This window comes from Chaetodon trifascialis, chromosome 9, assembly GCF_039877785.1.
Source record: "Chaetodon trifascialis isolate fChaTrf1 chromosome 9, fChaTrf1.hap1, whole genome shotgun sequence".
NCBI classification, from domain to species: domain Eukaryota; kingdom Metazoa; phylum Chordata; class Actinopteri; order Chaetodontiformes; family Chaetodontidae; genus Chaetodon; species Chaetodon trifascialis.
In genome coordinates, this window is record NC_092064.1 from 16,947,440 (window position 1) to 17,086,864 (window position 139,425).

General features: G+C 42.5%; 13 protein-coding genes across 16 annotated transcripts in view; 6 read left to right on the plus strand and 7 right to left on the minus strand.

Moving 5' to 3' along the window:
• Positions 1–1,018: 1,018 nt before the first annotated feature.
• On the minus strand, positions 1,019–8,773 carry LOC139336429 (solute carrier family 13 member 2-like). Of its 3 annotated transcripts, none has more exons than XM_070970545.1 (13): positions 8,672–8,773; positions 6,154–6,282; positions 5,904–6,040; positions 5,587–5,723; positions 4,812–4,983; positions 4,244–4,366; positions 3,941–4,150; positions 3,685–3,687; positions 3,526–3,638; positions 2,548–2,648; positions 1,922–2,083; positions 1,613–1,750; positions 1,019–1,254 (listed from the first exon to the last, which is right to left on the minus strand). In XM_070970545.1, the coding sequence occupies exons 1-13, from the start codon at positions 8,771–8,773 to the stop codon at positions 1,126–1,128; spliced, it is 1,656 nt and encodes a 551-aa protein (XP_070826646.1). In that variant the 3' UTR covers positions 1,019–1,125. The 3 variants fall into 3 exon arrangements, with proteins under 3 accessions (XP_070826646.1, XP_070826645.1, XP_070826647.1); XM_070970544.1 differs by having other exon boundaries at positions 5,587–5,774; XM_070970546.1 differs by lacking the exon at positions 6,154–6,282 and having other exon boundaries at positions 5,587–5,774.
• Positions 8,774–11,065: 2,292 nt separating this feature from the next.
• slc46a1 (solute carrier family 46 member 1) lies at positions 11,066–15,676 on the plus strand. Its single transcript, XM_070970538.1, has 6 exons — positions 11,066–11,617; positions 12,243–12,634; positions 12,737–13,215; positions 13,846–13,929; positions 14,213–14,369; positions 14,476–15,676. Exons 1-6 carry the CDS (start codon positions 11,291–11,293, stop codon positions 14,525–14,527), a joined length of 1,491 nt encoding a protein of 496 aa, XP_070826639.1. The 5' UTR covers positions 11,066–11,290; the 3' UTR covers positions 14,528–15,676.
• Positions 15,577–22,191, minus strand: sarm1 (sterile alpha and TIR motif containing 1). Its single transcript, XM_070970537.1, has 8 exons — positions 21,019–22,191; positions 19,744–20,362; positions 19,435–19,647; positions 19,261–19,352; positions 18,858–19,184; positions 18,536–18,725; positions 17,792–17,913; positions 15,577–17,403 (listed from the first exon to the last, which is right to left on the minus strand). Exons 1-8 carry the CDS (start codon positions 21,480–21,482, stop codon positions 17,289–17,291), a joined length of 2,142 nt encoding a protein of 713 aa, XP_070826638.1. The 5' UTR covers positions 21,483–22,191; the 3' UTR covers positions 15,577–17,288.
• A 2,391-nt stretch (positions 22,192–24,582) lies between these two features.
• vtna (vitronectin a) lies at positions 24,583–29,578 on the plus strand. The gene is made up of 7 exons (XM_070971214.1): positions 24,583–25,633; positions 25,716–26,144; positions 26,246–26,385; positions 26,477–26,633; positions 26,742–26,894; positions 26,987–27,490; positions 28,010–29,578. The coding sequence occupies exons 1-7, from the start codon at positions 25,462–25,464 to the stop codon at positions 28,126–28,128; spliced, it is 1,674 nt and encodes a 557-aa protein (XP_070827315.1). The 5' UTR covers positions 24,583–25,461; the 3' UTR covers positions 28,129–29,578.
• Positions 28,134–36,098, minus strand: scarf1 (scavenger receptor class F, member 1). The gene is made up of 11 exons (XM_070971215.1): positions 35,855–36,098; positions 35,534–35,595; positions 35,298–35,399; positions 34,337–34,877; positions 34,030–34,248; positions 33,150–33,278; positions 32,221–32,327; positions 31,842–31,953; positions 31,615–31,739; positions 31,142–31,279; positions 28,134–31,027 (listed from the first exon to the last, which is right to left on the minus strand). The coding sequence occupies exons 1-11, from the start codon at positions 35,953–35,955 to the stop codon at positions 29,916–29,918; spliced, it is 2,748 nt and encodes a 915-aa protein (XP_070827316.1). The 5' UTR covers positions 35,956–36,098; the 3' UTR covers positions 28,134–29,915.
• A 475-nt stretch (positions 36,099–36,573) lies between these two features.
• rilp (Rab interacting lysosomal protein) lies at positions 36,574–46,733 on the minus strand. The gene is made up of 8 exons (XM_070971136.1): positions 46,047–46,733; positions 43,963–44,086; positions 41,588–41,709; positions 40,385–40,570; positions 39,962–40,125; positions 39,557–39,682; positions 39,357–39,440; positions 36,574–38,098 (listed from the first exon to the last, which is right to left on the minus strand). The coding sequence occupies exons 1-8, from the start codon at positions 46,383–46,385 to the stop codon at positions 37,972–37,974; spliced, it is 1,272 nt and encodes a 423-aa protein (XP_070827237.1). The 5' UTR covers positions 46,386–46,733; the 3' UTR covers positions 36,574–37,971.
• Positions 46,734–47,125: 392 nt separating this feature from the next.
• On the minus strand, positions 47,126–63,391 carry prpf8 (pre-mRNA processing factor 8). Its single transcript, XM_070969892.1, has 43 exons — positions 63,218–63,391; positions 62,427–62,547; positions 62,140–62,308; positions 61,800–61,964; positions 61,411–61,629; positions 61,095–61,307; positions 60,778–60,903; positions 60,517–60,622; positions 59,935–60,125; positions 59,672–59,791; positions 59,365–59,554; positions 59,162–59,281; positions 58,644–58,778; positions 58,385–58,514; positions 58,054–58,250; positions 57,504–57,710; positions 56,822–56,985; positions 56,578–56,704; positions 56,204–56,396; positions 55,872–56,059; positions 55,421–55,659; positions 55,064–55,210; positions 54,726–54,936; positions 54,446–54,562; positions 54,095–54,342; positions 53,826–54,005; positions 53,570–53,705; positions 53,228–53,397; positions 52,978–53,107; positions 52,723–52,869; positions 52,425–52,585; positions 52,113–52,304; positions 51,417–51,654; positions 51,094–51,222; positions 50,589–50,702; positions 50,284–50,457; positions 49,914–50,107; positions 49,546–49,785; positions 49,303–49,444; positions 48,996–49,136; positions 48,747–48,886; positions 48,331–48,533; positions 47,126–47,813 (listed from the first exon to the last, which is right to left on the minus strand). The coding sequence occupies exons 2-43, from the start codon at positions 62,533–62,535 to the stop codon at positions 47,659–47,661; spliced, it is 7,017 nt and encodes a 2,338-aa protein (XP_070825993.1). The 5' UTR covers positions 62,536–62,547; positions 63,218–63,391; the 3' UTR covers positions 47,126–47,658.
• An 844-nt stretch (positions 63,392–64,235) lies between these two features.
• Positions 64,236–67,589, plus strand: LOC139336944 (arsenite methyltransferase-like). The gene is made up of 10 exons (XM_070971267.1): positions 64,236–64,370; positions 64,698–64,831; positions 65,198–65,348; positions 65,428–65,564; positions 65,739–65,808; positions 65,898–65,979; positions 66,097–66,228; positions 66,310–66,452; positions 66,646–66,771; positions 67,105–67,589. Exons 1-10 carry the CDS (start codon positions 64,335–64,337, stop codon positions 67,192–67,194), a joined length of 1,101 nt encoding a protein of 366 aa, XP_070827368.1. The 5' UTR covers positions 64,236–64,334; the 3' UTR covers positions 67,195–67,589.
• A 1,203-nt stretch (positions 67,590–68,792) lies between these two features.
• Positions 68,793–70,633, plus strand: LOC139336945 (arsenite methyltransferase-like). Its single transcript, XM_070971268.1, has 6 exons — positions 68,793–68,852; positions 68,942–69,023; positions 69,141–69,272; positions 69,354–69,496; positions 69,690–69,815; positions 70,149–70,633. Exons 2-6 carry the CDS (start codon positions 68,969–68,971, stop codon positions 70,236–70,238), a joined length of 546 nt encoding a protein of 181 aa, XP_070827369.1. The 5' UTR covers positions 68,793–68,852; positions 68,942–68,968; the 3' UTR covers positions 70,239–70,633.
• An 8,109-nt stretch (positions 70,634–78,742) lies between these two features.
• Positions 78,743–84,100, minus strand: LOC139336559 (apoptosis-inducing factor 3-like). The gene is made up of 18 exons (XM_070970696.1): positions 84,018–84,100; positions 83,812–83,921; positions 83,600–83,709; positions 83,131–83,175; positions 82,948–83,029; positions 82,592–82,704; positions 82,370–82,456; positions 82,180–82,271; positions 81,900–82,030; positions 81,383–81,498; positions 81,219–81,290; positions 80,922–80,985; positions 80,738–80,814; positions 80,377–80,494; positions 80,163–80,261; positions 79,992–80,067; positions 79,806–79,910; positions 78,743–79,024 (listed from the first exon to the last, which is right to left on the minus strand). Exons 1-18 carry the CDS (start codon positions 84,098–84,100, stop codon positions 78,994–78,996), a joined length of 1,611 nt encoding a protein of 536 aa, XP_070826797.1. The 3' UTR covers positions 78,743–78,993.
• A 10,443-nt stretch (positions 84,101–94,543) lies between these two features.
• Positions 94,544–103,029, minus strand: LOC139336223 (apoptosis-inducing factor 3-like). Of its 2 annotated transcripts, none has more exons than XM_070970227.1 (19): positions 102,924–103,029; positions 102,030–102,124; positions 101,816–101,925; positions 101,604–101,713; positions 101,130–101,174; positions 100,947–101,028; positions 100,579–100,691; positions 100,357–100,443; positions 100,167–100,258; positions 99,888–100,018; positions 99,376–99,491; positions 99,212–99,283; positions 98,917–98,980; positions 98,733–98,809; positions 98,388–98,505; positions 98,172–98,270; positions 98,001–98,076; positions 97,815–97,919; positions 94,544–96,991 (listed from the first exon to the last, which is right to left on the minus strand). In XM_070970227.1, exons 1-19 carry the CDS (start codon positions 102,942–102,944, stop codon positions 96,961–96,963), a joined length of 1,644 nt encoding a protein of 547 aa, XP_070826328.1. In that variant the 5' UTR covers positions 102,945–103,029; the 3' UTR covers positions 94,544–96,960. The 2 variants fall into 2 exon arrangements, with proteins under 2 accessions (XP_070826328.1, XP_070826329.1); XM_070970228.1 differs by having other exon boundaries at positions 95,563–96,991; positions 102,030–102,114; positions 102,924–102,981.
• A 2,473-nt stretch (positions 103,030–105,502) lies between these two features.
• On the plus strand, positions 105,503–126,116 carry tlcd2 (TLC domain containing 2). The gene is made up of 4 exons (XM_070970081.1): positions 105,503–106,101; positions 106,532–106,614; positions 109,294–109,376; positions 122,520–126,116. The coding sequence occupies exons 1-4, from the start codon at positions 105,923–105,925 to the stop codon at positions 122,898–122,900; spliced, it is 726 nt and encodes a 241-aa protein (XP_070826182.1). The 5' UTR covers positions 105,503–105,922; the 3' UTR covers positions 122,901–126,116.
• Positions 126,117–127,295: 1,179 nt separating this feature from the next.
• Positions 127,296–139,425, plus strand: part of ccdc92ba (coiled-coil domain containing 92Ba) — a 14,317-nt gene continuing 2,187 nt past the window's right edge. Inside the window, exons 1-4 of the mRNA XM_070970080.1 lie at positions 127,296–128,053; positions 128,406–128,546; positions 134,682–134,729; positions 137,468–139,425. The exon at positions 137,468–139,425 is cut by the window's right edge and continues 2,187 nt beyond it. Coding sequence (XP_070826181.1) covers positions 128,414–128,546; positions 134,682–134,729; positions 137,468–138,186 — 900 coding nt within the window. The 5' untranslated portion in view covers positions 127,296–128,053; positions 128,406–128,413 and the 3' untranslated portion in view covers positions 138,187–139,425. The remainder of the gene's footprint in view (positions 128,054–128,405; positions 128,547–134,681; positions 134,730–137,467) is intronic.

Consider the following 139,425-nt stretch of genomic DNA (forward strand, 5'->3'; position numbering starts at 1 on the left):
TAACTTCCATTACTGTGAGAACATATTTAGCAAGACTGAGAGTGATCGTTCTTCAGTTGAATGACACCGTCTTTCACTCTGAAGAAGAGTGGTCGCCAGATTAAGCAAAAACATTTTTGGTTTCATAACTGCACACTCTTTTGACCTCCCTGTACTGTAGTTTCACCATTTTAAAATCCCTTTCGCTGCGGTCCTTCACATACAGCAGATACGCGGACCCCTGCCAAGGAGTTCAATGAAAGGTTTTCAATTTGTTTCCTATAATTGATTTCCCTTACCTTCAATCCTTTTGCCTTTCTCCCACATTGACCCTTTGACAGGATTTGCCTTCTGTCCTCTTGGCTCTCTTTAAATCAGCTGGGGACCTAATCCTATGGATGGCAATGAGATTTGAGCCCACCATTAAATTTACCTATCTCAGTCAAACAGTAGAACGAACCTGCAGCATCTCTATTCCACAGATTCTCTCACCATTGACAGACAACAGAAAAGTCTGAGTAACAGTATTCTTCTGTGAACAGGATGATTATTGCTCTCTGTATCACGTTAAGACTCTGTCTAGTCAACATATATGAAGTCTACAGAGAGAGTCTGTGAGGACCATAGTTACATATGGTCCATTATGTTTACTGCATGTACCTGCCTGTATAGCAACAACATAGTATACGACACATTAGTATGCAAATGTAAACAAAACGATTGATGTCTTTTTAATGTTGGTTAAACTTTATTACATTAGGACAGTACAACACTGTTTATTACAGCTGCAATGAGAACTCACAGTATCAAAGTTTCTTCTCTCTGCAATCCAGATGGACATCAACTCGCACTACGTTTTTAAACGTCATGTGTGGTCGGTGAAAAAACAGTGTTAATCTTTCATCTACTTTTATGAACAAACGGTGCTCTAGTGTTTCCAGTCAGCATGTCTAGCTGGTTTTGAAAGCTGCATAGACAGTCGCTGCACATCAGGCTGGACAGGATGAAGCCTTCAGGGGAGCTTTAAATACAAACAGCAAGTCGCCTGCCAGCCCAGTGCTCCAGTGGACGAATCCTGAGAAATAAGCAGATACTGTTCGTCTCCCACAGCTTCTCTCCCCTGTTCCCGTTTTCCTGAGATCACATTCAAGGAGTTGTGGTGACATTGGCCCAGCTGGGAAAGGTATTCAGCTGGAACATGGCCACGCCCCACGTGTTAATGGCTATGTTGATGGTTATGACTCCAACAAAGTTCAGAATGAATCCAGCTTTGGCCTGGAACAAGCAGAAAATAATAAAACAGAAATTAAATCACATTTGTCCTTTGGTCCAAGGCAATACACTGTTTTGTCAGCACCCTATCAGAGTAGGTCCTATACCAGTCTATCAATATCAATGCCAGTTTATCAAGACTTCAGGCATGTATACACTGTATTTGCTTTTCAATTTGCCTGAGGTCAGTAATATTCTATTATTATAATTCAGGATATTGTGTGTGTGCAGGTAAACCATAATGATCAGATATAAGGATTAACATAAGCTGCTTATCTTAAAACTGGATATGAGCCTTTATCCAAAACACTGTGTGCATGTCAACACTTACAGGGTCTGTACCGTTTCTGAAAGGTCTTACCATGTCCATGACTTTAAGGTTGCCATAGGAGAAGGCGATGGCGTTGGGTGGAGTGGCTACAGGCAGCATGAAAGCCAGTGAGGCAGAGATGGTGCAGGGCAGCATGACATACAGTGGGTGGATCTTGATGGCGGTGGCCTGGATTGAAAGAAATAAATAGAAGGACATTCATACACGTGCTGAACAGGCAAGTCTAAAGCTTTTAATCTAAGTACATGCACTGGATATCTATAAGACTGAGAGAGTTCTAGTTTGTTTAACCTGCACACAGACATACGTAAAAAAACAAAGTACTATGTTCTGTCTCACCATGGAGGCCAGAATTGGCAGAAAGAGAGTGGTGGTGGCAGTGTTGCTGGAGCATTCGGTGAACATGGCCACCAGCAGACACAGCAGGATGGAGATGGCAAAAGGAGGGATGTTCTGCAGTGGTATGAGACTTTCTCCAAGCCACACAGAAAGTCCAGATTTCTGTATATGGGGTGAAAAAAACACATCATTATTGAAACATTTATGTAACCCCGGTTCCAAAAAAGTTGGGACGCTGTGTAAAATGTAAACGTAACCAATTTCAAACTAACTGTGTTGACTGACGACGGTTCTACAAAGTGTTACTAAGCTCATGTACTCATATCCTTTCAACAATCATGTGTTCACAGAGTCGTGAACCTCGCTCCATCCACGTGAACGACTTTCGAGGATGCTCCTTTCATACCCAATCATACCATCACCTGTTACCAATGAACCTGTTTACCTGAAGTTGATGAGGTCATACATTAAATATATATTGTCTTCATACTATTTTCAACTGAGCATTTATCAAAAGGGATTAGCAAAATATCAGATTCTGTTTCATTTATGTTTTACACGACGCCCCAGTCTTTTGGCATCTGGGTTGTGGAAAAGAAGATCAGTTTGGTCATCAGCTGCATTACCTCACTTCCATGGGCCAATGCAAAACCTCCTCCCAGAAGCAAAAGGATGTTCCAAGGCATCTTTTCATGGACGATGTCCCAGCTAAGCAGAGGTGAAGGGGCTTCAGCAGGGGCCCCTATTAAGATAAAGAAACTTTATGAGCAGGCGTTTTTTTTGTTCAGCTTTTAGTTAGGACGGTCATAAATGATGACATATCTAACCCAACTGTAGAAACACCTCGCTTTTACTGTGTACAGATAAGATGCTGTGACCATAAATGCACCCCACTAAGATAAAATAAAATGTGATCAACTGGTCAGTATCACCATCTAAATGAAATGTTGTAACTGGATTCATGCTTAAAAAAACTGACCTCAAAACTCTGCATCTCACCTTTTAAACTGTTAATCATTGTGTCACTCTTCTGTGTACAAAACACACCGCTTTTCCACTTTTTGAGGAGTGCAAAGACTGTGTTGCTCATAGGCAGGAGCAGGACATGCTTCACTTAACTTACCAAGGGCGAAAAAAGTATTCATTGATGCAAAAGCCATTTGTCTAAGGAACTGTGAACTGTTGTACAGGCTTGACCTTGGCACTATCAGGCTACAACTCAGGAAGGAGTCAGGATAACATTTGTTAGAAAGCACTGAATCAGCTAGATGAGTTGTCAAGGCCCGTAAGGGTTATTGACTGTATCTGTCTGTTTTAGGACGCAGATAGAGGACAGACATGATTATAAACCTGCACTCCTATCTTCATGTGACAGACTTGCTGCAACATGCTGCAAACATAAAAAGTGGTGCAACAGAGAATGAACATTTCCAACAGATAAAGTTTAAAGTTTGCTTCAGCGTATATAGTCTTATTTGTCTCAAAACTGCTGATTTAACTGTTTTTCACACAATATTGTCAATTATCAACATGTGACCCTCAAAAGCTGAAAAGTCAATTTCTTATTTGTTGCATAGTAAGATGTGCCTACAAAATTACCAGACACATGCCAGCTGACCTACCATACTTGGACTTCCCACAGCATCTTGGCAAATTGGACGGGATGCAGAAGAAGAGTGATGACATTAATATGGCCACGGTGCCATCTGTGACATACCTGAAGAGAAAACACAGAGGAAATATCTGCATTTCTACTGCAGAACTTCCTGAACAGACTCAAGACTGGACAGAGGATCAGGTCATCAATTCAAACATCAGACAGCAGACCATTCAATGATAAAACAGTTCTTGACTGGCTGACACTCAGCATCATGGAGACCAAAGTTTAGTGATTGATACACCTTTAAAAGTAAACCCTTCCTTCTTCACACTGGGCCATCCCCTGGTTAACTGATCACCTCTGTGCTTTTTCACCATGGAGTCATAAAAATCTGTGTAGCAAGCAGTTTTTGAACTCACGGTTTGTCTTTGTTGAAGAGCACAGTGGCCCAGCCGGGTATGAACCCGGGCTCCCTGGTAAACCACAGAAGAACCAGCAGCGTGAAGATAACCAGCACACAGGCCTCAGCGAAGCTCATCCTGCCCAACTTTTTGTACTCATCTTTGATTACCTGGAACGCCTCCCTGTCATCGTCTTTCTTTGTGCCACATCCAAAGGACTTTCTCAAGCTGCAATAACACAATGTGACAATAAATCACTCTGTTTTTACAATGCAGATGGTTTGGTAGTGGCGGAGAATGACTCCAGCCCATGAAACTTACTTGAAGCCCAAAAACATGAACTGCAGCCACAACCAAGACAGGGCGAGCATTAGCACCATGTTGGGGAATGAGAAACCAAACCAGCTTGCAAAGTTGATTATGCCTCCATTACCTGGGAAGAGTCTATGAAAAAAAAAAAAATGCCAACAAGTTACATTGGAATTATTTTGTTTTTATAAAAGGCGTGTTATTTTTGTAGTTTTGGCCATCACATCAGTTACTAGCGTAACGTTTTCTCAATAATTTCATTGCTGGATCTACTTGGCATGTCTTAAAAATCAAGGGCACTTGGTATATTGAGTTTGCTCACACCGGCTTTCACATCCAACTTGTCTAATCCTGTTGCTTATCTGGACTTTCGATCAAATCAAAGGTGTGGCTATTATTAGCATTGGCGCAAGACTACAAAGCGATCTTTCAGTAAGATTTTATCAAAACCATCAGTGATGTTGCCTATCTCAGGTTAACCTGGCCCACAAGAATGAAGATGGCGGCAAGTCTACTCTGATGAATCTGCATCCAGGAAGCTTGCCTTGCGTGTGCTTATTTGTGTACATGAGAGTCATACTCATCAATTTGGCCTTTCAGGATGACGTTGGGTGTGGTTCCTGTGAGGGTGGCTGTGCCACCGATACTGGCAGCATAACAAACACTCAGGCTCATGCCCTTGGTCAGCTTTGCATATTTCTGTTCCCTCTTAAGTCTGCGCTGCTCCGTCTCTGGACTCGTGTAACAAACCTCTGGAAGGACGAAGCTGACACCTGCAGCGAGAAAAAACACAGTATGCCATTTCTGCCGCTTGGAGTCTGTCAATCAAAACAGTGCAGATTTTAATGTGGAAATGCTCTCATTGGTCGTCCACGCTTTACTACTTTCTGTGATTGTTAAAGTCAGTGAGCACAAAGTTTCTCTGGATTTTAAGAGTTCTGCGAAAGTTAAGTTTGACACATATCTTCATTGTTTTTCACATTCATTTTTGCTGAAAATTTGGGTGACTTAACCAAATTGCTTGTTAAATCTTTGACAAATTAACATATAGTTTATTGTGGCACTTTTGTTGTTCTGTTTGGGGTTTTATTATTGTTTTCTAAGCCAGGCTGTTACTTCAAAGATGAAGTTAAAAAACCTACTTGAAGTAACATTTTCCTTCGTTTTCTTCATATCTGTGCTGCCACCATCTTTATCTGCATCTGCAAAACACCGACAAGTAAAAAACAGAAAAAAAAAAAAAATCAACAACAGTGAAAATTAGCAACCAAAAAGTTAAGAAAAAAGACACACACCCATGTTGACGCTGCTGTCCTTTGGTTTGAGCTCCATGTCATGGCTTTCTTTGGCGTCACCCATCTCGAATGCATCGTTGTCCTGACCGTCGCTGGTCAGGCTACAATCCCTCTCTTCAGCGTTGGCCTCTGTCTCACACAGCTGCTGCAGCACAGCGTTGGCGATAGGCAGCATCATGGCTGTGGAGGCCGTGTTACTGATCCACATGGACAGAAAAGCTGTGGTGCTCATGAAACCAATCATGAGGCTGGAAAGGACGCAAGACAAATGATTACATTGAATGGATATGAGTCCATGCACTATACGGCCAACAGCTTCCACTCTTGTGGGAAGGGTTTCCACAATGTATGTGCATGTGAAGAGTGAAGTTTCTTACAGAGATGGCTTCACCCCTACAATAAGCAGAACTTGAAGGGCGATCCTCTTGTGCAGGTTCCAGTGCTCGACAGCGATGGCCACCAGCAGCCCACCAACAAAGAGCATGTTGGAGTCTTTCAGGTACTGGATACAAACCTGGATCAGGAAAGAAAAAGGAGTAAGGAAACAGGTTCATGTAGAATGAAAGAGGTAAAAGATTCCAAGAGATGGCAATTAGGATGTGTGAGTACAGTCTGCAGCTGAAATACCTCGCCTGATTCCATGATGCCCATCATGGGGAAGAGAATGACGGGCAGCAGGGCAGTCACAGCCAGAGGGATACACTCTGTACACCAGTACAGCGCCATGAGGATTATTACAAAGCCACATTTTGCCTCCTGTAACGACACACAAGGACTGTGCTGCTTAACCTGCTTACAGTTCATACTGTATGTCACACACGCCTATAAAGGGTCTGATGCACTTGACACGTGTATGAACAATGGCTGCTTGAGAAAGAGAAGAAGAGGAAGTACACGTTAAAGCTTGTGAGGTAACTACAACACACCAGAAACCTCTTTATCTTGGCTGACTGACTATAATTCACTCAGCCTGGTTTACCGTGCTCTGGCAGCATTTGAGTGAATGCTTTCATCATGAGAACAGGCGACGTTTCCTGAAGAAGATTCATGTGCTCGCTGTTACTGTTACTGACATTAAAAATCAAAAAAACTAAAAACAAAGTAACACAAAGTAAGCTCCTGGCATCAGTTTGTGCAGCTGTCAGAAATTTCTGACACTTTCTAGCACAACTGCTGTCTAGTTCAGTGCTAATGCCTTGTATTACCCACTAATTGCTGTAATAAAAGGTGATTACAAAACAGCTGTCAGCAGGCAAAGAAAAAAGAAAAGACATTCTGCTGAATGATACTTGGCTGAGTTTAATTTAATTTCTTTCCTTTTTTTAAAATTTTTTGTCTTTTTTTGCAGTATATTCTGTTTATATTCATGAACTCTCTTAAGCCGGATCCTTTACAAAAGAAGTGTATTATCATTTATTATTGTTCTTTGTGCGCACATGAACAGTATATTGCAAAAAGCAAAGAAATCAATCAACAATCAAGACCCATCAAATACTCATCTCCATTAAAACTGACTATAAACTCATTGTGACAAACTCAGAGGGAGCAGAGATTGTGGTCAAAGGGACTGATGGAGCCCCTGAACATGATCCCACTTTTCAATTTATTATAGTAAAAGATTACATGGCATGAAGGGTCACCGACGGGGGCCTTTTCCTGGCCATGGTGCAGCTGGAGACAATGTAAAGCAGTAAAATGAATGCACCTCCAGGCTGATGTCTTTGATCCTTTTTGATTATCAGAGGTTACCTCTTTCATTTTGTTGCAGTGGCTGCACAAAATTTGGCTGCAGATTTGGATGCAGTACTATTTACTTCTTGCACTGCTTACTCCTAGTAATCACATTGTAGTAGCAGTAGCAGCAAAATGCATGTCCTATATAGTTTTAGTATGTGTTCTTAGTGCAGCACATATGAACATAATCAAGTTACTGGTGACAAGGTCACTGGGTGGTCTCCATGGCCATAATGAGTGGCGTGTTTGAAGTAGTTTGTAACAGTTTTTGATGTGAGAAAACAAGCCAAAGGTCAAAGATTAGATATGATAATACACCTATCATCAGAGCTGTTCTTTGATGACCTGTTGCTCTATGTTTTGGTAAGAGAAGGTCTACCAGATAGCCCCCTAACCCTGAATGTGCACTGAGGGTGACCTGTGGACACCATGTGTAAGACCTTATCATAAACGTTTCAACTCTCACTTGTTTAGCAGCTGAGTTGCAGCTTCTCATGCAGCTACCCGAGGAGATTCATGGGTGTTAGAGGAGATCTGCTCTACAAATGAATATCTACCATCACATATATTTAAAGGTGGGGAGAGTCATTCAGGTGCAAGTTTGAAGATATTGCCATCTCCCTTTCTTCACATGCTATTACATGTTAGCATGTCAGATTTAGCGTCCCTCTCACTGCCCCCATCTCACCTCCCCTTCCCCTTGTTCTGTGCATGAACATGAACGCCACCTGTTGCTGATAGGCTTGAATAGTGTTTTGTAGTTGTTGTTTGTATCCCATTTTCAGAGCCAGGGCTGTGTATTTTATTTTTTTTAAGTGTCACAAAACAGACAGCTAGCAGACCGTGAGAAGATATTTGCTGCATTTAAAATTCAGCAAATATCAACAATCTTTCTCCTGAATGACTCACGCCACCTTTAACTCAAATGGAAATTATACCACAGCACAACTGTTTTTGTTTACTCCATCTCCAGCAAGGTTTCCCATCAGCAGCTCAACAGATGATGACTAAACTGCACCACGTGTTTGTACTGATGGACAGAAAAGGCTGTGCTCTGCCTTTAATTGCACATATTTGCCATTATTAACTGACTTCATGGCAAACATTTGTGGAGAAGGTTTGATAATTTAGATGACATCTCACACAACAGCAAAGCAACTCAGGAGAGCTTAAAGTATCTCAGTGATAGCTTAATATATATATATATATATATATATATATATATATATATATATATATATATATATATATATATATATATATATATATATATATATATATATATATATATATATATATATATATATTACATAACTCTGAATTAAATTTTTCAGCAGGTCTGAAGTCTAAAAAATGCCTGCAGATATGTCTAATGACAGGAAAACACACATACACGTGTTCAGTTTCTTACCGTGGTGGGGATGATCAGCGGCAGAGGCAGGAGCAAAAGAGGCGTCAGGACAATCACAATGTAGTTCCTGTACCTCCACAGCCACGTAAGAAATCCAGCCATGATCCACAAGGAGTGATGGACATCCAAAGTATTAAAGAGTCAGAGGGAAAAAATAATTAGTCACACCATCATACATCTAAGACACAGTACCAAGCAAAGCACAGTATATATAGTGGGAAAACTGAAAAAGAGATTAAAAATTAACTTTATGGTGAGGGGCCTGCATGTACAGGGTGTGTTTCCATGTGTTTAAAGGGGGGACAGATAAGGTAAGCAACCAGTCATTATATACAGAAAAAGTAATCTTTCTGATCTTGACTGAAAGATGTGAATGCTGTTTTTTGGTGGGGGGTTTTTTTGAGTAAAAGATAAACCTGGTGATTATTAAAAAGCCTATCATAGGGCAAACACATTCACAATGTTTCACTCAAGGGCCACTTGATAGAGCAGTGGGAGGAAAAAGCCTTAATCACTGGGTGTGAAAGTGGGCAAGGTGTAATTCATAAATTCATGAAATGGCAACCTCAAAATAAAGAAAATAAAATCAAAACCACAGAATATGACTGATAGAAACTACAAAGTGAGTAAGTGTGTTGTTTCTGTCTTATGGAAGGAGCAGGAAATGAAGGGAGGAGTAAAGGAAGAATAAATCCATCAGACAAATAAGTCATATGGGCGTAACTTCTGAAAAACAGCCCTGTGTTTCCATAGAAAAACATCACGGAGGGGCTGAAATGTAGACAAACCTGATCAATGTGCATGTCTGTCAAATAGAAAGGTGAAAAGGTTTTACAGGAAAGACAGATGATTGACGTTTTACTGCCTGAGGCGACCCTGAGTTTGTATTTAATTCTGGTCAAAGTCTAATTAGTGCACAGGGAAAAATAATTTGAATTAAGAAAACAATCATCTGAGAGACACAGAAAAAGAAAAACATGAGAGGGCTACGGTAATATCACCATTAAAAAAAAAAAAAATAGTGATAAAGAGAGTTTAGTTGGGCTGTGAGACATGAACTCAACCTCAGTTCATGTGGTTGTTCAGGTTTGAGGCATATGTCTGAGGATCAGAGAGTTTGATATAAACAAGTATATTGTGAATGAGACACAAACTTCCCTGATGGATTATTTGTTTTACCACTTCAGGCTCAACATTTGTCATTTTGTGACCTTCAAGTAAAGGCCCAATTTGCTTTTAGAGTGACTTTATATTTAGCTTTGAAGTGTTTTTTTTTTCCACTTTATGAAGTGATCAAAAGGAAGTTACATCATAAAAGTAAATCCTAAACTCTCAAAAATGTGCATTTAGCTTAAAACAGATAAAACAGTGCAGCAGTGTTTTCTGTATTTTCCACATGTAGACATGAGATTAAAATGCAATGGGTCACATGAGGGCAACACCTCTGTCTTTTGTGTTAAATGCAAAAAAATCCCTTTTCAGCAGCAGAAAAAAAATATAAAAACACATTTAGTCTATAAGCTTAAATAATCCACATGACTATGCATGGAAAAAGACCTTATGCTTATACTCTATTAAAGACATGCTTTACCAGCCCTGCAAGCTTTCTCAAAATTTAAATAACTAAAAAGAGGCAGTCAACAATCACTGCACGCTACTGTTTTTCAAAACATATCCTGAGATCTAAACTTGGCTACTTTAATATTATTATTAGTAAACTCCTGCCAAGCATCACAAGGCGCTAATGCTAATTAACTTTTGCTCAATTGAATAGCAGGAAGTGTTGAGGCTAGTAGTAAATTTAATGTCATTGAATTCTAACCTAAAAAATAATTAGGCCTTAAGGTCTAAAGAGCTAGTTTTTTGTACTTTATTTCTTTAAATTAATTTATCCTTAACACCTGGTTAGAATGAGTTACCAATAAAGGAGAACACTGACGGTCTGTGTCACGTGGTGTCTTCTCTGCTGCCATCATGGCTGTCCTGTCATGTCTGTCCTCTGCTATTGCTGTCCATTGTATGATGTGCATAACAATAAGTTATATTAGTTCGATAAGACGTGTAGTTTAATTGGTAGCCTTTTTAACATCTGGTCAGGGGGCACACATAACAAGCACCACCATGGATGAAGCCATAAGTGATGTCCAGAAAAAAAAGCTACTGTATTTCAAGCTATGGCATTTTTAATGAAATGCTTGGAAAATGCTAGGAAATAAAACTGGTCAACTGTATCTGTTAATGCTCAGTTTGAGGTCTCACGGCAGCAATATATATGCTAAATATTTAATTCCTCTCAAACTGAGCCTTTGAAAAAAAAAAGTGTAGTTCACCTTTTCGCCCAGATGGGGTCGCTAAGTTTCTGCTTTATCAGCACCGGCGGCGCTTCCTTTAGTTGGCGGAGAGGGCCGTTAATTTATCTTCAGGCTGGGTTTCTGTTACCAATACCAAAGCGGAACTAGCAGCGTAAACAAACTAGCGTTAGCATAGTTAGCTAACGAGTTACTCAGCTACAACTTTACGGAACAGAACAGGGAGCTCGTCCATGTCTCGCTTGTGTTCAGAGACTCTGAATGCAAAGTTAGAAACGTTGACACAGGTGGTGTTTACAGCTCAGTCAACATGGACGAGTCGGACACCACAGCGATCATTCGCGGCGACGGGCTCACATCAGCTGACGACGAAGTGTCGGCAAACGGCTCAGGCGGCTGCAAAGCACAGATAGAGGAGGCTGATGTACCAACCCCCCGCACCGTACGACCACCGTTCACATGCCCGCTGCCGGTGTCTGTGGAGCCGGTGCTGTTCCTCTCCATGTTTTCTCTGGCCCTGCAGGCGCCTCTGGCCACACAGTATCTGTGGGACCGCATCAGTGAGGACCTCGGCTACGACGGGTCCAAGAGGTCGGAGTGCAGCAACAGCACCGTGCCCCCCGACCCTCTCCAGAAGGTGGTCAACGTCACTTAACGCTTACTTTGAACTATAAAGAGTCTAACTAGTCTGCTGCTGTTGGCCAAATCTGTAATTTAAGTGTCCTGTTCAAAGGAAGCTCTGTAATAGTAGCTGCCGGCTGTTTGGTCTCATTCCGACTAACTCATCAGCGAGTTAAAGGGTTCCGTTGGTTAGCGAGCTAGCTATTAGCCACAGCTGGTGCTAGCAAGCTAGTTAGCCAGACGCAGCAGGTGTGGATCATTAACTGATTATTAACTATCAGCGGGAACAAAAAGCCTTATAATAAAGTGAAGTGGAGGAATCACATTTACAAACAGTATACATTTGGATCAGTTGGCTCAATTGTATGTGCTGCTTTAATTACAAGAACTTCTGTAATCCCAGGATAGATGTTACATAGTCATAAAAAATAATCTAAGGATAAAGTTGAAACAGTTTTTCACTCAGTTGCAGAGAAACATACAGATTAAAAAAACCAATACTAATACTAAAGATACACAAGACATCTTAATATTACATTGTCAAATACTTGTCCCTGAGCATCATAACAACTCCATTATGTGCAATGAAAAGTGTGACTGACTGAGTTACCCTCAATACTTTTTCTTTTTTTTTTTTGTAGGAGGTGGAAACCTTGACAGCCCACTGGAACCTGTACATCAGTCTTGGGGGCTTTTCTGTAGGCCTGTTGGTGGTGCCTCTCCTGGGTTCGTGGAGTGACCTCGCAGGTCGCAGACCTGTCCTGATCCTGCCCAACCTGGGAATGGCCATCCAAGCAGGGGTTTACCTTGTGGTGATGTACCTGAAGCTGCCTGTCGTCTACTTTCTAATGGGCAGGTTACTTAGTGGCCTCTCGGGTGATTTCAATGCCATCCTCGCCGGCTGCTTTTCATATGTCGCTGATACCAGCAACAGAAGGTCCCGCACCTTCAGGGTGGCCGTCTTGGAGGCTTGTCTGGGCCTCTCGGGGATGTTAGCCAGCATCATCGGAGGGCAGTGGCGGCGGGCACAGGGGTAAGAAATATGTGTTGTTTCACAATAGTATCTAGCGAGGGATTTTTTGTCTAAATATTTGCTGTCGGAATTTGTAAATATCATCTTTGTGCCTGTGTTTAGGTACATCAACCCATTCTGGCTGGTCCTGGCCACTAACTTGGCTTCAGCTCTGTACGCTTACCTGTTTGTCCGTGAGTCTGTCCCCTCAGACCCAAGTGCCAGGCTCCTCACGTGTCGCCACTATAAAGCCGTCTGGCACCTTTTATCAACGGGAGGCAGTACTAATGAGGAGGGTGGAAGATATCGCAGATGCAAGCTGTGGCTTTACACGCTGTGTTTCTTTCTGGTGGTGACCGTACACTTCGGCAGCAGGGAACTGTACGTGTTGTATGAACTGAGCTCACCGCTGTGCTGGGACTCAGCCCTCATTGGCTACGGATCAGCAGCGCAGCACCTGGCCTACCTGACCAGTCTGCTGGGGCTGAAGATCATGCAGCGCTGTCTGGCAGACTCCTGGGTGGCTCTCGTGGGTCTGGCCTCCAACATCGCAGGGCTGGTGATTTTCTCTGTCGCTGACACCACCCAGCTCATGTTCACAGGTGAGAGAATCTGAGAGAGAGTTAATGAACTCTGGATGTTATGAAAGCAGTTTAGTGAGATGTGTGTTTAAAGTTGAATGTTTGCAAGTGTGTTCTGTCTGATAGTCAGAGGACTTCACGGTCTGATTACTCCACTACTAAGCACAGAAATCAGTATTTAAGCATTATTAAGCATATGATGATGTATGTGACCAACTAAGATCCTTTCCTTCGATTATCTCCTGCAGAAGGATTGCAAAGTATATCCATTAAAAAGCCATTTAATGACAACGCCGACATTTAATACGCCCTTTTTACTTTCATTATCCAGCTTTATTTATGCTTTACAGCTCCAGTTTTGAAAGCATGCACTTTTTTTTATAGCCGGAGATGAAAATAATCTCACTTTATCAGGCAAACGAAGTCACGCTGTCACAGCTCAGCAAGTGACAGACTGAGCAGGTTGGGTATGTTGGCAACCTTGAAACAAAAGGCAATAAAAGACTAGCGCTTTCTCTGCTGTGTGTGGTCCATCTAATGGCAGACTGAAAGCAAATGCATTCATATAATACAAAAACGGACCTTAGAATTCTGATTAGCAGTGGTCACTATGCGTTAATGTGATTTCACTGTTAATTTGTCCATCACCAGGTTATGGTCTGTGTTTCCTCTTCATCACTGTGACGCCTGTGCTCAGGTCAAAGCTGTCCAAGTTGGTGGACCCATCAGAACAAGGTCAGTCGCTGAACATGTTCAAATGCAGCACACAGACTAAACAGCAAACTGTGCGATGATGTCAAGATGTGAGCATTGTATTGAAAGACAAGTGCATTGCCTTCTTGTCCATATGTAATTCTGCTAAACGCACACATCTGAAAACCAGAGTTAGCTCAGTGTGTCAGCTGGCGGTGAATTTGTATAGTTATATTTAGATCAGCATATAACACTACAGTGCTGTTTAATTTGAAGCACATGTCCTGCACGCTGTGTGCACATGATGCCGTGTTTATTCTCCCAGGTGCCTTGTTTGCCTGTGTCGCCTGTGTGGAGAGCTTGTGTTACCTGGTTGGCAGCGGCCTCTTCAACTCCCTCTATCCAGCCACACTGCACTTCATGAAGGGCTTCACCTTCCTGTTTGCTGCCATCATCCTCTTCATCCCCGCTGGAATAATTGGGTGAGTTGGTCTCGCCTCATTGGCCGAATTTATCTCATTAGCAAACAAGTTTAAGCTTATTATACACATAGATTATTAAAAAAACTGTTCATGTTTGTCTTTCTAGGACCCTGCAGTGTTTAGACCAGAGGAGAGACCACAGAGACTCCACATCCTGACCTGAGGTCTGTGAGGTGAGCAGGTCAGACGCAGAGACGTCCGTCGTGTCCATCTCTAATGCTGGGAGAGACTTTCTGATGCTCTCACAGTGACAGGGCAGCTGACTGGCGGGCCATGCAATGGGAGTCTTTTAACTCGTCACACCTAACTGATCAAGACCAGACCAAAGGATGAAGCATAGTCGTCCAATCATGAACAAGATTCAATACATGTTTTCATTCAGGGATTTGATACATTTTCAAATCAGCGTGATGAGTCAAAGAATGTGCCTTAGATTTCCATTTTGAATTTATTAAATTCAGTTGCACCAAAGGTTAAGATGCTAATGTGTTTTCAAAGGGTCATTAATTGACAGCAGCATATCAGTCACCTGACACAGGTGTGGTTCCTAATCACAGCCGTAATCAATAAGTGAGACATCCTTGACACTTCATGCTCCTTCCTTAAGGCAAGACACTGCAGGTGAACAGGGTAAGCGTAGATATAGCCACAAAACTTCCCCAGTTGATTACTTACCTTTAAACCCTTACTTAATGTATCACAATTTCATGTGAGAGAGTGAAACTGTAGCAGCAGCCAGGGATCACTGAGGTACACCTTGACCCTCCATAAAGCAGATAGCACAGTCCAAACTCCCTGAAGAGCCTCCCTCCCACCATCACAATGACACAGGATAGTCCCACCGCACATGTCCACGGCCGACGTGCACACAGGGGTCAGGTCTCAGCCGCACAGCGAGGGAACCAGAGCTGCCAAATCAGCTTTAAAATGCACAAAGGGAAGTTAAGAGGTTAAGTGAGGTTTAGCTCAGTGCCTGTGAATTGATCTGCATGGAGATTATTTCTGACAGCTTGGTTGCATCATGTGCTCAAAGCCTTTCTTCAGACTTACCCACAAACCTGTGGATTTGTGGTCACAATCAGTTGCCGTCATCGTATTTATTGGACTGGATCATTTTAGATAGCTTGTGTTGAAGATGATGGTTAAATCTGTTTTAATTTATACGTCACACAGAAATGAAATGAAGTTCAAATAAAGAATTTCACTCTTAAATGTTTTACAACACATTTTATTCTTTTACCACCTTTCAAATAAAGGGACCAAATGATGTTTGACACTGAGAACATGAATAAACACAACGAACAATCAAATCTTGTCTGACTACTTAAAAAAAGTTAACCGCAATTAATGAGACTATATTTAATAAACGCCTTCAGGTGGACGCGGGAGACAAACAATATTAAGGCAAGATCAGATAAAAGACCTGCAGAACAGCAGTTGCATTCAGGCTATAATAACTTATTTTATTACTTACACATCTGGATGACTGCTGGATGTCACACTTTATATTAAGGTACATATATTCGCCATTAACTAGCTGCGTGATAGCATGCACATTAGTAGCATACTGGCTCTTAATTAGTCATTCTAAAGCACTTACTAAAGGCTTATTCTGGAGATTATAAGGCTATTAAGGGTTTGGTTATTAATATAATTCATGAACAATAATTTCAGCAGTAATCAGGAGGTTATTGAGTAGAATATGGCCATGCAGAATAAGGCATTAACATTCATTGTGCTACTCATATGCACGTCAATAAAAAGCTAGTTAATGATGAATGTGTGGACCTAATATAAAATGTTAACATCTGCAAGACTTAACAAAGCCTTCATCACAACTTCATTTCAGCATCATCAAAGCAGAGTTGTCTGTCTTGAGAGTAAGACATAAAAAAAGGCTGTAAAAGATTAATAATGTTAGCACGCAAAGGGACTGTGCTGTCATCACACAACCACAACAGATCTTCAATCAGCTCAATTAGCTGTTAAACCTGTTGAGAAAGGAATTTGTCCTCCTAAGGTTTACTGGAGGTTCACCACAGGTATCTGGTTAAGTGTGGAAACAGGCTGTCTCAGTTACAGTTCAAATTAATTCAAAGCCTGAGTGTGTCATATTGCTGGCTTTCTTTTAGTTTTTACTTGACTGTTTCTGTTAAATTCAGCGAGGCCACACAGATGGACTTGCAGTTGCAAACCTGTGCTAAGTAAAATCTCAAGTCAGTGTTATTAAATGGTAGTTTAATGTTTCATACAATGAGCTAACAGTGTCAGTTAATGTACGTCAATTCAAAGTTATATTTTTACCTACTTTTACATAAGAAGGAAATGTTTAATACTACATGGGTATTTGCGATTGCCTGTACACTCCTTAAAGCTGTAATCGGCTAAATCAGGGATGCAGTTGTACAGTATGTAACTCATTTGCCTTCATCAGATTATGTCCACAATCAATCCATCTGCTATGAATGGTTTCTTTTCTATCACAGCCCAAACATTAAAAACATCACAAATGTCCCCTGCTTTGGTTTAACTCATGTACAGAGCAGTACATGATTAAAAAACAAAGGCTTCAGAAATGACTACTGATGGTTTTGCTGGATGCCAATGGCGGCTGATCTATCACAGTTATTTTCCTGAGAGACAGAAGGCGTATATTGTACCTGATTACACATATACAGCAGAGTGAATGTACTATAACTAAAGGTGTACAGTTTATTATATACAATCTCAAATCCCTTTTTTAACTTAACTTATTGATTACAATATATTTGGTCTATTTATAGTTGGTCTTTTTGTGAGCTTGTTAACTAAACATAATCAAAGTCACTTCACATGCATTTGGGCTGCCGGCCACGTGGAACCTGGCATGACTGAACGTTATCACAGCGAGATCAAACTCTGCTTGTGGCATTTATTATCTCATTCTTTCTTTTTCTGTCCTTTTGAGGCTGCCGGGCCGTCCATTTGGTCTCGTTGGCCTTTCAGAAAGCGTAGGATCTTCTCCATCGTGGCCTCCTGATATTCATGAGACCATCTGTGTCAAGAAGAGGCAACAGGCGTTTGATGATTATAAACAAATCAGTTTTCTCTAAATGGATGTTTTGCAGATCTGCTAAACACCTGTCACAAGACATAAAAAGCGAACGCTTGTATTCATAAATTATCCATCAAAGACATAAAAAAGGCTATAAAAGATTAATAATGCTAGCACGCAAAGGGACTGTGTTGTCATGACACAACCACAACAAATCAGCTCAATTAGCTGTTAAACCTGTTGAGAAAGGAATTTGTCCTCCTAAGGTTTACTGGAGGTTCACCACAGGTGTGTGGTGAACAGACTATCCCAATTACACCACTGTGCTAACAAATAACCACAGCATTGCTTTGAATTGTTTGCGTTCTCAGAGTGTACAGCGACTCACTTGATGCCGTTGAAGTTGAGAATCGGTCTCATGTCCTCCGGCAGAGACGCGGGTTCGGGCCACATGAAGTTATCTGTGACAGGGACAATGTTCTTCTTTCCTGCCAGGGCTGTGACTATCTCCTGCAAGATTAATGATAGTATCCTTGAATCTGTGATGTGTGTCCTGACAAGAAAAACCACTTAAAAAACATGATGTAGCTCAGACAGGGAACATGAATTTAACAGCACGGATTAGATTACACATTCTCAGACATTCTGCAGAAGACAAAGGCGAGTGACATTTTCTGATTCTGTTGAAAGGAACTGTGACATAAACGCGCATTTTGCGCGGCTAAAAGTAGTCAACTGGATTACATCGATTACATAACAGAACATGTAATCTAGAAAGGAAGAGCAGAGATCCAATTGGGGTGTGGCACATCATGTTTACCAGCCAGAATTTCAATTTCCTGACCTGGAAAATTCATATTTGAGTTTAATTAATTGTATTTATTAAATCCAGCTGTCGTAAAGTGAAACCTAGGAGCTTTTTAAGTGGTATTCCAAAAAAGGTTCACTGCACTCATTTGATGAGATTACAGTGCATACTCTTTGAATGTTACATGCATCCCTCACAAATCTGATGTGATGTATTCCAGCTAATGCCGTTCAGCTGCTCTGTCAACAGACACATCATGATAAAGGTTTGAGGTACAGTGGAGAGAAAGTATTCAGCACATGCAGCAAATGGAAAACCTCTGACCCTATGCACCCAATCCTTCATGGCAGTGTCGCCCATGCACTTGTCGAGCGCATTTGCGGACAGGACCAGGATGAAGTTGCGTGCCCTCTGTACGCTCTGAACCAGCTTGTCCTCAAATTTACCGGCCTCCAGCTTCTCCACATCTATGAAGACGCTGAAACCTCGGACCTGCAGGTGCACCTTCAGAAGGCTGGGACGGGAGAGAGAATGAGAAAGTCTGTGAAAAACACAGTTAAAGCACAGGTGAGGGTGAGTTTACAGATGTCCTCTGTCCTCGCCCTGGCTCTAATTGAACCTATGTTTCCACTGTTTGAGTTCTGACCTGGCCAGCTGGGAGCCGGTAGTCCGACGGTAGCTGATGAACACATCGGGCCCTGCTGGCTGGGCGTCTGTGTGGGACGGTTTTAAGGGCCTGCGGCATAAAGACAGTATCTTGGCTCTGTGGACTCCATTTTCTATGCGGCAGTCGTGCTGGAGCTGCTGATCGGTCACGTTCTGGATACTGTTTCGATCCACTCCTGATTGGACCAGGCCGTAGGTGTACTGACGGAAGCGAGGGTCCACCTCAACCAACCAGTCGGCCATATTGTTTGGGTCACATGTGGCGTAGTTGGCATAAGTCTTCAACACACGCAAGTCTCTCAGAAACCTGGAGGATGAGACAGAACAGAGGTGTTATGTTGCTCAGCCTCAGAACCGTGCGTCGCAAGGTTCGCACCACTTGCCTCTTGCGAGTGAGGCCTGCAGTCATGCCCAGATCAGCACTCAGCTCCTGGTCTGTGATGTTCAGCAGGAGGTCTCCATCCACCTGGAGCTCCTGCACAGTAAGGGAAATGTCAGACATGATGTAAAATAAGTCGATCTTTATGCTTGTCTGTGTGTGTAACTGATTAACTTACCTGGAAACGCTCACAATAGGCACTAAAGCCAACCTGCTGCAGCCAGGTCTGCACTTCACAGGTTTTCCAGTTGGGCACAGATGACAGGATACGTTTCGGCACTTCCTCCCCCATCATGCTCAGCGCCCGCTTGGCGAGGCTGGAGGCTGTGCCATTACTGGAGTACATGACGATTCTTTTTAGGCTCTGCACTGCTCCGATCTCTTGAAATATCTTGGAGGGAGGACAAATTCAAGTCACAACAAAGCTACCAGACAGTATGAGCTAACATTTTGAGCACAGTATATGGAAAGTGGACGGCGATTGTACCTTGGTGTTGCGCTGACGAGACTTGATGCTTGTCTCAACGCACAGGTAAAATGCTGCGATGCACTTTCCTTCCAGTCTTGTGCCATCCAGTAATGGCATAAGTTGCTGCAGGTCAGATGCCGTCTTGCCCTGCATGCAGTCTGCGCTGTCCGATAAACTGCGGGCAAACTCATCTGGATCCAAGGATGCAATTAATGGCTCCACCAGCTCCAAGGTCCCAGATTTCACCACCTCTTTCTCAATTTCTCGGTTCGCAGCTAACACAGTCACAGCCAGACATGCGTGGAAGCGGATGAGTTCATCCTCTTTGGAAAAAGCCAGCGGGAACAGCCACTCGGCCGCCTGCTTCTCGATCATCCATCGCTGACAGCGGTGGCCTCCGTACATGGCACAGTTCGCCAGGGCCACGGCACAGTGGCGCAGCACTGTGGGGTCTGTACCCCGGCACCAAAAGAGGAGGGTATCCAGGGCACCGTTAGAGATGAGGTGGATGGACGTCTCCTCATTGTGTTTGAACATGTGCTCCAGGATCCCCGAGACGCTACGAGCCAGCTGTGCGTCTTCCTGATGTCGAGTCAGGTTGAGAACGACCCCCAGACCCATTCGTGCTACATAATCTCTGTTAACACAAGTTTGGAAATATGGTAACAAAACTCATACAGTCAGTTAGCCACACTTCAATGACTTCAGTTCTCAGTGATGAGCCATTAGCAGGCAGACATGGTGTGTTTGTGAACACTGACGTTAACAATCTGCTAGGGCAGAAACAACAAGGCAATTAATGGATCATATTTTCAAGAGTACCGGCTGCTTTTCTCTCTTTCATATCGCTGTAAATATATTTAGTTTTGGACTGCTGGTCCAACAACTTAGATATCTGGTTGCCTGTGAACTGTGATGTGTGTTTTTCCAGTTTTTCACAAACATTTTATTGACTTGAACCCTCAATAGAAGAAAAATATTCACTAAAATCAACATAGATATATAAACGGATGGACACAAAAACATGAATACTGCCTTTAACTGTTATGAGCCAATATAAATAGCAATAACCCAAGTTGTAAAGCTCAGAAGTGTTGATTCATGTGGGTTAATTTTGAAGCTGAACTCTTCCTTTTATTTTGCCCTGCCAGATCACATGACAGAAATGCCTACTATTTTGTGTTGTTCATCCAAGTACAGACACTGCAGTGTGATGCCTTTGTGTGTATGCACAGACAATATACACATTAAACTCTTCAAAATGTACTTGGTCCACCCCTGTGCACACACTACCTGTTTTCTGAGATCAGTATCTGCTCCAGCAGCTTTGCAGACTCATAGGTGATATCCAAGGCAGATGCCTGCTGAAGCTGCAGCAGCAGCTTCAGGCCTCCATCCAGCCGGATCCTGTTGCAGATGTCCTCGGCCACCTGACGGCCGACAGTGGGCATGACCCAGGCCTCCTCCACCAGCTGGAAGATCTCCGCGATGGCCTGACGCGTCATATCTGAATCAGAGTTTTCACTACCTGTCTTCAGCCTCCTGATGGCGCAGCGCAGGGCGGGGAGTGAGGTGTCCAAAACCGCCTGGACGTCGGCACTGATGCCCGGGGAGACCGCTCTGGGATCGGAGCTGGAGCCGCTCCTCCCTCTCTGCAGCCTGCTGACATAATCCGGGACTGTGAGCCTGTCTGAGCTGAACATGATGGAGAAATGTCGATACAGCCTCCACAGGAAAAGCGTCAGAGAGATGAGCATCTACCGGTAGATGCGCGTCAGAGTCGGTGGATGCTGATACGTGTTTATTTACAAAGGCCTCGTTTCCCTGACAGTGATTTTCCACCTCGTAAACACTCTGCAGATGTGTTTATCAGGGCTTCGGTCGTAAATCAACAGTGACAGCTTTCACCAAATTGCATCACCTCTCTCATCCCTGGCAGTAAGCGCATAAACACCGATGAGCAGACTCTAAGCCGGTCACGGTTCTTCTGCCCTGCTCCAACAGCTGCTGCTTTGTCCTCGTTATCCCACCGACCTGAAGATGACTCAGTGCCTCACACACTCGGCTTGTACAAGTCTCCTTAAAGAAGCAAAAGCTCCGCTCAGATGACCCCTAGCTGAAAGCCTCGAGAGCAAATCCCACTTCCTGGCCAGAAGAGAGACTTGTTGTCTATTCTTCTGCTTTCTTTGAGCTTTTCCAGACAAAGAGGGCCTGTTCTGTTCATACAGCGTCTCTGACGCGATGCAGCGGCTTGTCTCCTCCAGCAAATACAAACTATGACACCGCTTTCCTGAGGCAGACCCCGAGCTGTCGCGTCCTTCGATCAGCATCCACAGGCTCTGTATCTTCAGGGGTCTGCAACGCCCACCGGCTACGGATACTGTCAGGGATGAAGATGAAAAGAAGCCCCCCCTCCCCACCCCGCGCTCTCCTCCCTGCATCTCAGAGCGTGCTCATCATGCCCATAAACACTGCACGCCCTCTGCTGGAGGAACTGGAGAACAACAGGGAGGAGTAGATAGAGAGATACCGATACAGTATTTAACAAATTAAAAATGATTCGTCTGCATCAAGTATTAGAGGGAATATGGAAACCCATATTTTTATGTAAAATATAAAATCATGTTGTACTGATGTCAAAGGAGATTTAGATTTGGTCTTTTTTATCTTATTGATTGAAATGCCTCAGGAAATAATGCATAAAAAGGAAGAATATTTATCCCACTTAGAATAAAAACGTATTTAAAAGAAATTACAGGAACTTTGAGGCCAAAGAGAAAAACTGGAGAAAAAAAAGTGGCTGTGCATTAAAAGCACTTAGAGAATCGATACTGAATCAGTGCGAACAAGATGGGCTAAATGACTGTGACAGTGCAGAATGGGAAATCATGGAGGCATGGTGGTTATTTGTATTTATAGACTCAAATGATCAAAATGTGACTGCTATAAAACATCAGACAAACGAAGATTTAAAGTACTCTGTCTTTCCTGCCAAAATGTTTCCTCATCATCTCATGTTTCCTCATCGCAGCTGGAGAGGTCTTTAAAACAGCACTCAGATCTTCATTTTGGGAAAAAAAAGTAGCAGGAAATATAATTGAATAGTTAACTGAATACATTAGAAATGTAAAATCTTATTTCTGGTGTGTGGTCAAGATTTCTGCGGTGAGGGGGATGAGGGGGACTCAAATCTCACCTCAGTGCTTCTATAAAGTACTAAGGTCATAACATGTATATTACTATATGAACAAAATATATGGGGGAAAAAATCATATGAAGTCAAAATACAATTACAGATTTTAAAAAGTACTTAAAAGGTCGCAAGTATAGTCCCTGAAATGCAGACCCTTAACAAAGCTAAGCCTGAAAAAAATGTAAATGAAATTTTCTTATCCAAAAATGAGATTTATTTGGTCAGAGGTGCTTATTTAAAGAACCCGATTGCCAGAATAAATGTTAAACAGCTGAGGAGATGCCTGGACACCAAGTGCAGAACACAGACACTGATAATTTGAATAATGAAATTATTTAATTCAGTTCAGTACAATTCAGTTTTATTAATTCATTAATCATCATTAATGTGTACAAACTGAGAGCGATCTGAAAAGTAGGATTTTAAGTAGCTTAGCGCAGTTCCCTTAATGCCAATGAAGTGTTCCAGTGTCTGTAATAGGATGCCATGGTCAATGGTGTCAGATGCAGCACTAATATCTAATAAGACTAGTACAGAGACAAGTCCTTTGTCTGATGCAATTACAAGGTCATTTATAACTTTAACCAGTGCAGTCTCTGTACTATGATGCACTCTAAATCTTGACCGGAAATCCTCAAATAAACTATTGTCACGTAGAAAGTTCCACTGCTGATTAGCAACTGCTTTCTCAAGAACTGTTGAGAGACAGGGGAGGTTGGATGTGGGTCTATAGTTGGCTAAAACCCCTGGATCAAGAGTAGGGTTTTTAAAAAGAAGAGTTGAAGGGTAACAAATTAAACACTCTGAAACTACCACAGGTTTTTCAACTATTTGTATGATTTCTGTGTTTGAAAATAAATCAGTACCTACTGAGGGCAGGAGGTGATTATTCATTCAACACAAAAAGACTGAGATCACGAGATGATCCATGTCGATCCAGATAAGAACAGGCAGGTGAAGCGAGTCAGCAGGTTCTTCAGGTGGACACGAGGACAACAGACTTAGTTACTTGGAAAACTGGTGAGGCAAAACTCTAGAGCACAGAACAAAGCACTGCGACAGCACCAGACAAGTGAATACAACAATCTGGAGAAGACTGGTGAGGAGATCCAGGTTTTTATCCTGTGGCTGATGAGCGTGGATTGGCTGCAGCTGTGATGGCTGATGGGCATGAAGAGCAGGTGTAGGTGAGCCATGATTGAGGAGGAACCGCCCAGTCCACACACACACACACACACACACACACACACACACACACACACACACACAAACAGGGAAGCACATGGAGAGGAAGGAGGCTTGTTTGTGCAAACCACACCTGATAAAACTCAACTCTTTACATTCAGACTTTCATTTCTTTACATTTCATGTTATGCTGTGACTGCACTGTGGCTGATAAACTGTCATGGAAGACACAAATTCTTCACATTCAGCAGCAGAGAGAAACGTTGCATCTGCCACGCGATCAGGTCACTGTTCTGTCACTAGATATCTTGTTTTGATATCTTTGACCAGAAAGTTTCAGCTCGTTTGTTGCTTTAAATGTCGTGGTCAGTGTGGAGAGTGACACATGAAGACAAAGATGTCTGCATTCACTGTCTTTCCTGCAGCTGTAAACGCCTCTTTATTAGTTTGTAAACCTGTGTTAAACTGTTTTACGAGACCTTGCAGCAGGCTGGTACTTTGCTCTTCTGTCTTCACTGAGGCCTCAGTATGACCCCAGGTGCACGTTCAGGTCCAGTCTTGCCCTGAAAGCTAATGATAAAATAAGAAAGAATGATGTTGCTGAGAGACAGTCACTGCTGCTGCTGCTAAATGACCCAAAGATTGCATTAAAAATGCAGAAGTAGCCTGACCAGAGGTCAACAGAACTTTTTGTTGCTATCGATCTCTTTCTCTCTCTGTGTGACTCTGTTTATTTGCTCGAGTCGAAAGAGCTTTGCAAATAAGGTTAAAGTAGACAGGAAGAGGGGTGACTGACACATGTTTCCAATGATTGGAAGCACACAGTCCATCGCTGCTTTTCTCATTCTGTGCTCTGACACAACGGAGGCAACATGAGGCTGTGGGCCGTCCTGCTGCTCGCTCTGCTCGCTCAGACCTTTGCAGATGGTAAGTACAGCATTAAAAATCACTTTTCAGCTTCAAAAATGGAGTTTCTCATTAGCAAATAGAGGAGTGTTGCTGATCCTGCAGTATAGTATTACCATGTCTCGGTCCGACTTGATAATGTGCCTGCTCAGTGTGTCAGATGTGTCCTGATTTAGAGTCAGCATTTGTCTATCAGCAGCTGCAACTACTAGCATTTAACATATTCATTCATGTAATTTTTTACGTATTTAGACCACAGGGTGCCATTAAATATACAGAGTGACCTACAAAAATAGAAACAAATATTCCTTACAATGAAGAACATGTCCCATGATGTCATTGGCCAGTTGTCAAAGCCTCGTGGGAGCTGTAATCAAATCAAATCCAATTTAACTTAATTTTCCAAAGGAGGAAATTAATTTGGACAGAGGTGCAGAACAAAAACTCATCAAATGACACACAAGAGGCAATTGATTTTCTTTAACTCTATTGTGTCCTCTTCAGAGTCTTGTATGGATCGCTGTGAGAATGGCTTTGATTCTCAGAGGAAGTGCCAGTGTGACTCGATGTGCAAGTATTACAAGAGCTGCTGCTCTGACTTTGAGGCCGTCTGTGGTATGATGAGTAAGGAAACGTCTCTGCTCATATCTTTAAAATCACATCTCCAGTCAAAACGGTGCTCACTGAGATCGCTTTCCCCCCTCAGCTCGTGGAGACACGTTTGTGTTTGCAGAGGATGACGACGATGAGCCGTTTGAAGGCACCACTCCGCCTTCTTCTCCAGCCATCAGCCATCAGCTGAAGCCCACACAGGAGCCCACCTTAGACCTCGGCCACAGACTGCAGCTGCATGCTGAAACCACACTGGAAATGACTATACCCCCTCAACGGATGGACACCATAATTCGGAAAATCCCTAATCTGCAGACAGCACCCATTTCAAAGACAGTCCCATCTCCACAGGAGGCCCCCAGCTCAACTAAGCCCCCTCAGACTGATGCAACAGCCCAGGCGACCACTGTTCCCATCACAGGAGGCACCACTGAAGCCCCCGACCCAGACGCCGTGGCCTGCAGCGGGAGGCCTTTTGACTCCTTCATGCAACAAAAAAATGGCTCCATATATGCCTTCAGAGGTGAGAGGCTGGCATTGTAATCAACGAATATTCAAATGTAGAAACCTGACATTCTATAAAGAGCAAAACTTGCTTATAAACTTCTTGTGTTTTCTTTCTAGGAGAGTACTTTTTTGAACTGGACCAGAAGTCAGTTCTTCCTGGTTATCCAAAGCTCATCAGGGACGTGTGGGGCATCAGTGGGCCTATTGATGCTGCCTTCACCCGCGTCAACTGTCAGGGGAAGACTTACATCTTCAAGGTGGGGACCCAGGAAATGATCCTCTTATTGATTTCACCAGTAACATATATGTCAGCTCAATGTTGAAGTGAACCAAAACATCCCTCATTAGGGAAACAAGTACTGGAGGTTTGATAACGGCGTGCTGGATGAAGACTACCCTCGAGATATCAGCGTGGGCTTTGACAAAATTCCTGATCACGTGGACGCAGCGTTTGCTCTGCCTGCTCCTGGTCACAACGGGAAAGAGAAGGTCTATTTTTTCAAAGGTACAGCCAGATGCTACATGATATATCCAGATGTTTCCATGGAAGATTTGGTGTTAGAAGATTAGATGTCAAAGATTTTCATTTGGGGCATCTTCTTGGTTTCTCCAGGCGATCAGTATTACACATATGAGTTTTTGCACCAGCCATCCCACGAGGAGTGTATCACCATGTCTGAGAGGTCTCCGTCCACACTGTTCAGGCGCTACACTGACGTATACTACAACAACTATGAACTTTTTCTCAGCGAGCTCTTCTCTGGCTGTGAGTGGTGGTGCTGTAGGTCATTTGTGTTTGATTGGAGGTGGAGGCAGGAGTTGTCCTATAATGCAGCTTAATGTTCTTATCTTCTGTAGTGCCTCAGCATCATGACAAACACCACTTCATTGACAAGGACTGGAGGGGCCTCAAGTCTCCGGTGGATGCGGTCATGACAGGCAGAATGTACGTCCCTCCCTGGAGGTCCACACAACGCCGCAACGACTACTGGCCTGACCAGCGGTGGGGTCAACAGCAAGGCCAGCAGTGGAACCAGCAGTATGGACAGCAGTGGGGTCGTAGGAGGCAAAGCCGGTCACCCTTCTGGGGGTCCATGGCCGAGCGGGGGATGAACATGGGCCAGGAGTTTGCAGAAAGGGGGATGGAAATGGGTCTGAGGCTGGCAGAGAAGAGGATGGAAATAGAGGAGAGGCTTGGACGAGCCTGGGACAGACGGTGGGATCAAGACTGGGACCAGGACAGACGGAGAGATAGCTATGGCCAGAACAACAGAGGCAACTATGACTCCAGGGGTGACAGGTCGTACTGGGAGCCCATCCACAGGGATCTGCCCATCCAGAGCGTCTACTTCTTTAAAGGAGGTAACACAGCGGGGACAGATTCATTACCAGTGTAGCTTAGGTGAATAAATGTCATATGAGATATTAATGAACATATTAATTCATTTAAACTTTAGACCACAAGATGGTCCAACCTCAGTCATCACCACCACCTCGCATGGATGCACAAAAACTGAGATATTTATCACAATTAGGGCTGCAATGTAAAACCTAAAGCACACTGTCAAAGCCTCAAGGGAGCTGCAATGAAATCCAGTTTAACTTTATCATTCAGGAAAGTCATGGCTGTGAACCTGCTGGCTCCTCCTGTCCTCCCAAAATAAAAGCACCTCTCTTATGATGCAGCTTTTCAGACAGACTGATGCAAGAAAGCCCCTTGAGATGAGTTACAGATGTTGAGGGCACAACAGGAACTAAGTAATTTTATTAAACTCTCCCCAGCTCTGTCTCGTCACACAGGCTTATTATATAACAAGTTTCACATGCTGTGTTTTCGTCCACATGACACAAACTGACTCTGTCATCCTCTGTGTTTTACAGATAAATACTACAGAGTGGACCTCAGGACCAAGAGAGTCGACCCTGCCGTGCCTCCATATCCCAGATCCATCGCCAAGTACTGGCTCGGCTGTTCAGACACCACCGGGGCAGAGAAGTAGTTTCAAATATTTTATTTGAATATGATCATTTGGATGATGAAATTTGAATAGAACTGATAATTCATTTTAACTGTAGCTGGCAGTGTTGTCTAAAAAAGTGTGTCAGACATGTTCAGTGTAACACGTAACAAGCTGCTCATCAACTACAGCAAACATTGGAGATCAATGAGAGTCCATACACACACACACACACACACACACACACTGCTCATCATGGCCAAAGTTCAGCTGGTTGAGTTTCTGAACTCTTCTTTCTCATGTATTGTCAACATCAGCTGACCTGATTTTTTAAACTACACTGAAAATAGGCTGAATTTTATTGCTACTTCATTCTTCTACTCCAACTACAATTCAGAGGGAACTTTTTACTCCACTGCTTGTATCTGAAAACCATAATTACATCTTACTTTATGATTTTACATACAATATATATGATCAACTTATAAAATGTAATGCTCAGGTAGAGGGTAAACTAACCAACAGTGTATAAAGTAGTCGAAATTAGCACCACCTTGACCATATATGAATGCATCAGCAGTAATATTCCAGTAATGTGCTACATATCATAATACATCACTCTCAGAGGGGCCCGTCTGCCCTCATGTGCATACTTTATATGATATATGATAGTAACTTTGTGCTGTACTCATTTTGAGTGTAGGACCTTTACTTGTAACTGAGTATTTTTGCAGTGGTATTGATACTTTTACTTAAGTAAAAGATATGAGTACTTCCGCCTGTCCACACATTACAACTATCTACACATTACAAAATGTTTATTTTCATCATTAATTGTGAACATATTTACAGTAAATCTGAAAATATAAAACACTCATGACATGATGGAGGCGCCACAGGGTCATTAGCTCATGACTTACAGTCATGCAGATGTTCACTTGACACTTCATGAGAAGAAAAATCCCTAAAATTGCAATAATGTGGGTTTTACCCAGCAGTAGCAGCACTGTGTGACTGTCACAGCAGAGGTTAAAGGGCAGTGACAGGTCGGTTCATGCTCGAGGGCACTGACGTTTAGTGGTTTTTCAGATTTCCACAGGCTGTGCTGTTTCAGAATGTCACCGACTCCACATCCACACCTCCATACAGAAATAGCAGCCACTGCTCCACAAAAATGATTGTCTGCTCAAAAATTCTGTACCACAGCGTGCTGCGTGTGACATCATACTATGTGTTGTTCTTTTGTGCGTGCAGGTCAGTTCAGGAATCAGATTCACACTGGAATCTGATATTGGCCACAATCAAAAACAGTGTGGACAGAAAAAAATCAGATGTGAGCAGTAGATCCAAACTGAGCACTAAGCTTGTAGTGTGAACGTAGCCTTTATATCTGTTTATCCTTTCTGAGTCCAGGCTCAGACACTTACAGTACTTGTATGTGTACAGTTATGACGCCATGCATCACTGGAGCAAATAAAAACAATTGTTGCTCAACTGTCTCAGTACTTGTGTTCATATGAAAGTTGAGATACTGAATGCAGTCAGTGGTGTTGTTAGAGGAGAAACTACCCAAATACCTCACCTGATGTTGTGTAGTGGCATGTTTCATTTATCTTTCAGCCTAAAATATAAATGTCATCTATACTCTGTAGAGTTTAGGCTAAAAGTTTAAGTATTGTTTTTATCACAAACACTGCATATGACACCACAGTTCCAGACTCAGACCTGTTATTTTCTCAGATTTAGAGCAGTAGCGAGTTTTTCCCTGTGTGTCTGTGAACTGCAGTTGTGTTTGGATCAGCCCTGCTGACATTTTAGTTTCTCAGAGGTTATGAGTGTTTAATCATGATGTTTTCATAGCAGGGCTCTGCACCCTCATTGGCGATGACTTCAGTGAGACTCGCAGTGTCTCCTGCGGGTCCCACAGTCAGGTAGTTGCTCTCAGTCCTTCCTGCACTGGGGTCTCCACCCTGCCTTGTGTCTCCATCAGCCCTCAGATTTGACCCAGAGTCAGCTGAAGCCACCTCCGGTACGCTCTTCAAAATGGACGACAGTGGCCTTTTTGGAGTGCTGCTCTCTGATGATGGAGTGTCAGGAGCACCACCTGTGTCAGGGGAGTTGAGCGAAGCATGCTTTCTCCTGATTGGTTTACATACGCCAACCTCCCCTCCAGACGGCCCTCCCTGCTCCCACACACTCGCCCGAGCCCCGAGTTTCTTCCTGGGTGGTTTGGTGATCCCTTCAGCTGCTTTAGGCTTGGGCCTGCTGGACTCCTGCTCCCTTTGTCTCTGGAGGCTGCCGAGCCGACGTAGCATGGCCTGAACAGGGCCTTCGGAGCTCGACTCTGTCTTCGACACAGGCCTACCTGCCTTACCTACCGTCACGTACACTGTGGTGACCTTATCTGAGACCTGAGTATCTGAGGCAGATGTGGGCAGCTGGGTCCCCTTTTGAGCAGCTGTGTTGGACATAGTCCGTCTTCGTCCTGAGGTCCCAGGGACCTGCAGGGTGGCCTGGGATGGGGTTCTGTCTACTTCCTGGTCCCCTATCTCACAACTTGTTTCTTGGTTGTCTGTCGCCTGAACATCCACTTCATCTTCCCTCTCCTCACCCTCAGCTCCATCTTCCTCCCCAGTTCTAGCTGCACCCCCCTGACTTTGGAGGGCAGACAGCATCAAAACCCCCCAGGGTGACTTGGGTTTGTTGCGTGGGTGTCCAGGGAGAGCGGCGGGGTCCTGAGCCGAGCCACGCCTCTCCTTGGGGCTAAAGCGGGTTCCCTCAGCAAAAGAGACGGACGGCCGCTTGGATTTGGCGATGCTGGAGGTGCGAGGGATGTTGAAGGGCGAGGTGATGTCCTCACTGCTGAAGCCGGATGGATCTAAGAACATGTTACACTTCGAGCTCATCTCCTGGAACTCACCACCCGCCACTGCTGGGATGTCTGCCAACAAGATGGAGACAGAAAAGTCCAGAGACATGAGAGGAAATGGAGGGGAAGCCAGCAGTAGCAGTTCTACTTGCCACCAGAAGAGGGCGATGTAAAGTTTGTTCCTACCTTCTCTTGGCGGGACACAGTAGAGTGCCTCTCCCTCCTCCTCGTCACTGTCGAAGGATGACCCCTCGGTCACCCAGCCAGAAGACGGAGGCTCAATGAAGCTGTGGTTGAATGTCAGCTCTGGGTCATGGTGAGATACTGTGTGTGTAATCAGAAAAAGATAATGAATATAAAGGCTGTGAAGAGACACATTCAATTTCACAGGAGCTCAAAGATTTTTCATTTAATCTCACTGAATTCCATTTAGTAACGATGGTATAATCAAACATGAATTCATGAGTCTGAAAAATAACTGAACTCTTCATGAAAGCAGGTAATAATATGGTGAATTATGAAGTGGTCCCTTTGTCCTTTGTTGTCCTTGCTTATATGTGCAACTTTTGGCATTGAAAAGTTTGTACACAATCCATGAATTACAATGTAGCACTGTATTATGCTGCATTATACGATAAATATTGTGCAGCAGGACTGACCTGTGACACGAGGCAGGCCGGAGGACCAGTTAGAGATACAGGGAAGTGCAGCACCGATGTTAGCCAGGACGCTGTAAACGTGATATTTCATGCGAACTGACAAGCCTCCATCTGCCACAGTTGCCCTGGAAGAAAGATGGTTCAAGTTCAAGGTAGTCCAGCAGTGTTCGGGCTTGTACAGTGTGCAAAGTGAACATAATGCTGATGGAGTGAAGTGAGGTACAGACCTGTCTTTGCCATCAACAGGGCCTCCTCCACAACAAAAACAGCAGCAGAGCACAGCAAGGAGCAACAGGAACAAAGGAACCAGCACACCTGCCAATATGGAACCTCTGATACCTGATGCACGCGCGCGCACACACACACACACACACACACACACACACACACACACACACACACACACACACACACAAAATAACATGTGATGCCATTCATGCTCATACATTAATCCTTGCAGCATGTGCATTTGGATGGATGGATGGATGGATGGATGGATGGATGGATGGATGGATGGATGGATGGATGGATGGATGAGAGATGGACGGATGGACAGACGGATGGATGGATGGACGGACGGATGGACGGACAGATGGATGGACGTACTGTTGGGGCAGACACCAGTGACTGGGTTGCACTGGACTCCCTCACCACAGTCACATGCAGAGGAACAGTTGACGCCGAACTGCAGGGCAGGGCAGCTGCTGTTACAGCTGAAAAAAACACATAAAATCACATGATTACATCAGAACAGCAAACACAACATCCTGTGTCTGGACACTGAATCTGATCTATTTGACAATATACTGCGATGACGAATAAGGACTGAGAAGATAATTTAAAGGACCATAATTACATTTGTTAAACAATGACGATGCTGCTAACCATTTTCCAAAGCATGCTTTGTTTTACTTGCTCAAAATTATATGACTTCTTTGTTTTGAAAGTTCCCCTTCTTAAAGTTTACGAAACAAAACCAAATTCACATTCATCTCATCACATTTGCTGACTGCTTGTCTTCTGGGTCTTATGGAAACACAGCTCATGACTGCCGCGCTGATTAAAAGGCAGACTGTTAAAGCAACTCACAGCTGTATTACTACACGACAGTAATGTAATTTTGACTAGAATAAAACAGAAATGTATGCTCCAGTGAAGTGGTTAAACATGCAAAAGCTTTTAAGGCTAAAGCAATGCTTGGTCTGTTTAGCTAACAGTGTGCTTACAAACTGTGTATCCACATTTTAAAGCATTTCTTTCAGTCTGAATATCTGCAGAGAAATGTAGCATGTACAGTACTCCAGGGTCAGCTTAAGGCTTTTATCAGTCTGCTGACACTACAGCCATTTTCATCTCATAATACAACAGACATGACTAAAAAAAACTTCAAAAGCTAATTTTAGTTTCTCTGGTTTGTGTAGAGGAATGGGTCACTTTGTGTGTGTGTGTGTGTGTGTGTGTGTGTGTGTGTGTGTGTGTGTGTGTGTGTGTGTTTTTAAGTGAAACTATTAAAAACGTGCAAAGAGAAAAGTCACCTCTCGCCCTGAAAGCCTGGCTGACAGACACATCTTCCTGTCACGTGATGGCAGTTACCATGGAAACAAGGGCTACACAGGAAGCTGCAGGCGTCTCCAAACGTCCTGTTGGAGCAGGCCTCCTCACACCTGGCGAGAGGGAGCGTTGACCAAGGACACAGAAAATAAGGACATCGAATAGATCCGCATACATTTTCTAATCCTGAACATCAATCTCACTACATGTATGACTGTTTAAGATGATTTCACTCTTTTTATGTGGATATTTGTGCCACACATCTGTCCAGATGAAGCACACACACTCTATTTAACATGGGCTACTTTTGAAATATCAAGATGCAAGCAAATACAAGGTCAAGGAGCATTTTCACACAGACTAAACTTTTAACTCTTACTGAAGACTACAAGGATCATCCCATGGGTTTTGCATGTATTAGCACCTTAATAAATTCTATAACATTATGTTATGGCCAAGTTTTTCCAAAGCATACAGTATGCTTTAAGCCTGATTTTCCTCCAGTTACTTGAATTAATCTCCACTTTGGCTGCCAATTTGCATGAACCACTAGGGAAGTGTTTTCAGTTCACAGCTCTCAACTGCACCACCACAACATGCAAATGTGCCTTTGGACAGAAATAACCATAAACTATGTCTATACGCTCTGAAGCATGTTTCAACCTCTGCAAGTTAAGGTAAAATAAATGGACACCAACAGATCACCAACAGAAGTAGGAGTTGAGTTTGAAAAGTACTTTCTAAATCAGCTGCTGTAAAGTATATGTGATTTGTCGGTCTACAACACGAACAACCCACAGATGATCCCTTCAGTGTGACTGTAGCGCAGTCTGGTCATGTATGCCTCAAAAGACGGATGCACACCTGGGTCCAGTCCATCCAGGGTCACACCTCCAACATGTCCCACTTTTTGGGTCACATGGTTCATTGCTCCTGCAGCGTGGACACTTCTTCTGGCAGCTGTCACCATAATAACCAGACGGGCACGGGCGGTCGCATTGTGTGCCGTTCCAGCCGGGCTCACAGGCATCACAGGCACCATCAGTGGCAGAGCAGACCTGGTTGTCTTTACAGAAACCGCAGCTAAGGACAAGAGACAGAAAGAGAGCAAGAAAGAGTTGTCAGTAACACACAGGTAATTAAAGCAACAAGTATCCTCCCTTACACCTACCTCATTTTACAACTACTGCCATACTTCCCGACTTCACAGGGCTGGTTGCAGAAGTGTCCCTGGTACCCTGCGTGGCACAGGCACTGCCCGTTGGCCGGGTTACAGCTGCTGTGTGTGAGGTCACAGTTACATCGCCGGTCACAGCTGGGTCCCCACCAGCCTGCCTCGCAATCACACACACCGGTGCGCTGATTACACGGCGACAGGTAGCAGTTGCAGCTGACGGGACATTTCAGCCCCCAGTGGCCCCTGAGGCACTGGCACCGGCCTGTTAACTGGTCGCAGCTGGGGCCCACAGATCCCCCACTGACGCACTGGCATGGCTTGGAGCAGGTCGGCGTCCACCAGCCCTCGTCGCAGGTGCAGTTTCCGTGGACGGGGTGGCAGTAGCCGTGCCGGGCGCACTTGCAGGTGTACTGGCACAGCGGACCCCAGCGGTTGGTGTTGCAGGTGCACTCACCAGTGACGGGGTGACAGCGGCCGTGTGGGTGGCACGGACACACCTGGCGACAGTCTGGAGCCCAGAACTCAGGAGGACAGCCTGGTCACAACCAAACAAACACAGGGAATACATACAAAGCATAACAGTGTTCAAAACACTCAGTGCGTTGGTGTATTTATAACAACAATCTAATAACTTGTGATACTTAAATACATTAATCTGGTAATGCCTCTGTACTTTTACATAAGATGGATTTTATTTAGTATAATTATATTGTTGCATTGGTACTTTTACTTAAGTTAAAGATATGTATATGTGTGTGCTGTGGGTTCACAAACAGGATCAGGTCACATGCAATTGAAGAGAAAGATTTACAGGTTTATGATGCTGCTTTGCAATAACTCAGTGACCCTAAATGGTCACTGCTACACAATACAATTCAAACTCTGTAAATAAAACTGACAAAACATACATCAATCACTTGATGTTAAGCAACGCCTGCTGTTTATTGTAACTCACGTGTTTTACAGTGTGCTCCATAGTATCCAGGTGGGCAGCGACACACTCCAGGATACACACAGATCTCATCCTTAAGGCAGGCCTGTTCACCCTCACACACAGCTACACACACACACACACGCACACACAGGTAAACAACATACCTGTGAATGACAAACCCGGAACAGAAAGCAAATATGGAGGCAGTAAAAGCATAATTCCTTCAGACTGCTGACCATTAACATAGTTCAACTCACGTATGGTGCACTCCTTTCCCTCTTGTTGCCATCCAGTGCAACAGACCAGGACGGAGGGGTCCCTGAATATACAGAATATAATCAAATCTGCGATATCTAACCAGGATAAATCAACTACAAACACTAGCAATCGTTAAAAGGAAGATATAACATTAAGTCTGTATTCAGACCAAGGAGCTGTCCAGCACAGTCCTAAACTCCTCGAGAAGTTGGAGCTCCTTGATTAATATTAGTGATTTGTATCCAGACCAAAATCTATTGGTCACAAAAGTGGCAGTGAAGCGATAATAGGTGTAAAGCGAAGTTAAAGTCAAAGCATACCTGATGTTGCGGCAGACGTTCTTCCCAGCAGGATCCAGTGTGTGAGATGAGGACAGCGAGCAGCAGAGCAGAGCAGTGAGAGCTCTGAGGAGAAGCTTCATCTCCACACAAAGACCAAAAACCAAAACCGCAGACCAAATACTTTGTCTCACGTCTTTACGTCCAGTTTGTTCCTGACTTCTTTCTTTCCTCTCAAGTTGTTCTCCTTCCAGTCAGAGGGAGCACAATGAGAGGCTGTATCTCTCTTTCTGTCTCCCCTCCACCCTTCCCTCCTTCCCCTTCTCTCCCTCTCTTTCTCTCCTGTGAGTCGTCTCGTAGCTCCAGAGCAGCCAGAGAGGTCGAAGCCCTCGGGTTTCCTCTTCCTATTTCCTGGGGAAGTCAGAGCCACTTCCTTCTATTCAGCCAGACACAGAGCTTTTTAGAGATGTTCGAACACTAACACACAAAACTCGTCACACACACTGGTGGGGCACACACACACACCCCTGATGTTCACCTTTTTCCCAGAATCTATTGTTGACAGAATTCCAGGACATGATGAAGAACGCCTTCGTCCTCCTTATAAGTCTTGAAAGTCAATACAAGGATGATGACGTGAGCACAGTGAGCTCCTGTGAAAAATTTTCATTCAAGGGCAGCAAAACTCGTGACACAATTTTTCAATGTGGTATTGTGGGTTTTTTCTTGAATCATGGAGGAAAAATGCATCGAGATCATTTCGATTTTCAATACAATGCCGTGTTTAATGGATTTTATTGAATCTTGAAATCTCACCAAAGCAGAAAATCCACATTTTTGATTGTTTGTGTCACACACTCACATGACAAGTGACATGTCAAATCTCCTTTCATCAGCAAAAGCTTTCCATTACAAACATGCTTACAAAAATAAATTGTGAACACAGTATTTTAGGAAGACATGATCTGATTGGAAGGTCATACATCGTCTCTCAACAAATATAACACCACTGGTCTTTCCCCGTGTGAGTAGTGCTATGGCCAGATATTTAGAGGGATTGGAGGGGTCAGGCAGAGTTAATATGGTTACTTTATGGTAACTCGTCGACTAATGGTGGTGGGAACTAAAGAAAAACAACCATTTCTCATTTACGCAAGGAAACTCACAGCTTCCTTTTAAATAACCAGTCTGCAGAGGCTGGTGCACTACCCAGAACACATGTGCTTATACGCGCATATGCTCATGCACATCAATGGCACTACCATCATACACACACCAGCCAAAGACTTTGGTTCTGTGCAATGACTCAAAATTAAGAAAATATCATTCTAACGATACAACCAGTAAGTTAAGGCTTTAGGGATTAAATGCACTCACCGCTGCAGGAGACTGGTAATATGAGTAAAACTTTCTTTTTTTGGTCCTTGAGCATATAAGTACTTCAAATCATGAATAATGCAGTAAACACATGGCTTAAAAATTCCCCAACTGAGGTAAAAGTCACATGATAAATTTGAGGTAAAAATTGATTATTAAATATAGAATTAATACCCTCTTGTGGAACAGAACTTAACTTAATATAATGTTTTTCATTAATAGAAGGCAGACTTTCATTTCAGAATATATACCTTTGTAATGTCTTTGGTTTTTGTTAAAAAGATCTTAAGATCTATATAATTATCTACGTATATTAACCCCTTTCTCTTTTTTACAGACAATAAAACTTTGCTTACGATGTTGTATTAATATTTGAATCATACAAAAGAGAATAACTTTTTTGTGGTGAGTTAAAAAAAATATCCCTCTTAATACTGCGGTACACTGTACCATATATACTGTAGTACTACATTTGTACTTATTTATCACCTCTCTGGAAAGTTAAGGGGATTTGGAGTAAAATGAACAGAAGGGGAAATGAGATCAAAATAAACCAAAAAAAGAAAGGTGAAGAGTTTGTTTTAAAATGTTTACACTTCCTCTTTCCTCACACTCACAGAGCTTTTGTGTTATACACACTGGTGCTGCATTCAAATGTCCATGTAATCTTTTTCCTGAACCACAACCAGATTGAGGAAAAAGTTGTGACTGAGGGAAGAAGGGTTTCTTTTTCAGATCAAAAGGAGACAAACTTGGAGAGACCTCTGTGGTCAGTACCAGACTCAGGAAGACGGCCGCTGCTCCGTCCCATCAGCGGCCTCTGAATCCCCGATGATCTCCCAGCTGGAGGCGGAGTTGCTCATGTGGGTGGGGCTCCGGCCGCTGCCAGACCGCGTCAGGAAGCCAAAGCTGCAGCCGACAGAGTAGGAGAGACAGGCCTGAGGTCAGATCTGTAGTCAGGGATTACAGCTAAATATAGTCCAGGATTGACAATGATCTCAGGACTGTGACAGCGTCAGCAGACAGACATGAAACGGCTTTGATTCACAGATGATGTCTGCCATGTTTTTATAGCAGTGGTGGTTTGGGGCCATTTTTATTGCTCTTGCTTTGCATTTAATGGGAATTATAGTGAGAAGTGTCTAATTAATCATTGTTCTTCTTCAAATGCTCTACTTGTGTCTCTTTAAAGATTCTGGGCTAAAAAAATATATCTTTTTATGAATCTTATGTTATTTCAATGCAAAATGTGCAACGGATGCATTAGACTGGCAGTCCAACAAAGCCAAAAAGACCCATGACACATCTTAACCCAGCTGTATTTTCTGCCCTGGCCAGACAAGAGTCGTCAAAAAACACATTCTTCACTTAATCAAATTCTCAGTCAAGATGCTTTCCCTCACTCAGACTCAAAAATACTTTTCCCAGTAAGATTTCCTTAGCCGCTGGTAATTCCCAGTCCCTCTTCTTCATTACTTGACTTAATATATGCACATTTCTAGGAAGACAGACTTAACTTAGGGGTAAGAACACGAACAGGAGTAATAAGCCAACTTAAAATATACTTTGTAGATTTGCTGAATTACTACTTGGAAAATGGATTCTAAATTGAGCTTTAGTGTAAACATATTTTATATTAATAAGAGACTGTAAGAGCGTATATTGATATTTATATAGATATATATAGATATAGAAAAGCATCATGCTTCTACAGACATAAATCATCAGGATTCACATCTCAGGACTTTTGTCACATGGCGTTTCTCCCTCTCCTTCCCATGCTTCAAGCAAACGGCATTAGAACAATCTTGATCTGGCCTGTCCAGAGAAATCCTCTGTAATCTCTGTGTCAGAAGTACACAATTACAAGCAAAACCAAAACATATCCACCAGCCTTTTTACTGATGAGCTCAGGTCACTTCAGTCATTTTCCTACAGTATATAACACTTTAAAGCCATGCAAGAAAGAGAGTTGACCTATATTTTCTCAAAGCAAAAACATAAGCAAGGATAGACACTGAACCAAAAATACCAAACCACCACGATCAACAACCTCAGGGAAGAAATCTACACAGATGAGGACATCATCAAGCTTTCTGCAGACCAGTACTCTGGTTTCCAGTCTGAGCGGTGAAGTGTAGCAGAGCAGAGCTGAAGTTGTACTCACAGATTTCGGATGCGTGACTCAGCTGGTTTGTCAGTGCCGTCAACTTCTGTTTGTCCAAACAGAGAACTCCTCTCCTCCTCGTCACTGGCAAGAAGAAAAAATACTTAGAAAAAAGCGTGTCTGCTTTCTGCTGAACACATTTCTACACTGGACAGTTACTTCTGGAAAGGATGAACGTGTGTTGTGCATCTAAGAGAGACCTGCTGCTGCATTCGTTGACAGGAATCCCGAGCATCTTTGCCTTAATGAGCGTTCTCTTCTTTTTGATGGCAGAGCGGACAGCTTCTAAAAGGAAACCTGGGCACCTCTCCTCATTCAGGATCTCCCTGCAGAAACACACAATTATTTGTGTTTATGAACAGTTCTTTAAAACTCAGCGTATCAATGCTGAGAAATTTAGATTTTACCCACATACCCAACGGTTGATGCACCTGCATTTAAACTGACCCCAATTAGCAAAACTGTGCAACTTCAAAAGTGAAATGTTTTCTCAGGAGGACAGCAACACACACACACACACACACACACACACACACACACACACACACACACACACACACACACACACACACACACACACACACACACAGAGACTGTATACTCACCTCTGATAGTAGTTAAGCTCCTCCTGCACGAGGAACAGGTTGGTTTTGAGCTCGTTCCTCTCGAAAATGATGTCACGCACTTCCTTCTTGGTGAAGCATGGCTGATCAGGATCCTTCTGGTCAACCGCTGACTTTTTCACTGACTCACGAGCTGTTCGACTTGACTGATGGGAGAATAGAGTAATCAGGTCAGGGAGAAAAGATTTAACACAACAAAAATGCAGAAAGCTGCTATTTGATCAGTAACATAAGCTTCTTAAGACCATAAATAAGTGTAAAACTATTTCTGAATTTGAGAAATAAACCTGCTTAAGCACATTTTGTAGACTATGTAGACTATCATATACTTTTTTGGACATGAAATTGAGGAAACATAAATTAAATATACATATATGACTCATCCTATGTAAGAGGTATGCATACAGGGCTGTTGCTGTAGGCTCTGTCCAGCTGTGCTTGGAGGTTTTCAATCTCTTTGTTTTTCTCCTTCAGGTCGGCCTCCATGTCAGCCTTCCTCTCCACGGTGCTCGTCAGCTGGGTCTGCAGCACGTTCTGCTTGTGTCGCAGCTCCGCGTTCATCTTCATGAAGCGCTCCAGCTGCTCCTGGAGCTGCACGCACACACAGACACACACAAACACACACACGCGCGCGCGCGCGCGCGCACACACACACACACACACACACACACACACACACACACACACACACACACACACGAAATACAATTTATAATCATGAACTGTGGCAAGAACACAGTCTCAACAGATTTAAAGTCAAAAATAGACAGTTTTTAATATTTCCTACCAGGTATAAATATAGGCAGGGCTGAACATCTATCTGTATCTGAGAGTGAGAGGGAACGTCTCTATGTATGGTATTTGGACTAAAGGTCTGGAGGAAGGTGAGAGCAAGGAATGAAACGTGTCAACATAAGTGCAGCTTTCATTTTAAGGATGAAAAAAATTCTAGATATCCATTTCAGCAAACAGGGACTCTCGTTCAGTTGACCATTAGTAGATGGGGTTTTTTTTTTCAGTCTTTCACTTGAGTCAGCTGACTGTGAGCAAAAGGCAAGTGCTAAACAAACACACACCCAGTTATGGCCCCTATTTAAATCATGTGGTACACATGCCTTGACACACATACAGGCACATGCACGCATAAACACACACACACAGTAGCTGTGAAAGCTGTAGCTGCGGGTGAAAACTTTGCCCAGACCTGTCTCAGTAAAAACATTTCCGACTGCTCCACATCACACATTATTGTGTAATTACATGTTACAAAGCTCTATATGTACAAACATTAAAATTGTGTAATCTTTGCATGATGGCAACTTCACAGACACTATTGTTTTAATGAAAAAAGCCAATATGTCTTTCAAGAAACCAATCTTTCTAGCCACAGCCAGAAATATTATATAAGTGTTTGGGTGTCCACAAGTTCCAGGTGCATGGCAGCTTTCTCTGTGCTTTTCTTTCACTCTGGAAACCCAGCACCCAATTAAATGACAGAAACATATTCCTTTTCAAGCTGGGAGCTACTGTGAATGAATGGTTGACTTTTAATGAGAATGTGTCAGTGGGCGGAAGAATCGTCAAATGTCTGTGTTTGTGTCTCCTTACCGCCTCCACCTCTTTGGAGATGGTGGTTATTTCCTGGACTTTGGCTCTCAACTCATCTCTCTGCTTGTCCACCACCTGCTTCAGCTTCAGCATCACCTCTCGCTCTTGCCGCTGGACACGGTCTGCGCACATATGCACACACACACACACACACACACACACACACACACACACAGATAAAGTATAAACTCAGGCTCATGTAAAGTAAATGCTGGCCCTTTGTGAAACCTTTTTCTTTTTCTGTTCAACTGTGCAATGACTGTTACACTGATAGCTAATAACACACCTTTACTGATATGTAGTGTTGAATTATCAAGAATGTAATAAACTTACCATAGAAAATACACAGTGATGACTGGACACAGGGTATGAAAATATACAACTAATCTGGATAGTTTGATTCCAGTTATTCCTCCCATGTATACGGTGACAAATACAACCATGATAACTAAAACCTCTGAGAAAATGAAACTAATAGACATAAAACAGAGAAAATCTACACATAACAGGTTATCACCACATAACCTCAGGGTTACACAAGATAAAAACCCTAATTAAAGCATTGCAGAAGTGACAGAGGACACTGCACATGATCTTGATATGTTCTATGCAGACTTAAAGGTTCAGCTCACCCAAATCACAAAAGCATACGGGATCTCTTACTTACTCCTTGAACTCTGGTTCAACTTTGGTTTTATGTGCCAAGGTTTTGACATACAGTAAGGGTTTCCAAATTTATCATCACATGGAGGTAAACAGAATCTTTTGTAGTTCTCACAGCAGAGAGATAGAGAAAAAGGAAAATTTAACAAAATCTTTTTTCCAGAGACAAAGTGCCAGTAAATTAGGATAATACACAAATTTTGCTGTGAACAGTTTTTATAGGAACAATTTTTTTCACTAAAAAGGAAAAATGTTCACAGCCAGATTATCTAGAGTACTCTGTGTGTTTTTTTAATCCAAACAGACCAAAAATACTATTCTATTCACCTCTGTAGTATTGGAGTGTAGGGAGAAATCTCTGACGTGAATATCTCAATCCCCTCACTCTCAAAGCTATCACACTGCTAGATACAATTCATGGCAAGATGTTTTGACAAAGTTGCGCAGCAGCAAAAAATAAGGTGTATCTGTTAAACCATATACAGCTGTGCCTTAAAATTAAATTCTTTCATATAAACTGAAAAAATAAAAAGCACATTTCAACTTTCAACCCGGGCTGAATGAACCATGGGAGCCTGGGAGCAACCATACATCACACACAATTACTGATCACATTCACCTGCCACATGGCCTCGTCAAATAAATCAGAAAAGTATTAAAACAGCATGTTTTTCCTGTCAGTGCGAGAAAACAAGAGTCTGCGAAGCTACTCCACCCTCTTGCTCGCAGTTTTCTCAATGCTGAAGTTTATCGGTGAACACAAGAGAAAAAGCCAGGGAAGATTTCTTTTCATTTCACTTTGTCAACACAATTATTACATAAATACATTATATATATTGATATATTAGATGTAAAATGTAGATGACCTTTGTCAACAAAGCATTGCAATTATTTATGCTTTTCTGACAAAATATTCTATTTAATAATTTTGCAATTTGAAGGGAAAACCTTCTCTGCAAATTTCCAGTGCATCGTCTTCATGTATGCAGGGCAAGCACAGCTCTCCTCTGTGTCTTCTCCGACCTCTGAGACCATCTGCTACTTCAAAAATGAGCTATAAACACTGCAACAACCAGTTTGACTGCTTTCAGTCTCAGTGTATAGGACTGTTAAACCGCTGCTTTGAATCTGTGCAGTAACTGGTGCGGAAGTTTCACAGAAAATACGGTTACATATATTTGCATTCTTTGACTGCAGCAGGAAAACTATATAACCAAATAACCCTGATGTTGATTTGCTTGTTTAAAAAAAGTTGATGGCAACGCTGGGTAAGTCTTAGGGGTGTTCAAGGGATCATCATAGCAGTCACACCAAATTCAGGTCCAATTCTGTTTGGACAAATTACATTGCTGTTTGGAGTGCTTCTAAAAGCAATTAGGTACACAGCATGCTATCTATTTGTTTTACGTTGTTTTAAAATGTCATAACTCACACGGTGGATTTAGAGCTGTCCTAAAAACACCAAGTGTGTTGTCCACACATTTCCATTTTAGACCGTCCCCTCAGCTCTCACAGATGGAAATCCCCATGATTTTTGGGGTGATTTCAACTGTCATGAGTACTATAAACAATATGTAGTGTAGAACAGTGAACGACTGCTTTTGGAATAAGTAAGTCTTTGGAACTGATCTGGGAAGTAACTTGCCAAACACAGTCCAGCTTTCAAAAACAAAAGCCTATTTAACATTTAACTCCAAAATCCTGGCACATACCTTCCTGTGCATGGCTGCCCTTCAGCCTGCTCTGCAGCTCCACCCTGTCCTCCTGGAGCTGCTGCACCTGGGCCTGCAGCTCCTCACATCTCCTTCTCCACTGCTGCTCCTTCTGCTGCAGCTCCTGCTTGAGAGGATGGGATACAAACAGTAAGACCATGACCTCAGAGATGGGACATTAAACTTTGTTAAAATCTCTTGAGCATGTCTGCATTTGGCTTCTGCAAGCAAAGCCTGTGTCCAAGCGGGTGTGTCATTTTGTTGTTAAGTAATTACAGATGTTTTATTGAAATGGCTCCAAGACATTTCAACAGCACTTTCTGACTTCTGAGGACCACACCTTTTCAGTCTTACATCTTGTGCACTGACACTATTATTATGGTCTGAAGGGCTACACATACTGATCCGTAAGGATTATCAAAATCAGAATCAGAATCATAAATCCTTATGAAACAGGCAACGACACTGGTTAAACAGCGTAAAACAAATGCTTTCTTAAGACTTTAAAAGTCTGATTAATGTTATTTAAAAATAAATAATTGCTTTGCCTTTACAAAACAATTTGAATGACTGGTTGGCACAGTCTCACAACAATAATGTCCCTTGTGGTGTTAATAAACTGTAACACATATACTACAATGACAGTCTCCTGCTGTGGAAGTAGTGTCAACTTCCCTCTGTCAGTAACTGTCCTCATGTCACAGCAGCATTTTATTGTATGTTGTTTTATCTCCTAAACTAGCTCAAAATGCATGAATTTCATACTTTACAACTCTGTAGCATAAACTGAAAAAGAAAGAAGAAGAAGAGTGAGAGTGTTTGCACTTAAGATGTGCAGTTTTGAAACACTGGCATTATTCTATGATCATTTATATGTTTACTCTGTTACAGCTCATCTTAGTTTTACAAGAAAAAATAGTCAGCTATAATTGACACCCATATGGCAGTTAATAACACTCTAAACCATAAAGATACAAGGAATCTACACATGGCCAGACTAACCTGCTAGGGCCCTACTAACCCCTTATATCATGCTTGTTTTTGTTAACCACCGCCAGTGGCCCTCTTAGTCCTGGTGGTATGCCAATGGACAACATTCAATAAGCTCCTGAATTTGGAAATACGATACCTTAACTCAACAAGAACAGTATTTTTATTGTTAAAGGCAGTTCTACATTCACATTTAACACTATTAAAGAATGAATACTGTGTTTTAGAAGTTAACTTTCTTAATTAACAGCAAGTGAATTTAGGCCACTACTGATATGCTAATTATACATGACGTTAGCTAACAGCAGGTGAATGTATTACTTGTATTACTTCCCGCAGAGAGGCTTTGTTGATTAGCTACCTAGCTTCTTTTTAGCTGACTAATAGCTAACACTGGTTTAAAAATTATCCAACCACTGCTGTGTCTCATAACCTTTTGTGAATAGGTTACCATTCGCGTGTAAACTTTGTATGTTAAGCTCTTAACAAACAAAGTTTACACGCGAATGGTAACCTATTCACCATTAGGAAAAGGAATACTAATGTAAAGCTTTAATACCCCAGCTGGTTGAGCCACAACCCTCCAGGAGCAGACCTGTCATGGCCACTGTTGCCTTGACGACATAGAGCGGCAGGGCTGGTATTTCGGGTTAATGCTAGCGAATTGCTATCGATTAGCTTTGTTAACTGACAGCCACGGGAGCTATTACATTTTATATCATAAAACGTCAGGGCTCAGACAATCATAAATAGCGCTACACACAGCGTAAAACTCCCCTTTCACGCTGACTTACTATGCTCTACACAGTCCTTTCAAATCTTTAGCGTTTACTTTATGTTTCCGCGACATGTGGATGGTGTCGGCCATGTAACGTGACTGCAGCTAGCCTCCGGCCTGCATGTCAACATACTGTAGCTAGATGTTTGTCACGACACTGAGTACAGCAGAAACAATTGTCACTACAGCTTACTTAAAGCACTGCCGTACAGTTTTAACACTTGTATAACACACACAGGGTGGATAAAAAACATTGGCGCCGTTATTATATTGTTTATTCAGTAATGTGAGGATTAAAAGCCCCCATGTTTCTCACCCGTATTTCACTTTTATCGTTTCCCTCTTCGCTTTCCTTCCCCACACGTTTCTTCTGCTTCTGTAGCTGAATCGTCTCCAAAGTCTTGAGCAGCTCCTCTTCCCTCAGGTTGTGAGCATTGTTCCTCGACGCGAAGCTCTCCAGCAGCTCCAGCACTTTCACTATTCTCGGCACCAGACCCACGACGCTCTCCTTCCCACAGCCATCGATAAGTTTCTCCACCTCGGTGCCGATCGCTTTGGCTATTTCATACACATCGTCCACAGTCAGAGCCGAGAACGTCCTGTGAAAACAGCCCTCGGTAGTCCTTGACTCTGGATGTGCTTCGGGTACCTCCATGTCTGGAGTCCGGGCAGCTCACTTCACATGTTCTGCATCAGCAATCGAAACCGACAGTGCACGACACTGACAACCAGCCGTGAAACTAGATAAGAAAAGCGAAAATAAGCTCGTGCTGGTGTAAAGTTGAACGTGAGTGCATTGCTGGGCCCACGCTACCAACACGCCTCAACTTGACCTGCTCCTCTTTGAAAACACGTCATGCATCTTCACGCTGTGGTATGACAACAGCCTACCAAAAAAAAAACAAAAAAAAAACAAGGACATCGAGTACTTTACTAAACACTGTAACGTAAGGCTGGACGATCCAGGACAGCACTCATGCAGGATCCTCCTACTTTTCTGACCAATGTAATTCGAGCACGAGCGCGCGCGCGCACACGCACACACACACACACACACACACACACACACACACACACACACACACACACACGCACACGCCTGCCAGGTCGGGCATACTGATGCATGCACCAGAGCATGAACATTAAATTTCCTCTGCAGAGCTGCTGCCAGAGACAATGACCTTTAACTGTCCAATAAAATGTCAATCACATCACGAAAGGGAGTTACATGAGGAGGAAAACTACACTTAAGTAGGACAAACTACAGCACTTGAGCAGGACCCAAACCAGGCTGAGTGCCTGTGGTCAGTGTTGACCTCTGGCTGCTCCAAATAGGGAAGCAAGTCTAAATAAAGTTCCCTTGTTCAGTCAAAATGAGTATGAATGCTAAATGCTTGTCTTGTAGTGAACAGATCTCATACAGGTTTATTAAAATATCAGAATTACAGCAGAGTATACTATGACATGACAAACATTTATCAAAAAAAGGTGATCTTTATTTAAACCCGAGCTACAATGTCACAGTAGGTGCAGTACAACATAAGCAACAGAGCATCACTGGCATGAAAATACATCTTTCAATTTCATTTCTCCAAGGGCTAAGGGGAAGCAAATCTTTATGCCATCTGAAACAATATTAATTGTCAAATATTACACTGAAGTATTGTGTACTGTAAACTACACACAAATGCACATATGCTTAGGTGTTGAAGATGAAGCCTTACTATAGTAAAGGAGGAGACAAAAAAAAACATTTGTAGAAAATATCAAAAACATTAACATACTCCTAAAACTTCCTGAATGCTTTACATAAAAATTTCCAATCATCAGTTTCATGTGTTCAATAGAAATATTACAAGGGCTGTTCTGTACTGGTTCCACATGATTCCTGCAGAGCTATCTAGAAAATGTGTGCAGAACATCTGCTCTCAGGCATACATGTCCTCGCGGTCTGCGTTATAGATCTCACCCTCCTGCAGTGAGGCAAAGTTTAAGAAGTGCGAGGGCCGGTGGACTTCATGATAGAACTCCTTGGGATTGGCCAGCTGCAGGTCGTACTTCATGTTGGGGTCATGGCGCACACCTGTAGCAAGACAAGTGAACAAAATGTTTATTTGAGCTCACCTCCTCTGCCACTCCTGTATGTAGTCTAGACTTTGGTGTTACTGGTTTGGGCACTATGAGCGCCATCTAGTTCCATTATATTTGTGAGAAGGCAGACTCCGTCTCAACAGCCAATAGAACTACAGAGCTCTGCAACTTACACCAAAACAATGTACATGGATAAACAGCAGTACAGGTATGAAGCAAATAGTGTATTTTTGATTTTAGTGACAACTGTCCCTTTAAGATGCCAGTCTCACCTTAATTAGCCACTGTTTATAATATTTAAATAACAAGGATACTGTGAATAGAGCTCTGAATCAGAGCTGGACAGTAAAATCAATCAAATTGACAGAAACAGAGCGGAGATATCAATATATGGCACTGGTTTTTGTCTCAAAGGAAAACAAGCAGCAGTATTGAGGATATAAAGCCCATCTGTATATGAAAATAAAAGTTACTTTAGATTAAAAAAAAGTTAAATAATAGTTACTAACCCATGAAATTGTAGTTCCAGGACACTTGTCCAGGCACCATGAAGAAGCCCAGGAAGCGGTCAGAAAGCAGCATCTGCACTCTTTCATAGTGGGATGGCAGATAGCCTTTTGGGTTGTTGCCCTTGTCTGTGTTCTGGCGACCCCACTCATAGCCACTGGGTGTCAGCTTGTAGGCTGTGAGTGTGCATGAGCCCGGGGTGAAGCTGAAAACCGGAGGAAAAATTCATTTCAGTACCACTCAACTGACAACCATAACTTTACTATACAGTCATTACTGTAATCCATCAGAGATTTTAAACGTACCACAAAAGTAAAACCAAGAGTGTGTTGCAAAAAAGGCTTTCCAGAATCAATTTTCTCTTACGGTTATCAGTGCTTTGATGGACGGGCAGCAGTTGTCTTGTTATGAAACCTACCTGCAAGTGATGATGATGGTCTTTTCTCCATCCCAAGAGGGGTTGTCAGCCATGATCTTGGCATGGGTGGTGACGTCCTGTGGGGACAGCTGGGGCGACTCATTAGGCTGCGTATGGATCCAGCCGAGGGGCTCCATTTCCTTTAAGGAAAATAAAGAAAACTGTTACGATGTAGCCAGTACAAACGGGCATCCATCAGAAAATGGTAGGAATGAGCTGCAACACTCTCAATCTGCACGTGTGTCTTACTTTGAGGTATTCATGACCAGGCAGCTGGTTGGGCAGATGGACAGTCTGGTGTGTTCCCCACTGCGGCACCATGACGATGCAACGGATCTCCTTCACCTGGGGGTTGTCTGGTGGACTGGTGCCATACAGGTAGCCTGCAATCTGGAGTAACACAGTGCACCATCACTATCTACAGACAGTCAGTTTCTCTACTTCTCACAGAAGTGATGAGGGACCCTCAAGCAGAGATGTCAAGGTTTGCATTAACATATTACGTCAAAGGAGACGGTTTGTCTCTAAACTGCAGTACTATGAATACCCTACACACCTGTGCTCGCAGATCTGAGATGCAGATGAACTTCTTCAGGACGTTCTTAGGCAAGATGTAGGTGTAGCCCGTCTCCTTGATGTCATCAGATGACACATAAATGTGGTTGGTTCGGAGATGGAGGTTGGCAGCAGATATGGCCCTGAAAGGTGAAGAACAAGGAACATTAAAACCAACTGACATGGAAACAAGATTCCGACTCCATCTTTAACTCATTATTGACTCAAAACAGTGTCTGCATACCTGACTCTCCACTCGGTCTTAGAGGAGAAGGTCTGGGTCTCATAGTTTGAGGTGGTGGAGGTGATGATCTCATCACCGTGCTTATTCACAGTTCGGGTCTGTGTGGCCGTGAGCTGCGACTGCTCTTTAGTCTGCTTCTCAATCTCGGCAATTTGCTGGCGCTGCTGTGACGGAGCGGAGATCTCCATACCCAGGATGATGTCACGGATCTCAGACTGGGTCAGCGAGGCCACGTTCACACTTGATGAAGACAAGGAAAGCATTGACTACTAAATGCAGGTCTGGCTTTATTTTGTTCTATTATGTAACAGAGAGCAACATATCCTATTTAATTCAGGTCAATATTCAGCCCATAAACTGACACTTACTTGTTCTTTTTGCCATAATCTGCCAGAATGAGATCTTTGAGTTGCACTTCCACCTTGATCCACTCCTCGTCAGTGAGTGTGGGCCAGATGTGATGGGGCTCAGTGATGGTCGTCTTGTCAGGTTTCAGGATCACCTTGGCTCTGTCGTTGTTGACATGGAGCGCTCTGAGGATCAGGATGAGTCGGGAGAAGGCCTAGAGATGGAGCACACCACCAAACGCAAACTATTTACACAGAGGAATAAGCTGATGTCATCAAAAATAAATGCACCCCAATGAGCTTTACCAAGAAATCGGATCAGGTACACAATACAGGGAGATGAATTAAACGCTTTGAATTTAAGGCTCTTGTGAGACAGGATGAAACTCACTGTGTAGGACGAGATGGTCTTGAGCCAGTCGTCATAGAGGTTGAACAGCACCATCTGAGGCTCTGTAGCCTTCAGAATCAGGTCTCCAAACTTCTCCACCTTCAGACAGGCCTGGAAGGGCAGCTGCAACTCAGAACCTTTGATCACGATGTTGGGGAAGTCGAGCAAGTGGACCTACACAGAGAAAACACTGGCATGAGACTGGGAAAGCAATGGGTGTATGCATCCAACTTTCAGAATCACACTGAGATGATTCATCATGGCTTATAATTATTACATTAATTAATAGCACAAATGAATTTCACCTCCAGAGGATCCAGCATGCCCTTCCTGGTGACAATGATCTGTTTTGGCTGCTCCTCCACAGGGAGGGAGCGAATCAGGGCAGCCACTTCTTCAGCTGTCTTCCATTTGGCCAGCTGCAGAGATACAGGAAGAATTAAGTCAGAGATTTGAGAGGGAATGAACATCAGTGTTTGTGACAAGTATCACTTCAAAGTGTTAGGAGGGTGTTTGAGTCTGTCTGTGTCACTTGTAGATGAGGACTACAGAATTAAGAACTGTAAAAAAAAAAACTAGCTGCATTGCTTCTTTAATACAAAGACAGCAGCAAAAAGAAAGTGGAACAAAAGATAGACAAAATATGATATCCCAATAATAGCAGAAAATGTTTTTCCTAAACATATTTACAATTCAAAAACAGCCATGGAAACCAACCATGGAGTCTGTACCACAAAATAAAATAAAATTACAATACAAAAAGCAGAGCTGGTGATTATAAAGGTGAGAGGTGGTAGAGCAGGGCCAAACCTGTCCCAGACGTTTCTGTCCAGCCCACACAGATGTGTGAATGATCTTGAGGAAGAGCTGGCCAGTCCTGGGGTTGAAGATGAAAATAGCTCCATTGATGGGCTTCGTGGTCAAGTTACCCTCAAAGGTCTGTTGAAATAGATGAAGAATACATGTGACTAAATTCAAAAGGACCATTTTTTTATATTCCTTTAAAAAAGTAACATAGTCAGTCACTTTATTGACAACATTAAGAATCAGTATTTCCAAAATGAACTGCATTGTAAAGCACGACGACTCTTCATTGAATTACTAGTGAGGATTAAAAACAGGTCAGCCCTCACCTTGTGGATGGTGACTCGGTACACATTGGTGTCATCTACAAACCAGATGATCTGGTTGGAGAAGAGTTCACCATAGTTCTGTGAGGACAGGTAGGGCTCAGTGGGCTCGGACGAGTACAGCTGCAGACCTTTGCGGATGCGCTCCCTGAGCACGTACAGGGCAGGGTTGGCCTTCATGATCTTGGCCATGGCCTGCTGGATCAGAGGCTTGCTGCCAGGGAACCAGTTACCATAGCCACTGTGGAGGAGATAAAATGACAGAGTTAAATACTGGCTGGAGATTTTTTTTCATTGGTATTCTCACATTAATAGCCAGAGAAAATCAATTCAAGGGAGATCAGAGTACCAGACACCATTTGCATGTCTGCTGATGTGACCTGCTACTGCAGAGTTACATTCATGTAGAACAAGTTAGGACACTAGTGTGAAGGCTTCAAAGGCTACTGCAGAGCACACTTGTTGACATGAACAAGTGGATGTCAAAATCCAGGCAATGCTGTCAAGCATAGAGTCTTTCTGGATTGCCCTTTCTGGCCTGCTGTAGAAACATGGTGGTGCAAAATGGCAGCCTCAGTGGATGAGGACCCACTTCTTCTGTAGATATAAATGGCTCATTCTAAGGCAATGAAAACATAACTATGAACCCCAAATCCTACACAATGGACCTTTAAAGAAGAAAGATATAAAAATCCTAACCTGTGGAGGTTGTAAGCCAGGTCAATGGCAATGAGCACCCCAGTGGGGGAGGGGTATATACTCATGTTGTCGGTGGTGTAGTCCAGGAATTTGGCCCTGGCGTAGCGCTCGATGTCATGCGAGTCATAGTCACCCCAACGCAACTGAATGTCGATCCAGTACTTCTGTGTGGTGGTGCTGTCCATCACGTCCCTGTAGGAGGAGGTGAACATTTTAATTCTTAGCAGACTCAATAACAGGATCTTTCAAACACTTTCTAGTCTTCAGGGCAGCTAGTGTACATATTTGTAAATAAAGCTTCCAAAGCCATACTTGGAGTCAGCAAGCAGAGATGGTCGAGAGACGTTCCACTTGTATGACGCAAAGAGGAGGATGTCTGCGCAGGATGAGTTCATCTTGTACGACTTCCTGGGGTGGATGGTCTCCTTCTGCACAGTCTCAATCTCGAGAGCATCCAGCTCCTGATCAAACACCTGAAAACAAAAACAAGTCTCATTATCACTGCAAGAAGACCAAATCTTTAATAAAGCAGGTAAAAAGCCACTCTACGCACCAGCTGCCGAGAAAAAAGCTAGTCCATAACAAGGCAAATAAAGGAAATGAAACCTACCTGACAGAGATCCATCACAATGCTCTCGTGAATCTTCTGCCACAAGTGAGCCCTGAAGATCTGAATGAGGGAGATCTTCAGTGTGGGGATCTTGCCGTGCATAAAGATTCCTGTCAGGTCCAGCTGCACCTGGAAACCCACATACACCTAAAGACAGAGGAGAAAAATGTAAGATGCCAAGTTTTTGAAACATTTAGACAGTTACAGAAATATAATCTGGGAGGAGAAAGATTTCCAAATGTTGGTTGTACTGACGTTGGCTCTGTTGATGGTGGGAGACCACCACAGTGTGAAGCGACGGTTGGGGATTTGGTTCAGACCAGACCTCTGGGCATTGGTCAGCTTCTTCCATTTCATGGACTCCTCAAAGCCACTGGCCTTTTCCCTAAAGTCCAAAAATTGAGACAACTTAAGTGGAAAATGGAAACCAAACATAGAAAGTACACCAAGTGCAAAAGTATTTTGGTTGGTTGTACAAGCATTCTCAGAGACAAAGTGCTCTCACCAGAACAGACCCTCCCAGGTGGGAAAATAAGTGCCTTTGAAGAGTGTGTGCTCCAGGATGCCTTCCACACCACCCAGAGCCTGGATCATGTCTGTGCGGTAGTTGTTCAAGTTCCACAGTTTGCCGTCGTGCCTCTGGTGGGTCCACCAGAACGGGTTCTGCTTCAGCACCTGCATTCAATCAAGACAGGGGTGTCAATGGATATATGCATGTTGGTGGCAAATGCAGAATGTTTAACATTATAATATTCCAATATCCAAATTGAAAGCATTTTTATATGTTAACGTTAGAATTCATCTCAAAACAGCATTACACGTGGGGCTGAACAAGTCTTCATCCTACCTGGTACTGTTTGAAATCTGTCCTGACTCTCCAGCCCTTGTCATAGGCCAGTGTGTGTCTGTCCTTCTGGAAAAGCGTGTTTATACGGGGGATTCCTCTGTCCCATGAGTCCTCCAAGTCTTCCAGGGTCAGACGCCTGAAGCACAGAAGACACACGGTTTGCTTTATCTAGGCTATACTCACATTTGTTAACTGACCTATGAATCCTAGTTCTCTGCTGCCGTCCCAAATAAATGTCATCTGATTAAGCCAGTACCTGTTCTGGGCAATGGCCTCCTGTCTTTTGAGGGCGTACTCAGCCCAAACTCTCTGGGAGTCGATGAACTCGCTCTCCCATGGCTGAATGTAACGATACAGGTTAGGAATAAGCTGGTCTTCTTCATGGCTCATTCCAGACCTGAAGTGGGTGATACCCACATCTGTCTGCTTGGACCACCTGTTGGAGACAAACAAGAATGAAATCCCTGTTTGCTAAAGAAATTTCTAAGAATTTAGTGACAATAAGCAGCCTGCATGTTTACTTACCGCAGATCTGACTGTGGAATAAGCACATGGCCCATCGACAGCATGCCAAGGCCACCCAACTCTTTGGGAGTGTAGAAGACTACAGGAGGGAAGCGGCTAGGCATTTTGGAGTTGAGGCCGATCTTGATACGTGTTTGGATCTTGTTCTCACACTTGACCAGCAGGTCCAGGAGCTCCTGTGTGTTGACCACAGCTTCACGGAAGTACGTCATCAGACCAATCAGAGCCGTGTTCCATTTGTTCACAATCTGGAGGAAAGGATGGGACACGGTGAAATACAAGGTAATTATCCCCACCATGACTTTTCATATTTTTTTACACTACATGCTACAGCTGCAGGGTTTTGCTGACCTTGGTGAATGTGGTGGATCCAGAGGCCATCAGGATCTGACGTACTCTGTTGTGGAAGCGCTGCATCGATTCATCATCAACACGCAAGAAACACTGCGCTGTTCTCTCTTTGGTTACCTACACATGAGAATACAAAAGAGGAACATAAGACAGTAGCAATGTAATTATAAAAATGCAAGTATGAGTACTATTATCAAATACTAGTTGTATGAACACAGCAGTCACTGTCACAGGGAAGTCTTACAATAACAATTGCTTATTTTGGGCTTCAGTTCCTCACCTCATTCTGCAGGTTCCACACACCGTCCTTGTGAGTGAACTCCTCATAGCTGGTGCGGCACTTTGGCAAGATGCGGCACTCAAAGCCACACATGTTGAAGAGCAGGTTGGGGTTGTCTTTGCTGTAGACTGATACAAAGCTGTTCTCCCACTGAACAGTGGTCACTGATCTGGGCAGGCGGTTCTTGATGTCCCAGAACACGGCACGTCCACTGGGAAGATTAAGATTTGAGAAGTTCTGGCTAATTGTCTCCAAAGCTGGTAAAATAACTAATATTTAACATAGACTAAGATCTAATAACACAATACACTTCTTTCTAATCTTGAGCTGGGACTCACAGGTTGACATCATGCTTCATCAGTCTCATGCGAGCATCGCGGGGCCAGCACTTCTTGTTGTTATAACCGACAATGTTCTCATTGTTGGGGTCAGGGTGCTCAGTCAGATACCTCTGAATCAGATCTCTGGCCTCATCAGCAGAGAACCTGGTGGACCCACAAAAAAGCCACAACTTACAATTTCAGTTTATCAGCAAAAACTCAGAGGTTTGGAAACAAGATTTAATCATTTTTAAAAAGTAAGGCAGTTTATACAGTCCATGCCGTCCATCAGGCTTGTGTTTCCAAGGAGAAATATCTCCAAAAGCCGTATGTTAGCAACATCTATCATTTATCATTTCGGTGATTCAATCCCACCTGAAGAAGATGTGGATGCGGTCGATGTAGCGGCAGTACAGTCGGATTGGATGGGCGCTCTCCGTGGCTGTGTCTTGGAAACTGAGGAAGTCATTTGGCATCTGAGGTGGGCCGGCCATCTCGCTGGCACGGTGCAGGCCAAGCACCAGCAGGTCCATCACCAGGCCGTAGTACTGGACAATGAATGAGGCGAACTGGAGCCCCCTGATGATACCGTAGGAGTTAGTGTGGTTCATATCCTGGATGGACGAGAGACAAAGAGGAAGACATTTTGATGAAATAAGAGTAAAAACTTAGATGGGCAGCAAGTTCTTAAACATTAACACAGTGATACATAAAATCAAGTATGTCTTAACACTGAGTCAGAAATGAATTACAAGGGAGTTCTAAGGAATTATCTACAAAGATTATCAAGCAACAAGTCACATGTAAAATGTACGAGTGTGTTAACCTTGTAGTTAATGACCACGTTGTTCTTGGCTGTCATGTAATCAGCGATGTTGTGGTCAACAATAAGACGTAGCAGCCTGTTGAGCAGAGTCAGATCAATCTTCTCATACATCTTCTCATAACGGGACTCCAGCATCACGTTGCACTCTCCCTCCGCAGTCTCCCACACGTCCTGTAAGTTGTTGATGCCTGAGGAGAATTTAACAAACCTTTCAGATGTTTGACTTTTTCCTGCTAACATATCAGATGTGATGCACGTCAAACTCTCATACAGTAACCCTCGATTATATATTCTTTTCCATCACCACAGTATAAACCTGAGCAGAGCCTGACCTTGGCACCACTTGTAGACCAGCAGTGGTGGTGGCTCAGTGTCGGCAGGTTTGATCCAGGGTGGGAAGAGGCGTCTCTTGTCCGCCTCGTACCACAGGTACTGGTCCAGGTAGGCATCAGTGATCTTCTCCAGGGGCTCCACATCATACACTGGCACCAGATGACTGTACAAGTCCATGAACTCGATGCCCACCTGCAAAAGAAGTAGTAGTTCTGTGACTGACAGGAATCAAACAGGCATGGTACGAAACATGTTTACAACAACATTAAAGAAATTCAAAGCGATGACAGCTAGCTTATAGGAAAGATTTCCTGCAGTGGTTTGGAAAAATTCAAATAATTTTTTTTGGGTATCTTCTTATCTTGGTCCTGACCTCTTTGAAGGCTCTCTGTGTGAGCAGGTGACGTTTGATCCTGGACAAGGCCTCGTGAGGATTGTCGTACGCCTGCTCTATCAGGCCCAGCTCCTCCCTCTGACTCTGGTTCAGACGAGACTTCACACTAAGAGGCACAGAGACACAAATGATTGACATAGGAAATAAAATATTTCGGCATTTGTGCTGCCTGGTGTAAATAAACACTTGCAGATAAAAAGGTGGTCATGTTGATGCTCTTTACCTGTAGGCTTCCTTGAGCCTCTCCAAGGCCAAGATGAGCAGCTTGGTGTCATGTTTGTACGACAGTGGAGGGAAAGGGATGGGCGAGAACCGCCGACTCTCCAGCCAGTGAACAGTGGTGGTGTAAATGGCTACAGCCTCTTCAGCTGTGATGTAGGGGCCGTCCTATAAGCAGAACATATACACTTGGATGTAGAGATGAAATGGCACTCATTTCCTGATGTTCATGTATTCAGTTTACAGAAAACGCAAATGTGGGCAACAATGGCAACAGCCTAATGTAAGAAATATGTAAATAAGACTGTAAATTATCAGAAGCAGTATCTGAATGGTGGGGGGCCGACTGCAGCTGCAGCCAGTGATGAAAAAGAGTCACCATTCATTTTAATATTCCTCCAGTTCTTACGCACAAGCAAGCAGACCAATGCAAGTGCGCCTTTGTAAGAGGACTTCATTCAAACTTCACATGGACTTTGTGTAGATGCGTCACATTTCACTTTTCCCATCTGCTAAATGTAGAAGACTGATAATCAGCCACACTGATTAGTAAATATCGACCTTGAAGATCACTGACCAAAGAGTGCTAGTAGTATAACTAATCAATGCAAGTTTGCAAGAGAAAAAAGGCCATTTATTCAATGGAAAGGGTCTTCTCAATATTTCAAGCTTTTCTTCTGTGTTACCTTCAGGTAGTTGTGCTGCCTCTCCTGCTCAGCCTTCAGGTACAGACGGGTCAATCTCCCCAGGTTCTTCTTGCACACTGTCTTGTCCACAGTGGCTCCACGGCGGATTCGCTCACGGTTGTAGTGAGCAGTGTTGGTCCACCAGTCAGCTTTAGCTTTCACGTAGCGCAGGATCATGTTCTCGATGGGAGTGGGCAGGCCTGGCACCTGCAATGATGATGAAAAAATGAGAATCAATATTTTGTTAATTCACACAAATGCCACAAATGCTTTGAACTTCTGTTGCAACAAACTATAATGCAGTTTTTCTTTTTTCTCATTGTGGACTTGCTGTATTATAAAAGGAAATGTTTCCCATATGGGTCTAAAATTAAGTCAAGTATTGTACAAGGACAACTAATCCATACAATATACCAAATTGTCTGGGTAAGCTGTTCCCAGTGACTACATTATCTGAATCAACAAGTGGAAGGTGAAGAAAAACAGACCAGAAAAGTAACTTGAAGTGCTGAACTCTTAATGGCTCTCAGACATTGCACTTGATACTGACCTTCCAGGGGATGTTGGCCTTCCAGCACCTCCAGGACTCACTGAGGTGCTGCAGGATGGTCCTGGCCTTGTTCTGTTTGATGCCCTCAGGCATCATGTCCAAGATGTCATGCATCACGGCAGCACGCAACTCCAGGTCAAAGTGAGACTCCACACGCTGTTTGGTCACTGTCTTGGCGACTCCCTTGGAGTGACGTCCTGTTGGGGCAATGGAAAACAGCTTTTGCATAAGCTGTATGTACCCTACCGACGCAAACCTCAGTGCCTCACATCATTTTATTGCTGAAATAATAGTGGCCACCACAAAAACATAGAAAGATGTATATGCGTACCTTCAAACTGCCTGGCCAGCAGATTCCCCAGCCACCTCTCCAACAGAGGAGTGATCCCCCTCATGAAGAACAGCCACACTCTCCAGCCAGGAGCCCAGAAGCCACAACCTGGACCCTTACCCACGGGACCCTGGTTTAAAAAACAAAACAAAACTGAAAATCTGACTGAAATCTAACTTTTACATGCCAAGCTGACCACAAATCTGAATATCTTCAATACACAAACAGTTTTCAGATCAAAAACACTGCGTTTACTTACAGTGTTGAACCGGTAGTAGATGAGATGCTTCAGATCTTTGCACATCCGGATCTGTCTCATCAACTTGTACTTGTAGCGGTACATGCCTGTCAGTTGACCCACATGAGCGAAGATGTACTGCAGACCATCAGCCAACTACAATTGAACACAGGTGAAATTCTATTACTCAAGTGTAAAAACACTGTGAAGTTATCTTGAAAACCATTTCTAACTAATGTTAAAACATCACCACTGAAACCAAACAAAAAACTGATCACACTTTCTGCAGAACAGCAAAAGGACAGCTTAACAGAAGTGAAACCTTCTTCAAAACCATTTAATGTCCTAAAGGCCTATGTTCATGCCATTGCCCTGGGAAAGTAAAATCTCATTCTACACGATGATGGAATAGACCTGTCACTGTGGCTTTAATTACCCAGTTGGTAAAGTTAATGAATTCCACATGCAGAAGGAAAATTAACGCAGGTACAGCTCAGACACAGGTGGGCTGTGCTGTGCAAAAGTGTTGCTGTACTAACCTGGAAGGCATCAACGTTTCCCAGTCTGTACTGCACATGGCTGTCCACCACCAGCTTGCTGAGACGCAGCACCTCTCTGCACAAGTGGAAGGCATTACCAAATCTGGACTTCTTTCGTTCCTGGGGGACAGAAGACATGTTCATTTAGACACAACATCATGTTAAAAGGAGTTAAAGAGGTAGATCTGCCCTGGATATTGTACCTTTGTGGTCAGTGTCTTGACAGGCTTCAAGTTGAAGTTGTAGTCCAGATGCAGGTAGTTGAGGTTCTTACGGTGGATCAGCAAGTTGAGCATGTTGTAGCCCTGTCGGCAAACCTGCAGACCCACTTCCACCCAGTCCAGCTTGGTAGACTGAAAGAACTTGGTGGCCTTGAAGGAGCGGAACAGATACCTGAAAGACAACATAAGAAAAATCTTTGCTTAAAAAATTATTAACAAGCAAAAAGATAACTTCAATTTGAAAGACAGGGTAACAGAAAATCAAAACAAGGCATCGAACAATGCTCACCTCTTCTTCTGGGCCTTGGGTGGTCTGTGTTTGAGAGCATTGAGCACATAGTACTTGAGCAGTTTCTGGTATGACACACGCACTTTCACCGGCTGTCCTGCAGGGCAGTGCTCACGGTACCTGTAGAACAATTTTACAGCTACCATTTAGAATTTCTCAAAAATGATCATTTCACATCTGAATGAGACAAACGAAACCATTTGTTTTCAATCTGCAAATTAGGACACATTCAGTCTGTCCCAACATGTTGGTAGTTTACTCACCAGTTCTTGATAAGGGGAATATCAATGGCACGCCTTGTGCGCCCAGATCTGAGATTGAAGGGTCTCGGTGCCCACAGCAGAGCAATGCCGTTGGCTGTGTTGTCTGTGTAGAGAGGAGTCTCCTTGAGGAAGGGCTCCACATACTCAGGAAGCTCAAACTCCTCATCGTCATCAGGCAGAGGCTCCTGACTCTGAGTGGGTGCAGGAAATTACAAAAAGAACTTTAAGTTAAACAGTGATCTTCCTTTTGAACAGAATAACTAAATTTAAAGAGAAAAGATCTTCATGTTCATTCTTGTAGGAGTTTTACTCCAATCAATCTGAACTCTTAACTTTAAATAAGCAGAAGCAATATCTGAATGGTGATGGGCCAACTGCAACTGCAGCCAGAAATAAACAAGACTCACCATTCATTTCAATATTCCTCCAGTTCTTACGCACAGGCAAGCAGACCAATGCAAGTGCGCCTTTGTAAGAGGACTTCATTCAAAACTTCACACGTGATTTGTCGTGAGTGAATCACGTTTAACTTTTCTACCCAACATAGAAGACGGATAATCAGCAGCGATGAGCCACACTTACTTTGACAGAATGTCTGTGTGAAATGGGGTTGATCAGTGGGTCAAAGTAGAACGCCGGGAGATCTGGATCCTCTGTCTTGATAAACACCACATTGGGTGTGTGATACCTGCAGGCATAAAGTCATGAATATCTACACATTTCATTGCTTATAGCCAATGTGAAAGACACTAGTTACATCTAAATTCTTTTTCTAATATCAATTCAAAATATTTTTCATTGAAATACAATTTTAAAGAAATAAGTCCTTCATTTATTTCTTACCAGGTGAGGTGGACGTGGTGTGGCAAGTTGTTGTACAGGTAGGGGAAGGCGATTTTGTACTCTGTCCTGATAGGCTGTCGGATGATGATCTTGTTGATGTCATTGAACTCATTCCAGTCTTCATCCCTGTGGGAGAAACATGGGAAGAATCAGCTGTGGCACTACTTATCAAGCATATATTCTTGAGGTTTTGTTTGGGGTAAAACAGGATTACTATTCAAACAATTACAAGAGATATGTCCTTAAAGCAAAGTCCACTAAAATGAATAGTGTAAAGTCTGAAGGTCTATCATCTATTAAAAACAAGAGGTCCTTACTGGAGGTTGATGTCCCTGACCAGAGGCTCAAACTTTGGTCCCCCTGGGATGGCCATGTTCAAGGCCTTAGAGGTGAAGAAGGCCTTGAGGTCAAACAGATAAAAGTAATTGAAATCCACAAGGTCTGTCAGCAGCTGATTGGCCAGACGGTAGAGTGTGGACATCATGGGCAGCGTGAACTGCCAGCGACGGTAGGTGGTGCCATTCACAAACCTGAAAGGGGGAATAAATTAATTAGCATTTTATTTTGCAAAGTACGCATCAGCTGAACAATTTAAGATGTCTGTTTTATAAAAGGTGGTTTACAAAGGCTTACTTGGCAGTGTCTTTGAGGGGCTGGTGCTCATAGAACCACTCCACACATGAAGAGTCCTCCTCAGGGTCCAGCTCCATCTGGATGGCCTCCAGTGGTTCCACGTCAAGGATGTTGTCAGCGTAGTCCAGCGGTGGCTCCTCATCGTCAAATGGTGGAAAGCGCATCCTCTTGAAGTGCCGACGATCACGCTTCTCACGACGCATCATGATCCACATGGTGCTGGGAGAAGGATAAGGTATACCAATAATTGTATTTATTTAAGAAATACAAAGTACGATGCACTTCATGTGGTGATTTCTCCATTGTGTAACTGACATGCACCACAAACATGATAACATAATAGTACAGCATGGAGTGCTTTAAACACTAAAGACCACAGTCTTTCTTACCCCCACTGCGCAATGTAGACTGGCTCTATGACCCAGGGAATTTCATTCACAAAGGAAATAGCTCCAGTGATGTGGTAGAGGACAGGCACATCTCGAATCTGTTCCCAGGGCATAGGCATGTTTTCCAGCAGCTTTAGCACTGCATGGGGCATGTACTTGAGCGCACTGTTCAATAAAAAGAAAGATACAGGATGAGCTATTTGTGGTGATGAATCTTCTTAACCAGTGAGCAAGTCAAAATGTTAAAACAACAAGAAACTCTGCACAATGATAATCAAATTTAAGCTTACATGTACATTAAATTCTACATAGTTATTTATTACGTATGTTTCATTTTTACCCGAGGTACACTCTCTTGTCATGCCGAAACTTTCTATTGGTCATGTCTCCATGGTCCCTGATGATCTTGCGAACATGCTCTGGTGGCATGTCTTCCTTCTGAGCATCCACAAAGCCAAACTTTCTCTTTTCTGAGTAGCGCTTTGCCTGCAACTGCTGCCATTTTCTTGCTGTAGAGTTGGAGGACATTTAACACATAATGACAAAATTAAAAATGTCCATTAGAGGTATAGCATTGAAGTTTTAATGACAACGTGAATGTGTCGGACTGAGTAAAATCCAACATACCCTTCTCTTGTAACTTTTCCTCAGACATAAAGTCTGGGACTGGCGCAGGAGGGGGTACACCTGGTGGCATCCCTGCAGGGACCCCTCTGTAGGGGAAGGTAGCTGCCATGGCGTCTCACCACTGAAAACAAAAACACCAAACAAAAGACTTCCAATTAACACAAACACCAACTAGGTTGTACATGTTTCGGTTTTGCGTCGGTATGCTATCACCGCGTTGGGGAAATGGGTTGTAAGTATAACAATATTATTAACAAAAAAAATGTCATTACACATGAATCCCAAACGAATGAGCAACTCTCCGTAACACGAGCAGGCAAAGTTCAGTAAAGACCAAGAAGCCGAAAGAATGTTGTTGACTTGCCTACATTACCCATGTCTTCGTATTTTACACAATTTTACCATTGCACATTAACTTGTTGGCAATTTGATGCTATCGTCACCATACCAATTGCTAGCCGACTATGCGAGCGGTTAGCTAGCTAGATAGCTAGCTAGTTAGCTTAACAACATGGCTTCCAGTGCGGCAAAAAACGTTACGCGCAAATTAAGTTACAGCGGATCTGACTCATTTCCCGATCTGGAATTCTACTTGAATACAATATGAAATATAAATTATTTACATTAAGTTACACACCGAGAGTGCAAAACATTAAGTCGATGTTGCTACTTTGATTGATAACCAGGCCAAACGTGGATGAAGCTAGTCAATTGCTAAAACTAGCATGGCTGCTAAAGACGTAATGTTAAGTAACATGAACAAAACCGAAAATGCTTGAAACACCACGCACCTTGCCACCTTTGCTCCCAGGCTAGTTTCCAAACGTTGAAGAGGGCCTTGTTCCACACACAGTGAGCTAACACGACATTTCTCTTTCAATGCTGTATTGTCCTTGTTCCAACTCACAGTTGTGTTGATTAGTCTTCAGAAAATTGCATCGCGCACGATGAACGACGGTAGCCACACGATGAGCGCAGTTCAGTGGAAATCTCAGACAGCAGTTACGCTGGATTCAAGTATTTTTATTACTAAACAACGAGGACTGTACGTCGAAAAGTACGCAAACGTGGGGCAGGCGCAATTTCGCAAACACCCGGATGTAAACGTTTCCGGCGCATTACTCCCCCTACAGTGTTGGGGTGTAGCATACAGGGTCCAGTCGATAACACAAGAGAAGTGTATTATAGGTTACACACAAGCCCTTTCCTTCTTTAGACAAGTGGATATACTTATTACTAAACTTATTATTAATGCTGTCTCCTGATAAAATGCTGCGATGTTAATTTCTTGTGTAATTCACTTTTTGGGTACTACATATAGAACTTTCTATATTTCTACCACAGTATAATAATTGGTTTTCCCCTATACAAGTCTGTCATGATAGGATTTTTGAAACGCTATCACGACAGACATCAGTGCTTTTTTGACGTGCAGAAGTTAAAGCCCACATATTATATACAGATGCGTTCCCCTCCAATATAAGTGTATAACCGTTTCCTTTCCCCCAGCCTCCTCATTGAGATGAAACATGAAATTCAAAAAGGTTTTCAATTCTAACTACTACTACTAACATCACTTACTGCCCGTAGAAAGTCTGCTTAAATCCTAAGTAATGACACATTTTACGTTTGAGCTTTTTGCCAACTAAATAGTTTAAAAGTCTTGCTAATGCATTTGCCCCTTGCTTCCAAAATTACGTTTATTATATAGATTTTGTCATTCTTATTCTTACTTTTATTATTTGTATTACCACTTTTATTCTGAAAAAAAAAACGGAAGTGCGCTGGTCTTGATAGCGGGGCAGTTCCGACAAACTTTTGCTGTCATCAAAACGAGGCGTTTGCTTTTCACAAACACTTTTACACTTACAGTCACGTTTGTGTGTTCGTGTGACGCTCTTCGACGTTATGGCGACTGGTGACGACGTGCGAGAAAACGTGAAGGTATTTGGGTTTGTTTCTTCTCAGTTTGATTTCCGTACGGAGTTTATGCACAAAGTTTTCTTCTTCTGAAGTTATGGCATTACATAATAGCTACTCAGTCGTGTTTGATTATGAAGCTTGATCTTGAAGTTGAAAACGTTTCAATCAAAGCAAAGTCAGAGCTGCGGAATCTTAATATTGAAAATATGTAATAGTGGTGAGGATGTGATTTTTGTATTTGGATTTTGCAGCTGACCGTGGAATTAGACTTATGACAGCCTGTAAATCAGTGCAGTTAAGACAGCTGTTGACCATATGTTTCCCATCTCATCTTTATCATGCGTGCAGAAGTACTATGGCAGCCTCCTGGAGACCTCCAGTGATGTGCAAACAAGTGCCCCCTCCTGCAGTGTGCCCCGCAGCCCATTGCCCAAAAGTGTCAAAGATGCACTAAGCCAGGTTCACCCGGAGGTGACCAAAAAGTACGGTTGCAGTCACTTCTCACCTCTGCTTTTGCATCAGACACATCTTCAGCAATGACGGCACTTGACTCGATTCCTCAGTGATTACTCAACATGTGCGCTGCAGCAGTCATTGTCCACATGAAGCAGACAAGTTTGGCAAAAATCCACTCATGATCACAGCACAGTTTCACAGACAAATGGCTTTTGAGCCTGTCTGTAAACACATCAGAAAGTATACACTTATTTTTAAAAAAGCCTGTATTGTTCAGGGTCTTTCTCAGTCTGTCATCCTTTACAGCGCAGAGCTATAACACCCGTGTGCATCCTGTTATTGCACAGTGAGACTGTGGTTATGCACTGTTTTCATGAAGTGTTTTTCTCCAGATTCTTTGGCTGTGGCCTTCCCTTTCCAGCGAAGCTAGAGGGCTGCAGAGTCCTGGACCTCGGCAGTGGCTATGGCAGAGACTCTTTCGCCTACAGTAAACTGGTTGGACCAAGCGGACACGTGACAGGGATCGATATGACAGAGGAGCTGGTGATTACACCTGCTTGTGCAGACAGCATTTGTCGCTCGGTGTCTGTGCTTTCTACTGATTTAACTTGCATTTCTTCAGGTCATAGCGTCTCGTCAGTACATTGAGTATCATCGGAACAAGTTTGGCTATAAGGAGCCCAACGTCACCTTTGTCCTGGGGTACATGGAGAAGCTCAACGAGGCTGGCATACAAGATGACTCAATGGATGTTGTGCTGTAGGTTTAAAGCATGGCTATGATTGATTGATATGATGACCAACTTGCATTTCACTGTACAACCCTGTGTTGTAGAGTGATGTGCATTATCCTGGCACCTTGTCCCTGTTTATGCTCAATCACTACATGACAGATTTGATTAGTTGACAAAACTGTTTTCCCTCTAACATCCAGATCCAACTGTGTCGTCTGTTTATGTGCCGATAAAAAAGCTGTGCTGCAGCAAGCTTACAACGCCCTGAAGGTTAGTCAGAGGAATTCTGCCAACTGCATTAAAAAGACAGATGTACAGTAACTGGATTGTATGGCTTTCACCATGCCCATTTTACACAGGAGGGCGGTGAACTCTACTTCAGTGACATGTATGCCAGCAAGGTCATTCCTGACCACATGAAGAAAGATCCACTCCTGTGGGGTAAAATCACTTTGCATTATCAGTGAAAAACTCCATGTAAAAGGGAAGAATACAGAATCACTGCATCACTGACATACAATGTCCTTTTGGTTGTGACCTCTTTGTTTTTGGGCTCAGGTGAAGGAATGGGTGGCTCTCTGTTTTGGAAGGATCTGATTTCGCTGGCCCACAGCGTCGGCTTCAGCACGCCGCACCTTGTTTCTTCAAGCAGCATTGTGGTCTACAACAATGAACTCAAGGCAAAAGCAGGTACCAAAAGACCACGCTGACTTTTGATGACATGTGAGGATAATCTTCATCCTGCAGCTGAGCCTGCTCTTCACTTTGCAGGTGACATCAACTACTCCTCAAGCACTTACCGCATGTTTAAGCTGCCCAAAAGTCAGGTCATGACTCAGGCAACAGTTATCTATAAAGGAACTGTGACAGATTTCCCAGATCAGCTGGACTTTGATTCCAACCACTGTTTCAAGGTATGGTAAAAGTCACACCAGGACAATGCTGAAGTGCTTTTCAAAGTTTGCTTTTGATAAGCAGTGGTTCCCATAAGCAGAAAACAAGTCTGCATGTGTCATACTTTTTTAATTTCTGCATATTCACGTCTAAAAAAAAGAAAAGATCTGTTATTGGAAAGATTAGATGAGTGTTTTCTTTGGTGCTGTGCAGAAAGATGTGGCAGTGGAGGTAAATGGAACGATGGCAACGATACTCCAGAGCTCCCGTTTCTCTCCGGACTTCAAAATCGAGATATTGGATAAACCTGATAAGTCCAGCTCAGAATCAACACCCCAGGTAGCTGATAGCCAGGGTTTGCTGTGGCTAAAATGCTTTAATTTTGAAAGGTTAACTACGTACTGCATTCAGAAAGAAACTAAAGGTTACCCACACTTTGCATGCAAGAATCAAATGAAATACGGGTTTCCCATCTTTAAAAAAAAAAATCTATTACTTTCATTTTTAATGTGCAACTCCAAATATTTAAGAATTTGACAAAACTATGGTATTTTGGGTAAAAACACAGAACAATTCTTTGTAGCAGCTGCACAGTGAAAGCTTTGATAGTAAGCAAAGATTTCTTTCAGTCTCGTGTGTGAATGACTGTGGATTCTCTTCATTTTCCCTCAGTACTGCCACCTCGACCCATTTCTGCTGGCTGAGAAACTGGGATACACAGTGGCTCAAAGCTCCAAAACGAAGAAAGAAGGATTCTCCTGAACCCTGAGGCAACTGAAGACTGAATACAACTACGGAAATGAAACCACGTTAACTTTTTAGATTTTGATGAGTTGATTGTTTTTGAGTCCGTGACAGTACATGAGACAAATCATTTGATGTGCTAATCAGCGTCCATCACTCATGACGTAATTAAGCGGAAATGTGTTGAATAATTTGTGGATAATACTGTGAATTAAACTTGTTTGGCAGCTAATGCTGTCACTCTAACATGCTAATAAATGAGTGTCCATCTACTAAAATGATATATTTTGTAGTAAAAAAAAAAAAAAAAGTTCATTTACAAAGTCACCTTGATCTACTCGAGTAAACAAAGAAAGAATGTACAAGAAAAAGATTCTGTGTAAAAATTACAATAAAAGCATTTTCCAAATGTTTTCCTTCTGTTTTCTGCTGTCACTGTGCAACACGAGAGAAGAATGTTTAGGTGTTGGTTAATAAATGCATTACAAAATAAATGAATAAGTTCACGCAGGCAGTAACAGTAAAGACGACTGAGAGTGGACGCCCTGCTGGCAGGCAGTGGGTGCTTTATATAATGTTAAATAAACAAAAGAAAAAGCCACTTTGACAGAAGAGGACAAACAGCAGATTCAAGATGGCAATGGACAACAAAAATGGAGTTGAAAATCCAAAGAAATAACAAATGCCCTGTGATATGTTTGATAAGAAAGGTTTAACTATACCTGAACACGATTTCATTTATAATGGTTATATAACCATTATAAAAGCAATGGTCAACACCGAGAACAACTGAAGCAGCAAAGGTTATCTACATATGAACAATAATGCACCGGAGTCAATGAATCGAACAGCCTCCACACTGCACCCACAGGCTGACAACAGTAAACATGATGTGATACAGATAATCAGCGGTGTTGAAGCTGCCTAAAAGCTTTGCTTCAGACCTGAGCATTAGTCATGTAACACAGACCTCTTAAGGCAGTGAAATGTCAGGTTCCACAAAGTGTCCGTCGCTACTTTCTCTTCATCTGGACTTGAACTTCAAAATCAGACAATAAAAATAATAAATACATGAATGAGTTTTACATCAGTTAGAAGATAAAGACTAAACAGTAAGCCACAGGGGTATCAGCGATAAAAGATAAGTGTTCATTAAAAACACATCCATCACGAAGTAAATGAAGTTCAGTACTTTCACTGACCTTTGAAATTTCAATAAGTTACTCATTAAATATATTGTAACTAAGACAAGTGCAGTGGTGTGTTTTCCAAACGTTTTAAGTGAATAAAATAGTCTGAAAAATGCATCACTTTAATATTAAAATAGTACTATGACAACCCCACGAAATACTACTGAACTGAATGCTTATGCAATCTAAAGAGTTGGGACGCTGTGAAATATTAAATAAAAACAATGCAATCATTTGCAAACCCTTTTTGACTTACCTTCAACTGAACACAGAACAAAGTATATATTTACAAAAATCAAAAAGCTGATGAGGTAAAACATTAAATATATTGCCTTTGTCCTGTATTTAATTGACGATATGTCAAACAGGATGAGGACAGTATCACATTCTGTCTGTTTAGGTTTTACACAGTGTCTGTGTAACTGTGTCGTCTGTTTATGTGCCGATAAAAAAGCTGTGCTGCAGCAAGCTTACAACGCCCTGAAGGTTAGTCAGAGGAATTCTGCCAACTGCATTAAAAAGACAGATGTACAGTAACTGGATTGTATGGCTTTCACCATGCCCATTTTACACAGGAGGGCGGTGAACTCTACTTCAGTGACATGTATGCCAGCAAGGTCATTCCTGACCACATGAAGAAAGATCCACTCCTGTGGGGTAAAATCACTTTGCATTATCAGTGAAAAACGCCATGTAAAAGGGAAGAATACAGAATCACTGCATCACTGACATACAATGTCCTTTTGGTTGTGACCTCTTTGTTTTTGGGCTCAGGCGAAGGAATGGGTGGCTCTCTGTTTTGGAAGGATCTGATTTCGCTGGCCCACAGCGTCGGCTTCAGCACGCCGCACCTTGTTTCTTCAAGCAGCATTGTGGTCTACAACAATGAACTCAAGGCAAAAGCAGGTACCAAAAGACCACGCTGACTTTTGATGACATGTGAGGATAATCTTCATCCTGCAGCTGAGCCTGCTCTTCACTTTGCAGGTGACATCAACTACTCCTCAAGCACTTACCGCATGTTTAAGCTGCCCAAAAGTCGGGTCATGACTCAGGCAACAGTTATCTATAAAGGAATTGTGACAGATTTCCTAGATCAGCTGGACTTTGATTCCAACCACTGTTTCAAGGTATGGTAAAAGTCACACCAGGACAATGCTGAAGTGCTTTTCAAAGTTTGCTTTTGATAAGCAGTGGTTCCCATAAGCGGAAAACAAGTCTGCATGTGTCATACTTTTTTAATTTCTGCATATTCACGTCTAAAAAAAAGAAAAGATCTGTTATTGGAAAGATTAGATGAGTGTTTTCTTTGGTGCTGTGCAGAAAGATGTGGCAGTGGAGGTAAATGGAACGATGGCAACGATACTCCAGAGCTCCCGTTTCTCTCCGGACTTCAAAATCGAGATATCGGATAAACCTGATAAGTCCAGCTCAGAATCAACACCCCAGGTAGCTGATAGCCAGGGTTTGCTGTGGCTAAAATGCTTTAATTTTGAAAGGTTAACTACGTACTGCATTCAGAAAGAAACTAAAGGTTACCCACACTTTGCATGCAAGAATCAAATGAAATACGGGTTTCCCATCTTTAAAAAAAAAAATCTATTACTTTCATTTTTAATGTGCAACTCCAAATATTTAAGAATTTGACAAAACTATGGTATTTTGGGTAAAAACACAGAACAATTCTTTGTAGCAGCTGCACAGTGAAAGCTTTGATAGTAAGCAAAGATTTCTTTCAGTCTCGTGTGTGAATGACTGTGGATTCTCTTCATTTTCCCTCAGTACTGCCACCTCGACCCATTTCTGCTGGCTGAGAAACTGGGATACACAGTGGCTCAAAGCTCCAAAACGAAGAAAGAAGGATGCTCCTGAACCCTGAGGCAACTGAAGACTGAGTACAACTACGGAAATGAAACCACGTTAACTTTTTAGATTTTGATGAGTTGATTGTTTTTGAGTCCGTGACAGTACATGAGACAAATCATTTGATGTGCTAATCAGCGTCCATCACTCATGACGTAATTAAGCGGAAATGTGTTGAATAATTTGTGGATAATACTGTGAATTAAACTTGTTTGGCAGCCAATGCTGTCACTCTAACATGCTAATAAATGAGTGTCCATCTACTAAAATGATATATTTTGTAGTAAAAAAAAAAAAAAAAGTTCATTTACAAAGTCACCTTGATCTACTCGAGTAAACAAAGAATGAATGTACAAGAAAAAGATTCTGTGTAAAAATTACAATAAAAGCATTTTCCAAATGTTTTCCTTCTGTTTTCTGCTGTCACTGTGCAACACGAGAGAAGAACGTTTAGGTGTTGGTTAATAAATGCACTACAAAATAAATGAATAAGTTCACGCAGGCAGTAACAGTAAAGACGACTGAGAGTGGACGCCCTGCTGGCAGGCAGTGGGTGCTTTATATAATGTTAAATGAACAAAAAAAAAAAGCCACTTTGACAGAAGAGGACAAACAGCAGATTCAAGATGGCAATGGACAACAAAAATGGAGTTGAAAATCCAAAGAAATAACAAATGCCCTGTGATATGTTTGATAAGAAAGGTTTAACTATACCTGAACACGATTTCATTTATAATGGTTACATAACCATTATAAAAGCAATGGTCAACACTGAGAACAACTGAAGCAGCAAAGGTTATCTACATATGAACAATAATGCACCGGAGTCAATGAATCGAACAGCCTCCACACTGCACCCACAGGCTGACAACAGTAAACATGATGTGATACAGATAATCAGCGGTGTTGAAGCTGCCTAAAAGCTTTGCTTCAGACCTGAGCATTAGTCATGTAACACAGACCTCTTAAGGCAGTGAAATGTGATGTAACCCAGGTCCTGAAATGACATTCTCGTTTGTTTTGCTGAAATTCTCCCGTAATATAATTCATTTTAATTATGGGATGAACAATTCATTAAGCAGTCAATAAGAATCTGTAAAATAATTCATCTTATTTTGAAATACATAAATAATTCATGGAAGTTTATTTATCTGCTTAAAAACGGTTAAAAGTGTCTTAGAAGTGTTAAAATGGAGAAAAGAAGAAAAAATCTTTTGTACATGACCAAATTCAGTCTAGTACGGGGTTTCCTCACCTAGCCAATCAGCGAGCTGTGTGAGCCCCATGTGATCGGCTCGGTAGTCTGACTTCCTGTTGTGATATTCTGCTTCGGAGCATGTTTATGCTGTGGTCTCTTACGAACTCAGAGAAGGAAACTATTGAAATGAGTCGTAATTTACTGGGTAAGATGCTAGAAAAATATCTTAAATGAAGCTGTGTTAACTCCGGATAATGTATGACGGCTGTAAATCAAATCAAATCAAATCAAATCAAATCAACTTTATTTATATGGCACTTTCCATACGTTTATAGTAATACAAAGTGCCTCACGGGGGGGTAAAAACAACAACAACAACAAAAAAACAACAAAAAAACAAACAAAAAAGATACAGAACAGTGTGACCCGAAACCTCCCCCCCCCCCCCCCCCCCCCAAATATACACACAGATACACAATTACATACAGTCACGCACATACATGGACAGACATACATACCCACACACACAAACATACACACACCCACATACATACACTAACTGTCGCTGAGGAGACATGGCTGGGCACCGAGAACCGAGGTGAGGAAGAAGCTACTTTTGGGGGCCATGCACACCGAGAGGAATCATTGTCCATGACTGCGGGGCGCTGACACAGGGACCACCCCAGCCCAGGCAGGCAGGAGGCTCCACACCAAGGTGTAAAGCTCTCTATCTATCCGGGCCAGGGCCATCCATGGAACAGTACCCCCCATCGGTGAACCAGAATCAAATCCCGGTGTGGTAGGCCCCCAGGAGGAGACACTGGAAAATGCTCACGTTTCACTTTGTAGAGCAGCGCGAGAGTCAAAGTGGTTGTGCCGACTTGGTGGGGTGAAACTCTTTAAAGCTCGTGCACATAGTGATTCAGCGGTGAGTGAAAAAAGTTTTAAACTGTCGTAAGGCAGCTGATACTCATGTCTAAATATGAATGTGTTTTAAAGTGGCTGTTACTCATGTATATTGGCACAGAGAGCCACGGGAAAAAGTGTTAATGATGCTAATTGCTTGAAACGCTGTTTTGCGATGCTAGCGGTAGTTTTGCTAGCTAGTTTGGGCGTAGCCATTAGCAGTTATGATTGCTTGGTCTCATGTGCGATTTATTGAAATGTTCATTGATGATATGTTTACAGAGGAGGATGTTCTTCTAAACTGTTTACTATAGGTTGAGAAAGAAAAAAAAGATATTGGTGCGTTTCATCTGATTGTGTTCATTTCTGATTGTGGTGATAAAAGAGGATAATTTTTAGTGCAATCTCTCACTGTTACCGGTGCAGGGGGGAGAAAATTAAGCACGTTGAGCCATATTACCTCAAAAATTACTACAATAGCTGCTGTTCTGAATGTAATTGTTCCTCAACTTAAAGGTGCACTATGTGATTTATTTCTGAAAACTGCTCTTTTTTGATTGTTTATCGACAATCATAATAATTTATTAATTTGAAATGGTTAATGTTGTAAATTGAATATTAGAACATGATTGTGAGAAGTATTTTGAATGTATTTGTGGTTTCACAGCTGCAGATGAGAACTTGAACTGGAAATAGATTTTTGTTGTACAACTAAACCTTTTCAGAACATGATTAAGCCAGTAATGCAAGTGATTGCTATTGGTTGATAATAATACATGAAGAATTAGAAAATGAACATGATTTTGAATATAACACTATACTTGGATTTCCTATGACCTGCTCATAGGTCAGGTTTTTTGTTGGATGACATCGTTAGAGGAGGTTGCGTCCACGTTCCACCATCCATTGCAACGCTTCCTGTTGGATTCGTGGGAGGCTTCCAGAGATTGTTCCAGATTCCAAGATTTAAGGATTCCCAGTGTGAGCTGGGTGGCGAGCCACATCGAATTATTGGTATCGGATGGGAGAATCGTGACGGACTCCTGATCTTCCTGTCGCACGGACGGTGTGGTAGGACAAACACTTACACTGATACATTGACACTGAGTGGAGAAGGAAAAAATAAAGGGAAGCAACAAGGGCCCCAACACTGACTCTGGAAAAAAAGGGGTTTTATTTTTGCCGGCTTTATTATTTTAGTTTGTTATTTTTCAAATACTGTTTACAACGAATTGTTGTGTTTTAATTGTGTTATTATTATATAATAACAAGTTACACACAAAACCTCAAACCATTGTTGTTTGTGTCTTCTGAATTCAACATAAGGGCTCTTACAAATCTAAATTCTTCTGGTACTGGTCCATTCCTCATTATAGTTTATTAATTATTAATTATTAATTGTGCCTTGTCATCATATTAGACCAAGGGTTACAGTGAGGTTCCACAAAGTGTCCGTCGCTACTTTCTCTTCATCTGGACTTGAACTTCAAAATCAGACAATAAAAATAATAAATACATGAATGAGTTTTACATCAGTTAGAAGATAAAGACTAAACAGTAAGCCACAGGGGTATCAGCGATAAAAGATAAGTGTTCATTAAAAACACATCCATCACAAAGTAAATGAAGTTCAGTATTTTCACTGACCTTTGTAATTTCAATAAGTTACTCATTAAATATATTGTAACTAAGACAAGTGCAGTGGTGTGTTTTCCAAATGTTTTAAGTGAATAAAATAGTCTGAAAAATGCATCACTTTAATATTAAAATAGTACTATGACAACCCCACGAAATACTACTGAACTGAATGCTTATGCAATCTAAAGAGTTGGGACGCTGTGAAATATGTAAATAAAAACAATGCAATCATTTGCAAACCCTTTTTGACCTAGCTTCAACTGAACACAGAACAAAGTATATATTTACAAAAATCAAAAAGCTGATGAGGCGAAACATTAAATATATTGCCTTTGTCCTGTATTTAATTGACGATATGTCAAACAGGATGAGGACAGTATCACATTCTGTCTGTTTAGGTTTTACACAGTGTCCTGACTCGTTTGGGATCAGGGTTGGATGATCAAAAAAATGATCAAAGTGCCCGCCGGGCATTATAATAACAAGAAAGCTTATACATTGTTAAAATGGAAGATATTGAAAAAACTTTGGCCTCAGTCCAACTAGAGGTCGGCAAAATTGCAACGCAACAAACGGAGATCCTGAAGCTCACGCAACAGGTGAATATGCTCCAAGCTCAGATGAACGGCTACGAAGTGAAACTACAGAAGAAAGACGAACAGATCAAAGAACTGTTAAAGAGGCTGGATGATGTAGAGCAATACTCCCGCATTGATGATGTGATTATCTCCGGACTGAAAACACGCCACCGTGCCTACGCTAATGTCGCTGCTGGAAACAATGCTGATGACACATCACCTGCCGAGACGGAGACTTTGGAATCCCAGGTTATCCAATTCTTCGGCAGCATGGATATTCCCATTCACAGCAATCAGATCTCGGCCTGTCATACACTCCCCCGGATCAACAAAAATACTCCACCAGCAATCATAGTTCGCTTTGTCAATAGAAAGGACAAGGTCGGCTTGCTGCAGCAGGGCTACAAGCTAAAGAGCGCGGGCGTGTTTGTGATTGAGCATCTAACAAGGAAGAATGGTAACATTGCTTTCGCAGCGCGGCAACTTAAAAAGGCTAAAAAGATCAAAGCGACCTGGACTCGGAACTGTAAAGTTTTTATCCGAATGAACGGAGCGACACCGGAGGAGGAAAGAGTAGTGATGGTGAAAGAAATTAATGAACTGGACTTGTACAAATGATGATCAGAACAAAACCAAGATGTGAGCTGTGGATATGTGGACCTATTATTTTATTTTATTTTTTGTGGCGTTTGATTATGGACTATGATTTTGCAACTGTCTGGGACAAATGGAAGATCCAGTTAACATCGGATGTAGGCCTACTCAACCAGCGGACGTACAGTTTTCAAGACGTGAGTCTGTGTCGATCTGATAACAAGCTTCTTAAATATCTCTATGGCTTCTGTTAACTTACCCACCACCACTGACATGAACTCTTTAGTATTCAACCCGTTTGAGCAGAACACGGACATCTATGATACCTTCTTTAATCCTGACGTCAATCAATCTAACTTAAACTCATTAAAATTGTCCTGCAATTATTACTCGGAAGTACAAGTGAATACACTGTATCAAACACTGAACCTCTATAAAAATCTTTTCTCTACTTGCCACTTGAATATTCGTAGTATGTCCAAAAATTATGACGCACTTAAAACTTTCTTGTCTACTCTAAGTTTTCCTTTTTCAGCCCTGGCCTTTTCAGAGGCTTGGCTGATCGATGACGTATCTAATTTATTCCCCCTGCCTAATTATTTAGCATTTCATTCTTGTAGAAATAACAGAAGAGGAGGGGGTGTCTCATTATATGTTTTGAATACCTTAAATGCTGTTTCTAGAGAAGAACTCAGTGCTGAATTTGACACCACTATCACAGAGTCTATATTTATTGAAATTCCATCATGTCAGCAACTTAATGGTGATAGCATTCTGATTGGTTGCATTTATAGACCACCAGATTCAGACATCAACACATTTATTGACACTCTTTATTCCACTCTTGAAATAATAACCAAAGAAAGAAAAATATGTTTTCTACTTGGTGATTATAATATTAATTTGCTCAAAAGTGATCTTACATGAACGGTTGATTTCTTAAATGCACTTTATTCTTTAAATTTTTTCCCTCTAATTACTAAACCATCCAGAATCACCTCTTTATCTGCTACTCTCATCGATAATATCTTGTTTAATTCCTATGAATTTGAGGTCACTTCAGGCCTCCTGATGTGTGATGTCTCTGACCACCTCCCTGTCTTCCAATTTATTCACTCCAACTGTATTAAGTCTAACATTCCTAACAATGAGCCAAAAAAATACCGTAAATTCTCTAGAGACAGCATTGAGAATTTTAAGTCAGCCATTGGCACTGTCATATGGGATGAGGTACTCCTGTCACAAGACGTGAATATGGCATATGAATTATTTTTAAAGTCCTTTAATAAGGCTTTAGATTAATCTTTTCCTTTGGTGAGCACAAAATCTAGACATAAATCCTCTAAGGGGAAGCCGTGGATAACTGATGAATTAAAAAAGCACTCCCGGGAAAAAAAAAAAACTTTAAAGAGATCTATTCTTAACCCCTCCCCTATAAATACTGTAACCTATAAGAAATGTAAAAATCAATTCACAGCCTTAGTAAGAAAAGCAAAGAAAACATATTATTCCAATGAATTTACTCAAGCTTCCAATACATGGCACCTTATTAATCACTTACTGAATCGCACTAAATCTCAATTTGCTGCCCCTGTTGAGATGAATGGTAAGAAGGGGGTTCTCTCTAACCCTATTGATATTGCTAATGGCTTCAATGACTTTTTTATATCTGTTGGTTCGGAACTAGCATCTAGCATCAATGGCTCTGACATAGATCCCTGCTCTATGATCAAAGGTCAGTATCCTCCTCTCCAAAATTTTGACCCACCAACTTTACAAGAGGTTCGTAATATCACTTTGGCATTGAAAAATGCAGCTCATGGTCATGATGGCATCAAAAGTATTCTTATTAAAGAGACCATTGATTATATCATCAAACCCCTCACTCACATCCTCTCTCTGTCTCTTAAAACTGGAATTGTTCCCCAGGATTTAAAAATTGCTAAAGTTACACCGATCTTCAAGACAGGAGACTCCAAAGAATTCAGTAATTACAGGCCAATGTCAATTCTACCATGCATATCAAAAATCTTGGAAAAGCTAGTCTATTCTAGACTATTTAATCACTTTGCAGCCAACAATATTTTATATAAACATCAATATGGTTTTCGAAAACGACATTCTACTGAGCACGCTCTCATTCAACTTGTGAACTACATATCATCAGCTCTTGATAATAAAAAATTTGCCCTTGGAGTCTTCCTGGACCTGAGTAAGGCATTTGATACGGTCAGTCATCATATATTGATTGCCAAACTCAACAGATACGGAGTGGAGGATGCTGCCCTGAAATGGTTCAGTAACTATTTAACCAACAGAGAGCAATATGTACATCTGGCAGGTTTTACTTCCAAGAAATCACAGATTATGATTGGTGTCCCTCAGGGATCAATTCTGGGGCCCTTACTATTTTTAATTTACATCAATGACGTGGCCATGACATGCACCAAACTCCTCCCAGTACTATTTGCAGATGATACAAACCTTGTAGCTTCACACGAAGACTTTAATATTTTAATTAAAACTGTCAATGAGGAATTATCCTCTATTGCGGAATGGTTTCAATGGAACAAACTTACCATCAATGTAAAAAAATGTAACTTCATGATTTTTTATCCTATAGAATTAGCTAAAATTTTTATCAATTATACTCAAATTGAATTGGTTCAGCATACTAAATTCCTAGGAGTTATTATAGATAGCGGTCTTAAATGGTCTGTTCATATTGACCTTGTCTCTAAGAGATCTGCAAAAATGCTTGGTATATTAAGGAAGGTCTGTCCCTTGATTCACTCCTCAGCTTACTTAACCTTATATTATAGCTTTTTGTTCCCATTCATTAATTATTGTAACATTGTCTGGGCAGCAACCTATCCTACATACCTAAATAATTTAAGTGTCATACAGAAGAAATACCTCAGATATATATATCCCATTCAAATAGATATGCACCCTCGGCACCCCTTTTTAAAAAATATAAAGTACTCCCCATCGACAAGTTAAATGTTTATCAAACATGCTTACTAATGCATAAGTTTATATACAGGAAACAAGATCTTCAAGACACCTTTCAGAATTTGTTCATCCCCACCTCACATGTACACACATATCAAACTAGACACAGCAACTACTTTTACCCCGTACACAGACTTCAAGACACCAATTTAACATTACTTTTAGAGGTCCTAAGCTCTGGAGTGAATTAAGCCCACCACTAAGATCGATGTCCTCCCATTCTGCTTTCAAAAAGCATTTGAAGAAATTCCTGTTATCCGCCTGATCCCGGTACTCATCCTTCGCTAACAGATTTTATCAATCCTCCCAATTGTGGGTGGCTTGCTCTTGCTGCATCTTTCTTTAACATATATTTTGTTGTTGTTTCTTTTGTATTGTTTTTGTTTGTTTTTTTCTTGTTTTCTTTTTTGCTGAGTGTTTAGTCTGCACGTCATGGGATTGATATGGGCAGGTGTGGAACTCTGTACAAGCCTGCTGAGGCTTCGTTCCCACCTTGCACAGTTTTTGTACTTGTACTAAACTTGTGCTAAACAAATAAACTAAACTAAACTAAACTAAACTAAACCCCCGGCAGTCAGCGTAGTCGTATCCGGGCTCTGCTCATTACACCGTGATCAGATCAGATTAGTGCACAAAGTTCAAATTCAATAAAGATTTGCTTGCTGCTATGGTAACAGTGCTGTAAGAGCAGACATCTGATTGGCCTTCAGAGGCCCTGAGGCAGTAAACAGTGCAGTCCAATTTGGCATTATCTGATAGCAAGAGGATGAAGAGAGAGAACGGCGACATCCTTCGTCACGGAGAGGTGTTACACCTGGACACAGCAGGCCTCGGGTTACATCTGCAGCCAGCTCAGGTCATCAGCTCTGAATACACGAGGAGGTAAGAAAACAAATGTTCAACAGTGTCAAGGTTATGGCCCTGTGATCTGGGATATGATGTTTACATAGAACAAAACTCGTAGTTCACACGCCTGTGGAACGCTGACATGACTTAAATAGTATAACAGTTCATAGGTAAAGCCGCTATAATCTACATTCTTTAAAATAACAATGGATCAAATGACTATGTGTAGAGTGAAAAGGTGCGGCAATTAGCATTTTAGCATCTTTCAGCTCATTGCTTTGCTTTTATGGCCTCTAATTTTACACTCATGCATCATTTTCAGCCAGGGTTGGCAGTTCCTCTCTGTGAAAAGCTCTAAAAATTGATCATATGTCATATACCTGTCATATACCTATAGGAGCTGGTGAATAACTAGACACAGCTAAAAGGGGGAGTAAATACTGGACTTAGACTCACCATCTGAATGACTATGTTGCTCCACATCTGCTGGATGTGAAACTAAGCAACATTGGAGGTGGTAACATGGAAATGTTTCTGCCTCCCCTAAGTGGCCAGAATCAGTTACTGCAGGTTTAATAGTGACAGCTGAGCTCACTGTAGGTCATGGCCGTATTATAAGGGCTCTTTTGAATTTGGCTTCTTTATCTCATCACCAGTAATAAACAGTAAGAATGAAATTTCCTCCCCAAAGATATAATGCAACCAATGTCACGGCTGAGAAATCCATTCCATCATGCATTTGATGTGCATACAGTATCTACACACACAGTCTAGTTTGTATGAACGCAGCACGACACTCACTGAGCCTGCGCCTTTGTTAAAATCTGGCCAGTAGCCATCAGCTCTGCAACACGAGCCACTGCAGGGTCGAACATCAGGCTGGCCGCGGCCACCACCACCTCGTCCCTGTCAACCAAAGGAGAGATTCAACACAGACTGCATATATTCACGCTCATCTGTATCAGGAGTTATTCCAGAGCGGCTCACTTTATGTAAAACGCCAGAAATTTCCTTTCTTCCACTTTGCCTTTGAATATGATTTCTGTGTATCCTTCCCCGTAGCCTAGAACGAGGAAACAAAAGGGAGGAAATGAAACTTTAAATGAGAGTTTAAAATAGTCTAATGTAAGGCTGACATTTTCTCAGTAAGTACTCCACCTGTGTATCTGATACTCTTCCCAAGCAACACAGTCCAGAAGAAAGGAACAGACTCAATTTTGGTTGGTTTCCTCAGCATGTTTAGGGCAGCTACTCTTCCTGGACCAAAAAAAAAAGGAGCATGATGCAGAAGTAGTAACTCAGCCTCATTGGCTACATGAATCCAACAAACATGATATGAAACTGTGTTTCTATGAGTTGTTCAGTCTCTTACCAAGAGCTTGTGACATCTGCCAGTGACCAATGTTGACCCGCTGGTCCCCACAAATGGTCAGAGGGAAAGAGGTTACACCCCCAGCACTAAAAATATCTGGTATATTGGTCCTCATGAACTGTTAGAAAAGATAAAAAGCAGCAGTGGGTTAACAGCATACAGAGGTAGTCATTGCAGTGAGGGATTAAGATAATATTCAAGATTAATGTGTTAATGTGTGTGATTAATGTTAAACAACAACAAGCAAATCAAGCGCATTCATCAGACATACACCGCTGTAAAGCCACGTTTATGCTTCATTTCCTATGTCAGTGTCACAATGATGACAGTTTGGCTGCGTCCTCTACTGAATGTGTGCTACCTTGTCGACAACCACAGCCTTCCTTGAATCCACTTCCAACTCGCTTCCTGCCAAGAAGTCTGAATTGGGGATTATGCCTGAAAAACAGAGATCTTTGCATTTGATTTTTTTCAGAACTGCAGCTTAACAAATCATGAATAAAAAGGATATATCCCAACACTTTGAAAGAGAATAATAAAATTACCAATTCCAGCAATCACCACATCAGCTTCCAGGACTGTACCACTCTTCAGCACCACCGCCTTCACCTGGAAAAAATAAAGAGACTGATTTAGCAATAAGTAGTGATAATAGAGGCCATTTTGACATGACACGGTACAAAGCACAATGAATATGAATAATAGAGTTAATGATGGCTGAATTCCATTTAGCTGCTTCACTTTCAGAGTCCTGGCATTATGCGTACTGACTCACGGTTAAGACTTCCTAGGACAGCTGAATATGACGGAGCCATATTATCAACATTAACGCTCACAGTTACCTTGCCGTTCTCCCCTTTGACCTCAGCGACTCCATCGTTCATGAAGAACTTTACATTGTGTTCCTCCAACATCTTAAAAAGAAAAACTGTATTTTAACATTTGTTTCACTGAATAAAAGTTCATAAACTCACATTGAACAATGACACACATCCTGGTTTCTCACCTGCATACTCATTTTGCCGATCTCTGACCCCAGAGATCGCTCATACGGGTATCTGGTGGTGCCAACCATGGCCACGCTGGCAGCTTTGTCTGATAAGTAGGATGCCACCTCCATACCTATTGAGTCAATGACACAAACACTTCAGTGTTATATGGATCAGCAATATATGGAGTGAAACAAAGCTGAATGAATATGATTTATGTAGGGAGTTTGCTGATGCTATCATGTTATCTTAGATTCAGCTTGGACCGTTTTTTTTTTTAATCAGTTGCTCACACTATCATTGTTAATGATTGATAAAAGAGGGTTTTTTTTTTCCAGAACACTGGTGTTTAATCTCGCACTGTCAAATATTTACACAGTATCGTTCATATTACGAATGGGGTCATGACACCCTCCAGATGGAGCATCACGTCAACCTGACGGCCAAACACAAAAACAGCTGCAAGCCTGTTTTTATGAAGATCAACAATCCACGTTTCATTCTGTTGTGTGAAGAGAAACTGAATGGGATAACCTATGAAGGAGGCTCCGACTACAACAGCTTTCTGGCCCAGGCAGGAGCTGTGAATCTCTTTGGCGTCTTCATAACTCTGCAGTAACTTCACTCCCATCAGGTCAGAACCAGGACAATTAAGCTGCTTCGCTCTGTGAATAAAATAAGGTCTATTACTATAATGTTGGCCTCACATGGAAACCCAAAAACTCTTTAAAGGCTTTCTGTGTCTTTGTGTGTCCTGTAAGTCAGATGAGTGTGAAACAAACAAGACTGAAGGGAACAGGATGGCGACTCGAACCTGCTGCCAGTTGAGATGAGAAGCTGGTCGAAATGCTGCAGAGTGCCATCGTTCAGCTTCACCGCTTTATCAGCTGGGCTTACCGATACCACCTGAAGCACAAAACACATTTCTCAACGTGACCAAAGAGAGGATCGGTTGGTTTTTTGAATATATCACAAACAGTCCCTTTTGCCTTTTTGCTTCTCACCTCCTTCTGTGTCCACACCTCAATCCCATACTGCTGATAAAACTCATGCGGCCGGAGGACGATGCTGCTGCTGTCCACATTCAAAGCCTGGAAGAGGTAATGCCCTTTACTACAAACAGGCTGTCAGCTAACACTGACAGAAAGATCTATGATTCAACAACAGCAACTGGACACAGATGCACGTGAATCCAGGTTACCTCTCCACTCTGAATTAGCTCCCACCTTGCTCAATTTGGTCTTGTCGAATGGAGGCAGGCTGTCTTTGGTGACCATGATGATGCGACCTTGGTAGCAGTTTTGCCGCAGCGTTTCAGCACAAACCAGGGCAGCAGGACCTGAAATAACAAAACTCATTCAGTATGTTAAATGTTCAGACTATGCATTTAGAGATAGAGCTTGAGCAGACTTGAGCACTCGACTCCCACATTTATAAGACATTAGTCTCTTTCTTCAAATCCTACTAGCAGGATTTGTGATGCCCCAAAATTCAAAACACACAGGCTGAATACTGAAGCTTTGAACTGATAACTTGAGGTTTTCAGGTGGAACCTCCTGCATTTATTCCATCTGGTCTGTACCTCCTCCTATAAGCAGGATAGTGTGTTTGACGTCTGGTACCATGCTGCACATCTCCTTCATCCTCTTCGTCAACTTCAGGGACTGAAAGAAACAAACAAGGGACTGTTGAAATTGTGTATTTTAACACAAAATGAAAGAAAGCTGTGTGATCATTTTTATCTATTTAACTTGCCATCACTTACATTTTTGTTGATGGTAACATACACCTTGCCATCCTCCACTCTGACCTGTCATTTTTTTAACAAATGAGAAAGAAGTTTATGTACAGAATGCCAATTAAAAGATATTTTTCCAAAGGCTACAGATCATAGCACAGGTGAAATGTTGACAGCAGAATCCACTCAGAAAAATAGGAACTGTTTAGAACAAGTGAGGAAGTACCCTGAACGATAGTAACATCTTGTAACAGAAAGTTAACTTGGGATACGTCAAAATTCGCCCTTTTCCTGCCTCACAATTTAACACTATGGACTCAAAGTGAAGTTTAATCTAATTTTGCAAACACAATGATAGGAGATGTAAAATGTGTGGTAAGAGTTGACAAAACATTTCTCTAAGTAATGTGATTACATTTTTATCACTCCTGGAGTCATTCCTATATAAAGAACAGTTAATTGCTCTTAAATGTTGATCTCTACATACATGTTTTACCTTATAACAAGGCAGACTGTCCAGACCTGAATATTCCTCAATATCCCCAGTTCTGACATTAAAGCAGGCACCATGAAAGGGGCATCTCACTCTGTTACCAACCAGTGCTCCTGGAATATCAAAGAACATGCAGTGATCACCACTTAAATTCAGCGAAAAACATTCCATGAAGTTATTCGTTCAGATGTTGTTGTGTAGAGTGGGAGGTTTACCTTTGGCAAGAGGTGCATTGTAATGAGAGCACTGGCTTCCAATAGCACTGTACTGACCGTGGGTGCGGACAAGCAACACCTTCTGGTCCTTCACAGTTACTTCCTTCATCCTAAACACAAAGACAGACAAATAGTAAAGAATAGGCTCCCAGACACAAATGAGAAAATCCGATCTTCTTCCAGTCAGGAGAAGCATTGCGACTTACTGTCCATCTTTCAGGTCAGTCTCTTGACACACCATCCCAGTCACCTCCTCCTGGTCTTCGCCTGGTTCTTGACACTGATTCATTTCTGCAAGACATTGTCGGGCCAGCTGGCTTGAATTACAACTTTGGGTGGACCAAAGTCAGTCTTCAGTCTTCATCTCAACCATAGGACCAAAATAACCATAGACTCATTGCGTTATAGTGGAGTATCCCTGTGAGAGTTCAACGCTCTGATATAAAACTGGATTTGACAAGTGCAATTGCTATTCCTCTGCTCACTTCTGAATCATACGTCTGTTGTCTCTTTTTAACATGGTTTTTCTACCTGTCCCTGTCTCTGCTCTAGACATGTTCTATGGCATAAATACTGTAACTGTGACGGTGTGTTCTGACTGGAACCACAGACATTTCAGTTAAACATTTGGCCAGTAGGGGGCAGTAATTTCAATTGTGAGCCGCACGGTTTGTTTTTGAGCCGTGTAGGCAGCCATCTTGTTTTTTATTCATTGTGAGCCATTGTAAGAATGAGCAGGCAAGGGATCACATCCATCTTTTTCGGGGGAATCAGTTAATGGAAGCATTGTCTGTAAGTACAGTTTTAAGATGCACATATTGCACTGATGTTATATTTTATATTGATGTGAGCCTGTATTTCATTTCCATGCTTGTTTGTTACTTGTAGCTGACTTGTGATTGTCAGTTGATTTAGCTAGGTCGTAGCTCTCTGGTATCTTTATTAGTTGTATTGTAGCCGTTGGTTAGCTACGCATGTTTGTAGCCTTACGTGCTATATATTTTTAAGGATTACAGTGAAATATGTTGATTAGTGGGGTTTATTACAATAATTGTTCATTTCATATTTCTTTTTATTTTAGTTTTACCCGATCCATATGCTGTACAAAATAAATTCATCGTTAAACGGTACAGTGTGTGAAAGGAGTCATCTGTCTGCCTAGTTGAGGAAGGGGACTCTTGACAAGGGCAGAACAGTAAAAAGACAACTCAGCTGTGGATTACATCTCCAACCTGCTCAAACCCAGTCACTTCAGCTAAAATGTCAGCTCCGGGGAGAGAAGGTGACGAAACAAGATCAGAGTGCTCACGCTCATCGAAAACATCTAAATCATCTAAAGCAACCAAATCATCAAAGTCATCTAAACATTCCCATAGATCTGCTGCTAGCTTGGCTGCAATAGAGGCACGCGCCAAAGCTGAAGCAGCATGTGCCAGAGCATCCTACGCACAAAAGGAAATTGAAGTAAAAGTAAAGATGGCTGAGCTGAAGGCCACTCTGGAAGCCATGAAGCAGGAGAAAGAAGCTCAGGCCGCTTTAGCTGAAGCTACGGTCCTTGAAGCAGCAATGGATTCAGAAATCATCGAGGAGCCATCGGGAGTTGGTGACGTCGACCAAGGCCCAGTTCATACTTCGGCTGAGAGAACTGAGAAGTATGTTCAGGAACAGCATGAATACATTAACGCCTGCCAGCCGCTAGACAACCCACAGGTGGACGCAGGGTTTCAACCGGCGCCCACAATCGCTGTTGATCACAAGCCAAGCGACGACCCTCCTCTATGTGTCACACCCATTCAAAAGCGACGTGCAACGCAGCTTCCTTCCCTCAAAACCCCAACTCCGGCTGAAGCAGCTTCTTCGCCGAGACACTCGCTGGATCATTTCAGGCCAAAAAGGGAAAGTGATTGGATCCCAGCACAGACAGCTCCTGGGTCCAACCTTTATATTCCACCTAAGGACAGTAGTCAGGGTAACGACCAGTCACCACGGAGAAGATCACAGGAGTCTGGTGACCCCAACCACAACATATCTGACTTAGCAAAGTTCCTAGCTCGTCATGACCTACTCACAGCTGGACTCACAAAATTCAATGATAAACCTGAAAATTACTGGGCTTGGAAGTCCACCTTCTCCAACGCCACTGAAGATCTTGACCTAAAGGCCAGCGAGGAACTTGATCTCCTGATCAAGTGGCTTGGACCGGAATCCGCTGAGCATGCAAAGAGAGTGAGATCAGTTAATATCAGACATCCTGCAGAGGCCCTCAGTATGGTCTGGGAGAGGTTGGAGGAGTGCTACGGTTCTGCAGAGGCCATGGAATCATCTCTCTTTAATAAGCTTGAACGTTTCCACAGGGTTTCCAATAGAGACAATCAACGTCTGCGAGAGTTAGGTGACCTCCTCCTCGAAGTCGAAGCAGCCAAAGAGGAGGGCTACTTACCTGCTTTAGCCTACCTCGACACAGCACGTGGCATTAGCCTAATTTTGGAGAAGCTGCCCAGCAGTCTTCAGGAGAAATGGATGGTGCGTGGCACAAAATATAAACAACAATATAATGTTAGCTTCCCACCTATTTCTGTCTTCTCCCATTTCATTCGTGAAGAAGCAAGGATGAGAAATGACCCAAGCTTCGTCACTCCTGCCGCCAGCAGCTGGTCACCTAAGGGAGAGAAATTCCAGATAAGAGCATCAAGAACCCCTATTACGGTGAATAGAATAGAACAGAAGTGGACAATATTCAATACGAGCATGAGGACAAAGGATTGGATAACACAAAGAAGCAGTGTCCAATACACAAAAAACCTCACCCCTTGCACAGGTGTAGAGCCTTCAGAGAGAAGCCTCTGGAGGAGCGCAAGGCGTTCCTGAGGGAAAACGGAATATGTTTTCACTACTGTTCTTCAACCTCTCACCAAGCAAAGGACTGCAAGGCTGTCATTAAGTGCTCAGAGTGCAACAGTGTTAAGCATATCGTAGCCCTTCACTTCGGCCCGGCACCATGGTCCGGCAAATATGTCGCCAGCCCCACTGAACAGTATGGCGGGGAGGTAGAGTCTTCTTCTTCCTCAGTAACCACTGCAACATGCATGGAGGTCTGTGGAGATGGCTCTACGGGGAAATCTTGTGCCAAAATCTGTCTCGTCTATGTTTATCCCGAAGGCCAGCCAGAGAGGAAGACAAGAGCAAACGCCATTCTAGACGACCAGAGTAATAGGTCTTTGGCCAGGTCAGCCATCTTTGAGATGTTCGGCGTAGAAGACGACTTTTCCCCTTACACTCTCCGGACGTGTGCAGGAGTTTCAGAGACGGTAGGTCGAAGGGCAAGGGGTTTCATTGTGGAATCCATTGATGAGAAGACCAGTCTAGTTCTCCCTACACTCATTGAATGTGACCAGCTACCTGATAACAGGGCAGAAATCCCTACGCCTTCAGTTGTGAAGTATCATCCGCACCTGAAGTCCCTAGCCTCCAAGATACCACCCCTCGACCCCAAGGCCAAAATACTGCTCCACTTAGGGAGGGATATCATTCAGGCACACAAAGTTCTGGAACAACGTAACGGTCCTGCTCGTTCCCCCTTCGCACAAAGATTGGCCCTGGGCTGGGTAATAATAGGAGAGGTCTGTATAAATGGTGCACACAAACCTTCACCTGTTGACGTATTCAGAACCTACGTACTTGAAAACGGACGCTCAAGTTTCATGAGCCCTTGCCTCAACAAGATTGAGATCAAGGAGGATATAAGCCCCACCTCTAGACTTACTCATCCTCCTACTCCACCCCTGGAACGGCAATCCTCGGCAAGAGGTTCTGCAGGTCTAAAGAGTGAGGTTGTCTTTCATCACACGAAAGACGATGACAAAACAGCTCCTTCCATGGAAGACTTGGCCTTCCTAAGGATTATGGAAAAGGAGATCCAGCAGGATGAATCGAACAGTTGGGTTGCCCCGCTGCCCTTTTGTAGCCCACGTCAACGTCTCCCTAATAATCGCGAACAGGCAAGTCACCGCCTCGCCACCTTGACCTGTTCACTCAGGAAGCACCCAGAGAGGAAGGAACACTTCATTGATTTCATGAACAAGTTCTTCGAAAATGGGCATACTGAAGTAGCTCCTCCCTTACAACCTGATGGGGAGTGCTGGTACTTACCTTTCTTTGGGGTGTATCATCCTCAGAAACCCCAACAGATAAGGGTGGTATTCGACTCAAGCGCTCGACACCATGGTGTGTCTCTTAATGACGTCCTCCTCACCGGCCCGAACATGAACAACACCCTGCTTGGAGCGTTGCTGCGGTTTAGGAGGGAGCCAGTAGCTGTGACGACCGACATACAGCAAATGTTCCATTGCTTTGTGGTGCGTGAAGACCATTGGGATTTCCTGCGGTTCCTCTGGTACCGCAATCATGACCTCGATGGTGACATTGTGGAGTACAGAATGCGTGTTCACATCTTTGGTAATAGCCCATCGCCATCTGTGGCCATATATGGGCTCAGGCGTGCGGCCATGGAGGGAGAGGAAGACTACGGACCTGAAGCGCAGCTGTTTGTTGAGAGGAACTTTTATGTCGACGATGGTCTTGTGTCGCTGCCCACTGAGGAGGAAGCTATCACTCTTCTCCAGAACACACAGGACATCCTGGCTCTCTCCAACTTACGACTTCATAAAATCCTCTCATACAGGGTCAACGTCATGAGGGCATTTCCTCCAGAAGATCTGGCAAAGGGGGTGAAAGACCTGGACCTCGACGCAGACCTCCCTCCCATGCAGAGAAGTTCAGGGGTGAGCTGGGACATTTCAGAGGACGTGTTCACTTTCAAAGTGTCAGTGGCCGGAAGGCCCTACACAAGGCGTGGGGTCCTGTCTACTGTGAACAGCCTGTTCGACCCACTGGGATTCGTGGCCCCAGTAAGCATCCAGGGAAGGTCTTTACTCAGGGAGCTCACCTCAGGGACCTGTGACTGGGATGACCTTCTCCCAGAGGAGAAGCAAAGAGAATGGAAGACGTGGAAGGACTCGCTAAAGGAGCTCGAACAGGTGAGGATACCACGCCAATACACCTCTGTCTCTCTCAGTCAGGCTCAAAGCAAGGAGTTATGTGTTTTCTGTGATGCATCTACGACCGCTATTGCTGCTGTAGCCTACTTGTGGACGACCAATGCAAGCAATAACACAGAAGTTGGCTTTGTGCTAGGCAAGGCAAAGCTCGCCCCTCGCCCAGAAACAACTGTCCCAAGGCTTGAGCTGTGCGCGGCAGTTTTAGCCATAGAAATAGCGGACATGATAGTGGACGAGATAGACATGGTATTTGACGCAGTGACATTTTATTCTGATAGCAAAGTAGTCTTAGGGTACATTCACAATGAATTCAGACGATTTTATGTGTACGTGAACAACAGGGTGCTCATCAGGAGGTCAACCAGCCCAGAACAGTGGAAGGACGTCCCCACTATTGAGAACCCAGCCGACCATGCCTCGCGATCAGTCCCAGCGGGCAGTCTGACTCGGATTACATGGCTGTCTGGTCCAGCATTCCTGTTAGAGTCAGCTGAACGTGAAACTTCTCCCACTTTCTTTGTCTTGGTGGACCCGAGCTCTGATGCTGACATCCGCCCGCAGATTACTTGCCATACCACCAAGGTCACCACCAGTGATGTATTGGATCCTGAGTGTTTTGAGAAGTTCTCTACTTTGTGGTCACTAAGGCGTGCAGTTGCAAGACTGGTTCATGTTGCCAGCTCCTTCGGGCAAGGTAGCGGCTGCAAGGGATGGCACATCCATGGAAGCCCTTGCTCCAAAGAAGACTTGGATCAAGCAACAACCATTATAGTACGTGCTGTCCAGCAAGATGCCTTCAAAGAGACATTAGAATGTATCAAGGAGGGAATCGGCATTCCAAAACAAAACCCACTCAGCCTAAGCCCTTACATTGATGCTTCCGGGCTTCTCAGGATTGGTGGACAGCTGTCCCAAGCAAACCTGGACAGAGATGCAACCAACCCCTTAATCCTTCCCGGACAGAGTCACATCACTACCCTGCTTATTTGGCATTGTCACGAGCAGGTTCAGCACCAGGGGCGTCATATCACTGAGGGTGCTCTGAGAGCAGCAGGTCTGTGGATCATTGGTGGGAAACGACGCGTCTCTAGCATTCTTCACCATTGCATCACGTGCCGAAGACTACGGAGGAAAATTGAGACTCAGAAGATGTCTGACCTACCTGGCGACCGCCTCAGTTCTGACCCACCTTTCTCATTTGTAGGCTTGGATGTCTTTGGACCGTGAACAGTCGTGGCAAGATACACCAGGGGAGGATTAGCAAGCAGCAAACGTTGGGCAGTGCTTTTTACATGTATGAGCACCAGGGCCATACATATTGAAGACATCGAGTCAATGGACTCCTCCAGCTTCATAAATGCTCTGCGACGGTTCTTCTCCATCAGGGGCCCTGCCAAACAGATAAGATCCGATTGTGGAACGAATTTTGTGGGCGCCTGCAGTGAGCTGCAGATGGAGACAATGAACAGTGATAAGGGGGTGCAGGAATATCTGACCGACAAGGAGTGCAAGTGGATCTTCAACCCACCACACTCGTCACATATGGGAAGAAGCTGGGAGCGACTAATAGGTCTCACAAGGCGAATCTTGGACTCGATGCTGTTGAAGGTCAGCCCAGCTAAACTCTCCCATGAAGTCTTGACCACATTTATGGCTGAAGTCTCGTCTATTGTGAACGCTCGCCCATTGGTTCCTGTGTCCACAGATCCAGATTCCCCCTTTATCCTAACACCAGCGACACTTCTCACACAGAAGGTCGGGGCACTTCCTCCTCCCAAGGGTCACTTTGATGAAAAGGATCTATACAGTAAGCAATGGAGACAGGTGCAAAGTCTCGCCAACACCTTTTGGCATCGTTGGAGGATGGAATACTTGCCTACCCTGCAGAGACATAGGAAGTGGCAAAAAGGAGAGCGCAATCTGTGTGAAGGTGACATTGTGCTCTTGAGGGACCCCCAAGCCAAGAGGAACGACTGGCCCATGGGTATCATAGTCAAGACGTTTTCCAGTGCAGACGGAAGAGTCAGGAAGGTAGAGGTCAAGACAGCCAAGGATGGCTCATGCAAGACCTTTCTACGGCCCATATCAGAGACTGTCCTGCTCTTCTCTACAGAGACTGAGTAGGTTTCACATTTTAGTTCTTTTCTGCTTCCTGTCGTTAATGATGGCATCCTTCTGATGCCAGGCGGGGAGTGTTCTGACTGGAACCACAGACATTTCAGTTAAACATTTGGCCAGTAGGGGGCAGTAGTTTCAATTGTGAGCCGCATGGTTTGTTTTTGAGCCGTGTAGGCAGCCATTTAGTTTTTTATTCATTGTGAGCCATTGTAAGAATGAGCAGGCAGGGGATCACATCCATCTTTTTCGGGGGAATCAGTTAATGGAAGCATTGTCTGTAAGTACAGTTTAAGATGCACATATTGCACTGATGTTATATTTTATATTGATGTGAGCCTGTATTTCATTTCCATGCTTGTTTGTTACTTGTAGCTGACTTATGATTGTCAGTTGATTTAGCTAGGTCGTAGCTCTCTGGTATCTTTATTAGTTGTATTGCAGCCGTTGGTTAGCTACGCATGTTTGTAGCCTTGCGTGCTATATATTTTTAAGGATTACAGTGAAATATGTTGATTAGTGGGGTTTATTACAATAATTGTTAATTTTATATTTCTTTTTATTTTAGTTTTACCCGATCCATATGCTGTACAAAATAAATTCATCGTTAAACGCTACAGTGTGTGGAAGGAGTCATCTGTCTGCCTAGTTGAGGAAGGGGACTCTTTTGACGAGGGCAGAACACAGTGTGTTATCTTGGCAAGGAGATTTGAATCTTAAGGGACTTCCTGATCAAATAAATTAAAAAGATGATTTATCTATATTTGAGCTTGTGCGCTCTGTGTTTTCTTTCTGCTAATAAATACACTTTTTGAACGCCCATAATTTGCATCTCTAACGTACTTCTTACTCCTTTAAGGACAAAAGACAAAACAAAGAATAGTGACAAATGAAACGATGCAACACAATGACCAAAAATGCAAATAAAGCGCATGACCAAGCACATTTTGCACCATACAGACATAAAAATGATTACTTTGTCTTCAGTTATGAACAGAACATAAATCCACGCCTGCAGTGGAGACATGGCTGTGAAGCTAACTGAATATGATGTGCAGGATTATTCAATAAATTACCATCAACCTTTAACACATGCCTCTCAAAATTTCATGCATTTAGTAATGTTGATTAGTAAAAACCGTAAAAGTTCTACGTAGCCGTACTCACCTGATTTCTTGCACCTGACATCGATCAGAAACGACGCAGTTCTTCCTTCCGCCCGGAGCTCCACAGGAGAACTGCTCACGTGACAGCCAGTGGAAGTCCCGAGCTCCTCGCGAGCTCCTCCCACAGCCAACCGTAGCCGAAGAGGGGTGGAGACGATAAGCCCTGCCGCTCACACAGGCTCTGGAGGATGGAGATTAGCTGTGGGCAGTTGAGGTAACTGTCAGAAATATTATTAGTTGTAGCTATCATGAGTCAGCGGGACTGATTTGCGTTCGCTGAGGATAATTTCGTGAATTTAGTTACGGAAGAGTGAAATGTTACCTAACTTTAGACGTCGAACGGCACAGGCAGCCATTGTTTGAATGATGTCAACTTACCAGCCAGAGTTAAAGAGTTAGTTTAAGTTAAAACAGTAACTCTTAGACCCTGTGGTCTGTTGGTTTTGACAGCAACGGTAATTATCTTTGTGTAACCAGCATTAAACTAAACAAACGTTGACGCCAACGTTGAAACACTTGATGGACGTAACTGACTACGTTTACGTTAACTGGTAACGTTAATTTACTGTACGCAGGTGACGTCATGGTACGTTATCTAACAGCGTTTTTTTTTTTGTTTTTTTTATCTTTTTCGGAAGAAAAGTCATAATAATTTACAGGAAAGTATCTCGTTACAAGAAATCATCTTGTTATAACGTTAAAACTGAATTTTTACGAGTAAAAATTCACACGTCATCAGTGTGTCATCCAGTTTCTAAGTAGTTAGCTTGCAGTAAACGTAACGTTATGACGTTTTTTCGTTTTGGTTTGTTTGAGATGAGGCTGATTCAACAGAAAATGTTGATTTTGCATTGCTTAAAATGATAAAAGAAAAAGCTTTTCCTAAATCAAATGTTTAAAAAACACATTTGGATAGTCAGTGCCTGTAAATAGCTGCACATAATGTGCTTCTTAGCTTTTTATTTGTACGTACACTTCAACGCTCTGAAGCTTTGTTCCAATGTTTTTGGTGAGATTGCCCATTTTGTTTGCTCACTCAGTCACTCATCCACCCAATAATAATGACTCTGGAAAGTTTTTATTTGTGGCGGGGCGTTCAAGAGGCCCCAAACATTCATTCACCTGTACCTGCTGACATTACTAAAAAACAGCACCGTTCGGCCCTGAGCCGGATGGCATCGCTGTGTCACCAAATATTTCAGTAGTCATTCATGTCGAAAGACAGGCCCAGGCTTGAATTAAAAGAGTGAAAAAGTAAAATATTCATCATGTTCCGAGGTCCAGTTTCAATATTAAACAATGCTAGTGCATAATAAAGGTTGTGACAAATAAATATACCATGCCATGAGTTACAGTGTCTCTGTTTAAATGTGAAATAAACTACGGTTCCCTTAAGCCCATGGTGGTTTGTGGACCAATGAGGTGGAGCAGGTGGGAGAGAACCAGTGTTGCCTTCATAATTTGTATGTTTCTTTGTCAGTGCTTTTCTTCATTCTGTTTTAAATAACATACGTTGTAACAAATTATACACTGGTGGCTTTTGTTTTATTTGAGAAATCAAACATTACAAAGATAACAAACATTAAAAAGGAAAGACGTCTTGATCCTTCTCATCTGTTGAAGTGGCTCATGAAGAATGAATCGTTGAGAGGATTAGGCTGATGGAACAGTAGTGTTTGAATGCACTTTTGCTTGATCAAAAGGTATTTCTGACTGTCACACACATGGTGGCTATCAGTCCCTTATGGCACCTCAACTCCCATCATGACCATCAATCACTGGCCAAATTTGGATTTTCTGGGTCTAAATGCCAGAAAAGAGTTTAATATTTGTGTGTTTACTAGGGCTGGATATCTTTTGACTATTTTGGGATACTGGTGCCCATACAGTACAGTACATAACATACACTACCAACACCAAAACAGTACTTTTTTTTTTAAAGTATCTTACTTTGAGAAATATAATTATGTTGTTCTACAAAACATTTCTTTCATTCAGCAAAAGAGTTCAAACTCCTCATGTTAAATATACCTAAAGCAGTAGAAAATGAACCTTGCTGAAATAAGTTATAATATAGTTTGGATTTGGTAAAGGTTTAATTAAAATTTAGGAACTATCTGAAAGAGAGAAAGATTAAGATAATAATATTACAAATCTGACAGGACGTTTGATGCCAGCAGTTTTATGTTTTATGACACTCAGTGGTGACATGCTCATCTCTGTCAGTAGCAAAAATAACACTTAAGATAACACTTTATTAATCCCCCATGGAGGAAATTTGGGTGTTACAGGCAGCTCATAGCTGAAAAATGTTAATGATGGAAGTGATGAGATAGCACTGAGAAGATCTAAGAAAATAAATAGTAAAGCATTAAATCGTTTGAAAAACATCTGCTCTTTCCTTGTCAACTTTAATGGATGGTGGCTTTTCAAGGTAAAGTACATCAATATTTTATCAACCGTTAACATTTTATAGTATCATGTGTTGTATTGGTACTCACTGTGTGAAAGCGGCATTTTCGACAGGGACCTGAACACAACTCAATACATGAAACGTGCTCTTGGCCACGCCCCTTCATAGTAGGGCGGGGAGACGCTGTTGTTTGGTTTCTGTTCATGTCAAAAAGTTACACAAGCAAGGTCTTTACACAAGACGGTTTCACAACTGTGAATGAGACTTCACGCCTGCGTCCTCCATCCACCTGTGGCCACAGGGCTTTCTCTGAGGATTTTATCTTTATTACAGAAAAGCATCACAAACATTTAATCTGTGTCAGAGGGAAATAAATTGAGAGCATCGTCCACGCCTTCTCTCTCTGGACAATAACCGCGTTTCACAAGCCTGTTTGGTTGAAGAGTGGTCACAGATGATTGGGAGTCTCATAATTCCATTAGTTAATAATAATTATACATTCGTGGGAGCTGTGGCCTGTGAAGCCTGCATCTACTGATCAAATATTTCAGGTATGGAGTTGAGCTCAGTGATTTTAACGACTGGGAGCTCGGTCGGGTTTTTCAGACTTGTCAACACTGGGGTTAGAAAACTCCCCATGCCTGAGTCTGCCTGCAGGAATGCATGGAAATGGAGAAATATCTCCACATCCTTCGTGCACAGTTTTATCACTGCGATATTGGCTGTGCTTTGGTAAGTTTCATTCAGTTTCCAGCTACTAAAATGATATATTTTGTAGTAAAAAAAACAAGTTCATTTAAAAAGTCACCTTGATCTACTTGAGTAAACAAAGAATTAATGTACAAGAAAAAGATTCTGTGTAAAAATTACAATAAAAGCATTTTCCCAATGTTTGCCTCCTGTTTTCTGCTGTCACTGTGCAACATGAGAGAAGAACGTTTAGGTGTTGGTTAATAAATGCACTACAAAATAAATTAATAATAAGTTCACGCAGGCAGTAACAGTAAAGACGACTGAGAGTGGACGCCCTGCTGGCAGGCAGTGGGTGCTTTATATAATGTTAAATAAACAAAAAAAAAGCCACTTTGACAGAGAAGAGGACAAACAGCAGATTCAAGATGGCAATGGACAACAAAAATGGAGTTGAAAATCCAAAGAAATAACAAACGCCCTGTGATATGTTTGATAAGAAAGGTTTAACTATACCTGAACACGATTTCATTCTGATTGCTTATATAACCATTATAAAAGCAACAGTCAACACCGAGAACAACTGAAGCAGCAAAGGTTATCTACATATGAACAATAATGCACCGGAGTTGATGAATCAAACAGCCTCCATACTGCACCCACAGGCTGACAACAGTAAACATGATGTGATACAGATAATCAGCGGTGTTGAAGCTGCCTAAAAGCTTTGCTTCAGACCTGAGCATTAGTCATGTAACACAGACCTCTTAAGGCAGTGAAATGTCAGGTTCCACAAAGTGTCCGTCGCTACTTTCTCTTCATCTGGACTTGAACTTCAAAATCAGACAATAAAAATAATAAATACATGAATGAATTTTACATCAGTTAGAAGATAAAGACTAAACAGTAAGCCACAGGGGTATCAGCGATAAAAGATAAGTGTTCATTAAAAACATCCATCACGAAGTAAATGAAGTTCAGTATTTTCACTGACCTTTGAAATTTCAATAAGTTACTCATTAAATATATTGTAACTAAGACAAGTGCAGTGGTGTGTTTTCCAAATGTTTTAAGTGAATAAAATAGTCTGAAAAATGCATCACTTTAATATTAAAATAGTACTATGACAACCCCACGAAATACTACTGAACTGAATGCTTATGCAATCTAAAGAGTTGGGACGCTGTGAAATATTAAATAAAAACAATGCAATCATTTGCAAACCCTTTTTGACCTAGCTTCAACTGAACACAGAACAAAGTATATATTTACAAAAATCAAAAAGCTGATGAGGTAAAACATTAAATATATTGCCTTTGTCCTGTATTTAATTGACGATATGTCAAACAGGATGAGGACAGTATCACATTCTGTCTGTTTAGGTTTTACACAGTGTCCCGACTCGTTTGGGATCAGGGTTGGATTTATGTGGTCAAACCCCCGGCAGTCAGCATAGTCGTATCCGGGCTCTGCTCATTACACCGTGATCAGATCAGATTAGTGCACAAAGTTCAAATTCAATAAAGATTTGCTTGCTGCTATGGTAACAGTGCTGTAAGAGCAGACATCTGATTGGCCTTCAGAGGCCCTGAGGCAGTAAACAGTGCAGTCCAATTTGGCATTATCTGATGGCGAGAGGATGAAGAGAGAGAACGGCGACATCCTTCGTCACGGAGAGGTGTTACACCTGGACACAGCAGGCCTCGGGTTACATCTGCAGCCAGCTCAGGTCATCAGCTCTGAATACACGAGGAGGTAAGAAAACAAATGTTCAACAGTGTCAAGGTTATGGCCCTGTGATCTGGGATATGATAACTCGTAGTTCACACGCCTGTGGAACGCTGACATGACTTAAATAGTATAACAGTTCATAGGTAAAGCCGCTATAATCTACATTCTTTAAAATAACAATGGATCAAATGACTATGTGTAGAGTGAAAAGGTGTGGCAATTAGCATTTTAGCATCTTTCAGCTCATTGCTTTGCTTTTATGGCCTCTAATTTTACACTCATGCTTCATTTTCAGCCAGGGTTGGCAGTTCCTCTCTGTGAAAAACTCTAAAAATTGATCGTATGTCATATACCTGTCATATACCTATACCTGCCCAGCACTAAAGTTAGAAGTCTGTAATTATAGTGGCTTAAGAGCCAGATATATTTCTCTCAGGAGCTGGTGAATAACTAGACACAGCTAAAAGGGGGAGTAAATACTGGACTTAGACTCACCATCTATGTTGCTCCACATCTGCTGGATGTGAAACTAAGCAACATTGGAGGTGGTAACATGGAAATGTTTCTGCCTCCCCTAAGTGGCCAGAATCAGTTACTGCAGGCTTAATAGTGACAGCTGAGCTCACTGTAGGTCACGGCTGTATCATAAGGGCTTTTTGAATTTGGCTTCTTTATCTCATTGCCAGTAATAAACAGTCAGAATGAAATTTCCTCCCCAAAGATATAAGGCAACCAATGTCACGGCTGAGAAATCCATTCCATCATGCATTTGATGTGCATACAGTATCTACACACACAGTCTAGTTTGTGTGAATGCAGCACGACACTCACTGAGCCTGCGCCTTTGTTAAAATCTGGCCAGTAGCCATCAGCTCTGCAACACGAGCCACTGCAGGGTCGAACATCAGGCTGGCCGCGGCCACCACCACCTCGTCCCTGTCAACCAAAGGAGAGATTCAACACAGACTGCATATATTCACGCTCATCTGTATCAGAAGTTATTCCAGAGCGGCTCACTTTATGTAAAACGCCAGAAATTTCCTTTCTTCCACTTTGCCTTTGAATATGATTTCTGTGTATCCTTCCCCGTAGCCTAGAACGAGGAAACGAAAGGGAGGAAATGAAACTTTAAATGAGAGTTTAAAATAGTCTAATGTAAGGCTGACATTTTCTCAGTAAATACACCACCTGTGTATCTGATACTCTTCCCAAGCAACACAGTCCAGAAGAAAGGAACAGACTCAATTTTGGTTGGTTTCTTCAGCATGTTTAGGGCAGCTACTCTTCCTGGACCAAAAAAAAAAGGAGCATGATGCAGAAGTATCTTAACTCAGCCTCATCGGCTACATGAATCCAACAAACACGATATGAAACTGTGTTTCTATGAGTTGTTCAGTCTCTTACCATGAGCTTGTGACATCTGCCAGTGGCCAATGTTGACCGGCTGGTCCCCACGAATGGTCAGAGGGAAAGAGGTAACATCCCCAGCACTAAAAATATCTGGTATATTGGTCCTCATGAACTGTTAGAAAAGATAAAAAGCAGCAGTGGGTTAACAGCATACAGAGGTAGTCATTGCAGTGAAGGATTAAGATAATATTCAAGATTAATGTTTAAATAAACAACAACAAGCAAATCAAGCGCATTCATCAGACATACACAGCTGTAAAGACACGTTTATGCTTCATTTCCTATGTCAGTGTCACAATGATGAGAGTTTGGCTGCGTCCTCTACTGAATGTGTGCTACCTTGTCGACAACCACAGCCTTCCTTGAATCCACTTCCAACTCGCTTCCTGCCAAGAAGTCTGAATTGGGGATTACGCCTGAAAAACAGAGATCTTTGCATTTGATTTTTTTCAGAACTGCAGCTTAACAAATCATGAATAAAAAGGATATATCCCAACACTTTGAAAGAGAATAATAAAATTACCAATTCCAGCAATCACCACATCAGCTTCCAGGACTGTACCACTCTTCAGCACCACCGCCTTCACCTGGAAAAAATAAAGAGACTGATTTAGCAATAGGTAGTGATAATAGAGGCCATTTTGACATGACAGTACAAAGCACAATGAATATGAATAATAGAGTTAATGATGGCTGAATTCCATTTAGCTGCTTCACTTTCAGAGTCCTGGCATTATGCGTACTGACTCACGGATAAGACTTCGTAGGACAGCTGAATATGACGGAGCCATATTATCAACATTAACGCTCACAGTTACCTTGCCGTTCTCCCCTTTGACCTCAGCGACTCCATCGTTCATGAAGAACTTTACATTGTGTTCCTCCAACATCTTAAAAAGAAAAACTGTATTTTAACATTTGTTTCATTGAATAAAAGTTCATAAACTCACATTGAACAATGACACACATCCTGGTTTCTCACCTGCATACTCATTTTGCCGATCTCTGACCCCAGAGATCGCTCATACGGGTATCTGGTGGTGCCAACCATGGCCACGCTGGCAGCTTTGTCTGATAAGTAGGATGCCACCTCCATACCTATTGTGTCAATGACACAAACACTTCAGCGTTATATGGATCAGCAATATATGGAGTGAAACAAAGCTGAATGAATATGATTTATGTAGGGAGTTTGCTGATGCTATCACGTTATCTTAGATTCAGCTTGGACCATTTTTTTTTATCAGTTGCTCACACTATCATTGTTAATGATTGATGAAAGAGGTTTTTTTTTCCAGAACACTGGTGTTTAATCTCGCACTGTCAAATATTTACACAGTATCATTCATATTATGAATGGGGTCATGACACCCTCCAGATGGAGCATCACGTCAACCTGACGGCCAAACACAAAAACAGCTGCAAGCCTGTTTTTATGAAGATCAACAATCCATGTTTCATTCTGTTGTGTGAAGAGAAACTGAATGGGATAACCTATGAAGGAGGCTCCAACTACAACAGCTTTCTGGCCCAGGCAGGAGCTGTGAATCTCTTTGGCGTCTTCATAACTCTGCAGTAACTTTACTCCCATCAGGTCAGAACCAGGACAATTAAGCTGCTTCGCTCTGTGAATAAAATAAGGTCTGTTACTATAATGTTGGCCTCACATGGAAACCCAAAACTCTTTAAAGGCTTTCTGTGTCTTTGTGTGTCCTCTAAGTCAGATGAGTGTGAAACAAACAAGACTGAAGGGAACAGGATGGCGACTCGAACCTGCAGCCAGTTGAGATGAGAAGCTGGTCGAAATGCTGCAGAGTGCCATCGTTCAGCTTCACCGCTTTATCAGCTGGGCTTACCGATACCACCTGAAGCACAAAACACATTTCTCAACGTGACCAAAGAGAGGATCGGTTGGTTTTTTGAATATATCACAAACAGTCCCTTTTGCCTTTTTGCTTCTCACCTCCTTCTGTGTCCACACCTCAATCCCATACTGCTGATAAAACTCATGCGGCCGGAGGACAATGCTGCTGCTGTCCACATTCAAAGCCTGGAAGAGGTAATGCCCTTTACTACAAACAGGCTGTCAGCTAACACTGACAGAAAGATCTATGATTCAACAACAGCAACTGGACACAGATGCACGTGAATCCAGGTTACCTCTCCACTCTGAATTAGCTCCCACCTTGCTCAATTTGGTCTTGTCGAATGGAGGCAGGCTGTCTTTGGTGACCATGATGATCCGACCTTGGTAGCAGTTTTGCCGCAGCGTTTCAGCACAAACCAGGGCAGCAGGACCTGAAATAACAAAACTCATTCAGTATGTTAAATGTTCAGACTATACATTTAGAGATAGAGCTTGAGCAGACTTGAGCACTCGACTCCCACATTTATAAGACATTAGTCTCTTTCTTCAAATCCTACTAGCAGGATTTGTGATGCCCCAAAATTCAAAACACACAGGCTGAATACTGAAGCAAACAAAGTAGCTTTGAACTGATAACTTGAGGTTTTCAGGTGGAACCTCCTGCATTTATTCCATCTGGTCTGTACCTCCTCCTATAAGCAGGATAGTGTGTTTGACATCTGGTACCACGCTGCACATCTCCTTCACCCTCTTCGTCAACTTCAGGGACTGAAAGAAACAAACAAGGGACTGTTGAAATTGTGTATTTTAACACAAAATGAAAGAAAGCTGTGTGATCATTTTTATCTATTTAACTTGCCATCACTTACATTTTTGTTGATGGTAACATACACCTTGCCATCCTCCACTCTGACCTGTCATTTTTTTAACAAATGAGAAAGAGGTTAAAGTACAGAATGCCAATTAAAAGATATTTTTCCAAAGGCTACAGACCATAGCACAGTGGAGGTGAAATGTTGACAGCAGAATCCACTCAGAAAAATAGGAACTGTTTAGAACAAGTGAGGAAGTACCCTGAACGATAGTAACATCTTGTAACAGAAAGTTAACTTGGGATATGTCAAAATTCGCCCTTTTCCTGCCTCACAATTTAACACTGTGGTCTCAAAGTGGAGTTTACTCTAATTTTGCAAACACAATGATAGGAGATGTAAAATGTGTGGTAAGAGTTGACAAAACATTTCTCTAAGTAATGTGATTACATTTTTATCACTCCTGGAGTCATTCCTATATAAAGAACGGTTAATTGCTCTTAAATGTTGATCTCTACATACATGTTTTACCTTATAACAAGGCAGACTGTCCAGACCTGGATATTCCTCAATATCCCCAGTTCTGACATTAAAGCAGGCACCATGAAAGGGGCATCTCACTCTGTTACCAACCAGTGCTCCTGGAATATCAAAGAACATGCAATGATCACCACTTAAATTCAGCGAAAAACATTCCATGAAGTTATTTGTTCAGATGTTGTTGTGTAGAGTGGGAGGTTTACCTTTGGCAAGAGGTGCATTGTAATGAGAGCACTGGCTTCCAACAGCACTGTACTGACCGTGGGTGCGGACAAGCAACACCTTCTGGTCCTCCACAGTTACTTCCTTCATCCTAAACACAAAGACAGACAAATAGTAAAGAATAGGCTCCCAGACACAGATGAGAAAATGAGAAAATCGGATCTTCTTCCAGTCAGGAGAAGCATTGCGACTTACTGTCCATCTTTCAGGTCAGTCTCTTGACACACCATCCCAGTCACCTCCTCCTGGTCTTCGCCTGGTTCTTGGCACTGATTCATTTCTGCAAGACACTGTCGGGCCAGCTGGCTTGAATTACAACTTTGGGTGGACCAAAGTCAGCCTTCAGTCTTTATCTCAACCATAGGACCAAAACAACCATAGACTCATTGCGTTATATGGTTATAGTGGAGTATCCCTGTGAGAGTTCAACGCTCTGATATAAAACTGGATTTGACAAGTGCAATTGCTATTCCTCAGCTGACTTCTGAATTATACGTCTGTTGACTCTTTTTAACATGGTTTTTCTACCTGTCCCTGTCTCTGCTCTAGACATGTTCTATGGCATAAATAGTGTAACTGTGACGGTGTGTTATCTTGGCAAGCAGATTTGAATCTTAAGGGACTTCCTGATTAAATAAATTAAAAAGATGATTTACCTATATTTGAGCTTGTGCGCTCTGTGTTTTCTTTCTGCTAATAAATACACTTTTTGAACGCCCATAATTTGCATTTCTAATGTACTTCTTACTCCTTTAAGGACAAAAGACAAAACAAAGAATAGAGACAAATGAAACGATGCAACACAATGACCATAAATGCAAATAAAGCGCATGACCAAGCACATTTTGCACCATACTCTGTCCATTGTCTGCCTTCATTGAGACATAAAAATGATTACTTTGTCTTCAGTTATGAACGGAACAGACATCCACGCCTGCAGCGGAGACATGGCTGTGAAGCTAACTGAATATGATGTGCAGGATTATTCAATAAATTACCATCAACCTTTAACACACGCCTCTCAAAATTTCATGCATTTAGTAATGTTGATTAGTAAAAACCGTAAAAGTTCTACGTAGCCGTACTCACCTGATTTCTTGCACCTGACATCGATCAGAAACGACGCAGTTCTTCCTTCCGCCCGGAGCTCCACAGGAGAACTGCTCGCGTGACAGCCAGTGGAAGTCCCGAGCTCCTCGCGAGCTCCTCCCACAGCCAACCGTAGCCGAAGAGGGGTGGAGACGATAAGCCCCGCCGCTCACACAGGCTCTGGAGGATGGAGATTAGCTGTGGGCAGTTGAGGTAACTGTCAGAAATACTATTAGCCATAGCTTTCATGAGTCAGCGGGACTGATTTGCGTTCGCTGAGGATAATTTCGTGAATTTAGTTACGGAAGAGTGAAATGTTACCTAACTTTAGACGTCGAACGGCACAGGCAGCCATTGTTTGAATGATGTCAACTTACCAGCCAGAGTTAAAGAGTTAGTTTAAGTTAAAACAGTAACTCTTAGACCCTGTGGTCTATTGGTTTTGACAGCAATGGTAATTATCTTTGTGTAACCAGCATTAAACTAAACAAACGTTGACGCCAACGTTGAAACACTTAATGGACGTAACTGACTACGTTTACGTTAACTGGTAACGTTAATTTACTGTACGCAGGTGACGTCATGGTACGTTATCTAACAGCGTTTTTTTGTTTGTTTGTTTGTTTGTTTTTTACCTTTTTCGGAAGAAAAGTCATAATAATTTACAGGAAAGTATCTCGTTACAAGAAGTCATCTTGTTATAACGTTAAAACTGAATTTTTACGAGTAAAAATTCACACGTCATCAGTGTGTCATCCAGTTTCTAAGTAGTTAGCTTGCAGTAAACGTAACATAATGACGTTTTTTCGTTTTGGTTTTGCATTGCTTAAAATGATAAAAGAAAAAGCTTTTCCTAAATCAAATGTTTAAAAAACACATTTGGATAGTCAGTGCTTGTAAATAGCTGCGCATAATGTGCTTCTTAGCTTTTTATTTGTACGTACACTTCAACGCTCTGAAGCTTTATTCCAATGTTTTTGGTGAGATTGCCCATTTTGTTTGCTTGCTCAGTCACTCATCCACCCAATAATAATGACTCTGGAAAGTTTTTATTTGTGGCGGGGCGTTCAAGAGGCCCCAAACATTCATTCACCTGTACCTGCTGACATTACTAAAAAACAGCACCGTTCGGCCCTGAGCCGGATGGCGTCGCTGTGTCACCAAATATTTCAGTAGTCATTCATGTCGAAAGACAGGCCCAAGCTTGACAGGCCCAGACAGGCTTGAATTAAAAGAGTGAAAAAGTAAAATATTCATCGTGTTCCGAGGTCCAGTTTCAATATTAAACAATGCTAGTGCATAATAAAGGTTGTGACAAATAAATATACCATGCCACGAGTTACAATGTCTCTGTTTAAATGTGAAATAAACTACTGTTCCCTTAAGCTCACGGTGGTTTGTGGACCAATGAGGTGGAGCGGGTGGGAGAGAACCAGTGTTGCCTTAAAGTGCTCTTCGTAATTTGTATGTTTCTTTGTCAGTGCTTTTCTTCATTCTATTTTAAATAACATACGTTGTAACAAATTATACACTGGTGGCTTTTGTTTTATTTGAGAAATCAAATATTACAAAGATAGCAAACATTGAAAAGGAAAGATGTCGGAAAGGTGGCTATCAGTCCCTTATGGCACCTCAACTCCCATCATGACCATCAATCACTGGCCAAATTTGGATTTTCTGGGTCTAAATGCCAGAAAAGAGTTTAATATTTGTGTGTTTACTAGGGCTGGTTATCTTTTGACTATTTGGGGATACTGGTGCCCATACAGTACAGTACATAACATACACTACCAACACCAAAACAATACTTATTTTTAAGTATCTTACTTTGAGAAATATAATTATGTTGTTTTACAAAACACTTCTTTCATTCAGCAAAAGAGTTCAAACTCCTCATGTCAAATATACCTAAAGCAGTACATGAACCTTGCTGAAATAAGTTATAATATAGTTTGGATTTGGTAAAGGTTTAATTAAAATTTAGGAACTATTTGATAGATTAAGAAAGAGAGTGGTGACATGCTCGTCTCTGTCAGTAGCAAAAATAACACTTAAGATAACACTTTATTAATCCCCCATGGGGGAAATTTGGGTGTTACAGGCAGCTCATAGCTGAAAAATGTTAATGATGGAAGTGATGAGATAGCACTGAGAAGATCTAAGAAAATAAAAAGTAAAGCATTAAATCATTTGAAAAACATCTGCTCTTTCCTTGTCAACTTTAATGGATGGTGGCTTTTCAAAGTAAAGTACATCAATATTTTATCAACCGTTAACATTTTATAGTATCATGTGTTGTATTGGGCCCTGCAATCGGCTGGCGACCGGTTCAGGGTGTACCCCGCCTCTCGCCCATTGTAGCTGGGATAGGCTCCAGCCCCCCGCAACCCCGAAAGGGATAGGCGGTATAGATAATGGATGGATGGATGTGTTGTATTGGTACTCACTGTGTGAAAGCGGCATTTTCGACAGGGACCTGAACACAACTCAACACATGAAACGTGCTCTTGGCCACGCCCCTTCATAGTAGGGCGGGGAGACGCTGTTGTTTGGTTTCTGTTCATGTCAAAAAGTTACACAAGCAAGGTCTTTACACAAGACGGTTTCACAACTGTGAACGAGACTTCACGCCTGCGTCCTCCATCCACCTGTGGCCGCAGGGCTTTCTCTGGGGATTTTATCTTTATTACAGAAAAGCATCACAAACATTTAATCCGTGTCAGAGGGAAATAAATTGAGAGCATCGTCCACGCCTTCTCTCTCTGGACAATAACCGCGTTTCACAAGCCTGTTTGGTTGAAGAGTGGTCACAGATGATTGGGAGTAAGGAGGGATGTTAACGTGATCTTCTCGGTCGCCGCCAACACGTAGCCCTCAGCCGTAGGCTCTGCTGCGTTTATAGTCGTTGGAGTCTCATAATTCCATTAGTTAATAATAATTATACATTCGCGGGAGCTGTGGCCTGTGAAGCCTGCATCTACTGATCAAATATTTCAGGTATGGAGTTGAGCTCAGTGATTTTAACGACTGGGAGCTCGGTCGGGTTTTTCAGACTTGTCAACGCTGGGGTAAGAAAACTCCCCATGCCTGAGTCTGCCTGCAGGAATGCATGGAAATGGAGAAATATCTCCACATCCTTCGTGCACAGTTTTATCACTGCGATATGGGCTGTGCTTTGGTAAGTTTCATTCAGTTTCTGTAGAAATGAAATGATTGGTTTACATCCGGTGAGCTTGCGAGCATGGTTTTATTAATGGATCATGTCTTTTGGCGCGGTTGTATTTAAAATTTGCTTTCTTGACTTCCTTATATCTTCTGAGTGTAGTTTGACTTAATGTTATTCATTACTGACCATTCATCATTTTTGACATGCTGCTTGGCCATATCTTCTCCCAGTAATTATTATCTCATTGGCAGTAAATTTAAATATATGATGTTGGAAGAAATTTGCTGTGTAAGTGATGTCAACAGCTAAATTGTGGACAATAAAATGAAAGAAGACTGGAGTGATTGTAAAGATATCTCTCTCAAATAAAGTTCAACAAACTGTAAAAGCCATTTATTTTCCTCTGAAACCCTTCATTCAACTTCTTTGTTTATCTTTTCAGCTTTTTCCTTCACCCACAAATGGCTGAAGATTTGATAGAAACTCACTCTGTGTTTTCTCATGCTTTGGTGTCATTTTCGATCGGTGAGTAGCCTGTCAGCACTTCCACAGTGCTGGATTACTAACTGTGTCCTTGTCTGAATGGGTTGCCGGTGGTGGTGTTGGTGGAGGAGGGTTAGAGTGGGGGCGCACCCATGGGTGCTACCAGCATAAGGGTAAAGTGAGGAAGTGACATTATTCCTCCCAGCTAGCCCTATATTCTCTACATGGACTACTTGGACATGAGAGTCTTTCAAAAGTACTTCAAAAGTATTTATTAGTTTAATCAATTTTAATGATATCAGGTCAATACATTGCACATGTCATGTATATTGTTTTTGTATTATGTGAAAGCAATATAGAAAGCACATCTTCTGTAAGAACAGGGAAGAAACTGAGTCAGTGTCACCCTGAATGCTCAGTGAATTATCTGCTGACATGATGTGCTTCATTGTGTGTTCATTGTTTGTACATCTTTGTGTCTGATGGTGCTAATGTTTAATTTAGTGTTGTTGTGATGCTAAAGATGAGGGTTTACCAGGTTCAACAGTACAGCAATGTTTCAAATTTACATGTTCTCGATGTCTTTTTTATGAATGAATGGGACGTTACGGCTGCTGGGGTGTTCTCCCTCTAATTTGACTGTGATCCCGTTACACTTATTGGCTCGGCTGAAGTTCACTTGTCCTGTAGTTTATTATTTGCTATTGACTTGCTCCCTGGAATCCACAATGTAATCAATATGGAATTTTATCATCCGCTTTCTATAAATCTAATTAGAGACTTGCACAGATTAGATTACACTTGATTTTATCAGGAATTCTCAAACCTAAGTGTGCATGCTACCCCACATTCCTAAAATGGGAATTTGCCCTGTTTTTCCTTGTTCTTATTAATCCCTCAAGTATTCTAGAAAACTAGTGGCACGTGAGCCCTCTTAAATCCACAAATTTATTGGCTCTGCACCAGCAAACAAGGGCTCCCTGAGGATTCCCAGGATGTTTGACATTCTTTCAGGAAGTCCAGCCCTGGAAGCTGCCAAAGCAAGGAGCAGTGTCAGTATGTGAATGTCAATGGGGGGCATTATTGTCAGACCCTGGCACAGGGCGTAACCCTGTACAGTCACGTGACATCACCAATACAGCAACTGTGCAAAAAGTCAGTTGATTTATGCGAGCCGTCCACATCAGATGCCAGCGGTAACAGAAAGGGGAGTCATCCACTCAAAACAAGTGGAGTACTTCTTCTGGACCCTCCCACCAGAAATGTGGTGTGATTCGGCCTCAGCACCAGATTTGTGTATTCAGCAGCCCTTGCAGTGCCATTAATGATTCTCTGCTTGTTGAGTGAAGACCTTGTCCAGCGCCTTGAACAATGTCTTGCAGAGGAGCTACAGCTAATGATTTGTGTGTAAGGTTGCTTTAATCTTCTGCAGGTCAAAGGTCTCTCTACCTGTAGTTTTTCACCCATAGAGTAGAATAGTAAGTTAACTCCAATACAGACAAAGAACATGTTGATAGTGACAGTAAGCATTCCTTCAAGGGTACACTTTGGTGATATAGTATAAAGAAGTACCCATATTGCTATCTAAGTCAAATTTACACAGATGACAAAAACAAAAAGCCATACCAGTAAGATGTTTACATGTCGCACTAACTTGGCCAGTATCACACTAGGCCAGGTGTCTTTATCAGGTCTGTCATGCTTAACCGGGTCATTTCAACAGAGAGGTGATGTTGGCAGCCTGAAACCTGGTTGTTTGACTAACTGGTTTAAGAAAGAAATTCCCTGCTCATGTAAACATACCAATGAATGTCACCCCAGAGGATTTTGAAAGGGAAGAAGTAAATGTATTACTTTGGAGGATTTCACTAGAAACCCTTTTTTTTCCTTCCTGTTCAGGCTTTGGTCAGTAGCCAATGGAAAGTCAAGCAGTGTCTGAGTCCTTTGTTCTTGGGGTAGACCTTAGCTGAGCGAAACGCAGGCTTCTGAGAGATACTTCAAAAAAACATTTTTCTGAATCTGTTTTCTGTCATTCTTTGTCCCACCTGTGTGTTTTGAGTCAGTACGGAATGACTCATAAAAACACAAAGGGGCAGATAAGAGATGTCAGTTGATTGGCACTTCTATTTATTGCATCTCACACTCAATTTGGCTGTTTATGGCAAAACCTGACCCAGACTCAACCTCAGCTGTTGCTGAAAAGACTGTATTGGTCCAGAGCTTCTCCCGTCCTTTGTCAGTGCGCTTATGAAACAACGTGAATCACAGTAGAGACCAGATAATGCAAATAAACCAATCAAATTCTTGATGGCAATCTGATAGTTATTTGTTCTGCAGCAGTCACCTCATCAACTAAAGGCTCTCGATGTCAGATTTTCATCCTGTTGAGGTTAATTCCAGTCTCACCAAAGCCCTGAGCTCCCTTCACCCCTTCATCCCCATCCTCAACGCCATTATTTTTCCAGCATTCTGAATAGCTGTCACCATGGATACAGCTGGTGGTGGATAAGGGGTGGGGTTGGTGGATATGAATAGCCCCTCTCCAAGACACATCTTGGTTGCCATCGCTGTCGTCATGGAAGCCCCCCTAACCCCCCCGACACACTTGATAGGCTCAAGGCTTCTATTGTCAGAAGAATCTGTTGTGTTTTGGTTGATTAATGCATTGCCGAACCCAGAAATGACATTAACATTTTCTGCCGATGCTGTCCATCCCCACAGGTTACTTCATCTATGACTTCTTTGACATGGTGGTAAACCAGAAGCTGGGTCAGTCCTGGGAACTGCTCTTTCATCACTTGGTGGTAGGTCTTTCACGCATTACTGTTGCAGTTAGAAATATGCTCGTCTAAGATTGAATAATTCGACCAAAGATGTTTCACCTTGAGGATTCGGGACCTTTGCATCTGTGCAAGGGATCACCTACATGTGCCCGCGACCCCTATGAATTCAATATGCAGAAGTTATTGCACAGACGAATTAACCCCAATGCACCTGTCAGAAGCACGGACATGAGAAAAACAAAATACTCGTCTTTCTTGTCTAGTCACAAAGAACAAGTGAGGGAGGAACAAAGAGGCAGTCATTCCAGTGTGACACCACCCCCCCACCCCGCCAAGCATTCAACCTTCTGCCATGCCTTGAGAAAGTTGAACTCCACCCTGCTCCCTTACTCTCTTCCTATCCACTTAACCTCACAACTGTCTTGAGCAGATTCCCATCAGAGCCCATCAACTTCATGGCACGGTGACCGTCAGCAGGCTTGCCTGATGGGAGATATTTTCCTAAGGGAAGAGGAGGTCAGATCAGTTAACCCTTCCCCCATCCCTGCCTCTAAACACCGTGGAAAATACATCGGGAAATAACCAGAAGTCGCATTATAGGACTCGATCCTCATTGAACATTTTCTCTCGCTGCTTCTGGCAGTGCGACCTACATACCTACTGTGCTGATGTTGTGTGTCACTTTCTGTTGCCAAGCTCTCATCTTGTTATTGTAGTGCATTACTCACCTCAGGATTGGAGCGGATTTGTATTGTACAGTAGCCACAATTTACATAGGGACCAGTGATTTCTATCGTACAGAAAACATGAACGGAATCCTGGAATTTGATAAAATCTCAGTCAGTCATGCAGGATATTGTGGAAATTCCCAAAATGTAGTTTCAGTTTATAAAAAAAGCTGGGTTTTCCTCACCATAACAAGCATTTTTTTCACAGCATTTAAGCCAAATGAACAGAAAAACACTATGCTATATTTTGATATCTCACACACACAGTGATGTCATCCTCTGAGAGAGAGAGAGAGAGAGAGAGAGGGAGCAATTTGATTTGGACGATTTGTTTGATGAAATGTGTTACACCAAATTCATTTACATTCATGACATTTTGAATATTTTCTTACTGAATTGTTCAAATTGTTTTCATCCACCAGATTAGACCCTCTTTCTGACAGATGACAAAATGGACTTCAGATGTGAAACACAGAATTCAGAAAAATGGTGCGTGGCTCGTGCTGCATAGTGTAACATGGCTGAACAAAGTATATGGCGTGCTGATGTTCCAGTTACAGACTGATCAAAGAAAAACATGCTTAAACTGGCCACATACAGTATGTTATATAGAGTGTATATAAATGTAAACATATAAATGTAAACAAACGCTCATATGGGCTCCCATTCTGTCCTGAAATCGCTTTCAGAGAAATGTCTCGGTCTTTAAGTGTACTCTCTGCAAGATATTTCTATGTACATTTTGATTCAAAACCCTACCAGGAATCTGGCAAAAGTTGTTATCAACTGGCCCACATTTCTTCGGGGTTTGGTAGTCTCATGGCTGCCTGATAAGATATGAGAATTCCTTGCGACAAACACACAGCATAAGAACTGCTATAACAGATCACATATTTGCCTGTAAGAAAATAATACTAAGCTAGAGAATGATGGACATTTGCTGGCTGCTGGAGAATCATTATTTCCATGAGGCAAAGTGGTCGCTGAGTGTAGTCTCATCAATGAGTTTTTCTTTTTCTCTGTTGTCCTGGAGGACCTGGTTTTGCCTCTTAAATTGTTGCATATGTCATGGATTTTCTTGGAAAACTTTCTATGTTATGATTCGTTAACTTTGAGTACTGTTTTGCCAATAAAGAGCTGACCTCCACAACAGACCAACAAAGTTTTACTGAGATCGAATGTCACTGTCGTCGTGATGCCTTTGTTTCTAAACAAGGTTTAAGACGCACGAGTCAGTTATTGCCAGGTGGTGAGCAGTGTTTCAGTCATTCAGGATTCGTTGTGGGAACCACCTGGTTTTTTTGGTGGCAAACAGTTTTAGAGAAGTATCTCTTTTTTTTTTTTTCTTTTTTTTTCTCCTTCACTTCCTGGAAGCCTGTTGAATGGATGCTTTGGCCAGGCCAGCTGGCCTCAGATTGTCACTAGAGTGTGGGAGGGATAGAGACTTCTTCCTCATTCACGAGGCTTTCTGTGTTTCTCAGAGAGCTAACTCACTTTCTCTTTAATCACTTAGTTTTCCCATTGTACTGTCATCAAGACCCTCATTAATTCTTTTCAATGAGGAAGATTAAGACCAAGCAGGTCCAGCTGGTCATACAGTCAGGAGCAGGAGATTGATCTCTTGTCAGTCCCCAGTTGTGGTCAGATATGTGCATGAATGTTTAATGACAATATCAAATAAGTATCTGTGGTTACAATTTAGGTAATTCAGCCTTAAAATGACTTGAGTGTGACAGCTCCAAGCTTGGATTTGCTCTGATGGCAGATGCAAGTTGCAATCAGAGTTTTCCTGAATGGCCAATATCTACTTTTTATGTCACATTCCCCACACTTGTTGCACCGTCAAGCCTATGTTTTGTTTTATTTGTCTCACATCTTATTTTTTAACTTTGCTCTTATGCTCTGTTTTGACCCCTTCCTACGCCTTCACACGAGCCCATAGTGAAACACCATGAGGTGAAACCTGAGTGTTGTTGATCCTTGTCATTCCATGGAAAGTTTTTTTCCCTTCTTAGTGACTGAAGTGCAGATTACGGCTTCTTTTTTCAGTCTGAGACGGGCCCCGCCACAATCACTCACGCCCGATCCTGTCAGCGGTAACCTCGTGCTTCCTTTGGAAAACAGGAAGTCCAGACAGTTCTGCCAGAAATAGGGTGTCTTCTTCTGAGGAGATTAAATATGCATTTGCCTGCTATACATATGTTGTTTAAGAAAGACAACATGCAAGGCTTTTAAACAGTAATGTATGTACATACATGTACAGCCGGTTTAATTTAGCGTTGAAGAAAGAGTAGAGTTCAATGAAATTTGTCATTTTCGCCATTGTTTGAGCTGAAGTGCGTATGGTCAAAATAAAACCACGGTTTCTGCGCCATTCTTGTAAAAGTCCCTATGTTGACTCTGTTTAACCTCATTTGCCCATGACTCTTGGAAATAGTGAGCTTGTAATTAAAAATAGGAGCCAGAAGAGCAGGATGCCGAGCAGGGGCAGAGGGACACATTATATTTTCCACAAAGAACCAACACATGGAAGGAGGAGTATGTCTGATGTTGTCTTTTGAGATTTTCAGCGATTATACGCAGTGGAAACATGGAGTGAAACAGTTTTTCTGCTCTTTCTTTGGAGGTTTGCAGCATGTTTACGGTGTCCTTCCATAAATGTCTGTCATCCCTCTCTCATCACGCGAAATTCAATTACCTTTGTAGCAAGAGGCCAACATTCCTCTAAAGCAGATCAGGCAGGCACAGGTTAATCAGCTGTTTGAGGACTCATGCTGTTTCCCTTTGTGCTTCAAATCTATAGCTTTATCTTTCTATCTATTTCTGTATATAATCTATCTATATTTTTATTATTGTTAGATACAGTCCACATAAAAGCAATCTAATTTTTCCATTTTTCTTACAGTAACTACAATAACCGTTTTCTGTAGAGCAACCTATGTATTACTTTAAGTTGGATCAGATTATGTCTGGCATTTATTGAGTACAGTCCTCTAACGTTTCATCATCATTTATACCCCAGTTACTGTGAGGGAGTGCTCATATCTAAATGCACAAGTTGCTCTTGTGCAATGAAGAATAAGGTTTTGTAACACCCCGAGGAAGTAATTCATTTCCCAGATGCCTTGTGCTGTTTCCAATTGCAATAATCAGCCCCTGTCTCCTGTCACAAATACAGTAAAATATAGATCCATCACATTTCCTCAGGTTTTTGGCATCTTTCATGTTGTTCTGAAGCCGACGTCATAGTTGTCAAGTTTTTGGCACTTAAACATGTTCTCTGGAAGGACATTTCCCCATGTTGTTTCCTCTATTTGTAAATGTTTCCCTCTTGAACCGCTAAAAGCTGAGCTGCAGCATAGCCCTACCATCATGCACAATGCATGATTGAAGAGATGATGTTAAATGACGTGTGCATAAGACTTTGGGTTATTGTTAAAAAGAGGGTTTGCATCTTCACCCACCTCCTTCTGCTGATGGACGGTGTACAGTATATTGTCAGAGAACATGTATAAGGAGTCCAGTGAATTGTCAGATTTAGTGAAACGACAGCATGCGTGTCTGTGTTTGTGTCCTCGAAAATTGCTTGCGCGCTCATATTTGCCATATTTTCAAATTCAACCTCAGTCACGTTTTTCCTATTTAAGGTTCCTCCTGTACTGACCCCAGATATGAATGGAACTTGTCTCAGTTTCCTAGGCATGAAAATAGATTCTTTTGCGCTGAGCATGGAGCTGTCTCACATACCTAACAAGGAATGTCACATTTAGATGCAGGAACATACTGTATTTGGCTGCTAGCCATGTTGTCACTTGTGTGACACCACATGTCACTTGAATGGCTTTTCTTTGCTTCTGACACTCCCTCCACTAGCTCCTGGGTGTCTAAGGCCAAGGGCCCAGCAGTCTAATGTGACAGCAGTATAGGCAAATACTGGATACTGGAGATTTGTAACCCTGAAAGTTGCTGAGGCTGTTTATACAAACATACAAAGCTCAGTTGGTCTAATTCCTGAAGGATGTATTTTCCTCCAGTGGTTGTATTGACAAGACCATTAACAAGTATGTTGTTGAGAGGGATAATGTGAAATGCAGTTGAAGTGCACCACATGGCTTGTAATATAGCCTTGTGCTATTTAATAGCAGCAGCAGATTTAGCATGTATGGTTTGTTTTTGTTTTTGCGAGCCAGCCCACACATATATTTCCAGCCATCCAGAATCTGTGGGCTCTGCCGCTCGTCCTTTTTGACCCACGCTCTGGTGTGACAAACCACGTGGCATGAGGCTTACTTTTTAAAATCTCCAGTGTCAACATCATGTTTGCAAACCATGCAGTTGAGCACCCACAGAAGGCCTTGAAGGATAGAACTATGTCACGCCACATGCTGAGGTTAATGGTGGCCAATGAGAGGGCAGAAAGAGACATTTACCGCGAAATGTTTTTTTTGTTTTTTTTTTGGGCCAGGAAAGGTCATGTTGTGTGTGTGTCTGTGTCTCAGCAGTCTCTTCTTTTTGGCGGGGAACCCCTGGTGGTTCCCCCGTTCTGTGTATATCCAGACAGGAGGACAGACATCTGGTCTCCACATGAACCTCAGGCTCCTAAGAGAGAGACACACTTCCTGAGACGGCTTCTGCAAATGTGTGCACCCCCTCAGAACATTTCTGTGCTGTAGCTCCACTCCATATATCACACACGCTGCCTTGTTCACAGCCCCCCTATCCTCGTACGACCGCCAAACATCTCCCCCATCCCCCTCATCCACCTACTCTCTGCGGCTTGTACCACCCCCTCACATGGCTGCAAACCAGTGAGAGCCTCTGCACTCCAGTTGCATAGCATATGTTTTTTGTGTTGTTTTTTTCCCCTCATGGTGTGTCTGAAATTGAGGAATTTCCTTGTCCATTGTTTTTTATGGCGGAAATAGTTCACGCTCATCTAATGCAAAGGCAACAGAATCCACAGATTGATGGATGCAGCTCAACCACAGAAATACTGTGGTGAGCCACTGAGAAGCACTTGCTTTGGACTATTAGAAGCCTGATAATTGCTGTGAACATTTAGGATGCGTGTGCGCGAGCTGTACATACGTTTTTTGACATGATGTAATTGCACAGCAGCAAAATATGAACTGACATTATTACACATGCGAAACAAGTTGAATTTGTCCATTGCCATGAGGATTTGAGAGAGAGAAAGCTTGCATAAACTGCACACTATTTTGAAATATCTTAGAACGACGGACACCTGTCATGACAGTGAAGACAGGAAACTGTTGGGAATTTAAAGTCCATTTTTGGATAGTAAAACAACTGAGAGCATGTTTGAGGAAATATGGACAGTATATTTGGTGTCAATCCCATTACAGTGTTTATCAAGGCAGATGCAGGTGCTGTCCATCCTGAACAGAGCAGGCTGCTTTGAGTGAGCCTTCTAACGCAACAGGTTAACAGCAGAAAAGAGCAGTTGTGTTACACACGTGCCATGCTTTCCTAAGAGGATGAAGGTTGGAAAAGCAGAGTGCCTGGTGACATTTGTTTGCAGTTAACATAACAAGCAGGAATGCTGTTTGTAGAGCCATCCTTCCACTGGCAAGTTTAGGAAACACAGGGAGTCGACACTCAGTGAGCTACTCGTCAGTGCTGAAAGGCAAGATGGGGCAAAGTGGGACCTGTGCATTTGTTCTCCTTGAGTGACACAACTAATGGACTCGTGCCGAAGCACGAAAAGGATGGAGAGCGAACTTGGCTGAAATCCAGCTACTTTGGGAATACCAGAACTTGCATATTATTCCAAAAGCGGTGTGGGCGGGTGTGCGAGCATGTGAGAGTACAGCGTAGGAACAACCTCACATTGGACATTTGTAGTAAATGGAGTTAACCATTGCTGTGTTTTTTATTACTATTATTCACATCAAACCTGAGATATGTCCAGTAATCCTCAGGGATTTCCTTTGATTGTTTCTCACAGCTCCCCATAATTCCTGGCTGTAGTAGTGTTACATATTACAACCCATGAACAATCGGGAATATCATCAGATCTCAAGAGTGTTCTGGTGCTTCCTGGTCCTAATAAGCATTAAGATGCATTGGAAAAGCCATCATTGGCTTTTATCTTTCCTTGGCCACTTTGAGAAGTGAGGTAATGGCTGACACATTCAGTACACTCCAGTTCAAGACAAACCACCACTCCTCCCTTCACACCCAGTGTCTGAATACCTCAAGTGATGACAATCCACCAAAACACACCTATTAACAGTCATAGCACGTCATCCTGATGTCCCACATGAAGACGAGGAAAACGACTCATTCTTTCAGTCTGTACTTGAAATATCACGCGTATACTTCCAGATGAACACCCACACAACACTAATTGATCATATTTGCACAGGCTAATTGTGTTTTGGCACATCCAGTCAGTATCTGACCAGATGTTTGTGACAGGAAGAAGCTGTGCTGCTGTCAGCTGACCAGAGTTAAATGCAGATCGCATGATCATAGTTATGACCACCATCCCCCAGTCCTACTGTGTGTGTGTGTGTGTGTGTGTGTGTGTGTGTGTGTGTGTGTGTGTGTGTGTGTGTGTGTGTGTGTGTGTGTGTGTGTGTGTGTGTGTGTGTGTGTGTGTGTGTGTGTGTGTGTGTGTGTGTGTGTGTGTGTGTGTGTGTGTAGTCATTACTGTCTCATGTTTCTAAGCAGAGCATCCTTCTTCCAATTGCTCTCATAGACTTTTGTAAGGCCCTCCCACCTGCTCTTCACCCTACTGCTGGTCTGCCTATGAGCATATGGCGAACACCTCTCTTGAGCTTCCTTTTCTCTTCCTCTCCATCAGCTTCACTGGGCCATTTCCTGTCCATTTACGACCTGTATTAAGGAAGCACTGCCTGTCCAGTAATGGGTTTTGCGGAAATGAAACAGGGTTATGGTGTGCTTATAGTACCGCTTAAGAGTACAGAGAATAATGTGTATGTAAGCAATAAATAATCCAAAAATTCATACACAACAATAATCATTGTATGTAAAGCTAGTTTTAGCCACTGTTTCAGTCTTTCAGATAGTCACAGGTGTGTCTATGCAACACTGTTTATGAGTGGTGTAGCTTAGCGTATTTGTCCATTTCACTTTTTTTTACTGACATTTGGTCTGTTGAGCTTGTCAAGCCATGTAAAACACCTCCTCCCTGTGTAATGGCTGCATGTGCAGGCTGCAGGTTCACAGTAGTCACACCTTTTCATTCCAGTTCAAGCACTGGTTAAAAACTAAACTCACTCTGGTGGAATGAGATGACAGACGGTCTTTTCCACATGTGAGACTGCTGATGGTGACATATCTTAAATGTTTGTGGTTTGCTTTTTCTAATGCTCAAATTACCTCAGAAAAGCTGCTGCTGGCACTGCACTTCTCTTTGTGTGCTTTCTCACACACACACACACGCACAGACATTCAGTCACGAAGTCGGTAATATGTTTGGAATACATTTAATCATATAGGTGTGAATATGTTGCAATGAGCATCTCTGTCGCGGTTGTGTGCAGTTGTTGAAAATAATGCTTTCTATAGCCACCACACCTGTTGATACTAAACTCCCCACCCAGCTGCTTAGAGCACATCAGTTATCACCCTGACACCTTGGACCTACTTGTGTGTGTGCGTGCATGCGTGTGCGAGTGTGTGCACGCGCACCAAGAACAACACACTAATGGCATCCAAACTGGTAGAGACTGTGTCAAGTTCTGGGGTTAATGACCTCCCTTGCCTTCCTGACCGCCCTTTGTCTTTTTATGTCTCGCACGGTGTCATTGTCATTCAACACTCACTTTGTTCGCTGTAACAAACTTGCTGCGCTGGTACTGAACCTCTGACTAAGCCAGCTGGCCAGTTCTCAGCTGGAGGCAGGGAAACTGGTTTGACGTGGAAATCCTTAATCACTTCAGTATCCACTCTGACTATCATAACAAAAAATTGTGTGACAAGGAGAAGAGACAAGGCAAGTTTTATTTTAAATAAGCAAAGCTATTGACAAAAGGATGTGCATGGCACGTGAACATCAGCTGCTTCATTAGTGTACAACATGTATGAATGTGTGACAAATGTGTGTGTGAGGGTGTTGGGGTCAGCACAAATGTCATACAAATCAAAATCTTCCATAGTTGAGCCTCGACATGGGGAGAGTAAGAGCAGACCTGGCTGGGCTGCCAGAGGCGTAACAAGTGTGAGCACATCAGGCTCAGCTACATCTGCAGACTCCTGATAATCCTGCACGCAGACAAGGGGGAGCATAACACATCATACATCAATAATGATTTAAACCATCTCCACACTTACACAAATACTTTATCATGCCGTGCAGTCTGTGACATATTGTGTGACACATTGCTTAGAGCTCAGCTAAAGCTGGAATCACGCTTCTGCCGTGCACATTACATTGTATGTACGGGAACAAAGGAAACAACTATGTGTGTAAACCTCCTTGTGGCTGTCAGCCCAAATGCAGCCCAGAGAAGCATGTTTCAGCTTTAAAAAAGGAGCTACACTGCTAACTGATTAGACCTTCGAATCTCATGACCCCTTGATTTTATGTGCAGATGGAAAATGACAACTTTCATAGTGTTAACAGAATATGTAAACTAGCAAGTAACAGTAGTCCTAATAGTAACACAGGCTAAACATGGCTTTTTTTATCATCTTTATCTCGACCTGGGGTCCCTGTCACCTTGCCTTCTGAATAATGATTGTCGTAGTGGCTCAATTCAAAAGCACACATGTTTATCTATACCTGCCTTCTTGATACAAACTTTCTTATCACGCAAACTTTACCCCACTTTTTGGTTGACCTGTGTGGTTTTGTCCATTGGAGCTTTTTCCCTTTTTGCCCCATCAGGTTTAACCATGCTCACACCACTGTCTGCAGCACTTGCCTACCATCTTTGCATCCAGTGTTTCCCCCCCTGAAAGTGGGACGTGAAGGTCCCTCACCGGGGTGTAGAGAACATCTAATTGAGTCCACAGGGAGTTAATGCAGGAAAAAACACCCACACCTGCCTTGTCTTTCAGCTCCTTGCTTGGATTTTATACAGGTGGTTATAACAGAAGGTTAACATACATAAGCGCAGTCCAAAGGTTAAATAACACTCCTTCTGTCCCAGTTAAACCCAAGTCCCACCCACCTCAATCCCCATACAAAACCCATGCAAATCTTCAATGATGGAGCTTTTTGAGCGTATAGATAAAAGGCTGTATGCGATTATTCTCCAATTATGATTTAGGAGTCAAGAATGAAATTGCACTGTTGAGCCTTTGAAACCAAAAAAACGACTGACCGAAAAACAGTATTCAAATGTGTAAACCTCTTACTACTCTTTTGATGTGAGAGATGTCACGCATGTATGTTCACGATGTTTGCCTTCCAGAGTTTCTAGTTGGACAGTACTGAGCTGCTGTATGTGACAGCCAAGCTTCAACCAAGCTTATGAAGGCCAATCTAGCTAATGCTGCATCGCTCTAATCACCCAGTAGATCCAGGGTCTGTGCGGAGATTACTGTGATTCCCTCTCAGCTCGGGGTGCTGACAGCAGTATGGGGTGTGTGAGTTGGCTGCTGTCCTTAATGGAGGTCCCATCTATGCTCACAGAGAAGCAGTCAGGATACATTTTGGCTAGCTGCTGGTGTCTGACTGGCTGCTGAGCTGCATGGGGCCCATTGTCCCCTAATGATGACCTGTTATGTGAGATTAAGTGGTCACAGTCACCTGTCACACCGGCTCTTTTTTCACCTTTCAGTATTACTGTCCTCATTGTGTTTGTGACATATGCCTCTGACTTTACTGCATGTTATATAGCATCGCTGGGCTGTGTTATCAGTTTTTATAGCAAGATTAGCTAACGAACGACCGCCGTTGTCTGATAGAGAGTGTCCAAACATAAGTGAGACATTTCCACCATAAAACTAAATACATGTGCAGGAGGAATAAAAGAATATCCTGTTTGGAAATGAAGAAACTTCAAGAAGTATCTCCACATAATGTGTCAGTTTAATGGTGTTCTGATGTAACTCCAAGGTTACAACATAATGACGTAGCACACAGTCTTTGTCACTGAGTGTTCATCAGCAGATCTTAGCGTTGTATAAGAGTCCGTCTTGACCTTTCCTGTCCCGTGTTCTATTGACTTTTATCTTCCTAGAAGAGTTTAGATGTTAGATGAGCCACACTAAAGACCACTGGTTGATGTGTGCGTGAGTGTGTATGTGGGTACTTACACAGGTTAGTCAGAGTGTGTGGTCTTGTTTTTGAGTGTTCAGGGGAACAGATAAGGGTCCTTGCTGGTGCCTGTATTCTCACTTTGCTTTAAACTAACATGGATGGATGTTTCATAACGCACACGCCTCCCCCTCACGTGTTGTTTTTCCATGCATTGTGGTTGTAAAAAGAAGACCGTGAGTTCATGTACAGTACCAGTCAAACGTTTGGACACACTTTCTCATTCAATGGTTTTTCTTTATTTTTCTCTGTAATTTTCTTCATTGTAGATTAATACTGAAGACATATGGAATTATGTAGTGAACACAAAAGTGTTAAACAAACCAGAATATGTATTATATTTTAGATTATTCTAAGTAGCCACCATTTGCTTTGATGACAGCTTTGCACACTCTTGGCTCTCAATCAGCTTGATGAGGTAGCCATTGAGTTGCAGAACATATATGTGAGTGATAATTTCTTACCAGTCCAGTGGATTAATATATTGACTGCAGTGATCACAGAACACAAAGTCCAGCTAGACACACACCTAGACACACACCTTGTTTTCAGACTCCCAAACAGGCACCCGTCCTGCAGCAGTGGGGTGTCACAGGAGAAAGTTGTTTTGTGCTGCAAAGCCCTGTGTCCTGTTGACACAGAGTGACTGACCCCCCCACCCCCCACCACCACCCCCCCAAACATGCTGGCTTTCATGAGACAGTCTGTTTGCGTTGCTAAATGCGGGGCTTTCATTGTCACCATTGTAATTCTCCACCAACATTGTTCGTCATCACTGTCATTATAACCCAAATACAGGTGACGGCTTTGATTTAAACTGTGATTAGTCGGTGTGTGTGTGTGAGAGCTGGGTGTGTGTATGTGAGTCAGAGGCAGCTCAAATCACTGTTTTTATTGTTCAGCTGCAGAATTTCCAAAGAACACATTTTCCCCCGTTAGCAGCATGACCTGCAGATGCTGATGTCTGTCTGTCAGACACTTTGGTCCAGGTGAAGATATTTCAATAACTACAGGCCAGATTTCCATTAAAGGAATAATTTCCCCTTGAATGGCACTTCAGCAGTGCCCTTACCTTATATTGCACTTAATAGGAAATACTGTCCAGACTAACAAGCAGCTACAACTCTGTGAACTTGTTTCCAAAGGTTTCTGCAGGAAGTGAAGAAAACCTTTTTGAACTTTGAACCTCTTTGAGTCAAGAACACATCCTTTACAGTGGGGGCGTAATCTAATGACCAGTTAACATGCTGCTGACTTGCCTCGTGTCCTGTTGTCTAATCCACTACAGCGCATCACATGACTGTTTTCTGCACTGAAGAGGGCATCCTGTGACCACAGCCAAAACACACATGCACAAACAAGATGCTTCTCCAACTGACTCATGTTAAAGGTCATTCTCTTAGCCCACGGTTTATCCCATGACCTGCGCTAACTAAAGACCTGACTTGTGTTGCACTCCTCTCTTGTGCTCTTTCACTGTCTCCCCTTCACTTTATGGCAGCTTTGGTGGAAACAAGTCTGAAACTAAAGTACAATCTGTCTGGACACAGTTGGTCCTGCTGCTACACTTTGAGTGTGCTCTGAGTGTGAATGAAGCTGGTGAATGTTGTGGTGTGAGTGGGTGCCAGCTCCTGTGGTGAGTTGGCTGAACAGCCTGTTTTGGTATAAACACTCTTCTGTCACCCAAATTTTACACCTGCAACACAGCTGCTGTGAATGTGTCAGACTGCAGCTTTCACTTCTGTCACAACATGTCATACTGTATGTAATCCTTTCCCCTGACTCTTCATTGTACTGTCTGCAGACGGGTTTTGTTCAGCTGCCGGGTTTGTTTTTCACACTGGTTTTGAGTGATGTTGCTGCCATCTTGTGGAGGTTTTAGGTTAGTTACCAAACAGACTTTGATAAGCACTGCACAGCAGAAATGAGTTGTGGGAGCGGTGTCCTTCCATGATGTCACTGAGTAAAATACTGACAAAAGTGGAGTCTCAATAATTTCCTCTTCAGATTTTGTTTGACCACTGTTTTAGTTAAAATCAAAGCTATCTTATTAATTAAAGATTTTGAATTATTAGGGCTGCACCAATATGTTGTCATTCTAGAGTGTAAGCTAATATTACTATCATTTGTCACTTATTCCTTTTCTTCTCTGTGCCTTTCTCTCACTGTCGTCCTCTGTAGGTGATCACCTGTTTCGGCCTCTCTGTGCTATCCTGGCGCTACGTGGGCTTCGCCGTGGTGGCCCTGTTGGTGGAGATAAACTCTGTGTTCCTCCACCTCAGACAGTTGCTGCGTATGGCCAGCATGGCCAAAGGCACGCTGTACCGGGTCAACAGCATGATCAACCTGGGCACGTACGTGGTATTCCGCATCAACACACTGGCCTGGATGACCCGCTGGCTGGTGCTCAACAGGGACAAAGTGCCACTCCTGGCCTACACGCTGGGCAGCGTGGGTATGGCCATCATGACGGCCATGAATATTGTGCTGTTTTATCGGCTACTCAGGAGCGACTTTTTGAAGAGCAGCACCCGGGAGACCAAGAAAGAGAAAGAGATGTAGAGGAGAGTAAGGAAGGGGAAGGGGCATGAAGAGGATTAGACTCATACACACACTTGTTACCTTATGTTAACACCCTGTGGTTTAGAGTCGTTACTGTCTTGCTTGTGTGTCATATACTCATAGATGGGAGATGGAGGGATCTTTCTATCTCTCATACCGTATAGGTACATGCATACAAGGTGCAATCAAATGGCCTTACATAACCACAGATCACACACAGCCACTAAGCTAAAAGCTACATTTAGTTGTAGTTTGACTGTAAGCTTTTGTATATGTGTGTGATGTAGTCATGCTAAAGTGCCATTAGTGCCTCACTAATGGCTGATGGAGGATTCTTCATATTAACAACGTAAGGCCTTGTGAAAGACACCAAATGCCTTATTGTCCCGCAGGGTGTTTGAGCTAAATCCACTCTAAAATGTAGCGTATGGTAACTGAAGATGCCCCCACCAACACTCATGTATATTTTCACTCAAAACATTGGAAACAAGTACAAAATATCATAAGTTATATCATAATAATAATCTTTTTGTTTGCATATTGTTTATTATACACATACTTTTCTTTGAGGGTTCTTTAAAATGGTGTTTATTTACCACAGAGTGAAGAAATCAGTGGAATCCATCCTCTTGTTTAACATTAACACTGCAGAGGTGAATATATCTTTTTTTTTTTTTTTTCCCCCACTAAATGTCCTCAACTAAAAACCACCTGCTACCTCAGAAAGCTTGTAACAGTTCTTTACCTCTCTCTAACAAAAGCTTTGCTGTCAGTGTTTGGCAGGTTCTTTTGTTATGAAAGAAAACTTCTTTTTTTTTTTTAAGAAAAATATATTTAACGGTTGGACTTTTCTGTAGAGGAAGGGTATCCTGCAAACACCAATCCTGACTGAGGGAGAGAATGGGGTTATAGAGTGAGCAACACATACTGAATACTTTGTGACATATGCATATAGAACTGCAGATTTTACTTTAGTGACACAATGCAAAGCAGCACAATATTTTGGTAGCCAAGCAATTGTTGCTGTGCCAAATTGTCTTAAAACATCTGTGAGAAAGCATGAACTAATCAGTGATAAATGAGTCACAGTAGTCTTAACATTCATTGCTATTCCACTAACCCTAATCCCTAAAACAGCTTGTACTGTACTGTCCACAAACCAGGTCTCTGTGTTGGTAGATCCTGGGGGAACAAAACAAAATCGAGTAGACTCAGTTGGTTCGCGGATCAATTACGGTGGCAACAGGGAGAGGCTTTGCCCGGCACCTCCCATCAGCCATTGCCAGTGACATCAGAGTCCAGCAGCAGTCTGTGAGTCTGGCAGACAGGCAGCTCGGCTGGCTGCTGTATTTGTGAATACACTTGAAACCTGCAAAACCGAACAAGCTCATCAGCAGTAGATGGTGCTACAGTACAAACTGACTTCATGGTTTGTATGTATTCCTTTAGCGGTTGGTCTGCGATGGTGTAAAGTCTGCAGTGGGAGCTTTCAGAAAGGCACAAGTTGTTCTTCCTCATTTGGCCAACGGAGGACAGCACACTCCTCAACATTACCTCAGTGATCTCAACACAGACAAGAACACCAGAGATGTCTCTATCTTGTCTCATCTTGTAGCACCGTGCCTCTTGCTCTCATTTTAAATACGAACAGATAGATGCAGAGAAATTCCTGATGTTGGTGTCGGAACAAACAGGTCTGAGATCTGTGAAAACAGCAAACTGCTATACACACAGCTGCTACAAGGCTGCCTGCTCTTACCACTCAAATCAAAGCATTACAGTCCTTATATGGCGTGGAAATATTTGATGCCATTTATGTTTTGCGTTGTTGCTTTTTGTGTATATTGCTATCGTCATTCGGGTGGTTAAATTGTGTATATTTGTAATTTATTTGTGCTAAAAAGAAGTTGTGGATTTAAGATAAAATGAACCCAATGTTGAATTTCCCTGTTGTGAACACCAGTTGATTATAGTGAAGCTGATATGGTTGTGTAAACCGTGTTGTTGCATGGCATCGTGCCACTTTGGGTCTTCATATGTAGTTTGTTTATTTCCCCAGCTAATATGTTCATAACCCAGTGACTACAGGGCCAAGCTCATAGTCATCTCAGCTTGACAGTGTTCATGCTCAAGCCCTAAAACCAGGCTGTCCGAGCATATTACAAGCACAACCACATATTCAGTGAGCAGACACACACACGCTGTACTTGGTTGGAGTTTGAGGGAAATACTGGACACAAATTGTAAATTTCGAATCTGCTTTTAGCACTTCAACAATGACACGGTCCACAAATTTAACTCTTTGTCCACGTCAACATCAAGACGTCACTGCACTAAAGAAACAGCACTGTTTGGGAGAGAGACTGTAAACGTTTTTCCTTATTTTTGCTGATTCTCAGTTGCCTTTTTAGATCAATAGTAACTCCCTTTTTTGAATTTTTATTGTGATTGTAAATTTTCATTATTTTTTGTTTGTTTTTTTTAGTTAAATTTTTTGGGCAGCTTAATTTTGTGGTTGTAGTGAAGACAACTGGTGACGAGTGAAGTTCCTTCTAACAAGCAAGCTTATATTTGTGAATGAGTTGTATCAGGCTGTAACGTGATTTAAACCATATGTGTATGACACCAGATTCATTCATCGTATTGCTGTGTGCTTTTAGGAACTGTGATAAAACATAGCAGTCGAGTCGAGATGCCTCTTCATGTCAGTGCTGTAATGACACTGAGGGCTCCCCAGCTCCTGAGAAGGTGGCAGCAGCTCTGAACTCCTCATCATAGCTCCGTTATTAGAGAATGAGACAAAAACTAATAGTAATTTATCCCTTTGTCACAACCAACAAATATTTCCATGTTCATTCATAAACTTCCTTTTTGTTCTGGTGATTGGTGATATATTGTCTGTTGTTAATTCTCAAAAAATGAAATTCATAACACTGAAGACACTGTGCAGCTTGTCAAGGACTTAAATCCTTCATTAAGGAATGAAAAAAAACATGGAAGGTTGCGAAAGCGAAATCATCTGCTTTCTCAGAGCATCAAACTGTCATGTTTCATCGAATTTTGTCTTTAAGCATAAATATGACTAAATTGCGTACATATTTTTTCATGTTTAGCCAGAGATTGTTTTGTAATTGAAACTCTGATTTATATGTTTATATAATAGCCTTTGTTTAACGTGAAAATAAAGCTCAAAGGAATAAATGCTGTATTTTCTTTTCACTGACAGGGTTTTTACTCCCGTGCATTTGTCTAACAGCTATAGTTACTGTAGTTTTGGGCATTAATAGGCAAGTAGCTGGAAAGAAAGCAGTCTGGTTGATATGTTCGACAGACAAAAATACGTATGAGGTGTGGGCTACATTTAACTGTTTACGTATCAGGTATTTTATAATCCCATCGTATATTTATATATATAAATCTGAATGAGCTGCTGAATAATGTGGAGCAAAAATACAGTATATGCCTATTAAATATAGTGGAGTAGAGGTATAAAGAAACATAAAATGAAAGTAATCAAGACATATACAAATACCTCAAAATAGTACCTAAGCATAGTACAACACAAAAGTATTTAGATGTCCTCATATGAGAATTTAACTCTTCAACACAGCAAAAAGCATAGTATTTTTTTAATTTAGGCAAACTTGGGCACTCATTTAGAAGATGCTAAGTTGACTTATTAAATATTGACACATTTAATAGCAGCCTCAGTTGATTAGGTTTCCATGGCGTTATTTCATATTAATATCTTACGTTCTGCAATCAGTGGTGGTCAATTAGCATGGGAGCATGACGTCATGGATGAATATATTGAACCTTGAGCCTGTCACTACTATTGATACTTATTTATTTTATAAGTTATCATACACAGTATTTGCTCATGTAGTCAGCAACATCGCTGTAACCACTAAGTTAAAAGCTGATAGAGAAACCCAAACAAACACATTCAGATTCAGAGGTGCGCTGAAAAAACACGAGACAAACAAATCCAGTGAGTGTTTCCAGGGGACACTAAAAACTGATGCACATCGCTGAGACAGCTTGGTGTCCCACGAAAAAAAGACAGTTAAGCTCATTTTCCAACACCACTGACAGATAGCCAACTTCGACAACTTCATAAGTGACAAACCACGGCAACAACACGCGTGTCCCAGCCATGTGCATCACCTTGTAGTGTCCCCTGGAAACACATATCAGTATTTGGTTGTTTTCTCTGTTGGCAACATTTTTTTTCTTAATTCTGTGCATATGCTGACAAATTGGTGATGATGTTTTGTTAATTTGCTCGTGTTATATCCACTAATTTTCTTAATTTGCAGTGCGTTGAAGTTTCAGAGCCACCCCACCACTTCCCTTGTGAGTTAAATGAGGTCCGCGGGCCGCAGGTTGAGAACCACTGTAGCAGCGTCGGCATGTCTCTGTCCATGGTTCCGAAATCACACCCATCGAATCGCGGTGCGTGGACCCTAAAATAAAGACTTATTTGACAAGTTGAATTTCAGAATATTTGCTTATAAGTTATAGTTTATGTTAATTTCTTTATTTTTGTTTGTTTTCCAGCGAATCACTACAGAATTGTGCTTTCCTTTGTACTCCCACGCGCTCTGTATTGATGGTATTGATCCTCAGAGTCGACGTACAGCTGATACGGGCCGGTCCCTCCAATCAGCTGTGCTGCTGCCTCTGTCGTACGATGTTCTCGCGTGTTCTGCTCGCGGTGGCTTGTTTTCATCACTTCGCTGCTCAGCCGTCCGCGGCAGCTCGGTGCCTCAGTCGGTAGGGGCCGAAGAAAGGTGCGCATGTAGAAAAATGGACTGCGCACTTTGCTCGTGGCCTCTCGTATCGACCGATCTGAAAACATCCTCTTCTCAATGACGCTCGACGCGGATGTTGCAGCAAGGAGCGGTTTTGCCAGAGGAGCGCGGTGCCATGCGTCGCGGTGGTTTGGTATTCTTACGCAGCGATCCAGCTTCTAACCAAACGGCGTCACATGCAGCTGAAAAGTACTTTATCGCTTCAGATAAAATGTCTTTGGGTGAATGCCGACAGGATTTGGACCAGCACTGGAGGCCAGCATGCCCGGATCGGAGGACGTTTTTATAACGCTTGCGAATCATATTTATTAGATTTCGGTACTTAACATACCTTTAAAGGTAAGTAGAGACATTTGCATCGCCTTAACATCAAGTAATGAAAATGCATAGAAATGTATTGAGCCGCGTCCCTGCTGGAGGTGCATGGCTTCTCCCGTTTCTGTTGATTTCTCTGGTCATCGATACCTTATTTATAGCTCACACATGACCTCAATACAGAACTTGCACTTCCCTCTCTCGCAGTGGCTGACATAGGCAGTTTCAGAAAGTGGCATTTAACAGCTGGGGCTCGTGCTTTGCTGTGTAAGATCAAGTTGGAAAAGATGGTCGCTTGAGGACAGACGGACGCTGGTGGCGCAAACAAAAAATCCATCAGTCCCATCCTTCTGATTTCCTCCCTACGTCTCTCCAGACTCGACAATGGGTGATGAGAGCAGCCTGTCACGGCAGATTGGGAGTGTGGAGAGGAGCATGGTGTTCCTCCGGCAGGAACACCTCACTTTACTCCACGGCCTCCACCTGGAGATCCTCTCCCTGCAGAAACGATGCTCAGGTGAGGGACGCGCTGCTGTGACTGTGTGTGCATGTGTGAGAGAGGAGGCAAGAAACTTTTCGGTGACCCTAAAATACACTTTACACATGTCACAAACACTACAGAGTTCTTAAATCATTTATTGATGCTTTACAGATTGACACTTTAAGTGATTGTCTTGCAATTAAGAGTTATACAGCTGCAACTAAGTATCACCTGATATTATAACAAGAAATGCTGGAAAAAAAATTCACATTTTCAGTGATGATGTCAGTCTGTATTGTCCAACCAACAGTCCAAAACCCAAATATATTCAATTTACTATCATATATGAGAAAGAAAAGCAGAAAATCATCACATTTGAAGAAGTCAGAACCAGATAATGTGTATCATCATTGTGTGGCATCCTCTGTCAATAACTGATCAATCATTTCAGCTCTGATCATCTCATGGTGTTTCTTGCTTTTTCTTTTTTGCTGCTACAGTTTTTTATTAATCAGCAAGGACCCCTCTCATTGACCCCCTACCCTTAGAGAGAAGATTTACAAGGATTTCTAATTACAGACTTGATGTATCATTGGAAAAAAGACAGTTCCATGACCTTTTTTAATTAGCTTTTTTAATTATAATAATCCATTCTGCCTGCAGCCAGATGTTCCTTTGTTTGTATCCAGGTGGAGCCTTAACTAATTTGAAGCTCATTTTTAATGATTCACTCGATGGACCACATGACCAGTGTTTAATTTTGGAGGGAACATAAGCGGCAGTTATTCTCATTTTTATTTCAAGTGGAGAAATTAAATATCCCCAAGACTCCAATGTGCATACAGGCCTCATTGTTCATCGAATGTGTGTGTCTGCACCGTCAATCAATGCCAGACAGTGACTACATGGTGATGTCATGCTACAGTTCCTGTAGATTGCATCATTTCCTGTTTTAGCCCTAATGGATATGCTGTCTGTTTAATCAAGCAAGTGCATATGAACACACACATGTTTGCATTACTACACTTGTGTTCGATTTAATTTCATTAATTTCTGGCCGGAGGCTTTAATTATCCTTCACCAGGTTTGTTTCCTAAACTAATCACTCACCTGAACCATAGCCTGGTCATGATTTTAACCTAAAACCTTAAAACAAAGTGTTTACTCCAAAATTTGTATTTAACATTATAGGGGGCAGCTTTATTTCCACAGAGTGGAGGAGAATCCGCTTATGTGACTGAATAAAACATTTTTTGTGGGAAAATGAAATATATACACACACAAACACATACATACAAAATACAGACTGCACACACACATTTTTTAATTGTCACACTCACAATGCTAGGTCCTCAGAAAGATGCATACAAACATCTCCATCGTGGTTAATCCATAGATCCCACGGCTTTAATAATCCATATGAACGGGATTGTGGTTGACAAATACAGGAGGGGAGAGCAGGGGGAAGGGGTGTATGTGTGTGTGTGTGTGTGTGTGTGTGTGTGTGTGTGTGTGTGTGTGTGTGTGTGCGCGCGCATGTGAGAGAGAGAGAGAGAGAGAGAGAGAGAGAGAGAGGTGGTTCAGCTAATGTGACCAGTTGTATAGAAAACGACGCCCTCCATTACTTTGTGGCTCTATTGCATGATCACATCTGGTCAATAAAGCTGTGCTGGGTGGTTATAGTCTGTGTGTGTGTGTGTGTGTGTGTGTGTGTGTGTGTGTGTGTGTGTGTGTGTGTGTGTGTGTGTGTGTGTGTGTGTGTGTGTGTGACCATGTATTACTCCTGTTGTGGGGACATAAATCTGTTTACACAGTGATATTGTGGGGACTCCCCATACTGGTGGGGACAAATTGCAGGTCCCCGTAATGTAAATCATTGAATTTTAGGGTGAAGACTTGGGTTCAGGTTAGGGTAAGGGTTGGGATGTTGGGATTAGGCAAGTAGTCATTATGGTTATTGTTAAGAAAATAAACATAAGTCTATGTAATGTGCCCACAAGTGAAGGAAACATGGCTGTGTGTGTGTGTGTGTGTGTGTGTGTGTGTGTGTGTGTGTGTGTGTGTGTGTGTGTGTGTGTGTGTGTGTGTGTGTGTGTGTGTGTGTGTGTGTGTGTGTGTGTGTGTGGAGTTTAGAGACAGTCAGAGAAAGACACTAACACACCAACAAAGAGAGTGTGTGTTTTTCTTACTGTTTACTCGTTCTCCCCTCCTCTCTTCGTCTCCACGGGGTCTCCCACTGTGAAGGCAAAGGGCAGCCCAAACGGTGCTGTTACAGATCGATTATCGTTTCTTGACACATGGAGTATAAGTTAGGTTTTCCTAGAAAATGACACGATGTGTGACCAAACCTTCAGAGAGATAGTTGTGAAAACGATTTAATCAATAAAGAAGTCTCTGGAGAGCTTCACTGCATTTTTTCTGTAGCAGCAAACAAACATGTTCCTTCCTCAGAACACATCAGCGCAAATATAAATCTTGGTCTTGCAGCAGCTGTAGTCATTAATCTGCTCTCCAGTTTCTATCTGCCTATAATGCTGCCTTTCATTACCACATTCCTCTGAGGTTTCTGTGGGCCTGCATACACAGGGACATTAATACACCACACTCACTAAAAACACACATATCTTTCTGCTGGGCATCTTTAAAGCTCCTTATGATGCTTTCATGCCAGAGTGAAAAATCTGTCAAAAGGTTTTGCAGACAAATGTCTGTTTTTTAAAGGCAAAGTAAGATCAAATGGCCACTATGCCTCCTCACAGACTCCCACTATACGAGGCAAAGCAAGGCAAGTTTATGTGTACAACAGAGCAATTCAACGTGCTTTAATGGCAATGTAAAAAGGCAAACTAAAAACACATTTTAATGGGATTTCTAGGAGTAAAATACAATAAAAGAAACTCTAATTTAAAAGAACCGAGAGCTGCAGCAGACTTCAAGTTCTCTGGCAGTTTGTTCCAGATATGTGGTCCATGGGGACAGAAAGCAGACCTGTCCCACACCATCTGAGAGGTCTGGACAGTTCATAACGCAACAGCACATCAGAAATATATTCATTCACCATTCAGTGCTTTATGGACCAACAGTAGAATTAGAAAACCTATTCTTTGACACTCAGGAAGTCAGTGTGAGGATCTGAGAACTGGACTCTCCCATCAGCGTTTGACTCAGTTGCTGATAGATAGACCTGCAAAGACAGTGTTACAGTAGTGGAGCCCACTGAAGATAAACTGACGGACCCTCCTCCAATTCTTGATATATTCTTAAAGTGACAGTCAGCTGATTTTGGTTTGAAACACGTTTTCTGTAGAAGTTTGTGAAAGTCGTCAATGGAGAATAGGGGGCATCTTGCTGCTAATTGCTAAGTAATTGAGCTAAGCTTCTGCTGAGTCCTGGTCACTGTGGTTCAGTCGAAAGGCGTGTGCTGTTGGGAGTACTGAAGAAGTAATGTAAAGATAAAGTGTTGAAATATACTTAATAAATTAAGGTCCCAGTGATTTTTAATATCCAGGAGCCACTGTTTTTAATTGATAGATTTAATGTCAGTGTTGAACAAATAGCCGTTTCTGCAAAGATCCACAACAAACAACCTAAAACTCCCTCCTGTGATTGTCACCTAGCAGCTTGCCAGGCCGTGTTTCCACATTACAGATCAATTTCAAAGAGGTCCACAGATACAAATTGAGGTGATGAAGAGCCTGTAGGATGGCTGTGAGGCTGCTGATAGGCTAATGCAGTTTGCAGGTGTAATAGGTGATTGCTGCCAGCTCACTAATATGCAGCCTGGAAGGGTACAGCAAGGTTGAGCTGACGATGTCGCCTTGCATATTAGCTCTGCCTTTTTTACTGCCGACCTCTCTTTTATTGTCCTAAACTCTCAGCGCTTCTTCATCAGCACAAAGACGCTTACGCCTCTCTCTCCTTGAACAACAAGCTGAATCAGTTTCTCTCTCCTGCTGTTGAAATGGGGGGGTTTTCTTTAATATAACGCATTTATTGTGTGTCCTTCAAGATATCTTTGCAACGTTCAAGGTCGAGCCGTGAAACAAAAACCTCGAATGCTCAGTGAGGCTGTAGGAGATAAGCCTGACCCACAAAGCATTACACATTCTGGATGTGCTGAGCTCCTCATTTTCATTGTTTGATTGTTGTTCCAAGAAATAGTTCCTGGAGCCGAATCCCTGCAGTTAAAATAACTTCGTAAGTGCTTCTGGCTGTTGTGAATGAGGATCGTGAAGAGGAGAAAATGGCCAAATTCTTGTATGGAAGGTGCTATTCAAATAAAGTGTATTAATTATTATGAAATTTATAATAATACCAGCATTCAGCGAGCCTGTCCTTCTGGACTGCCTGTCTTGGGTTCTTCATCCCCCCTTCCTTCCTTCCTTCCTTCCTTCCTTCCTTCCTTCCTTCCTTCCTTCCTTCCTTCCTTCCTTCCTTCCTTCCTTCCTTCCTTCCCTGCCCTCCTCCCCTCTTCATCTCCTCTGTCTTTCGCTCTTCAGGCCAGCTGCATGGGTGGGCGTGTTATGCTGACTGCAGAGGGAAGGAGAAAGGGCGTGACAGAGAGACCGAGAGGAGGAAGAAAGAAAGGCTAGGAATAAAACATGTGCTGCCCTCTATTGATTTAGTTTTTTTCATTCCAAAACACAAGAGATGTTTTATTTACAGTGTTAACATATCTGTACCAGTGCTGTGTCTACTTTATGTTTTAGTAAACATCAATGTGAGTGTTATGAGAGAGTTGCAGATGTGACATGATGGCTTTCTCCTTTTTTTAGAATTAAACTAGTTTAGGATCATTAGCCATGGCTGATTGAACAGGCCCATATTTCTGGCCATGGGAAAATGAAAAAGGACAAATCTGTGCCACGTTTATCTAAAAATTATTGGAGCCACACACGCACACGCTCATGCACACACTTTGCTGTGTTCGAGTGCGTGCTGAAAGCTGACTGTGGAGATTTATCTGCAGTCCGGCCTCCCTGAATTACCATCAGAATGACTGACAGTCTGACCCCCACCACCCCGTCAGAGGCTCTTAGCTGAAACATTTCTAACAGGGAAAAATCCAACACTGCTCATTATTATTATGATACATTATCTTCTCAAAAGCATAAACCGTTAGTTGCTGTGTTGCACTGACATGAGATATAATCCATCCAGTATCTAAAAACGCCAGTGTGCCAGATATCATGTCACGTAATATTTGGACAATCCTAATCCTGAAGCGTCTCCCGGTAACACCATTCAGTTCCATAACCACCTCCTGACGCTAAAAGAAAATCATGCAGTCATGTTTGTGATCAGAACTGTTTATTGTCCAATAAAATTCAGACAGGCGAGCTGCTGACGTCCAGTGCCTGTTGTCTGTCTGTATTTTTATGGCGCAAGACAAATGGATGCGAAGGCCGTCCACTAATGCAAGACATAAAAGGCTAACAGTATAACAGCTGTGCAGAAGAAGCACAAACTACACAATACGCAGCGGAAAGTCAACCTCTTTACGCAGATGTGATAAGAAATCAGTTGAGAACACCTGTACTGACCAGCTGTCTAAACAAAACCACGTGTCAACTTTATAATCCATCAGTCTGCAGAATGTTCCAGCGAGAAATCTGTCTGAAATCTGCCAGCACACGGGGTAAAGGGTTATCCAGCTACGTCAGATGTTGTGATAGATGCAGCTCTGCTAACGCTGCTTAACGGCAAACATTTTCCACTTTTCTGAGGCTTTTGCTCGTGGTTTGCATGCCCTCCAGAAACAGACTGCACAGCCTGTAGTTTTTATTTAAGTGAATATTGATTTTTGTGAGGAATGCTAACAATGCTAATGTGTCTGATTGAGGTTACAGTAAAGGACTTTTTTTTTCCCTCCAGACTGTGACAAGTAATGTAACATTATTGGCCGAGTCTCTGACGCACAGTCTTTGATGTAAAGTTTCAGATTTAGCTTCATAAATTATGCATGAGCTCACTGGAAATGTGCTAGAAAACTGCACAGAGCATCTGTTATGTTAACCAGCAACAGCAAACAGGAAACGTCAGCATACAGCTTTAATAAGACATTTCGAGCATCTATACTGAAGCTTCACAGTGTGGTTCCATGTGTTTTTCTTAACGTCCGTATCTCCTTAACTGCTCTGTCCTGTGTGTTTTGCCTTTTGTGGTTTTCAGAGTTGACAAGTGAACTGAAGGTGAAGCCTCCAGGCAGAAGCCAAATAGGTACGTTAAGAGAGACCCTTCAATGCTCATATCCTCCTTTGTGAATCTGTTTTTCTTCCTCATCCACCCCCATCATGAATCAGCTCTGTTTATGCCCGGCTGTATGAAAGACACAAGGCACATGTCCACCATAACTGTACGCCTGCATCTCTCTCTGCCTCCCTTTGTCCTTCCCCTCCCCCAGGGGGCTAGATCCCTGTCAGCCACCCTCTTCCCTCTTCTCACCCATGCCTCCAGGCCTCCAGACAATACACAGAGCAGATTATGGGTGTGTGCACCTGTGTGTCCCTGTATGTGTTTAGTATCTTTTTCCCACATGTGTGCAGTTTTCCTTTGTGACAAGAATTGGCCACGGCTGTATGGGGTGAGACGCTAGCACTGCTGCAAAGACAGCATGCCTCAACATATTTGGCTCATAGCTGATGTTTGCAGACCGTTTGCGCTGTCTGGATATAGCGATGCAGAGACAGGCACCATTTTGTCACAGCGAATTAGAGACAGATCAGGCAAAGAGGAGTCAAAAAGCTGTGTGAATTTGTGTGTGCTTGTAGAGAGTAAGCAGGGAGTCGTGCTTGGCTGCATTACTCAGCCATTAGCCCTCATCTCCTTTTCCAGGACAGGTTATCCCCCGATCCATCAATACAGCACGGCCCCCTGTTCTCCTCCCACCCTGACAAATTGATCCATCCCCATTTGCTTTTCCTGCTCTCATTTTTCCCTCGCCAGCCCAGCGGGGGTGTCCACTTACAGACTTTGCTGAGAACAAGCGAGACGTAGAGCCAGGAACAGAGAGAGAGAGAGAGAGAGAGAGAGAGGAAGAGGTGGAAGGAGAGAGGTAATGAGTGGTAGCAAGGAGAGCGATTAAGGAGGAAAAGACAAGGCGGCAGGATGCAGTCAGCTGCAGACATGGAGGAGGGGAGAGGAGCATGGAAGGGTATTAAGATCACATTAGGTACTGTAGTCTATAGTTAGCATATGAGCTCAACCTGGGTGTGGTGATGGGTGACAGCAAACCTGAGACTGATCAGTCCTTGGAGGATCCAATCATGGAAGACGGAGGGTTGAGGAGATAGAAGGGAGGGAAGAGATACTAGAAAAAGAAAATCACAGATGAAAAGGACTTGGTGCGATGAGAGAGAAGTCATACAGACAGAAAAATAACGTGACAAAGGACGAGTGGTTGGAGAGAAAGCTAGAGCAAAGGAAAAATGTAGGTCATAAAGCAGTAAGATGTATCAGCTTCAACCTCAAACCCAAAGCTTTTATCAATGTTTGAAGCACACTATTACATTTAAGCCTCATATGGATTCCAGGCTTTATAGTTTCACCTCCAGGACTCACCAAACCTTCCTCCACCCTTTGGGATTCTCCTACCCAGCAAGCCTGACCTATTTCTATGGGCGGAGGCATCACTGCCGGCCTCTGTGGATGTAATCTCCTTCTCCTCTAGCAAGCTCCAGCTCAGTCAGCCCTGAGGTTGCTGCACTGACTTTTCATCCACTCTTTACTCTCCTCTGGGGAATTTTGCTGGAATGAAATAGTGCAAAGTTTGTCTACAGAAGCAAAAAAAAAAAAAAAGACTTTAAGCAGCACACTGCATTAAAGTTGACCTTGACACATTGAAGTTCACGTGGAGGGGAGACCTCAAGTCATAGTGTTTTATCTCTTGGGAACATTGCTTCAATCAGCACTAGCTGATATTATAGAATTTAGCCAGTGGACTGTTTTCATGAGAGAATATATCAGATTGCAAGGACTAACTTTATGGACAGTGTGTCATGTACCTGTGCTGCAGTGTGACTGTGTGCCTTACTGGAAGCAGTAAAGGAGGATTTAACTCAAAACACTGATAAGTGATCAGAGCTCGCTAGTTGCTTCTCTGTTGCTTATGCATGTACACACAGATGATCAATTTATCCTTTAATTCATCTTTATAGTGTGAAGTGTTGCTTTTTTCTGGTTCATATTAAAGTTCATTGAATATCTTTGCACTTTGGACAAAAAAACAGTTTGAGCATCTTGTTTGTAGTGGGAATTTTTGGGAATCTTTCACATCTGTTGACATGGCTGTTGACATGGCCGTTGGTTAGCTGTGGTGCTAAACTACCGTTTCAAGAATTTGAATCAGTCTCTAACACAGTGTGAGAAATTCATTCACGTAAACGATACATTTTTGTAGCATGAATCTTGCAAAATATGACGGTGCTTTATGATAAAGAATTAATATTGATATCGCCCAGTTGGAGCCTGCCAATTGATTCCCTTTTCCATATGTGTGTGTCATCCCCACCTAATGCCTGGAGCAGCTCTAAAGCCACTGCACTGTACTGTTTTTTAGTCCACAGGTTCTCCTCATCAGACTTTGAAGGGAATCTGGTGATTTTCCAAATACTCAGACATGGTCTCATTACCTACTTTCATATCTAACTGAGTGGATCGCAGCTTAAGTACTGTATGATCTGCGCCATTCATGAGTTGTTCCTCTGTGGTCATATGTGCTGAGGATTAGAGCTGGTGTGGCCCAACGAAGGCTCAGCTTTGCATATAGGGATGAGATTAACTATACTGTCTCTATGGTAATGCATAGAGACATGTGTGTATATGCTCTGTATGGTTTATGGTCGATTATAAGAGAAATATATATTTGTGCTCATTTTGTTGAACACTGTAAATTGTGGAAAAAGCACCCCCACAGGGATGTTTATACTTAACACTTGTGCTTCTGGTCTCTGTGTCAGAGTTACAGGAGGAAGAGGAGCTCCTGGGGGCCAGGTGTCAGCACATGGAAAAACATCTGGCCGAGCGGGAGCGCACCTTAGGGGAGCTTCGTAAGGAGCTGAGTCACAAAGGGGTTTTGGTGGGAGCCCTCAGAGCCAATCTCAAGGAAAAGGAGCGCCATTTCCTGGAGGAGCTCAAACGCCGCAGCCACTGTTCCACCATCCTTAACACTGAGCTACAGAAACAAACCGAGGCAGCAGCATACCTCTCGTTCCAGCTGCACGCTGCCAGGCAGAAACTGCACCACCAGCGGATGCAGCAGAGGCAGTTACTCCTCGCCAGCGCCAACAGTCAGGGGGCCCAGTATGGTGCCGAGCAGAACTCTGGTTCTCCACAGATGCCGTCAGGAGCCTCACCTTCCTCTCCTGTGGTTAAACCCAAGCGCAAGAGTGCTCGGGCCTCTTCGAGAGTGGAGCGGTCACGGGAGTGTGTGCCCATTGAGAAAGTGCTGGGCCCTGCAGAGCCCACAGCGATGCCGGACCCTGCGCTCTTCCTCCACCCTCGAAGGCACAGGGCTCGCTCCAGGCAAGCTGTGGCACAAAGACAGCCTCCACTGGGCCTGGAGAAGGAGGATGAAGAGGATGGAGGTGGGGAAGGGCCCGTGGAGCCGCAGGATGAAGCTGCCAGACTCATATCTTCAACTGCAGCGCCCCCTGCTGCTGAGACGAAGGCAGATTAGTACTACTGTGACCTCCGCTTTTCAGTTTTATCACTGTATGATTATCTTCTGTCAGACTGTTAATGCTGTTAACTGTTGTTCTGCACCTTGACCGAATTGATATTGAGACTGGTTTTAGCTATTTACCTATATTACACTTATTATAGACACTTTTTTAATATGGACTTTGATATAACCTTAAATAACTTGCAGAGCAAAACTCAGTCAGTGTCACTTTAAGTCAGTCGTAAATGAAGTCAGATAAATTATCTGTTTACACTGGTGCCACAGTATACTGTGGGGCCTTATCTCCGAGCTACCCCTTTGTGGATTCATGGTGATGGTGAGTTTAATGATGGTAGCCGCCATTTTAGGTGGACCGGGAGCACAGCTGTGTGGCCCAACCAACTGTGACCTTTCAAGGCCAACCATAAATCAACCATGTGACCAAACGTTTGTGTGGCCCCTGACTGAGTCACAGCTGAAAATATCTGAAGTGGTGTGCACGTCTGTGTGAGTCCTCCATGTGAAGACATATACGGTGAAAGGAAGTGTGCTCCAGTTACTTTGAGGGAAAAAATAATAATTTAGAGACAATATAATTGCACTTGTTGCCCGAATTTTAATCCATGACCCTGCAAATCTCTGTTTGGTTTTACAGTCCATCCATTATATCTATGTTACACTTTATACTTTAGAAAATATTCACATCTGATTTGCTGAAAAGTGTCTGTGCAACTGATTTTTAGGACCCTGAAAACATAACTGCAGTGTTGTGTTGAAATGCCCCATTTGTGTTACCTTTAACTAGAACCCGAAACATCAGCCAGTTATCTCTGCAACAACTGACCATATGCTAACGTAAGCCCTGACCCCAGACAGAGGAAACACTGTTTGAAGGGGAGATAGACTTTGACATGCGACCTGTCAGTGGTTGAACCTGTTTCAAACCAGTGTGCAAGGTATTAACTGCAACAAAAATAATGAGGCTTTAATTATGTTTCCCGGGTGCAAATAAGTTAAGCATGGATGGAATTAACTAAAAACAAACTTCAGAAATAGATCACAATTTGACCTCTAATCCCGCTAATTGTTATTAATTAGTTAAACGTTTTTATACATCCAAAAGGAGAACCCACACAATGTTACAGACCACACACACACGGGGCATCAAAAATATAAATACATATAATAAGAAAACTTTATTAAAACAATGAAGTCTTCACATTTCGCTTACAAAACAAACGTGTTGCTGATTAT

What these genes read in the sequence shown, in the direction of transcription:
- LOC139336223 (XM_070970227.1), bottom strand. Translation starts at nt 102,944, where the DNA reads ATGTCAGGTGCAAGAAATCAG. An exon ending in TCGGCAAAATGAGTATGCAG is followed by an intron (nt 99,284 to 99,375) that starts GTGAGAAACCAG and finishes TTTCTTTTTAAG; the next exon opens with ATGTTGGAGGAACACAATGT. An exon ending in GCAGATGTCACAAGCTCATG is followed by an intron (nt 98,271 to 98,387) that starts GTAAGAGACTGA and finishes TTTTTGGTCCAG; the next exon opens with GAAGAGTAGCTGCCCTAAAC.
- rilp (XM_070971136.1), bottom strand. Translation starts at nt 46,385, where the DNA reads ATGGAGGTACCCGAAGCACATCCAGAGTCAAGGACTACCGAGGGCTGT. An exon ending in ACGATAAAAGTGAAATACGG is followed by an intron (nt 44,087 to 46,046) that starts GTGAGAAACATG and finishes CCTCTCAAGCAG; the next exon opens with GAGCTGCAGCAGAAGGAGCA. An exon ending in GAGCTTAACTACTATCAGAG is followed by an intron (nt 39,683 to 39,961) that starts GTGAGTATACAG and finishes GTGTTTCTGCAG; the next exon opens with GGAGATCCTGAATGAGGAGA.
- vtna (XM_070971214.1), top strand. Translation starts at nt 25,462, where the DNA reads ATGACACACAAGAGGCAATTGATTTTCTTTAACTCTATTGTGTCCTCT. An exon ending in GGCCGTCTGTGGTATGATGA is followed by an intron (nt 25,634 to 25,715) that starts GTAAGGAAACGT and finishes TTCCCCCCTCAG; the next exon opens with CTCGTGGAGACACGTTTGTG. An exon ending in GGAAGACTTACATCTTCAAG is followed by an intron (nt 26,386 to 26,476) that starts GTGGGGACCCAG and finishes ATCCCTCATTAG; the next exon opens with GGAAACAAGTACTGGAGGTT.
- sarm1 (XM_070970537.1), bottom strand. Translation starts at nt 21,482, where the DNA reads ATGCTCATCTCTCTGACGCTTTTCCTGTGGAGGCTGTATCGACATTTC. An exon ending in CTCGTCAGCGCAACACCAAG is followed by an intron (nt 19,648 to 19,743) that starts GTACAATCGCCG and finishes CCTCCCTCCAAG; the next exon opens with ATATTTCAAGAGATCGGAGC. An exon ending in TGAAGGATTGGGTGCATAGG is followed by an intron (nt 17,914 to 18,535) that starts GTCAGAGGTTTT and finishes TTAATCTTGCAG; the next exon opens with GAGATAGTCACAGCCCTGGC.
- tlcd2 (XM_070970081.1), top strand. Translation starts at nt 105,923, where the DNA reads ATGGAGTTGAGCTCAGTGATTTTAACGACTGGGAGCTCGGTCGGGTTT. An exon ending in TTTGGTGTCATTTTCGATCG is followed by an intron (nt 106,615 to 109,293) that starts GTGAGTAGCCTG and finishes CCATCCCCACAG; the next exon opens with GTTACTTCATCTATGACTTC. An exon ending in TGCTCTTTCATCACTTGGTG is followed by an intron (nt 109,377 to 122,519) that starts GTAGGTCTTTCA and finishes CGTCCTCTGTAG; the next exon opens with GTGATCACCTGTTTCGGCCT.
- LOC139336559 (XM_070970696.1), bottom strand. Translation starts at nt 84,100, where the DNA reads ATGAATCAGTGTCAAGAACCAGGCGAAGACCAGGAGGAGGTGACTGGG. An exon ending in TCGGCAAAATGAGTATGCAG is followed by an intron (nt 81,291 to 81,382) that starts GTGAGAAACCAG and finishes TTTCTTTTTAAG; the next exon opens with ATGTTGGAGGAACACAATGT. An exon ending in TTTCTGGCGTTTTACATAAA is followed by an intron (nt 79,911 to 79,991) that starts GTGAGCCGCTCT and finishes TTTGGTTGACAG; the next exon opens with GGACGAGGTGGTGGTGGCCG.
- slc46a1 (XM_070970538.1), top strand. Translation starts at nt 11,291, where the DNA reads ATGGACGAGTCGGACACCACAGCGATCATTCGCGGCGACGGGCTCACA. An exon ending in GGTGGACCCATCAGAACAAG is followed by an intron (nt 13,930 to 14,212) that starts GTCAGTCGCTGA and finishes TTATTCTCCCAG; the next exon opens with GTGCCTTGTTTGCCTGTGTC. An exon ending in ATCCCCGCTGGAATAATTGG is followed by an intron (nt 14,370 to 14,475) that starts GTGAGTTGGTCT and finishes TTGTCTTTCTAG; the next exon opens with GACCCTGCAGTGTTTAGACC.
- LOC139336429 (XM_070970544.1), bottom strand. Translation starts at nt 8,773, where the DNA reads ATGGCTGGATTTCTTACGTGGCTGTGGAGGTACAGGAACTACATTGTG. An exon ending in CGCTGATCATCCCCACCACG is followed by an intron (nt 6,283 to 8,671) that starts GTAAGAAACTGA and finishes GTGTCGTTACAG; the next exon opens with GAGGCAAAATGTGGCTTTGT. An exon ending in CAACGATGCATTCGAGATGG is followed by an intron (nt 4,984 to 5,586) that starts GTGACGCCAAAG and finishes TCGTCCTTCCAG; the next exon opens with AGGTTTGTTACACGAGTCCA.
- LOC139336945 (XM_070971268.1), top strand. Translation starts at nt 68,969, where the DNA reads ATGTATGCCAGCAAGGTCATTCCTGACCACATGAAGAAAGATCCACTC. An exon ending in ATTCCAACCACTGTTTCAAG is followed by an intron (nt 69,497 to 69,689) that starts GTATGGTAAAAG and finishes GGTGCTGTGCAG; the next exon opens with AAAGATGTGGCAGTGGAGGT. An exon ending in GCTCAGAATCAACACCCCAG is followed by an intron (nt 69,816 to 70,148) that starts GTAGCTGATAGC and finishes ATTTTCCCTCAG; the next exon opens with TACTGCCACCTCGACCCATT.
- LOC139336944 (XM_070971267.1), top strand. Translation starts at nt 64,335, where the DNA reads ATGGCGACTGGTGACGACGTGCGAGAAAACGTGAAG. An exon ending in AAGCTTACAACGCCCTGAAG is followed by an intron (nt 65,809 to 65,897) that starts GTTAGTCAGAGG and finishes CATTTTACACAG; the next exon opens with GAGGGCGGTGAACTCTACTT. An exon ending in ATTCCAACCACTGTTTCAAG is followed by an intron (nt 66,453 to 66,645) that starts GTATGGTAAAAG and finishes GGTGCTGTGCAG; the next exon opens with AAAGATGTGGCAGTGGAGGT.
- prpf8 (XM_070969892.1), bottom strand. Translation starts at nt 62,535, where the DNA reads ATGGCAGCTACCTTCCCCTACAGAGGGGTCCCTGCAGGGATGCCACCA. An exon ending in TGTGGAACCTGCAGAATGAG is followed by an intron (nt 54,563 to 54,725) that starts GTGAGGAACTGA and finishes TCTCATGTGTAG; the next exon opens with GTAACCAAAGAGAGAACAGC. An exon ending in ACCATCATCATCACTTGCAG is followed by an intron (nt 48,534 to 48,746) that starts GTAGGTTTCATA and finishes TCCGGTTTTCAG; the next exon opens with CTTCACCCCGGGCTCATGCA.
- scarf1 (XM_070971215.1), bottom strand. Translation starts at nt 35,955, where the DNA reads ATGAAGCTTCTCCTCAGAGCTCTCACTGCTCTGCTCTGCTGCTCGCTG. An exon ending in GGGAAAGGAGTGCACCATAC is followed by an intron (nt 35,400 to 35,533) that starts GTGAGTTGAACT and finishes GTGTGTGTGTAG; the next exon opens with CTGTGTGTGAGGGTGAACAG. An exon ending in CCTGGATGGACTGGACCCAG is followed by an intron (nt 33,279 to 34,029) that starts GTGTGCATCCGT and finishes CCCTCTCGCCAG; the next exon opens with GTGTGAGGAGGCCTGCTCCA.